At 40.7% G+C, this 144,179-nt stretch overlaps 1 protein-coding gene and 2 pseudogenes across 4 annotated transcripts; 2 read left to right on the top strand and 1 right to left on the bottom strand.

Annotated features, from left to right (window-relative positions):
- The first annotated feature begins 36,555 nt into the window (after positions 1–36,555).
- On the top strand, positions 36,556–111,866 carry LOC144376144 (palmitoyltransferase ZDHHC19-like). Of its 4 annotated transcripts, none has more exons than XM_078042663.1 (25): positions 36,556–36,666; positions 38,420–38,451; positions 38,930–39,034; positions 42,725–42,788; positions 44,321–44,369; positions 45,116–45,228; positions 47,888–48,001; positions 50,806–50,905; positions 53,388–53,584; positions 67,702–67,837; positions 82,404–82,601; positions 85,706–85,827; positions 86,338–86,477; positions 87,238–87,407; positions 87,846–87,951; positions 90,421–90,491; positions 90,840–90,978; positions 95,254–95,401; positions 97,146–97,177; positions 97,659–97,763; positions 99,944–100,091; positions 101,855–101,886; positions 102,365–102,469; positions 105,733–105,837; positions 111,710–111,866. In XM_078042663.1, the coding sequence occupies exons 11-24, from the start codon at positions 82,507–82,509 to the stop codon at positions 105,817–105,819; spliced, it is 1,500 nt and encodes a 499-aa protein (XP_077898789.1). In that variant the 5' UTR covers positions 36,556–36,666; positions 38,420–38,451; positions 38,930–39,034; positions 42,725–42,788; positions 44,321–44,369; positions 45,116–45,228; positions 47,888–48,001; positions 50,806–50,905; positions 53,388–53,584; positions 67,702–67,837; positions 82,404–82,506; the 3' UTR covers positions 105,820–105,837; positions 111,710–111,866. The 4 variants fall into 4 exon arrangements, with proteins under 4 accessions (XP_077898789.1, XP_077898790.1, XP_077898792.1 ...); XM_078042664.1 differs by having other exon boundaries at positions 38,930–39,053; XM_078042666.1 differs by lacking the exons at positions 97,146–97,177; positions 97,659–97,763; positions 99,944–100,091.
- On the top strand, positions 59,111–64,682 carry LOC144376143 (zinc finger protein Rlf pseudogene; annotated as a pseudogene).
- LOC144376145 (M-phase phosphoprotein 6 pseudogene) lies at positions 68,872–69,410 on the bottom strand (annotated as a pseudogene).
- Positions 111,867–144,179: the final 32,313 nt, after the last annotated feature.

Raw genomic sequence — 144,179 nt, 5'->3', positions numbered from 1 at the left:
GAACAGACATTCCCTCTGAGTGGAATTCTGTCCGGCAGGGGGTGGAGAGGAAGGAAGCTGGCTTACTCCTGTTATATGTACCCACTTAGCAATGCTGTTCCCTGACAGCCCTGCCATAGGCCTGTGCAGGGAGCCTAACCTGCTAACAGACCAGCCTGGATGCTGCGGGAGCCTGTCCGCCCAACTTGCTGGCAGAGCATTAATTAACTACCATCAGCTCTTCTGTCCCAGAGACTCAGCACTGGGACACTCTGGGTATGTTTGTGAGGGCAGAACAGGCCAAAGAATCCTGACAGCCCATGTGGAACAGCCTCTTGGCCACTTCTCAGCAAATGGGCAGTTTTCTTCCCAGGTAGCTTTCTTTCCTGGCCACCTTCAGGGCATTGTCAGGGCTAGGCTTGGCAGCTGCCGCTGCAAATGTTTGCAGGTTGGAAATGCTCACTCATGCCAATGAAGAATCGATGAATGAGAAGGCTTTTTTCTCCCTCATTTGATGTGGGGCAAACATAAAGCCGTCTCTGAAATGTTATCTGTTCGAAAACCTCAGGTTGCTATATATTGACGAGGCTGTGATTGGCAGCCCTCATTAGCACAGAATGTTAGGAACAGCAGTAATGCTCAGGCCAGCCTTTGCCCAGGAGGCCCACCTCTGGCGGGGGCAGGTGACCCCAGCTTGGATTCCAAATGGAAGTGCAAGCTCCCTGGGATCCTGGATCCTCCATTGTCCTGCCTTAATGCACCTATGGGTAAGCCTTTCAGCCTCATATCCCACATAAACCCTGGACTCTGGCTTCGTGAGACTTCTACAAACACATGGGCACTGTTTCAGGATGTGGATTGGTACTGATTGCCCCACCCGGCATGCCTTTTCTGGAATGTTGTTGTTCTTGCAGCCTTAATTTGCTTTCTAGGTCAAGGATAGCTTAAAGACTTCATCTGGAGTGACAACTGTGGGGGACATCAAGAACCCAATTCACAGATTTGTCATAAATCTAGTCAATGGTGAGTGTCACCTCTTCCTTGGTGTCAGCAAGACTCCCACTGGTCAAAGTAAATGTGCCTCTTCCTCCCTGCATCCTCTTGGCACCTAAATCATTGTAATTTGCTACAGAATGCCAATAATTTCAGTAGCTTACTTCTCTTCCCCTACCAGCCTCCACATCCCTCAGGTTCCAGCGTCCTCATCTGTATCCTCCTTAGCATGCACCATCCTTGAAGGAATCAGTGCCTAGTGAAGATGGCGACATCCAGTTCCTTTCAGGGACAGCCAGCTGTGAGCAGACCTCTCTTCTCTCAAGAAGAGCATTTTGAAAGGCAGAAGGTCCATTCTGCACTCCTGCTCTGGGAGAGGTGCGGCTTCAGGGCAGGGATCCAGGATACTGGGGGCACAGGGTGACTGGCTTGGGTGGAAGCGGGAGTGGTAGGGCTGCCAGATAAACCACAGACACCCAGTTGAGTGTAAATATGTCCCAAATAGTGAGGTGAGCCATTGTAAGCACAATGGGACACTCTTACACTAAAATAATTTGTTATTTATCTGGAATTCAAATTTAACTGGGTGCTTGTATTTTTATTTGCTAAATCTAGATGGGGATGTCAGGGAGAGGGTACTGGGACCATCTCCCCAGTCTTTCTGGGCCCAGTTCATACATAGAAGTGCATCTTCCTGGAGGAGCAGCTTGGCAGAGGGAGGAGAACAAGTCCACCCAGCATTTGTAGCTATCCACACTCCTGTTCCCTAATGCTCCACCTGGGTCCCTGGTGGGCCTGGCCACCCATAAGACAGCTCCAGTGAGATCCATGCAGGAAGAGCTGAGCATAGAAACTTTAGGAAGGCCCTAGTAGGCATTTCAGTGTGTCCAACTATAAGCTTCATTAGATGAGGGCCAAACCTGCCTCATTCATTATTGGATCCCAGTGTCTTGTGTAGTCCTTGGCATAAAGTAGCTGCTTAGTAAATATTTACTAAATAAACAAAGAGCTTGGTGCTTCTGGACTTTCTCCACCCACATTTGTGCTCACCTCATCTGCAGCAGTAAAAATGTGCAGAAAGAGGAGTTGGCACGAAGCCTTCCCTCTACAGGAGTCATCACTAATTTCCTCTGGGCAAAGAGCCCAAGTGCATTAGGGCTGATTTGGATTTAAAATCAATTAATGCATCCTCAGGGAACTTGGCTACTATAAAAGCAAGATAAAACTGCATCTTCTTAAGTTAATTTACTTCCATTTAAAGGGTAATTAATATGTTTTCATTGCTGAGAATTTAGAAAATAAGGAAAACTAGCATGAAGGGGGAGAAGCTGTGCACGCTCAGGACCTCAGGCAGATGCAGTAACACCCAGCCACATCTGTGTCTTGTGCACCTGCTGTATCTCTCCCCTCTCCACTCAGACTCATTGAGAACTTTTATTTTCTCCTTTTCATCCTCAAAAATTCTTGTTAAGGTTTGGCCAGAAGTACTTGGTCCTCATTCAGAAGAGCCCAGAAGCCAGAGAAGCCACTAACATGGGGACAGTGAGAATATGCAAACATAATGCTGGGTAGCAGGGGGGTGACAGAGGTGACATCATGGTACAGAATCACTAGACCTCAGTGACAGTAGCACAAACTGTAAAGGAACAGTCAAGAAGGATTCCCACCTGGTGACTGGGAGAAGCTGTGGGCTTTAGTTGCAAATAACAGAAGCTGACTCCAGATGTCAAAGAAGAAAAAGAATTTATTTGATGTATATTTATTAGAGCTCACTGGATCGATGGCAAGGCCAGAGAGCCAAACTCAGAAAATAAGCAGGAGGCACAAGAATGCAGGACAGGGTCACACCACAGGAACAGTCAGAATATTCTTACCATGGCATCCTTGCTGCATTTGCCCATCTCCACTGCTGCTGTGAACTGTCTAGCTTTTGTATCGCTCCTAGAACAAAAGTCCCATTGGCATGGTCTAAAGGCCACGCTATATGAGGTACACATGGCCACTGGGGGCAGGTGTGGGAATCCTAGCCCCTTTCAGATTCACACTTATTAGCATTTCTTTCAAATAAAAAAAGGGTTCAGATGGAGACAGATTGAACTAAAAGATGCTGATCTGGAAGAGGTGACAGACCACTGTCCTTGGTCACAGTGGCTTTTCCAGCCATCCTTGCATTCCATTATTTTAAACCCTGATGTCTTATGGGAAGCCCAGGACATGCAAGCCAGGGCAGGTGAAGGTGTGCTGGGTGATGAAATTTTGGCTGCATGCGCTTTTCCTAGAAACTCTAATTTGTGGTCTGAGAGTCTGATCATTAAAAATGATGAGTAAATAAGAGAGGTGAAGCTGGCTGGGGTCCAGATGTAAGGACAGGCTTGGCTGTGGGTGATGAGGGGGAAAAGCAGGAAAACTCACCTCTCATGCTCCATGGCTTTAACCCCCAAGTTCCAATCATGTTGCCAAAGCAGCTTCACCTCCAGGGCAGCACAAGGGTTCTGTGGGGTTCAGAACCAGAAGCTTCTGAGCTGCAGGAAGACTTGAGAATCCTACAACATGATCTCTTCACTTCATACACAAGGGCCCCAAGGCTCAGGAGATCAGAATTGTGAAAAAAAATGACGCCACCTTTCACCCACACCTCAGCCCATCCTGCCCACCCTGCCACCCACCTGAGAGGAAGGGAGGCCTCGTGTAGGATGCAGCTGGTGGGCCACCTCCTTTCCCCCTGGAGGCACTGACGTCCATCAGTCCTAGAAGACGATTAAAATGATGCTGCTATTGTTAAATTTTGGCGAGTAGATTCTGGATTATTCTCCCTTGGGGGCTGGTCATGAATCACCACAGCACATCCTCAGGAAGTGGCTGGCTGGACTCCCAAAATGGCCAGCTTTGCAGTGAACTGGGGACTCAGTGGTTGTCAGAGCTCTGCAGATGGACTGTGCTCTGGAGGTTCTGGTGGCTGTGTGGGTCAGGAGGGGCAGGACTTGACATCTAGGGGAGGACAGATTCCCACCTCCAGGGCCGGCATTCCAGAGCACGAGGTAATAGGGGCAGTCGCCGTGTGAGGAGCTCGCTCTGATGACAGGGGAGTTAAATAGGGGAGTGTGGAGGGAAGGCACAGCCAGCGGTTTGCATGGAGTCACTATTCAGTTAAAGTTTGCTTCCTTTTATTCTTCTTCCAGAAGGCAGTCCTTGAGCTGGACCTGGAAGATAACTGAGTCTCCTCCACTTTCCTAACAGGCAGGAAAGGAATAGGGAACAGCTCTGGGGAAAGGGATGTTCACAGATTCAGGAACTTCAGGAGTCTGCTCGTGCATTTTGGGTAGTGGCACAAGATGGACATTCACCCACAGTAAAAGGAGGAGGTGCTAGCTACAGCAATCCCAGGTTAAATGAAGAAGGTAACTAGCTCCATGACAGGAAAGGAGTCCAGCAGTGAAGGAATGAATGAATGGCCTCATCTGGTATCCACAGTGCTCACTGTTCTGGGAAGAAAAGGGCTTGGTGGCTTTGTGTGTGCTCTCTCCTCCCCTGCTGTCATGAATCTTATATGTACCCCAAAGGCCCATGTGCTAAAGGATGGGTTCCTGGCCTGTGGCCTGCTGGGGCTGTACTAGTGATATAACCTCTAGGAATTAGAGTCAAGGAGAAGGAAGTTAGGTCACTGGGGGTATTCCCTGGGAAGGAGATATTGGGACCCTGGCCCCTTCCTCTCTTTCTCTTTTTGCTCCATGGCTGCCATGAGATGCACAGGTTTTCTCTTCCATATGCTTCTGCCAGTGTATACTACCTTACCACAAGCCCAACACGACAGGGCCAGTGACCATGGACTGAAATTGCTGAAAACAGGAGCTAAAATAAGCTTACCTCTAAGTTTATGTGTCTCGTGTGTTTGTCACACAGATGGAAAGTGGACTAACACCTTCTTACACCTCTCTGTTGTTGCATGTACAAGTCTCCTATCCTTGGACATGACTCAATATCATACCATCAACTAGGAACTCAGAAATTCTCTTTCTTTATGCTCTCAAAGACCTTACCCTGACTCTGGAAGAGCCCTTATTCCTGGGCCAAATGGTGGTTAACAGCATGTGTGTCTCATCTCTCTGGGCCTTTCCAGTGCCCAGGGGCTAAAGTGACCTTTTGCAGAGGGTGTTCAGGATTCTTGGCCTTTCAGAACTCCCAACCCTCCTGCCCAACTCCTAATATTATATTAAGACATGACTTGTTCTCTCCCAATCCCTTGTTTAGGAATGCTTGAGTGACTTTGATGATAACAGAAGAACTTCAGGTAGAAGTGGAGTAGACATGCATTACTTGGAACGAGCAGGAGGTGGCCTCAGAGTGGGCAGAAGTCCTACAGTGGAAGTCACGAACTTCTGCAGAGGAAGGACAAAGAGATCCAAGCTGAAGAGGGTGAAAGTGAATCTCAGCGCTCAGGGTGAGAAGGAAGGACCAGGGCAGATGCTGGGGAGGAAAGACAAACATTTTCATCATTTCTTCATTTAGTCTTCTCATCGACCTTTGAGGTAGGCATTGCTATTACCTTCATTTCAAAGATGATTAATTGGAGACACAAGAAAGGTTAAATCACTAATCCACAACCATACAGCTAGTGGATGGTCAAGCCTGGACTTGAACCCACTCTCTTAGTGCTTAAAACCTGTGTTCTTACCCACCATGCAATTAGGGCACCTAATTTAAAACATCTATTTACATAATTTTTGCCCCAAGATAGACCACTCCTACACCAGATATTTTCTTCTAGACCTGTTTACTGTTAGAGATGAAGAAAAAATTCTCTTTTAGGGGAGAATTCATATCCTTGAAGCTCAAAATAATATTTTTTTGGAATAATCAACAGGAAAAAAGTCCTCTTCAAAGGACAACCTAAAAAGACGGATACAAGCAATTAAAAATAATTGCATCATCTATTCCAATTACTTCTGAAGTTTATTACACTGCAATTCATTTTTTTCTTTATTTTACATTTACTGGGACTCAAGTAAATGGGGAAAAATGACCAAATTTTGTTTGATTGAATGGGAGATACAGAACAATAAAATAAATGCCAAATCGAAAGTGACCTTCAGTCCCACCTGAATGCAAGGAACATGTTTATTTACATCTGCATAGATATTAAACTCATTCTTCTTGAACCTATTTTCATGATCTGAACAGAGGCTATAAATCAACAGGCTATAAATCAACAATCTTTGAAAAAATGAATGCTTTCCTGCCTGAGAATGTGGCTTGTGTATTGGCAGTACATGGAGTTGGGATGCTTCCAGCTGCAAATAATAGAAAAGCCCTGGCTCAAATAGTTTTAAACTAAGGACACATATTACCTCCCACAACAGGGAGCTCAGAGGAAAGGAAAAGCCCAAGCTCAGCTACATCAGCAGCTCAATAGGGTAAACGAGGACCCAAGTTTATTTCAGTCTTTCTCTTTTCAATTTTGTTTGGATGCTAAGATGCCTGCCAGATAGCTGCAGCAACCCTGGATGTGACATCCAGAAATGACAAATTCCAAGGCACTGAGAAGTGTCTCTTTTTTGTGTCTCTTTGAGAAGCAAGAAAATCTCTCCCAATAGTCTCTCAATAGGCGCTAGGGACATAGCTTGGTGGTAGAGCACTGGCCTGCCATGTGTGAAGCCCTGGGTTCAATCCTCAACACTGCAAAATAAATAATTAAATAATAAAACCCTAAACTAAAACCAAAAAACATCTCCCAGCAAATTCTAGTTGATTGTTTAGTTGGCCTGAGTCACATGCTTATTCCTAAAGCAATTACCATTTCTTCACCCCATAGCAAACCTTTAATAGTTCATAGAAATAAAATATTTTTAAAAAAGATAAAACCCCTAAATTTCATAATGAGAGCAGGCATCCAGATTCTCCTGATGATGAATTGTCTCTATCACCTCAAGGATCACCTTGCTTTCCACAAAAACAACGGATTCTGAAGATTGTGAAATATGGCTTTGCTAACCGAATATTATTCTAGACACAACACAGCAGCTGGCTTTTTAAAATAACTATTTGGAGAAATTCTTTTTGATGACGAATGATCAGAACTTCATGTTAAAATGATGTATTGAATGTACACATTCATCTCCTCTTCATCCCTAAACATCACTTAAAAAATGAGAAGTAACCACTCACAAGGCACAGGGCGTAAGGACAGAGAGCTAGAAAGGAGCTATCACCAGCCTTACAGCAGCCAGGAGCAGGGGGAGGAGCAGCAGAGCTCAGAAAGCTGAGGTCTAAGACAGCCACCTGGATCCAGGCGGTAGTCTGCTGCATATTGAAGAGCTCTCAAAAGACTGAAAACATTGGTGGCACTGAGTCCCTCTGGAGTGTGAAAGATAGCTCCACTAGGAGGACTGGTTAAAAGTGTGCACCAGGAGTGGCTGTACCTGCTTTCCTTCCCTACTCCATACAGTGGGGATGACCCCTGAGGAAGCCCGGCATTCCCTCTAAAAACTGGAACAAGACAGGGATGTCCTCTGTCACCACTACTATTTAATATAGTCCTTGAAAGTCTAGCCAGAGCAATTAGATAGACTAAAGAAATTAAAGGGATACAGATAGGAAAAGAAGAACTTAAGTTCTCTACAGATGCTCAGCCCTGGAGGAACACAGGCGATATCAAGGATAGGAGGATCATCCCCAAAACAGAGCAACCCAGGAAAGCTTGCATCCTGCCTGTGGAGATCACCAACTTCCTTCTCCCACCCATCCTGGTACACTAGAAACCTGAAGAGTATATTCCTCAAGCAGGAAATCAAATAGTGTTCTTTGGGGTAGCTGATTAGCCTAAGAGAAAAGATCAAAATATATTGATGCTAGAAGTCTCTAGATAGATCACCCTACAGTGAAAAATCACAATTAACGAGGTTCCCGTTTCCTGAGTTTCTAACTAGTTGTCTTGGTCTATTTCTGTTACTATCAATGAATACCACAGACCGAGTAATTTATAAAGAACAGAGGTTTATTTGGCTTATGGTTCTGGAGTCTGGGAAGTCCAAAAGCATGGCACTGGCATCTGGGAAGGGCCTTCTTGCTGCATTATAACATGGCTGAGGGCATCATGTGATGAGGAGAGCAAGTGTGTGTCCTCTTCTCATAAAGCCACCAGTCCCACCACAGGGTCCCACCCAATGACCTTATCTAGTCCACATTACCTTTCAAAGGCACCACCTACAAATACCACCGACATGTAAATTTGTTCCCAGCACATGAAATTGGACACATTCAGACCATAGCCATTGTTTAGGCCTCTCTTTAAATGTGTTTGGACAGAAAAGGATCACCAACATGGGCAGAAAGTCCTCAGTATTAAAATGTCCAAAAGCTAACTATACTAAGCTCCAGGCCAACATCATTCTAAATGGAGAAAAATTGAAAGCATCCCCTCTAAAAACTGGAACAAGACAGAGATGTTCTGTTTCATCTCTACTATTTAACACAGTCCTTGAAACTCTAGCTAGAGCAATTAGATAGATGAAAGAAATTAAAGGGATACAGATAGGAAAAGAAGAACTCAAATTAGCACTATTTGCCAACAATATGATTCTATACTTAAAAGATCCAAAAAATTTCACCAGAAAACTTATAGAACTAATAAATGAATTCAGCAAAGTAGCAGGATATAAAGTCAACACCCATAAAGCAAAGGCATTTCTGTATATCAGTAACAAATCCTCTGAAAGAGAAATTAGGAAAATTACTCCATTTACAATAGCCTCAAAAAAGATAAAATACTTGGGAATCAATGAAAGAGGTGAAATATGTCTACAATGAAAATTACAGAACACTAAAGAAAGAAATTAAAGAAGACCTTAGAAAATGGAAAGATCTCCCTTGTTCTAGGCAGAATTAATATTGTCAAAATGATCATACTACCAAAAGCACTCTACAGATTTAATGCAATTCCAAGCAAAATACCAATGACATTCTTCAGAGAAATAGAAAAAGCAGTCATGAAATTCATCTGGAAAAATAAGAGACCCAGAATAGCCAAAGCAATCCTTAGCAAGAAGAGTGAAGCAGGTGACATCACTATATCAGACCTTAAACTATACTACAGAGCAATAGTAACAAAAATGGCATGGTACTGGCACCAAAATAGACTTGTAGACCTATGGTACAGAATAGAGGACACAGAGACAAACCCACATGAATATAGTTATCTCATATTAGACAAAAGTGTCAAAAATATATATTAGAGAAAGGATAGTCTTTTCAACAAATGGTGCTGGGAAAACTGGAAATCCATATGCAATGAAATGAAATTAAACTCCTATATCTCTCCATGCACAAAACTTAAGTCAAAATGGATCAAGGACCTAGGAATTAAACCAGAAACCCTGCGACTAATAGAAGAAAAAGTAGGTGCAAATCATCATTATGTTGGATTATGCCCCAACTTCCTTAATAAGACTCCTATAGCACAAGAAATAAAATCAAGAATCAATAAATGGCATGGACCCAACTAAAAACCTTCTTCTCAGCAAAAGAAACAATCAGTGAGGTGAATAGAGAGCCTACAGAATGGGAGCAAATCTTTACCACACTCACATCAGATATAGCACTAACCTCTAGGATATATAAAGAGCTCAAAAATTTTAGCACTAAAAAAACCAAACAACCCAATCAATAAATGGGCCAAGGAACTGAACAGACACTGCTCAGAAGATGATATACAATCAATCAACAAATATATGAAAAATGTTCAACATCTCTAGCAATTAGAGAAATGCAAATCAAAACTACTCTAAGATTTCATCTCACTCCAGTCAGAATGGTAGCTATCAAGAATATAAGCAACAATAAATGTTGATGAGGATGTGGGGAGAAAGGCACACTCATAGATTGCTGGTGGGACTGCAAATTGGTGCAGCCAATATGGAAAGCAGTATGGAAATTCCTTGGAAAACTGGGAATGGAACTACAATTTGACCCAGCTATCCCACTCCTCGGTTTATACTCAAAAGACTTAAAGACATATACTTATATACTTACATACTGCAGTGACACAGCCACATCAATGTTTATAGCATCACAATTCACAATTGCTAAATTGTGGAACCAAAACAGATCCCCTTTATTAAATGAATGGATAAAGAAACTGTGGTATATATGCACAATGGAATATTATGCCCTATGCCTTGTGTTTGATTACTTCTTATTTTTTAAGTGATATTTAGGGATGAAGAGGAGATGAATTTTCAGCATTAAAAGAGAATAAAATCATGGCATTTTCAGGTAAATGGATGGAGTTGGAGAATATTATTCTAAGTGAGGTAAGCCAATCCCCCCAAAACCAAATCCCAAATGTCTTCTCTGATAATGAGGATGCTGATCCATATGGGGATGAGGGGGAAGCACGGGAGGAATGGAGGAACTTTAGATAGGGAAAGGGGAGGGAGGGGAATAGAGGGGGAGTGGGGGTACAAAAGATAGTGGAATGAGATGGACATCATTACCCTAAGCACATGTATGAAGACACGAATGATGTGACTCTACTTTGAATACAACAAGAGACATGGAAAATTGTTCTCTATATGTGTAATATGAATTGAAATGCATTCTTCTGCCATATGTTACAAAATTAGAATTAATAAATTAAATTTTTTAAAAAGCATCCATAACAAACAGAAGTAAAATGAACTAAAGAGATTATACAAGCAGAATAGATACTGTCATTAATAGCATCACAAAAATAAGGTTCTCAAGCCCTCTGCAAGTACTTTTCTTTAGATAGCTCACATAATATAAAAGATACTATCAAATTAATATTATCTGTACATTCCACCTCAAAAGACTTCCAAATTTACAAAGAAATGCCCATTTGTAGGCCACAAATCAAAACGATGGCACTTTTAAATCTTTTAATCTGTGAAATAAGAATTTCAGTTAGGTATAAAAATTTCTATGATGATGGATGGTGCTCCAGCCATGTTTGATTAAAAAAATCTAGATTTTAATCATGACTACAATTATAGAACAAGAAACCCATGTTTTGTTTATGAAAATATTTTCCATGTAAAGCATCATGCATATAATTGATCTACTCATTCATTGAACCCATGCAAATATGTAAATTATTGCCAGTTTATGGAAATGTTGAAAAAATAAAAGATGATGAATTTAATAATCTTGTGTTCTTTGCACACAATGAGCACTGGCTCATTGGTTGAAGGGTAGAAATTTTCTACAAAGATTTGTTGCACTAACTCCAAATCAAAATTTTCTCAAAATAAAAAAAAAGAATTCTTGCTAAATATTAAATAGTCAAAGAAAAAATATAGCACTATCATATTATATATGAATGGGTTAAATCTAAAGTTCCTAGGAAAGGAACAATTTATTTGTGACCTAGCAACAGAGGTAAGAAAATTTATACTGACATTAAAACTTTTCATAATAAAAATTAGTATTAATGATTATGTACATTTTCTAACATGAATCAATGTGAAGATTTCAATTAAAAATAATAGCATACTAAAACCAAAATAAACATGCTTTGTTAGTATTGGAAAATTTAGAATTTCTTTTCAATTTATATATCTTAATTCTATGTTAATAAGTTGAATAGAAGTAACTTTGAATAGAAGTTACTTGAATAGAAGTAACTTACTTGAATAGAAGTAACTTTGAAACTAACTTTTTAATTTTTTGCTTGAAAATTATGTTGATTCTTTAGAAAAAGATGAACCAGTTTTGTTGATATAAATATGAGTGTTTAAAAAGTAACTTTTAAATAACTGCTTCCATAAATGGAAACCATTTAAGTGTTTTTTTTTTTGAAACAACTTGAGCATAAGAATCTCTGTAAATGTCATCAAATTTAAATTCAAATAAAATATTTCCAGTAAAAATTTAGTGCCAAATTAAGATATGCAGTGTAAAAATGCATGCTGGATTTGGTGACTTGGTACCAAGAAAAGTATAAAATGTCTTATTTTAGTTACCTTTTTGTTGCTGTGACTAAAATATCCGACAAGAACAATTTAGAGAAGGAAAAGTTGATTTGGCTCACAGTCAGAGGTTCCGTCCATAGAAGGCCAATTTCATAACTCTGGGCCCTAGTGAGGCAGAGCATCATGGCAGAAGGTTGTGGGGGAGGAAAGCAGCTCAGAGCATGGCAACCCAGAAGCAGAGAGAGAGAGAGAGCTCCAGTTCACCAGGGTCAAAAAATAAACCCTAGAGACATGGCCCTAGTGTCTCACTTCCTCCAGCCACATCCTATCTGCCTACAGTTACCACCCAATTAATCCATATCAATGGATTAATCCACTAATTAGGTTACACTTCTTATAATCTAATTATATCATCTCTAAAAATTTTTTGCGTTATCCCACATGAGCTTTTGGGGGACACCTCATATCTAAACCATAACATATCTCATTACTATTTTTTTTAATTTTGAGAACATGGAAATGGTAATACATGCATTTTAGATATATTGGATTAAATGTATTGTTGAAATTAATTTCATATCTTTATTTTTAATTTTTTAATGTAAGTGCCAGAAGCTTTAAACTTACATCTGCACTTCACATTATCATGCTATTGGATAGTATTAGTTGCTCTATATTTATTCATCAGGGTTTGTGTCTTAATAACCACAATATATATTAATACATGTTGTATACCAGAAATTGTGCTGAGATTTACAAATACATTGAACCTCAGAACAACTCATTTAACTTCAAAACAACAATGAAATAAGTTAACTGATAAAAAAGTTGTGACTCAGATGTCAAGTAGTTTTCGTAAGTTCACACCGCTAGTAAGTAATATAACCAGACTTCCAACTCAGGATCCCCAAACTTGTCCCTTTAATCACAACTGTGACATCTAGGATAAACCCAATAATAGTGTTCCCATGTAGGAATTTCTTCCCTGCATTTCTTGGGAAATTTATGCTTTCTAAATTCTATATACCAAGAAAAATCAAGAAATTGAGAAAACAGAACAATGTATTGTAATTCTTCTATGAGAATCAAGATAACGACTCAGAGACATTTTTGGTGAAAGGTGGTCACTGATGTCAAGTCAAAAGCAGGAGCTGATAAATACTGAATTTATGTTATTATACTGACTACATTCAAAATTCTCCAATAATAGTTATATTTTCAATTCTATTGTCTATGATGGTAACTTTGTTTTATTTTCTAAGTCCTCACAGGAGATTGATTAAAATATGTAATTTGACACTGCTTTTTATACAAATTAAAACGATACTACTGGAAAGTAAAAAAAAAAAAAAAGCAAGAGCTGAAAGCACAGGTTGATGTTTCTGGGAACTCGAAGGAACATGCAGGAGAGAATTGGCGGTAGCCTCACTGGTCACTTGCTTGAGGCTGTTGACTTGTTATAAACATCCTGCAATTGTCTTGCAGTCTTTGCAGCTAACAGTGAGTGATTCTTTCAAATACAACAAATGTAAATCTGTTTAAAATGTACAGTGAACATCCAACTTCTTTGGGTGGGATTGAGAGAAGGAACAAGCATTGGAAACCGTAGGTGACAGGGGCTGTTAACTCAGCTAGGAGAGGTAGCGCTGCATTCTTCTATACTACCCACTGCTCTTTGCTGGCTATTTCCAATGTTTGATATTTGCTATAAGCTACAGTTCTTTACAAATACTACCAAAGTATAAATGCTTTTTAAAATATTGCCAAGTATAAATATTCTGCAAGGGCTGCTAAATTTAGTATTTCATATTCATTAAATAAAAATTTATAGATATCCATAATAATGAGAGATGAAAAATATTGGAAAGTGTTTTAAAAATAAGTTATGATTGGGAACTTCCTGAGAATTCCCAAGAATTTCAACTTTTATTATTTTTAATTCCCCAATCTTAAAGATTAATAGCCATCAGAAATTTGGGAATATTCCCCAGCATCTTAAGCCTTTAATCCTGCCGGTTGAAGAAGAGGAAGAGGAAGTGACAGTGAGGATCCACAACACTGGGGTGATTCTGACACACAGGTAGGAGAGAGAAGAAGGAAAGAGCTAGTCACCAAAGCAAATAAATCTGTAACAGCAGAAAGAGAGATTTGTTTACAGCCTCTTTCTCTAGTAAATTGAAAGTTAGGGCCATTTCATGAGAGGGGAGCAGGAAATAGCCAGCAGAGGGTCCTTAGGAGACTTTAAAGGTTTACAATTGCCTGGAAGGGGATGAGAGTCGATGGGGGTGTGTGGGTGGCACCTGGAAGGTTTATTGGGCACCCCTGAGCTCTTAGCTGAGTGCTCACTAGAGAGGGGAAGCACTCAGGGCGATGGGCTTCCAGGGCTTCAGAACCTGTTGGATTTTCTGAGAGGGCAGACATGAGTACAGCCACAGTCTCTCATAGGTCATGTGCAGAACAACACGTGGCTGTCATTAACAAGCTGCTATGCAGCATACACATGGCCCTGTAGTGAGCTGCCACTCAGGGGTGACAGGGGGGGAAGTCACTGTTAACCTGGATGGTCTGCCAGGAGAGAAGTCACTGCAAACATGACTTGACATGAGTGGGGGTGAGGAGAGGAGGAATGTTCCAGCAAATATGGCATTTTGGAGCAACTTGGTTTTAGTGCCAGGAATGGCAGCTTTAGCCGCCCCTGCACTCACCCTGCATTTTACCCCTTCCCTACAGGGAACCCAAATCTAGCCTCTTCTCCATGAGGTAAAAGCTGGGTGACCTGGTTTCCAATCCCAGCTGGAAATGAGCTCAGTAAGCAATGCTGGGCTTCTCTGGGACCCGGTTTCCCACTGAATGACCTGGTGAGTAGGCCTGGCTGGGGGCTGCTGCAGCCTCCCTTGGTGCTCTGTTGGCTCTCTGGTGCAAGGAACAGCCCCATCAAGTGATGGGGGCTGTTGTAGGAAATCTGAAAAATGAAGGAGGTGAGAATCACAGATGAACACAGGTGTGGGCCTCAGCCTGACCCCAAGGAGCTTGCACTGCAGTTTTGTACCTAGAAGCGGGTTTAGAGTCCAAGAAGTCCTTGGGTTATTATCCACGTGCAGCATCACAGGAGCTCACCATCCTTAGCTCTAGTGTTCTATCCTCACATTGGCTAGTTCTGAGTGTGTGTGTGTGTGTGTGTGTGTGTGTGTGTGTGTGTGTGTGTGCATGTTTGCTTCTCCTTGGATACCTGCTTGCTTCTGTCTCTCATGGATCACTCAGAGAGAGAGAATCTAATTGGCTCAGCTAGTCTCAGCTAAGCACCCATCTGTGTGGTTTGGATTAACCTTTGAGCCTAAGCCGTCTCACAGATCAGCTGCCATCAGCTCAGGTTCCCAAAGCAGCCTTCTCAGCTATGAGCTTGGAAGGCAGGGCCACATGACAGAATGTGGCCACTCTGTACTAATGATTGGAACAGGCTGCTCCCTCTTGGGGCGGTGAGCTGGCAGTCACACTCCCCCATTCTCCCTCAGGCTCTGGCACCTAAGGAGACTGGCCTCTCTCAACCCTAACCTCCACCTCCTAACATTTTATCGTTTAGCCTGATGGTGACAGGCTGAGCTGGCTGGCTTACATTACCCCAGGAAAGGATCTCAACACTTGTCCAAGTTACAGACATTCCTCTCTTTATATAGAAACAATCTAAGACCAGTAAGGGAAGAAGACCTGGATCATGAGTGGTAGAATCAGGGATAGAACATAGGTCTCTGAACCTTCTCTCTTCCCTGCTACCCCATTTCTCCTTGCAAAATCTTTATAAGCAATTTTCTCCTTGGGCCATGAGTCCCAAAGAACAGTTATTGATTTGAGAAGGGCAGCCAGGGTGGAATTCTGTCAGCAGTCAGGCCAGTCCACCCTTCCAGGGCAACAGCTGGGCCATCACCCAGAACCCACCACAGAAGAAGCCAAACAGCACGCCCCCCTCCAGGCATGACTGGAGGAACAGAGGAGCAGCCTAGAAATAAATTAAAACAGATGATTATTTTCTGGGTGTAGTTTAAACGGCATCAGAAAAATTGCCTATAAATAAAATTGGAAAGCAGTCCCGGCAAACCAGTGCAAGTAATTATATCAACTTGATGGCAGTAATTATTTTTCATAAAACTCAGTTGCTTCCCACCTCCAATAAATCTACCCTAAGATAATTCTGTAATATGTATTCACTGTACATAAAACCAGGAGTCATTACCAAGTGTGCTATGAATATGCACTGAGTTTCATACCTTCTTCAAAGACCTTGAACTGTCTGCGGTTCCTGTGGCCCATTGCAAACAACCAGGCCTCAGAGATGCCATGATGCCATGATGGTCTTTGGCTAGGACCTGGGGGTTGTGGCATGGCATGATGTCAACTTTCCAACACTTCTGATTTTTTTTTTTTGAGAGAGAGAGAGAGAGGAGAGAGAGAATTTTTTAATATTTATTTTTCAGTTTTTGGTGGACACAACATCTTTATTTTTATTTTATGTGGTGCTGAGGATTGAACCCAGCGCCCCGCACATGCCAGGCGAGTACGTTACCACTTAAGCCAAATCCCCAGCCCATGATTTTTGATAAGAAACTGGCAGTGTCAGGGAGGACACACTAATAAGGTGGAGGTGGAAACATTCAGACTCTTAGGAGCATCAGACAAAGCAAACTCCTTCCTCTGGCTTGCCCTGCCCTCCAATTCAGGTCTCTCTGCTTACGGATAGTAAGTGGTGGACCTATAGAGGTGGTTCCCTCCTTTAGGGGGCAGGAGGCTATGTACGGGTCCTAGCCTGCCAATCATCTTGCCTTGTGACCTGGTAAGCCTCATCATTTCTTTGGGTATCTGGTACCTCATCTATGGAGGTAAGAATTACAATACTTACTTTTTTATATTAAAAAAAGTTAATGACTTTAAGAGGAATTTTAAGTTCTCAGCAAGACTGAGCAGAAGTTACAAAGATTTCCCCATGTACCTCCTGCCCTTGCACATGTACAGCTTCCTCATTATCAACATCCCCCACAAGAGTGTGAAATTTGTTACAGCTGATGACCCTATTACCTTGACACATAAATATCACCCTGAGTCCATCATTAGGGCTCACTCTTGGTGATGTATATTTCGTGGATTGGGACATAAGTATAATAATGTAAATCTATCAAATAGCGTGTTTTCATTGGCCCCCAGATCATCTGTGCTCTACCTATTCATCTGTCTTAGTCTGTTTTGTGCTGCTGTAACAAAATACCTGAGATTCTTTATAAAGAATAGAAATTTATTTCTCACTCTTCTAGAGGCTGAGAAGTCCAAGATCAAGGTGCTGGCAGGTTTGGTTGTCTGGGGAGGGCTGCTCTCTGCTTCCAAGATAGCACCTATTGCTGTGAACTCTGGAGGGGAGGAACACTGTGTCCTCACATGGCAGAAAGTGGAAGGGAAAGAGAGTCAAATGTTATGTGGAGCTATTTATTTTAAGAAGGGTTTTAACCTCATTTGTAAGGGAAGCAGCCCGCATGACCTTGTCACCTCTTAAAGGTTCCATACCTGAACCCATCACATCAGTCATGAAGTTTCAACACCTGAATTTTAGAGGTAACATATTCAAACCATAGCATCACTTCTTCCAAAATTAATTAATTTGGTTTAACAAATCTCCTCCAAGTACCTATTTTGTGCCAGGCCCTTTGTGTAGCATTGCAAGTGGTACTTAAGACAGTCCTCAATTTCTTAATTCTTACAGTCCAGTGAGGAATACAAACCAAACTTGAACAGGTAATTAGAGGTGTGTTATTTACTACAATGGAGAAACACAGGGTTCAACAGGGGAATGAGTAATCTAATCCATCTTGTTAGAGAGGTAGTGACACTTAGGCGAGAGAAGCCTGATGGAGTGACATGAAGGTGATACTGAAGCCAGATTTCAAGATAGGTAGGTAGTTAGTGTAGCTAGGCAAATCAGGTCTGATATTGAAAACGGTGTCCGATCTGAGCCTGGTGTTTTATACTTCAGATTCGGGGAAGCAAGGACTCCTCACTGTAACCAGTATTGATACCTAAAGCAGAAGGGAGAGCTCTGTGGCAGTGGAAAGGTGCAGATGGCTTAGCATAGGGAGGTGGCTTTCCCCAGAGCCTGGCACTCATGGAGGATGAGATTACTGTCTTGACTTCTCCATAAGCCCTGGCTGGAAACTGGTGAGCCTTGGACAGGTGTGTGCTGGGCAGATGGCCATGCCTGAGCCCATTACAACCCGTGAAGCAGCCACTGTGACCTAGACTATACAGATAGGGAGCTGGTCCATCCCCACAGCCTGCTTTTAGTGGGGCAGCATCTGCCAACTTCCAGACCGGTGTTGTGTCCAGATGCGGGGGTCAGATGAGGTCTGAGAGGCAACAGGAGGTTAGATGGAAGAGCTGCTGAGCTCATGAGAAATGTTGATTCTCACTTCCATGGCTTTCCTCTGAGTGGCAACCACTGGACCTTTTGCTCCTGCAGCAGCTGCCCAGGTGCCCTGTTTTCTGCTTGGATGTGATTCAGAGCATGGACTTTGCACTCTCGTGCTTCCCTTCTCCATCTGTTTTAGTTGGCTTTTTTTTTTTTTTTTTTGCCATTGTGACTGAAAGTGCAATTGGAGAGGAGGAAAAGTTTATTTGGGGACTCATGGTTTCAGAGGTCTCAGTCCATAGGCACCAGGCTCCATTCCTCAAGGTGAGGCAGAACATCATGGCAGAAGAGTGGAGGGAAGTGTCTCACATGATGATCAGGCAGCAGAGAGACTCCACTGGCCAGATACAAAATATATACCCCAAAGACATGCCCCCAATGTCCACCCCCTCCAGCCTCACCCCACCTGCCTTTAGCTACCACCTAGTTATTTCACTGATTGTGTTAAGAAGGCTCTCATAACCCAATCATTTCTCCTCTAAACCTTCTTACATTGTCTCACGCATGAGCTTTTGGGGGACACCTCACATCCAAGCCATAACACCATCTGTGCCTGAAGGGACAGTTCCAAGGAGCAGTCCTCCTTCGTGAGGACCAAGGAACTTGGCTGCTTCTCTAACCTCAGGCCAGATTGGGAGGAGTCTCCTGATCCCCACATCAGACCCTCCCAGGAGCTGCCAGGAAATCTCATCAATTGCATGCAGAAGCATATATTTCCATATTAATTGATTATTTACCATCCACTTAAAAGACTGACAAATCCCAAACAGAGACACATTATCTCAACTCCATAAACAAAGGTGGCCCTACCATCTCATTTCAAGTTTGAGCTGGCACTGACAGCCATGCCAGGGGACCTCTACTGAGATTTTAATGCTCATTACTTCAGAGAAAGTTCCTCTGGTCTTGGATCTTATTTGAAACTAATCTCTCGCCCCTGAAGACCCTCACCACCACCTTCCCCATTTCCCAAGCCAGGGGAACAGAGCATTATTTGAGACAGGATCCAGAGGGAGTTATTTTTCCCCCCACATGACCCAGATTCTAGACAGACAGTGGCTGTGGTCACCCTCATGTTACCTGTGGCTCTTTCTCTGTGCTACTTGGTGGGTCACAGTGATCCTACCTAATCCAAACAAAAGTTCACACAGCTGCTCTCCTGGACAGCCCTTCCACAGTTCTTCACTTAATTGTCCCAGTTCTTACAGATAGAAGGCTCCTGTGTGAAAGTAAAACAATATTGAAACAAGGACAAAATAATTATTGATGGGGCATTTAGATGATTATGTCTGAAAACCCACATCAGTCAAACCTACAGCAATTGCCTATGAAACAAGAACATCAGAGAGTCTAGCTTATTTAATAAAAGGTATACAAGGTGAGTGGAGAGATAAATGCCACTTAAGACAGGATCCATTAAAGTATTCAGAGTTTGATTTGTGGTCTTTCAATGCATTTAGAAGACAGAGTTCCCAGATTGCTGGGTTTCATTAAAACTCTGCACAATACACTGCTATGTTCCTTGTCCACTTATTCCAGGCTGGACCACTGTTCTTAGTTGGTCTTTTCAAGCCAAGGTAAGAATTAGAATTAGCTCAAACTTTAATGAAGTGACAACAAAGTTGTACTATGAGATGTGTGATTTTATCTAACTCTTTCCACTGAGCACTCAGCGGTCAGGATATTGGCCAGCCACTGGTAAGGAGAATATGCTCGAGGGCCAGAGATGGTGTGATCCATCCTCCACCCCTGAGCATATGGAAAAAGGATGGACACTGCAAACAAAGAACACCATCTCCAAGATCTCCTCCCCTGTGTCCAGGGATCTCTGCAGAGCATAGAGGGTGGAGGGGAAGGTATGGGGGAAGTCCAAGAGGGGAGGAAGGAGTGTTGTCAAGACTGGCCATAATTTGCTCAATCTTAGAAGAGTTGTTTCACTGATTAGGTTGAGGCTTAGAAGAGTCAGGGAATGCAATTCCTGAACATTCAGCTTCCCTGAACACATTACAGACAAAACTCCATACCATCGCTGGGAGGAACAAACCCAAACATTTCCTTCTCCTGAGTTACTGTGTCCATTCATTTTGCTTCTCCCAGAGAATGCTCCTGTTAAGGCATTCTTCATTCAGCTCCCGTGGGATTTAGTAACACATTGGCATTTGTGACTTTCACGGCCACTTTATTATTTTTTCTATTTATTCCCCTATACATCTGATAGTTCTCCTTTTTGACACATACCTAGCTTTTTGGTTTTAGTCTTCTTTCCTCCCAACCCCATACAGGGGACTGAGCTCAGAGGCATGCTGTACCATCAAGCTACATCCTCAGCCCTTTTTATTTTATTTTGAGGCAGGGTCTCCCTAAGTTGCCCAGGCTGACCTCAGATTTGTGATCCTCCTGCCTCAGCCTCCCAGAGTCTCTTGAGATTTGCAGGTGCTCACCACAGCACCTGGTTATTCACCTTCTTTGATCTTCTCCAGCCCACCAAATCTTTCCAAGAATAGAGGGAGTGAACTTGCACAAAGTTCCCTAATCCATGGCTTTCCTCGCTGTGTTTTTAAATATGTCTTACAAAGAGCAAAAGTTTGTAATTTTGAAGAAGACCGATATATTTATTTTATTATCTTGTGAAATGTGCTTTCTTGGCTCCAAAAAATATTTTCCTACTTCTAAGGTTGTGAATATTTTCTCCTGTATTTTATTTTATATTTTGGTCTGTATAGTGTGATATAATGGCTAGTGTCTACTTTTTCCATAGACATACCCATATAATGGGAGCTCTATTTGTTAAAAAGACCCCCTTCCCACTTTGAGTTGCATCAACCTTCTGTAGCACACCAATCCATCATGCACATGGAGTTCTACTTCTGGATTCTGTTCTTTGCCATTGATTTTTATGTCTGTCTTCTCATCCATGTGGCACTGTCTTCATTACCATGGTTTTATAGTTAGTTTTAAAATATGATAAAGTCCTCCAACTTTATTCATTTTTTAAAAAATGGCTTTTTAAAAGTTCCTTTGCATTTCCAAATAAATTCTAGAATTAGCTTTCCAATTTGTACTTTTTAAAATCCTAGTGGAATTTTTATTGAGATTGTGATAAATATGTAGATTTTTTTTTTTTTGGTACTGAGGATTGAACCCAGGAGTGCTCAACCACTGAACCACATCCCCAGCTCTTTTATATATATATATATATATATATATAATTTATTTAAATATATTTTTATTAAATATATTTAATATAGATGCATATATATATATATATATATATATATATATATATATATTGCTTTGTTTGTTGTTGTTTAGAGACAGGGTCTCACTGAGTTGCTAAATGCCTTGCTAAATCACTAAGACTGAACTAGCAATCCTCCTGTCTCAGCCTCCTGAGCCTCTGAGATTACAAATGTGCACCATCATGCCTGGCTATGTAGGTCACTCTGGGGAGAATTGCCATCTTAACAATATTGAGTCTTCCCATTCTCGAACATGTTGTATCTCTCCTTTTATTTAGGGCTTCTGTAATTTTTCTCATTAATTTGTAATTTTCGGTGTGTAAGTCCTTGACATATCTTGTTAAATAAATACCTCTGTGATTTATAGCTATGGGGCACTATCATTAATAGAATCATTTTAAAATTTCATTTCCCAGCCATTTGCTGATACTGTACAAAAATGTAATTAATTTTTATACATTAGCTTTCTACCTTGAAACTTTGCTAAATCCATATATTAGATCTTATTATGTAGATTTCTGAAGTATTTCTGTATAAACAACCATATCATATGCAAATAGGGATAGTTTCTTTCCAATCTTTTTGTCTTTAGTTTGTTTTCCTTTTCTTGTTATAGTATCTAAAACCCTGAGAACAGTGTTCAGTCAAGGTAGTGAGAATGAGAATCCTTGCCTTGTTCTCAATCTCAGGGAAAACATTTTGTAATTATGATGTTGGCTTTAGTTTTTCACAGATGACCTTTACCAGTTTGAGACAGATCCATAGTCTTCCTAGTTTCTGAGAATTTTATCAAAAATGAATATAGATTTTTGACAAATGCCTTTTTCTATTGAAATGATCATATGATTTTCCCCCTCTTTCTGTCAATAAATAAATTACATTAATTTGTTTTCAAATGCTCCACCAAACTTGTATTTCTGGGGGAAAAAAAATACTTGCTATTGCATACATCATATACTGTTGGATTCAGTTTTCTAATATTTTGTTAAAGATTTGTGTGTCAATCATGATGGGATGGGTTTCTTGTTTTTAATAATGTTAATGTCAGGTTTTGGAATTAGGTGAATTCTGGATTCATGAAAACACATTGGGCTGTGGTCCCTCTTCCTCGTATTCTGAAAACTTTATGCACGATTGGTGTTATTTCTACCTTGAATATTTAATAGAACTCAATAGGGGGAATATCTGTACCTGGAATTTTCTTTGTAGAAAGATTTTCATTAACAAATTCCATTTCTTCTGTAGATTTGGAATTATTAGATTTTTATTATATATCACCAGCCTTTTGCTTTGTTAATTTTCTCTATTGTCTATCTTTTTTTAAAAAAAATATTTTTATTTTAAAAATGTTTATTATTTTCTTATTTTTTTAAACTTGAGGTTTAATTTCCTCTTCTTTGTCTACCTTCTTGAAGTGGAGCCTTAGGTCATTGATTCTTGTTCTTATTTTCTAATAGGAATTTAAAGTTGTGACTGTTAGCTATATCCCAAAAATTTTGGTCTATCACATTTTTGTTGTAATTGGGCTCAAAATACTTTGTATCCTTCGTTTTGATTCTTGAATCATTTAAAGTGTGTTGCTCATTTTTCAGATATTTTGGGTTTTCATCAATATCTTATTATTTTGGACATTTTATTTTATTCTAATATGGGCAAAGAGGACGTTCTATTTGATATTAGTTCTTTAAAACTTAAGTAATATTTCTTTTTTGGCCTTTGACTAAATAACTTTATTCTCTTTATCCTATGTCATAAACAAAAAAGCAGAATGAAACAAATGACAATGGATTTCTTCTCAGTTTTTGAGCCAGCTTATAACTTATGACATATTATATATATATTATTATCTATATATTTTTAGCTATTTATTTATTTTTAACTTTTTAAAATTTATTCTGATTTGTTATACATGACAAAAGAATGCATTTTATTTCATTGTACACAAATGGAGCACAATTTTTCACTTCTCTGGTTGTACACCAAGTATGGTCATATCATTCGTATAATCGTACATGTACCTAGGTTAATGTCCATATCATTCCATCATCTTTTCTATCTCCATGCCCCCTCCCCTCCTTACCCTCCCCTTTGCCCAACCCAAAGTTCCTCCACTCATCTTATGGCCCCCATACTGTATTATGGATTAGCATCCACTTATTAGAGAAAACATTTGGCCTTTGGTTTTTTGGGATTGGCTTACTGTACTTAGTGTGATATTCTCCAACTCCATCCATTTATCTGCAAATGCCATAATTTTATTCTCTTTTAATGCTGAGTAATATTCCATTGTGTATATATACCACAGTTTCTATATTCATTCGTCTATTGAAGAGCTTTGAGGTTGGTTCTACAGTTTGGCTATTGTGAATTGGGCTCTATAAACATCGATGTGCCTGCATCACTGTAGTATGCTGATTTTAAGTTCTTTTACCAAGGAGTGGTTTAGCTGGGTCCAATGGTGGTTCCATTCCAGGTTTTCTAGGGAATCTCCATACTACTTTCCAGATTGGTTGCACCAATTTGCAGTCCCACCAGCAATGTATGAGTATGTCTTTTCCCCCACATCCTTGCCAACACTTATTGTTGCTTATATTCTTGATAACTGCCATTCTGACTGAAGTGAGATGAAATCTTAGAGCAATTTTGATTTGCAGTTCTCTAATAGCTAGAGATGTTGAACATTTTTTCACATATTTGTTGATCAATGTATTTCTGCCGCAGTCCGGCTGCAGCAGAATAGCCAGGGGGTGACAAATAACTTGTGTACGTTGATACAGCAGGAATGGAAGCCGTTTATTGTAGGACAACAGAGCTATTCATACATTTTGTACAGCTTATCTTAATTAGCATAAACTAGATACATCAGTCAACCAATAAGGAATCTCCACACTTAATAGCTCACTTTTGTTACTTCTCAAACCACTCCCTCTGGCATTTTGCCAGGCACATTCCCCTGGCAAAATACCACGTGTTATTTTGACTTGTCTACAGACCTTAACATATTTCTTCTTCTGAGAAATGTCTGTTCAGCTCCTTAGCCCATTTATTGATTGGGTTATTTGGTCTTTTGGTATTAAGTTTTTTGAGTTCAAACTAAAAAGCTTCTTCTCAGCAAAAGAAACAATGAGGTGAAGAGAGACTACAGAATGGGACCAAATGAATTCCATACTTGCTTTTTCTATTTCTATGAGGAATGTTATTGGGACTTTAAATGGAATTGCATTAAATCTGTATAATGCTTTTGGTAAGTGTGACCATTTTGACAATATTAATTCTGCCTATTCAAGAACATGGGAGATCTTTCCATCTTTTTAGGTCTTCTTCAATTTCTTTCTTTAGTGTTCTGTGGTTTTCATTGTAAAGTCACCTCTTATTTTTAGATTGATTCCCAAGAATTTTATTTTATTTTTCTGAAGCTATTGTGAACAGGATAGTTTACTTAATTTCTCTTTTGGAAGATTCATCATTGATGTATAGAAATACTTTGATTTATGGATATTGATCTTATATCCTGCTACTTTGCTGAATTCATTTATTAGTTCTAGATGATTTTTGGTGGGATTTTTTTTGGTCACCAAGTATATAATCATGTCATTGGCAAATAGTGATAATTTTTTTTCTTTTCCTATTTATATCCTTTGAATTTCTTTCTCCTGTCTAACTGCTCTGGCTAGAGTTTCGATGAAGTGGTGAAAGAGGGCATCCTTGATTTGTTCCAGTTCTTGGAGGGATTCTTTCAATTTTTCTCCATTTAGAATGATGTTAGCCTTGGGCTTAGCATAGATTGCTTTTAGTGTTGAGGTATGTTTCTACCATCCATAGTTTTTCTAGTGTTTTGAGCATTAAGATGTGCTATATTTTGTCAAATGCTTTTCTGCATTTATTGAGACAATTATATTATTCTTATCTTTAAGTCTATTCATGTGAAGAATTACATGTATTGAATTCTGTTGAACCAACTTTGTATCCCTGGGATAAACACCACTCGCTCATGATACACTATCTTTTTAATGTGTTTTTGGATGTGATTTGCCTGAATTTTATTAAGAATATTTGCATCTAAGTTCATCAGGGATATTGGTCTGAAGTTTTCTTTCCTTGATGTGTGTTTGTTTAGTTTTGGTATCAGGGTGATACTAACCCCTTAGAATGAGTTTGGAAAGGTTTCCTCCTTTTCTATTTCATGGAATAATTTGAGGAGTATGGGTATTAATTCTTCTTTGAAGAATCTTTTAGAACTTTGCTGAGAATTTGTCTGGTCCTGGGCTTCTGTAAACTGGTAGGCTTTTGATGGCATCTTTTCTTTCATTGTTTGAAATTGATCTGTTTAAATTGTGTATATCCTCCTGATTCAGTTTGGATAGATCATATGTCTCTATAAATTTGTTGATGCCTTTGAGATTTTCTATTTCATTGGAGTTTAAATTTTCAAAATAGCTTCTAATTATCTTCTGTATTTCAATAGTGTTTGTTGAGATATTTCCTTTTACATCATGAATTTTAGTAATTTGAGTTTTCTCTCTCCTCCTTTTTGTTAGGGTGCAAAAGGGTTTATCAATTTTATTTATTTTTTCAAAGAACCAGCTTTTCATTTTGTCATTTCTTCAATTGTTTCTTTTGTTTCCATTTCATTGATTTCATCCCTGATTTTAATTATTTCCTGTCTTTAACTACTCTTGGTGTTGAATTCCTTATTGAGTTCTTGTTGGCTTGGATCACAATAGTGACAGAATGTTTTGGCTTGTAGACAAGGAGAAAGCAATAAATATATCATGTCTGACCTTCAGAAAAGTTTTGGATTCTATGATAAGTGCTACTTCACTCAGAAAACCAAAAAGCTAGTTGTCTTCATTACATAACAGATGGAGGGCTCAGGAGGTCTCACCTGTTTGCTTCCAATTCTCATAATCCTGAACCAAATAGTTGGGTCTTTCTGAATATTTGGGGGCATGGGACATTCTTGTTGATGTCCTTTTGGCTTTCTCCTTACACTGTGGCTTTTCTGGCTTATCTGTGAATGATCCAGATATGCTTTTCAGCACTGAGTCTCCCTGGTGTTTTCCCAGATATAGCATTCATTTTTATAAGTTTCACATAAGTTTTGCCCACAGAAATATGAGTATAGGGTGGTGGCAGAGGATAAAATAAATAGGAAAAATTTTAAACTATGAAGACAAGTTCAGTGTCTCAATGTCCCTGGAAAATTAACCCAACAATTTAAATTCGTAAGTTGATAATCAAAAATTTTGTCGTTATCTTGACCTGCAACTAAAGTAGTCCTCTTTGATATCATTTCTGGTCCAAGATAGACTGCTGAGGAGCGACCCAGGTGAAGTATTAAATAGAGACTTAGTACACCAAGGTTATGATACTTATGTTGAATTGTTGATTAGGCAAGTTTCCAGTTTTCAAGATTTTATTCTTTATTTGAACAACATACATTGATGCACCACATAATTTCCTAAGCAGTTGACCTCAACAAATAAAGGAGTTGACTTTGAAGACTCTAAAGTTCTTTCTCTCTATCCCTTGAAAAGTGAATGCTTTTTGGCCTTTCTGATATTCAAGGTTAAAGAAGTTGCTTGGCATCTTCATTTCTTTTCTGGATTTTTTTTCTTTTCTTTTATTCTGACATGTTTCATTCTGCAATAATCACAGATTCTAACTGAACATGTACTTTTAAAAGCTTAATTTACATAGGTATTCTTCAACTAAAAAGAGATATGTGCCATTTACCTTTTCCCAGTACATCTTGCACATACAATGCTCTGAGTAGAAAAATTTGCACTTTTATGTTCTTAATATTTAATGATCACAGGTTTTATGGTTTGGATGTGAGGTGTCTCCCAAAAGCTCATGTGTGAGACAATGCAAGAAGGTTCAGAGAAGAAATTATTGGATTACGAGAGCCTTAACCTAAGCAGTGATTTAATTCCCTAATAGGGATTAACTGGGTGGTAAATGAAGTGATAGGATGTGGCTGGAGGAGGTGGGAATTGGGCGTGGCTTTGGGGCATATATTTGTATCTGGCAAGTGTATTCCTTCTGCTTCCTGGTCATGTGAGCCATGTCCCTCTGCCACACTCTTCTGCCGTGATGTCCTGCCTCACCTCGATCCCTGAGGAATGGAGCCAGCCTTCTATGGGCTAAGACCTCTGAAACCATGAACTCCCAAATAAACTTTTCCTCTTCTACAGTTGTTCTGGTTGAGTCTTTAAGTCATAGCAACAAAAAAACTGACTAAAATAATAGACTTACCCCAAAAGTTCATGAGGGAAATTATTATTTCTTAGGCTTCTTGACAGCCATATCTATACTTTTTGTATATACAGTCCATTTTGTATTGGTCTTATTCAATAGTCTAAGGGTACAGCAGGATTTGAAAGTAGGCTTCTGGAACCAGAATTCTCTCATCTATCTGGATGTCTCCCATCTATAGATATGTTAAAAACTTTTGCCCTATTATGAGCTGAAGAATTAATTGAAACTTTTTCAAAATTAGTGCAAATTATAGTACAAATAATTATCAAGAAAAACAGAAGTTTTGAACTCACAAAAGTACAAATGTGATGGCAGAGATTTTTTGGCAAGTATAGATTAGAGGCTGTTTTCTATTCTACTGTTTTTTTCCCCTCCTAAGGATAAATTTAGTACCATGTAAAAAAAATGCACAATACACTCTTTCCATGCAATAATATCTCACAAAAATTTGATTTGCGCAAAGTCAATACTGTAAATAAAGAATATATATTTAGTTTCATTTTTTTAAAGTGATGAATAGCACTTCTTGAGCTTATTCAAGTTTCTTGGATTTAAAACTTATATAGTAGGATAAATTAGCAAAATGTGGTGAGACATGATGGCGGATGCTAGAGAAAATTGAGATTTTCATGGGCATAGAACAGAACTCCACATGTAGCATAGAAATAAGACAAACCATAGATTTTCAAATAAGATGCTAATCTTTTTAAAAATTTTTATTTATTTATTTATTTTTGGTGGTACTGGGAATCAAACCCAGGGCCTTGTGCATGCAAGACAAGCACTCTACCAACTGAGATATATCTCTAGCCCAAGTTGCTAATCTCATTCTCTTTGTAGCCACTCTGTTTATCCTGACCTGAAATTTTTATGATGTTCCAGTTTTGGGCGTTACTAAAACAAAGACTGGCAGAATCAAGAATCCTATCATATTGTATTATAGTTCAGTTAGGCAGAAAAATGTTTATAAGGGAATAAGATAAGAACTGAGAAAGATACATTGAAGAGGATTCCTAACCGAAAGGCACAGAATGGAAATCAAATCTAAATAATTGTGTCTAGTGTGTGTATGTATGTGGGAAGAGAGAGAGAAGAAGAAGAGAGGGTGGGAGAAGATTTATTGAGAGACAAAATTGAGAGGGGTGAATGTAGATAAGTATGTTTCAAATGGATTTTATCTAGAGGCTAATACTGAGAGCGCAATTAGAGACAGACAATGAGCACAGTCATGAACCTCATTTCCTTAACAGTCATGAAATGAGGTTCATGACTGTTAAGCAAAACAGTTAAGCAAATTGTGCAAATCCAAGAAAAGTACTTTTTGTGCTAGAAAAAAATCACAAAATTATTAAATTCAGAATTTGTGCTTATTAAGAAATATATACATATACAACTCTTCATATTTCAAAAAAGAGAAAATATAGGTTCTGAAGTATATAAAGATAATAAAAAATGTAGAAACCAGTGATTAAATAAGATGACTTTGTAAACCGAATAAAAAGAGCTTTATGTCTCTTTCATATATTCTTAACCAGTGTTCTGTGATACAAACACATGAGAGTATAATTGTCGAACTATCAACAGTGGGGACTGGGGTTGTGGTTCAGCCTAGCATGAGTGAGGCATTGGGTTTTATTCTCAGCACTGCATATAAATAAATGAATAAAATAAAGGTCCATCAACATCTAAACAAAATTTTTAAGTCAATAGTTTCTTTAAACCAAGAAACAATATATTTCATTCCTTCTATCCAAAAAATAAATTATTGTATTTAAAAATATAGTAAAACAGAGGCAGTGGTGCATGCCTGTAATCCTAGCAACTTGAGAGGCTGAGACAGGAGGACCACAAGTTCAAGGCCAGCCTCAGCAACTGAAAATAGGTTGGCCATGCTGTTTGCAGGGTGCTTTCCATTCCCAGTGCAGTGACGGGGCTTTGTTTTTTTGCTACTCGGTATTGAACCCAGGGGCACTTTACCACTGAGCTACATCCCTAGTCCCTGCTACTTTTTATTGTGAATCAGGGTCTCACTAAGTTGCTGAGGCTGGTCTCAAACCTGCCTCAGTTTCCCAAGTCACTGGGATTACAAGTGTTTGCCACCGTGCCTGGTTGGACAGAAGCATTTTTGATGCCCTGAAATATTTCTGATGGAGGTGCATCTCAGTGGTAGAGTGTGTGCTTAGCATGTGCAAGGCCCTGAATTCTTCAATCCCCAGCACACAGACAAAAGACATCTGAATCAATGAGTGAACCAACAAACAGAAGAACCAACATTTGGGGATAGAAGGAACGAGGAAAGGAACAGAGAGAAGCCTGGTGCCCTGACCCCCCAGGATAAGGGGAAGAAGGAGAGGCAGCAGGAAGTTGGGCAGAAGATGGGGCAAGAAGAAGTTACAGCTGCATTTTGGTCCTGTGGAGTGTGAGGGTGTTTGAGACACAGAATTGGAGCAGGAGCCCCAGGAGTGGAGCCAGTGAGAGAGGCTGGTCTGGGTGCCTCAGAGCTGTTGGATTCCAGTTGTGTGTGATAGGGTTCCATGTGTGGGGAGGATGGTATTCACATTTACTGCTGAGTTCTTAGATATTTACTATCAGTCCTTAAGCATTTTGTATACTTTATGTACAATCAATATTTTCTACACATGATATATATCTAATCAAATATTCTTTCTCTAAGTTTAAAGTTCCTGTAATTTTTTAATGCTCTGCTATTAATTAATTTCTTCTAGTACTAGGGATTGAACCCACAGGTGCTTTACCACCAAAGCTGCATTCCTAATCCTTGCTCTATTTTGTTTTGAGATAGGGTGTCACTAAATTGTTGAGGGCCTTGCTAAGTTGAGGCTGGCCTTGAACTTGGGATCCTCCAGCCTCAAAATCCCAATTCCCTGGGGTTACAGGTGTGCGCCACTGCACCTGGTGATATACTCATTTCTTAAGTGCTGTGAACACCTTAAAGGAGGCAGATCCTCATAGAAGACAATGATTCGGGTTGCTTTTTGGACATATTCCATAGCTGTTCTGATGTGGAGTCTTCTTTCCTTCTGGTGGAGATGAGTGTTGAAGATGAAAGTCTTCTTGTGTAGGCCATCGGAGACTTGGGGTGGATAGAAGTGCTGCTGGGCCACTTTCCATTATAACAGAGTATTTGCTACCTAAAGCTCATGAAGTTGGGGTGAAAGTCAACCTGTTCTGGAAGGAGGATGGGTCGAGGCTGATGGATGGACTCAGGGGAAAGAGAAAGTAGAATAAGGGATAGGAGAAGCCAGTCAGTGTCTGGAAGGACATGACCTTTGAGCTTGACCTTTCCTGCTTTGTGTACTGAAGGTCTTCAGCTCAGATTTTCTTGGAAAATCTGATTTTTGACTAGGGAAATATGTCTGGGCATTCCCTGCTGCCACTGATCTCCCAGACAGTGAAACTCAATGAAGGTAGATTTTTAGAAAAATCACAAGGTAAGAGAGTCAAGTGGGAGTAGGGTGGTGACACCATCTTTGGATCAGTTGAACAGAACAGCAGGAGACAGACCTTAAAAGGTACCTGGAAGGACGTGGTGGGAGGACAGGTGAGGCCAATGGAGACAGAGCAAGGATCCTGAGAAGGGAAGCACTAGGGGATGAGGAGCCCTGAGAAGGCAGGAGAGGTGGGTGCTGGGTCAGCACTGTCTGGGGACAGCTGCTCACAAGTGGGTCCAGGGAGGTCACTCTTCCTATGAGCCTGGGAAGGCAGGAGGCCCTGGGTCACTCTTGGGCTTCCCTGTTCCTAGAGCCTGGCCACAGGCCCAGGTTGAGCCCTGGCTTAACTGATCAACTTAGCCAGGGTCCCTGGGAGATGGCCGTGCCCAGTCCTGCTGATTCTGAGCTCCTCTTCCCTTCCTCATCTCCCTCCAGTATGACAAGGCATTCAATGTGGGCTGCCCGAGAAACTGTTACATCGCACTAAGTGCACCCTTGAGACCCAAGTGAGTTGGCCAACCAAGGGCTCAAGTGGTGGACCCTGGGGCTGGTGGGGGGAGGGGTTAAGCTGGCTCTGTTTCCCTGGTCCCTGTCCCCAGCTCCCAGCCTTAACACTCCCTGTTCCTTTCCTTTGGGGTTTTCTCCAGGGCACTCTGGGAGTTTCTGGGAATTTCACTCTTCCTTGGTGTTGTAGGTTCTTGCCCCAAGAAATGTGCTCGAGGGGAATGGCAGCCTGGATAAGGCTCCTGGATGAGAGCCCTGGGCTCTGTCTTTCCCAGCTGAGGGTGAGAGTGGTCAGGGAGACCAGGCCAAGGTGGGTAGTGATACCTTGCATTTTGCCTGTTGCTTCCCAGGTACTTGTCCGAGGTGTTCTGCCTTCAGGTGGACCAGGGGACCAACTGGGGGCCAAAAGAACACCTTAAAGACCTCCTTTGGCCCAGGTCTGCCACTCAGGCCCCCCCAAGGAGTGGCAAGGCTGCACCTGTACAGAAGGTACGGAGTATTGGGTGAGCTTTGAACCATGGGGGTCTGTGGTTGCACATGTGTTGGGAGAAGCCCCGGATGTATGGCTGGCCCTAAAGCTGAAGCACTTGGAGCATAAGGAGTGGGATTATGGACCTGGAGGGTGCAGGGTCCAGGTCACAGGGCTTCAGAGCACACCCAGGTGTCCCTGGATAGAGAAAGAGAAAAGGCTGAAACACTAACTTTCTGATTGGCTTTGTGCCAGTCCTTACTTTTTTGGTCCCCAGTTTCCTCAGCTATTAATGAGGACTCAGACTAGTCCAGTGGTTTATGTTTTAAAGAAAATTCTATTTCTTTTATGTGTGTGTGTGTGTGTGTGTGTGTGTGTGTGTGTATGTACATGTATAAATATCAGTTGTAGATAAATACATATATTAATTTTGTTTATTTTTATGTGGTGCCGGGGATTGAACCTAGTTCCTCATGCATGCTAGGCAAGCACTCTACCCCAGAGCCACAACCCCAGCACCCCCAGATTCCTTTTTTATGGAAATTTTTGACGTATGATGTGAAACATTTGTGTGGAGCATTAGGTGTACAGTGGGGTGGGTAACCCACAGTGTCCCCCATGGTCCCTTGCAGTGATGTGGTGCCAGCCCTCTCCCTTGTTCTGCCTGGGACTTGACTGTGAGTTGTGGGGTGGAGGGTAGGGAGATCCCCCATGTACTGACTCTGTGTTCAGTTTCTCATCAGCCCAGTGGCTTGGCCTCCCATTCTCCCTTCATACCCAGCAATGCCAGGACACGCACCAGAAGTTCATCTCCTGAGCCCCATGTGGGGGTCTCTTGTTCCTGAGCCCTCACTTCCCTGTTGAGAGTGCCAAGACCCCCACGCCTGTAATATACACATATTTTTTTCTGCTTCCTATGGCAGCTGTGCCTATGTGTCCTAGGTTCAGGGAAGTGTGTTTCCTGGCGTTGGGTGGAGGCTCTGAAGGGCTGGGACAGAGGCCTCCTGGTTCATCCTTGCTCTCTGGAGACTCAAGCTCGTGAACCAACACTGCCTGACTCTTTGCCCTTGGGCAAGACATTCAGCATGTCTCTCATCCTTCAAATGTGGCAACAGTAATAATCACAGTCACTGACCTGGCTGGCTTCTTGGCAAGGGCTGGAGATGGTGGGCCAGCCTGGATAATACCAAGTGCGCCTGAAACAATTCCATAAAATACGAAGGGAACTTGTTTATTTTTAGTCCTAATAGGGTAGTAGATTACTGAGAAATTACAATTACTCAGTTAAACATGAGTAAGTTTCAGAGATATAATGGTCAATATGGTTGTTGCAGTTAATATACTGCATACTTGAAAACTGATAATAGAGTTGGGTACAGGGGTGCCCATCTAGAAGTCCAGCTACTGAAGAGACTAAGGCAGGAGGATCACAAGTCAAGGATCAGTAACTTAAAGAGAATTGTTTTCAGTATATATATATATATATATATATATATATATATATATATATATATATATATATATATATATAAAGTCCTGGGGATGTAGGTCAATGGTAATACACAGATGTGGAAAAGGAAAGAAAAATTGACCATCAGTTTTGTGGGTTTTCTGTTTGTTTGAGGTGGAGTTCCCAGTATGTTGGCCAGGCCAGTCTTGAACTTCTGAGGTCAAGCAAACCTCCTATGTCAATGTGCTGAGTGCTGGAAGGTAGGTGTGCACCACTAGACTGGCTAGAAAAGGGATTGTAAATTGGGTTTGGTGGCACATGACTAATTCCAGCAACTCAGGAACTCAGGCAGCTTTAGGCCAGCCTCTGCAATTAGCAAGACTGTATCTCAAAATAAGAAGAGCTAGGGATAAAGCCAAGTGGTAGGATGTCCTTGGGTTCAACCCCCCAGTGCTGGGGGAAAATGTGTGTATACACACACACACACACACACACACACAGATATATACATATATAGATACACACACACAGAGAGACACACACATACACATATATTTCATTATATAGAAGGATTTGGAGATTTTAGATTTCTGCTTTTGGGCTAATATGCATAAGCATGAAAATTACTGTCCTTGAGCATGCTAGGCAAGAGCTCTACCACTGAGCCACACGAGAGACCTTACATTTAAATTTGGGTTATTTTCTCACTGTTTGTTATTGGAGGACTCCACTTTTATCTCTTTTTTTCCCATTTTCTTTGGACATGTTTTGGGAATTCCTCTGATTCTCACACTGGTCTCTAATTTGTGGGCTCCAGCGACTCTCCTGCTCCTGCTTTCTGAGCAGGGGGGATTACAGGTGCATGCCACCACACTTGGCTGTACAATCTCATATTGATAAGACATTTTACATGTGATAGGAAACCCAGAATAAAAAACAGCAATTTAAGGTGACTGGGCATAGTGACATCTGCCTATCATCCCAGCAGCTCAGGAGGCTGAGGCAGAAGGATCATAAGTTTGAGACCAGCCTGGGCAGTTTTAGCAAGACCCTATCTCAGAGTAAAAAGGCTGAGAATGTAGCTCAGTGGTATAATGCTCCTGGCTTCAATACCTAGTACTTCCAAAAACAAATTAAAGAATAAAAACATTAGGGCTTGATTTGTGGCTCAGTGGTAGAATACTTGCCTAGCATGCATGAAGCCCTGGGTTAGAGCCTTAGCACCACAAAAAAATAAATAAAAAAGGTATTGTGTCCATCTACAACTAAATGTTTGTTTTAAAAAAATAAACATGAAAGCTGGGCTTTGGTGGAACACACCTGTAGTTGCAGCTACTCTGCAGACTGATGCACAAAGATCACTAGAGTCCATGAGTTTCAGATAAACCGGGGGAAAATGGTGAGACCATATGTCTTAAAAACAAAAACTAAATAATAATAATAATAATAATTTGTGAAGCCAAGCACTTTGGTTCACCCCTGTAATCCCAGAGGCTCCCGGTTGAGGTAGGAGGATCACAGGTTTGATGCAGGTGTTGGGGTCTTAACAAGACTCTTGTCCCAAATTTGCAAAAGGGTGGGGGGGATGGGGATGAAGCTCAGTGTTAAAGCACCCCTGGATTCAGTCCCTAGTACAGGAGATGGGGGAGGAAACAAGCCAATTTGACTCCATATCATTAAGAACTTGGGACTAGAGGTAACTTGTGGTAGTGTTTAGCAGGTGCTTAGCAGTTTAAGGCCCTGGGTTTAATCCCAAACACCAAAAACAAAACAAAACAAAACAAAACAAAAAACAAAAACAAAAACAAAATTAAAAAAACCCTTTATGTATATATCCCAAATCACAAATGAATATGTTACTTTCACATATACACCTTTTGACCCAGAAATGTAAGTTTTAGCATGTGTGTCCTAGGGGAACCATAGAACAGCGTAGATTATGGGTTTTGTCCCATTATTTAGATAGCAAAATGTAGCAAAAAAATCAAATCAAATATCATTAGTAGTAAATTGGTTAAAAATATGGCATGACCATTTAATGTAGTAGTAGATTATTTTAAAATGGATTTATTAGAAAAAAAAACAACTGTAATGTATTGCTGGGTTCAGTGGAGCATGACTGTAATCACAGAAGCTTGTGAGGCTGATTTAGGAGGTTTGCAAGTTCAAAGCCAGACTCAGCAACTAATCGAGGAACTAAGCAATTTAGTGAGACCCTGTCTCAAAAAATAAAAAGGCAGAGGGTATGGCTGAGTGGTTGAGTGCCCCTGAATTCAATCCCTGGTACTCCTCCTCCTCCCCACCAAAAAAGATCTGAAACAGTAAACACTGTATAAAGTGGGTTCTTGGTTTCAAATCCCTACATTTGTATTCCCTGAAGTGCTGAAGTTGGAATGGGCCAGCCACCCTGTGTTCTCTGTGTAAAGCCTAGAGAAGAACAAGACATAAGAAAGGATCCTTCTTCTTGTTTGCTGTCCCCTGACTTATGCTCTAGACTTAAGCCTTTTCCATTAGGAGCTACTCTGGTGGGTGATGAACAAGAGGAAATACAGGTTTGACACTTCTGTCCCTCTCCCCAAACAAACCCAGCACTCCATTCTATTCCTCTGTTTGGATCTTTCCTGTTGATTTGTAAAATAAATATGGAAAAGTAGAGTTTTAGTAAACTAGACCATTTAGAATTTAGTCAAATCTAAAATTATGTGTATGGGTTTGTTCTTTGTATGTTGATATTTATGTCTGAAAATGGATAGTATTAGAGCAATTCAAACCACAACTCATGTCTGAATTTCTCTTTGTTAGGGCATGCCAGAGCAGGGGGCTCAGTTGCCACAAACTTCAGGGTCCTCAAAGGAAAGCCAACGGAGCATCCTCTAGCTGTTCGGGGTGTCAACAAGTATTATAATGCCAGCACCTTGAAGAAGAAAAATCTCAGATTTCCTCCTACTGGTGAGACCTCAGACAGTGGTAAAAGACTGAATCCCATAGAAACTTGTGAAGCACTGATAGATTAAAAGATCATTTCTGGAAAAATAAAAGGATAAACTTTTATCCTACTTTCTCCTATGTAGATACTGCTTTTTGTCAACTGTCCGGATGGCTCTTGAACATCATCTGGAGACTGAGGATTTCATTGATCTCATAATTTTGTTAGAAATGGAATTGGATATGTTACATTTTTTTCCATATTTCTTATACATATATCAACATGGTAGTGGGATTCACACTTATTCCATGTTGTTGCATTTACTTGGGATTTTTTCCTCCTCAGGGCTTTAAATGATTTTCAGTTTAGAAGGAAAAAGTGTGGATTTCTAGACATGTTTATGCTAGAGATATGTTTATTGTCAGTGACATAGAACCAATTTTTGCTTTATAAATGCACAGACCTTGAAATAAAGAGTATTTTCTACTCAAAAATTACATGCAAATACTTAAAAATGAACATTATAACTAAAAGGATTTATACCTCAGAATTAGAATCTCAGTGGGTAAGAATTGGAATATACTGGATTTTTAAAAACAGTTTGTGTAAGGCAGCATCCGAATGAAGTCCAAGTGGTGCAGCTGGTTGAGCAATCCCTGGAATGTCTTTGGAGATTTAGTTAGATTCCCCTTCCCCACGCTGGATCACCTGCTTTCTCTTCTTTGCACTGTACTTTAAAAGATGCAAATTCATTTCTCCCATTTCTCTCTGTGTAGATTTTTTCCCGTAATGGGCACAAGATATATAACCAACCACAAGATATATAATTTTTATTTAATATGTTTCTGTTTCTAAAGTCATATATATAGTTTTCAAAAGTAATCTAAGTATGCAAAAATCATATGTGGTTGGATTAATTGTATTTAATATTTACATCATCACAAAGAGAAAGGCTATGTTCAAAAAAGAAGTAGACTTCTTTGCAAGTAATACTGATCTTGACTTTTTCTATAAATAACTTACCTGGTATCCTTAGGAAAAGGTCAGACTTTTACCTAGAACGTCTGTGTCAACTAGTAAGTTGCATTTTAAAAAGAAACGAGCCATGTCAAAAATAATTCTTATCCCAGTTGCCATGTTTGGTGGCTTTATATCCTTTTGCTCCTTGGTAGGCAATTCTCTGGAGAAAGTATCTTAAACAAGGAATGTTTTATTTTAATACAGCTTGAATGGGTATGGTTTTCATTACACTTTGGTGGGGGTGGGGTACCAGGGTTTAAACCCAGGGGCACTCAACCCCTGAACCACATCCCCACTCTGTTTTGTATCTTATTTAGGGGCAGCATCGCATTGAGTTTCTAGGTACCTAGCTAAATTGCTGAGGCTGGCTTTGAACTCAAGATCCTCCTGTCTCTGCCTTTTGAGCCACTTGAATTATAGGCATGGAATTACCAGGCCAGGACTCCATTACATTTTAATAACTTGATTGAAGTATAATTTACATACCATGAAATTCAATCATTGGAATGATCAATTCAGGTTTTTCAAAATGTATTTTTAAGGTTTCATTAAGATTATAGAGTTAGTAACTGAGTCTTATATAAATTCTTATTTTTATGTTACTATTACTGTCATATTTCTAGAGAAGTAATTCTACTTAAAAATGAAATCAGTTTTAAGACATTTCACTTGCTCCTCTTTTATATTATTTTTCTTTTTGTCATAGAAAAGTTTTCTCTGGTGAATTATTAAAAGTCCTTTCTCTTTCATTTTCAGAGAAGGATTGCTTCCCTTCTGGAACACCAGCAGTAAGTTGATGATTTATTTCTTATAGTTCTTGTTCTAATTAATGTAACCAAAAGAAATCTGTTTTTTTTTAAATTTCTAAAATAAGAGGTAGGGCTGGGGTTGTGACTCAGTGGTAGCGTGCTTGCCTGGCATACATGAGGCACTGGGTTCGATTCTCAGCAGCACATACAAATAAATAAAATAAAGGTTCATCAACAACTTTAAAAAATGTTTAAAAAATAAAATAAGAGGTAAAGAACTATTTAATGTTTCTAAATAGCACTCAAGAATATTTATCATATATGTTTATTTACTTTTCCATACTTCAGAAAATCATCTTTACTTTTTAATTGTATATATTGGAACCAGTGAGGTTTAATCATTTAAAAATTAGCTATGGAAAAAATAACTTCTTAAAGTTTGTTTAATAAAAAGAGACCTGGTCACATTTTAATCTTTGACTGTTCCTGGCTTGTCTTCCTTTGCTCCTGAACACAGCTGAACACCAAGGGGCCGGAAACATCAGCTATAGTAATGGAGGAAGATGATGGTGATGGAGATGTTTGGCCTTTCACTTCCCCAGGACATGGCCACATAAGACCAGTGAGTGACTAATGACCTGGTGTGCACATCTGTGCATGTGTGTTTGAAAAACACCTGTTTGTGTTTGACTTTCAGAGATAATTTCAAAAAGCCTTCAGGTTTAAAATATTTTACTATGAGAAAGTTAAGATTAAATTAAAATTTTTACCTAAAGAGTACTCATCAAAACCACTTTTTTGACAAATAAAAATCGATGGCTTCTTTAAAAGTTAGAATACTTAACTCACTGGGCTTTTTCTTTCCATGTTTTGCCCCCTTTTCCAGAGAGATCATCCATTACTCTGTTTTTTCTCTGTTTCATAATGTGGGTAACTCTTCTACCTAAAACTTAGATCTTTCCTCTTCCCCAGATTATGTATTTTATTTCTCATTTTGACATTTCTCTCAAAGCCTTGATGGCATTCTAAAGACAGTTGAGAGTGAAATTCCTCCCCAGCTGAGGAGAATTTCAGCAGTAATGGGCTCAGGTGGAGCCAGGGAGAGAAGTACTAAGGGGAATGGACTGTGATGTGGTGGCTCTGAGGACTGCTATTGGATTCCCATCTCATGACAGAAGGCTGTGTTTTCTATATTCCTTACAACTGGCTCCTTGAAGTGAAAGAGGGAGGGTAGGCATTATATTTGTGTAAAATATTTTGTGGAAATTAGTTATTTCAACGTCAAGATTTCTGGTCTTTTACATTTTATCTTTTTATGGAAAATGTTAGTTTTAAAGTGTGCTGCTATGTTGTTTTACTATTTTATCTTTCTAACTTTAAAAAATATATTTTGTTGTAGATGGACACAATACCTTTATTTTATGTAGTTATTTTTTCTGTGGTGCTGAGGTGTGAACCCAGGACCTCACACATGGTAAGCAAGCGCTCTACCATTGAGCTACACCCATAGCCCCTGTTATACTATTTTATATCTGGGCACACAGAGATTTTATTCATAGACCTGCTATTTTTCTAGTTATACTTTTTTTTTTTTTTGGCACCGTGGATTGAACCCAAAGACACTTAACTACTTAGCCACATTCCCAGCCCTCTTTCTTATTTTTTATTTTGAGACAGGGTCTCGCTAAGTTGTTAAGGCTGGCTTTGAACCTGGAATCCTCCTGTCTCAGTCTCTCAAGTTGCTGGGTTACAGGCATGCACTGTTGCATCCAGCTGCTAGTTATACTTTTAAATAAGTTCATGCTATGGCAAAGAAAAATGTTTCACATTTTTTTTCACTACATGATTTTTGTAAGTCTGAAAGTATGGCTTTCTTTAGAACAAGAGAAATAACTCAGTTTTGGTTAAAAATTAAGGAATTCTGAGTAGTGTACCAGTTAGAATATTTGAAAATATTTGTTTTAAAATCTCAGTCATGAACAATATCTCTGCATATTTCCACACAGTCTATAACTGATGCTCTTCCTGCACCTCTTGGTGATGCGACTGTGGGCAGTGGTGCCAAGAGAAAGAACACAAATTTGACCGATGAGGAGATTGTGGCGAAAATAAGTTATGTTATCTACTTTTCATATTATTTATGAATTAACATTTCTTAAAACATTTGACCCATGTCTGGGGATAGAGCTCAGTAGCAGAGCACTTGCCTGGTGTGTGCAAGGCCCTAGGGCCTTCCACAGCACTGCAAAAAAAAAAAAAAAAAAAAAAAAAAAGACCCAGTTGAATTGAAATATATACCTTTTATTTTAGCTTAAGGCAGAAAGACTGTTTCTTATAGGAGTAATTGCTTCAATTCAAATGTAGTGAGCTGGGCATGGTGGCATATGAATATAATCCCAGCAATTTAGGAGACTGAGGCAGAAGATTTCAAATTCAAGGTCAGTCTAGGTGACAGTGAGACTCTGTCTCAAAATAAGATATAAAGGGCTGGGCATATAGCTCAGGGCTAAAGTGCCCCTAGATTCAACCCCCAGTACCACCCTCAAAAAGTGAAGGCAAAATATTATTCATTTTGTTTGCTATTGCATTTGAAGTCAGTCCCTTCGGGAGCAATACTATTTCCTATGAGCCAAATGTAAAGGGTATGAACGTGGTCATAGTTGGAAACCTTATCAAAGGAGGTTTGTATATATTTGTCCAGACCTATAGCTTTTCAAAATAGAAACATTTAGTCATAAAATATATTCCAAGGAAAAACATATTTTCCAGGTCTCTTTAAAATCACTTAATATCGCAGTGGCCTGAATCAAGCATTATAAATAATGTAAACAGTTCCAGGAAGGAGGTAACAATAATGTCTGATAACAAGCCCCCACTGACTATAGTTATAAAGAACAATGTGATGTAAAAGCTCAAGGAAAAATACTTTAGAGATGGGTGTTATAAGCACTTACGTTTTTTTGTTCTGGATTCCTCAGTATTTTCCAATACAAAACTGCTTTAACTGTGACATCCTAGGGATATTTGTATATAGGGCTGCTGCTTTAAAAAATAAACTAAAATAGTTTACTGTGACCTTTAGTTATCACATCCCCTGTCTTTATGCCCTTAGCTTCTTGGCTTGAATCTTAGTAGTTAACTTGAGATTGAATACCTACATAAAATTATTTATGAGTTTCCTTATATGGCCCTATCTTCGTTTATCTTGAGGTAGTGAGAAAAATTTTTTTTATTATTGTTGGTTGTTCAAAACATAACATAGCATGAGAAGAAGACCAACATTAAACAAGGATGAGAGGTGGGAGGGAAAGGGAGAGAGAAGGGAAATTGCATGGAAATGGAAGGAGACCCTCAGGGTTATACAAAATTACATACAAGAGGAAGTGAGGGGAAAGGGAAAAATAATACAAGGGGGAGGAATGAATTACAGTAGAGGTAGTGAAATTTTAATGTGATTTGCTTATATTTTGACTTACTGGTCATAAGAATTCACACTAGGATTTTATATCCAACCTCCTAATTTTACCATTTCGTCGTCATTATTTTGAACATTGCTAAAACAGACATATGATTATTCCATAGTAGAGTAATGTCTGTAGTAGGAGGTGGATTCCTAAATATATTGAAAGAAGATATCCTGGAATAATCAGAAAAGTCAGTTAGGATAATTCATTTGACTATCACTTATTTATTATTACTGATAGTTGTTTCATAATTAAAGTATATAATACATGCAGTGAGGAAGAAAAGTAGAGTGCAGAATTTCCCATGAATTGCTAAGTTTTTGTTTGTTTTTGATCCTAGGGATTGAACCCAGGGGTGCTTTACCACTGAGCTTCACCCCAATCCTTTTCAGTTTTTTTGTTTGGAGACAGGGTCTCACTGAGTTTCCAAGACTGGTCTCCAGCTTGTGATTCTTTTGCCTCAGCTCCTGGTTATTTGGGATTTCAAGCATGTGCCACCATACTCTGCTGGAATTGCCATTTGGAAAGCTGTACATCCTGAGAATCCCCTTAATTCTCAGGCAGACTAGAACATTCAATTGTTCTGAAATGTCATGATGTTTGAGAAAGTGATTAGTTAGGAGTCCCAACCTAATGGAGAGTATGTGTCTTCTTGTTTCGAACACACTTTTGCTTTTCTTAAGTTTTTTCAGAGTTTTGTTTGGAGCCATTTATTGTTGAAACTTGATGTGTTTGAAAATGACTATTTTAAAATCAGTAGAGTTTATTAAAAGGAATCATGATACTAAAATTAATTTGTTTTTAAAATTCTTGATTGAAAGAATTCAATGTTGTTTTTGTTTAACAAGGAACTATGGTGAGCATCGCAGACCCTAAAACAAAATACACAAGATATGAAAAAATTGGACAAGGGTAAGTGTTTATGATTGTATTGTTATAATATTCACTACTTACTGGGTATTCAGCATGAGCTCTCTTCCCTCCCCACCAAGGACATTTAACACCTACTGTATTCTATGAGTGGTACCTTAGGGGATTTGTGTAAATACATAATGCAATTGTTCAAAAACCTTACATGTTAGCAATGACTTTACATCATTGTTTCTTCTTGAATGTTATTTCTCATAGATGGTAAGGTGTTATTAAATGGAAAAGTTGCCCATGACATATTTAAAAGCCAACTTTATTGCAGGATTATAGGCCATCAAAACTCTTGACTTGGGGCTGGGTATGAAGTTCAGTGTAGAGCATGTGTCTGAATTACATGAGATCTTGGCTTTTGTCCCTGGCATTGCAAAAACAAAAGCAAAGCAAAGCAAAGCAAAAACCCACACATTGATCTGGGCTTGCTGGTGCACACCTATAATCCCAGCAACTCAGGAGGCTGAGTTAGGAGGATGGCAAGTTTTCAGCCAGCCTCAGCAATTTAGTTAAAACCTAAGATAAAAAGGGCTGGGGAGTTAGCTCAGTGGTAAGGTACCCCTGGGGTTCAATCCCCAGTACTAAATAAATAAATAAAACCCCAAAATGTTTTTGAATCCTATTATTGAGTATTAGTCTTTGAGTCTGCCCCTCTAATTCAGTAATTTGTTTTTAAACTATGCTAAGCTCTTTCCTTTATTGCTTGAGAGCAAATGAACATCTTGAATTTTTATTGTTACTAATCTCTAGAAAATGTTCTGTGAACTTAGAAAGAATAGTAGGATTTAGAATGAGAATTTTTGGAAACATCCTTAATTTCTTTTTTAACAACTAAATTCAGTTCAGCACTGATTTTAATAATAATAAAAGTTGAAAATCCCCTTAATATTTTAAGCATGATAATATGTTGAATAATTAATAACGAGTGAATAAGAATCATGCCTATGTATGTAGATAGGTATCAGAAATCCAGATGAATTATTTATTAGTTTGTTTGTGATCCTGGGAATTGAACCCAGAGGCGCTTCACCACTGAGCTAGTTTCCCAGCCCCTTTACAGGTGTGTGCCACCATGCCCAGCCAGATGAATTTTTAAAAGCAAATTGTAGAGAAATACCTGAACATTAACTTCATAATTGAAAGTATAAGAAAGCGCTTGGAAAGTTGCACATCAAATACAGCATGAACACCCAATGCAGGTTCCCTGAGGTGGAGGGAGAACGCTGCAGGCAAGGGCACACCAGAAACTTCCAGGTGCACTTGATTGTTTCTTAAGCAGGGAGCTGTCAGAATGAGTGTCTGTTATTCACTCTTTTCTTTATCTTTTCCCCTATATTTTTGTAGGTCTGAAATATTTCAAATCAAAGTTTTGGCTACAAGGATTGTCTCCTCTTTTCCCTTTCCTTTTCCTGTTTTTAAGATGCTACATCTAAAAATTAACCGTGAGAAGGGTAAAGTTCTTGGCTATTATAAATGGCAGTGATTTAGAAATCTGAATTCTGACTGTGTCTTGTTTCCCCTAGGTTTTCTGGTACGGTTTTTATTGCTATTGATGTGGCTCTGGGGCAAAAGGTAGCAACTTTTTCATACTTCTAGATGTTCTATTAGCTTTTTGTTTAGGAGAAAAACTAGATAAAGCTCAGCATAATCAATAGGAATATACTTTTTAATTGGATATATGTTGCAAGAATTCATCTATAAACATTATGCATCATATGTGCATGTGTGCATATGTATATGTATATGCATACGCATGTAGGTGTATGTTTGTGTGTGTGTTTTGTGTATGCATAAAGATATTTGAGTGTCACTGATGTTTCAAAACAATAACCACTAATTTTCTTAATCTGATAACAGCTGTTTAACAAAAACAAAATGATCTAGGAAGCATAATATTTAATAATAAAACTTTAGAAAAATATGCTTAAACTTATGGAAAATTTTAAAAAAAGAATTAATCTATTTAATTTTATAGCCATTCTCACATGAGGGTGAACAAAGAAGGAATTATGTCATAAATAAGCAAATATTTTTTAAAAAAGTTTTCCCAGGTTGAAGTGAAAAGAGGGTTAATTCCTGGCACTGGACTGATCTTAGGTTGGTTAATCAACTTCAAAATAATTCTGAACATATTTAGGGTTCAGGTAGTATAAAACACTGAGCATAGTCAGTGTGCAAGTGAAAATACTAATTATTTGTCAGTTGTAATCTCACTATGTAATATCACGTGTTACTATAAATTAGTGACTGGTTGGTGTTTGTTACTTTCTAAGAGAACTAGGAAAACCATTTTTTTTTCAATTCTGTTTCCATTATAGGTTGCGATTAAGCAAATTGATTTAAAGAAACACCCACAGAAGGAACTGATCCTTAATGAACTTTTGGTGATGAAAAAACTAAAGAATCCCAATATAATTCACTTCTTGGACAGGTAAATATGTTTGAAGTTCTTTTAAACATTAGGATAAAAATATGGAAATTTATATAGTCTGGTGGTTCAATGGAGGCTAGCCACTTTGAAGTGTCAATAGTGAAGAGTAAACTTAAAAGAGAAAGAGGAGAGGTGAAACTAGCCTACTCCAAGTTAGAAGGATATTACTGTTACAAGGATATTACTTGGCAAGTGAGACAAGGCAGCTAAATGAAGCACATTGCAGATGATTTGTATATTCATGCAAATGGTCAGAAGCCAAATCATTTAAGAAATGGTCAGCTGGGATTCATGTCTTAATCCACAGAGCTGACCAGCAGTCAATTCTTAAACATTTAGATCAGTTTTTATTTCAAATGCTGTTCTTTGTGTACAAATTGTATATGTTTGTCAAAAGGTCATGTAGGCCATGTGTGTTGGTCCATGCCTGTAATCCCAGGGACTAGGGAGGCTGAGGTAGGAGGATCATGAGTTCAAAGCCAAAATTTAGCAAGGGCCTAAGCAACTCAGTGAGACCCTGTCTCTAAATAAAATACAAAATAGAGCTGGGGGTGTGGCTCAGTGGTTGTGTACCCTGAGTTCATTCCCTGGCACCCCCCCCACCAAACAATAAAAAATTCATATAGATTAGCAATTGATGTTAAAAAAAGAAAAAAACAATGGAAAACTAAGTATACTATTAATTTTTTTAAAGAGAGATAAATTTTTAAATATTTATTTATTTTTTTAGTTTTCGGTGGACACAACATTTTTATTTTATTTTTATGTGGTGCTGAGAATCGAACCCAGCACACAGCATGCCAGGAGAGCACGTTACTGATTGAGCCATATCCCCAGCCCCCTATTAAATTTTTTAAAAACATTTATGAAATATACGAATGAAAGATAACTGGTAAAAAAATGATAATAGCAGTTGTATTAGAGGGTTACAGGTGATTTTCTTCCATATATAAATTTATTTATTTATTTATTTATTTTTTTTAACACTCTGGGGCAGTTTTATTTTTTAATTAAAAATTGGACTGCAAGTGTAGATCAATGGTGGAGCAGCGATCAGCATGCCTGAGGCCCTGGGTTCAACCCTCAGAACATGCACACATCACATACACATGCACAATTTAAAATTCAATTCCTTGACAGGTGCAGTGGTACAAATCCCAGTGACTAGGGAGGCTGGCCTCAGCAACTTAGTGAGACTCCATCGCAAAATAAAAATGAAAAAGGGTTGGGGATGTAGCTTAGTGATAAAGTGCTCCTTTGTTAAATTCCCAGTACCAAAAATAAATATTTTAATTCCTTAAGCCCAGTATCCATATTTCAGGGGCTCAATAGCCAGATGTGGCTAGAGAAAACAATTGCAAATGTACAATATTTCCATTATCTGGTTGTATGGCACAGCCCTGCAAGGGGCTTACAGAGTGGTCAGTCTTTGGGCTCTGGATTCGAACAAGGTCTGGGTTAAAATCCTTTATGGTTATTTCACAGCTGTAAAATTTGGCCGAGTAATTGACAATTCTTTGAGCCTCAGCTATAGAAGTAAGGAATTATACCATTGCTCCTCCTTAAGAGTTTTGGCAAGCATTCAAAGAGATAGCAGATATGAGGGACTTTGCTTGAAGGCATATTAAATTCTCAAAAGTCAGGAGCTTCAGTGTCTTAATAGGCCCAAATCCTGGATTCTGATTTCTCAGGGCTCCATCCAGAGTCAGCCTCTTCCTTGGGAAGTTGTTAGTCCTTCTCCAGCCCCTGCCTGGAGTATGCCTGGAAGTGCAGCTGTTTCTTCTTTTGTCTTTCTGTCTTCTCAGTCTTTGGGCACAGAGCTGCATCATCAGCATTAGGAGACGCTAGATCCGATTCTCTGAGTATTTCCTTCCAGAGCATCAATTTTCTCCACTGGGCGGGCGCAAGGACCTCCTCTTCTTGTACTGGCGGGCGATCGGCGGGGGCAGCTGGGGTCTCAGCCCTTCCATTTCAGCTTTTCAGCTTCCCCGGTAGCTCGGGAGCGGCTCCAGCCTTAGAAACGCCGCCGGCCCCGGTTCCGGCTTCCCGGCTCTGCCTCCACGGAGCCCGGAGCTGCAGCGGCTCCTCCCGGGGCCTCTATAAATTTATTTAGGATGGAAAAATGATAATATATTTTGAGACTTCAGCCCGAATCATGGGGTCTGGGGGTCTACATTCATGGAAATAAATTTTTAGGTACATTTCTCTGCTTTTTAAAATAATATTTCAAGTCAGCATGGAATGTTAGTTAAGATAAGCCATAGGCATTGTAATCGTTAGAATTTGACTTCAGATGCTGATTCTGTCACTTTCTATGTGATCTTAGATGAGTTACTTCACTGCTCCAAGCCTCTGTCTCTGTATCTGCAAAACAAAACCAAGAATCCTTATGTGATAGGATTATTTTGTTTGGAAAACTCCAAAATATACACCAAGACTGCTATTATGGGCAAACTATGACTTAAAAATAATAATGAATATCATAATGGCCCCTGGACTTTTTTGTGCTGTTACATAGTAACTTTCCAGTGTTTTTCTTGGCTCTCAAACTATCAGCTCTGTAGTTTTATTATTATGGCGCTTAACATTTGAACTCTTGAACAAAGAGTGTCATATGTTTAAAAAAATAAAAGGTATGTTTTGTATGTTCTCTTTTTAGTTACCTGGTCGGAGATGACTTGTTTGTAATGAGTACCTTGACGGTGGACCACTCACTGATGTTGTAACCGAAACCTGCATGGATGAGGCACAGATTGCTGCTGTGTGCAGAGAGGTGAGTTTGCTTTCTTTGAGATAAAGCAGAGTGATGTGTGGTCAGTAAGAGATGAATTAAAGGAAAGTTTTTCTGCACAGGGAATTTTGGTTGTACACATCCTCTGCAAGTTATCCCATACTGTTTCATCTCAGGTGAGCATTTCAGTCCTTCATGTGTAGGATACATTGGGAATGGGGTTTAGGCCCTTTTTTATTTTATTTATTTTTTTTGTGGAATTGGGATTGAATCCAGGGATGCTCCACCACTGAGCTACATCCCCAGTCCTATTTATTTATTTATTTATTTATTTATTTATTTATTTATTTATTTATTTATTTATTTATTTATTTTGAGACAATCTCAAAAGTTGCCTAGCTTGGCCTCGAACTTGTGATCCTCCTACTTCCACCTCTGGTGTAGCTGTGGTTACACGCATGCCTGGTTAAGGTCTTTGAAGAACTAAATTCACCTGCAATCTCCTTATAGTCATCATGATAATTTATCATCCAGACAGTGCACTTTTGAGAACAAAGTGGGGTGCTTTTAAAAAATATACCACTCAGCCAGGTGTGGTGGTAGAAGCCTGTAATCCCAGTGACTCAGGAGGCTGAGACAGGAGGATTTGCAAGTTCAAGGTCAACCTCAGCAATTTAGGGAGGCCCTAAGCAACTTAGTGAGACCCTGTCTCAAATGAAAGTGTAAAATGGCTGGAGATGTAGCACAGTGGTAAAGTCTCTCCAGATTAAATCTCCAGTGTCCCTTTTCTGGCACCCACCCCTACCCGCACCTCCGCCCTCCCAAAATAAATTGGGAACTAGAACTGTCACAGACAAACAAGGCACATTTACCTTTAATATCAGTAAGTCTGCCTCTGGCTTTATTGAGCTCACGGAAGGTGAAGGAACTGGTGGTTTCTTTATGTTTTTTAATGAATTTCTTTTTGCTGAAGCTAGTAAAATTTTCCAAATTGCCTAAGTCTAAGCCAAAAACAAGTTCCATCTGTTTCTCCATAACTTGTTCTGTAGAGGAGAATGGGGATAATTGTTTGCTTATTGTCACTGAAACTGACACTACTTTGCCCTGAGGTCACAGGATCATTGTCATAAATGACAAAATTGTAAAAGTTTATGATGGACTATAGTGTAAAACATAGTGAATTATAAACTTTGTATAATATTTTCATTAAGGTAACATTCTTTGAAAATTTAATTCTGAGTTGTATTAAGTACTGAAGTACTTAAAGGAAGGAAATCAGAACTCTTTCATAGTTCTGAATATCACATCCCTTAAAAAAGTTTATTTGGTCACTAGAAATCTAATCACATCTTAAGAATTTATCTATTTACACTTAATTGTTTTTCTCAATTTTTCATAGTTGATATTAAAATCTATATTAGAAGTTTTAACTGTATTCACTTAGGTGTTCTTTTATGTGCCCCAAATTTAACTTGAGACTATAGTTTATTTCTACTTATTTGTATAAGTATTTTTCTGTGGCTTTAAAAAATCTTTCCAAGAATCTGATTAAATGCCTGGTAAATATAACATGATAATACTATTTATATGTTTTTTCTTTGTATAATAGTAAAATATTTTGAATGGTATTTTTACTGGTTACAAATAATGTACAGACTTTGTTGTTCTACTCTGATGGGAATGAGAATAAAAATACAACTAACTTTTCCCAAGTGTATAATTTATCTTATCAGTTTGTATTCAAAAATCATGGAGCAAAGAAATTTTTAAAATCTCATTTTATTCTTGTTTTTAAGGAAGGGGGGGAATTTATCCTTACTTTTTAAAAAATATTTTTAATTGTAGATGGACACAATAATGTTATTTTATTTATTTGTTTTTAATTGTGGTGGTTATTTTGTTTCTTTGCTTCGGCTCTGGGGATCAGACCTAGGACCTCAAACATGCTGAGCTCTACACTGAATTCTACCCCTAGCCATATACTTTCATGGTTGGTGTCAGGCTGTGGAGATAGCTTGACCTAAAATCTACCAGAGAAGAAATGAAGAGGACAGAACATTATATTGACGACCCCCCTCAATGCAACCAGACCACCCTCCATCTTGCCTGCTTCTCTCAGTGGCTCACATTGTTGAGACTTCTGAGTGCCTCAGGTTTCAAGTGCAAATAACCACAAGTTTATCCTCTACTGTGGAAATAATTTCTAAAGAATTTATGCTTGTTTACCAAGTGCCGTGTACTATTAGGCATTTAAACCTGAAAAGGCCTAGAAGGCAATATGGACTCATTCTTCATTTTATAAGAGACCATTGAAGACTAAGTTTTAAAAATCCATGGTAGAGACGGGGGATGTAGCTCAGTTTGCCTAGCATACACAGTGCGCCAGGTTTGATTCACAGCACTGAAAAAGAAAAAAAAAGAAGAAAGAAAAGGAAAATAATCAGTGGTGGATGAGTTGGGCACAAGGCAGGTGTCTGCAGTCTTAGCTGCACAGGAAGCTGAGGTAGGAGGATTGTTTGAGGCCAGCTTGGGCAACATAGAAAGGCCTTGTCTTAATAAAAAAAAAAATTATTGGGAAAAAAAAGAGCTTAGTAAGACATTATTTAACAATGCCTCTAGATGAGATCAGAGTGTGAGAGGGGATCTTCTTACTAATTAAGGTATTATGTCTTCAGAACTTTGCACATGAGGGATGTTTTTCTTTATAAATGTTAAGTATTGCAGGGTCTTTGGCTGAAGACTACAGACAGCTCTCAGGCCACAACTTCTGCTGTAATGACTCTGTGTGAGCTAGTGAATGGAACTTTCCAGGACTGTTTCATTGATACGTGTTTTCTTGTGTTCAGTGCTTACAGGCATTGGAGTTTTTACATGCCAATTATGTGATTCACCTCGACATAAAAAGCGACAACGTACTTTTGGGGATGGAAGGATCCATCAAACTTAGTGAGTAACAAACGAAGGAAAAGCATTCATTGTTTATTTTTTATTATGCTTTCTTCCTTTTTAAATAAAAAAACCCTTGTCTGTTAATATTTTTGAAAATTAAAATATGGAAGGGGCTAGAATCTAGTGGTAAAGACTGTGAGCTGGGAACTGAACTGGGTTTAAATAGCAGAGGTGCTACGATTTGCTCAGTTGTGTGTCTTTTCTCATTTATTCACTGAGGAAGATAATAGAACCAATCTCAGGATTTTTTTGGAGGTTAAACATGTAAAGGGCTAAGAAGCAGTACCTGGGACTGTGCTAGTGTGGATGCTGCCTTAGAGATCAATGTGCATTTGTTTCCGCCGTCTGTTAGTTTTTCTCATGGTACTCTTCAGCATTCTCTGAGTTTCACTCAGGATAGCCTTTTCAGGAGAGGGCTGTATGACCCTGACTCAGGGATGACAAGGAAAACATCCAACTTTCCCAATGTTCTTCAGAAGGAGACACAGCAGAGTCATGCAAAACAAAGTGAACCTCTTTCCCCTGTGTCCATGCGTTTCTGGGTTTCTGCCATGCCCTCTGGAGGACTCAAGCAGAGCTTTTAAAGTACATCCTGTAAAAGTGACTCAATCAGGTCATCAAAATAAAAGATTCTACCTTTAAATTATCTTAGTGGGCAAGTTGGGAATAGATAATCACATACATTGTTGGTGGAGACATATGAAAATGGAATTAGATTTTTTTTGGATCATGTTTTGTGGTGACTCTGCCACTTACTAGATGAATGATCTTAGGTGAATTAACTAAAAACATATATGCCTTGGTTCCCCTATTTGTAAATTAGAATAATTTAAATAGTAAGCATAGCTGGGGCTGGGTTTAGTGGAGCACGCTTGTACTACAGCGGTTTGGGAGGCTGAAGCAGGAGGATCACAAGTTCAAAGCCACCCTCAGCAGTTTAGCCAGGACTTCAAGCAACTTAGTGAGACTTTGTTTCAAAATGAAACATTTAAAAAACCTGGAGATGTGGCTCAGTGGTTAAGCACTAATACAAAATAAATAAATAAATAAAATTAAATTTAAAAAAAGGAAATTACCCAGAACAATTTTTTTAAAACTTACCCTATCTCAAAGGGTTATCATGAGGATTACATATTTTTACAAGATACTTGAATAGTACTTGAGTTTTATAAACATTCTTTTTTGCCGCAGTCCGGCTGCAGCAGAATAACTGGGGGGTGACAAATAACTTCTGTAGATTGATACAGCAGGAGAGGGAGCCTTTAAATGGAATTAGACAACAGAGCTATTTATACATTTTGCACAGCTTATCTTAATTAGCATAAACTAGATACATCAGCCAACCAATAAGGAATCTCCACACTTATGGCTCGCTTTTGTTACTTTTCAAACCACTCCCTCTGGCATTTTTCCAGGCACCATCCAGACTTGTTTACGAACTCTTAACATTTCTCTGGCAAAATACCAGGTGTTATTTTTGACTTGTTTACACACCTTAACACTTTTTCATTATAAATATTATTTTATGTAACAGTTGCTCTTTTCAGTATTCACTCCTATAGAATTACTAAATGTATGCACCATAATTAGTAAAAGGATATTCTATGCAACATGGTAAAGAAAAACTAAAACTATCTTTAATGTCAAACAGTAAAGGAATAGTAATCTGGTATGTTAATACACCGTAATATATTATAGTTTTTAAAACAGGCAGATAAATGTATTAATACGGAAGGATCTCTTCTATAAACAGTTTACAAAATATCCTAGTTAGGTAAAACAAACCAAGCAGTTCATAGCTTAATATTGACTCTTATGCAAATATCAAACAGTCTAAAGCTTACAGACCTGATACCCATAGTTACAAAAGTACTTGAATGGCTTTAACAATAGAAGGGAAGAAAAGATCATAAATTCTCATCTTGACCTTTCCACAAAATTAACATCAAGTACTAAAGTTTTCTGTTTCTTAGTTATAGTGGAGTTAGTTGGAGTAGATGAGGGCTAGTAAGTACCTTGTCAGTATAATTACACTCAAATGTGTTCGTTTTCTAAAGTCCCTGCTAACTTGTATGCTTAGTATAGCTTCTCTTTATTTCATTTAAAGTAGTTTCAGTGTCCTGATGTTTGCCTGATTCATTTCATTTGGGTTTGATGTCCACCTTCAGTGATTTTCTCCCCTTTTTGGATCTCTTTCAATTTTACTAAAACTTTTAGGATAAAATATGTATTACTGAGAATAAATGCCCACCTAATAATCTGCACTCTGTTGTAGGAAGAAGAAGCAAAAAGTGGCAGTATATAACATCACCAAAGTATTCTAATCCCAGTCTGGATAACCGTATTATTAAATTCTTTTAATAAAAATAAATAAGCCCAAATAGTCCAAATGCAATTATGTCATCTGAGGTGAACTCTTTAACAAAACCATATCTGGAAGCTATTAACTCTAGATGTTTTGTTTTTGTTTGTTTCTTAGCCGACTTTGGGTTTTGTGCTCATCTCACCTCTGAGCAGAATACATGCACTGGAATGCGTGGAACACCCTACTGGATGGCACCAGAAATGGTTATGGGGAAAGCTTATGGCCCTAAAATCGACATCTGGTCACTAGGGATCATGGCCATTGAGATGCTGGAAGGAGAGCCTCCCTACATGAAAGAAGATCCCACATAGGTAAGACCAGTGTAACACCAGCTTCACTGCAAGAACAATACTTTCCCTTAAAGTGCAGTTGGAACTTCCCTTGTGTTGTTCATTGGCCAAGAATTTAGGATCAAAATTTGATAAAATCTAACCTCTGCCCTTACTTTGTATCTACAAGTCACACTGCTTCTGAGTTACAGAGCTGACCGTGTTAGCTAAAGAGTGTAGGTGTTTGTTAGTCGCTGTATGGTTTCCTGTTTGGGGTGTAAGTAAGCATGGACTCACCCTTCTACATAGTTGAAGTCTCCTAGGTATGTGCCTCTCTCTACACAGTGAAGGTACTTTTCTTACCCATTAAGTTATCCACTTTGAACTTCAGTCTCTGATCCCCAAGGTCCAGAAAAGAGAAAAGCAAGATGACTCCTCTGAGAAAGCTGTATCACTGACAGTGTTCAAGCCATTTCCAAACAGAGTAGACTTTGAACAAGTAAATATTCTTGCAACTGAGGTGAATTTCAACCATCCTCCCATCTCCTTTACAATGACCATATGTAGCCCAACTCCATTAGTAATTAAGGAAATACAAATCAGAACCACAGGGTACCTCTTTACACCTAATGTCAGACAATAATCAGTGCTGGTAAGAATGTGGGAAAATTGGAATTGTTGGCCAGGCAACAGCTGTAATCCCAGGGATTTGGGAGGCTGAGTTAGGAAGATTGCAAGATTGAGGCCAGCCTGGGCAACTTCACCAAACTCTGTGTCAAAACAGAAAAACACCATGGATGTAACTTAGAGATAGAACACTTCTGAGTTCAATTCCTAGTACTATGGAAATAAAAATGAAAAAATGATTAGAACTCTCATATATTGCTGGTGGGAATGGAAAAGGTTGCACTGCTTTAGAAACAACTTCACAGTTCCTCAGAAAGTTAATATTGGGTTACCATATGACCTAGCAATTCTACTACTAGGTATATATCCAACAGAATTAAAAGCATATGTCCAAGGCTGGGATTGTGGATCTTGGTAGCGTGCTTGTCTTGCATGCATGAGGCACTGTGTTCGATCCTCAGCACCACATAAAAAAAAGAAAATTAAATAAAAGAAATTTTAAAAAAGCATCTGTCCATGGAGTGGGAGATGTAGCTCAATGATAGAGTGCCCAGCAGGCCCTGGGTCAGTCCACAGCACTGCCAAAAGAAAAAAAAAGGCAATAAAAGCACATGTCTACACAAAACGTGTACAAAGTGTTCACAGCAGTGTTATTTAGAATAGGAAAAAGTGGAAACAACCCAATTATGTGTCATGTAATGAGCAGTAGAATATTATTTGGCCATAAAAGGGAAGGAAGTTCTGACACATGTACACATTGACCCTTGAAAGTATTATACTTAGGAAAACAGGCCAGACAACAGAGGGAATTGGATTTGCATATTCTTTCCTGAATGTGTTTTGCCCCATTGCCAAAGAATCCAGTTGAAGTAAGCAGTTAAAATAGTTTTAATAGGAGATTTATTTAGAACACTTTTCAGAGCAATTTTCAAAACCCTTTCATTTCATATATTTATTTAGCCAATATTGAATTAAGTCCCTGCCTTGTGCTAGACACTGGTTTAAGTTGCTGCCTAGAGAACTCACAAAAATTCCTGCCCTATAGAACCTACATTCTAGTGGAAGGAGAGAAACAAGAAGGGAAATCAGAATACTACATTAAGCAATGGACTCTTTAAGTGCTGGACTAGCAGGAGAGAGAGCGTCAGGGGTTTGTTTTTAAAAGGGTCCTTATGGAGGGCTTCACTGAGGTGACATTTGGACAGAGGATGTGAGAGTGGTGCTTATTTACCTAGGGAAGAGCATGGCAAGCAGAAGAGACAGCAAGTCCAAAAGCCCTGAGGCAGGAATGTTCCTGGAGCAGTGAAAGATCCTGAAGGGCTTTAGCAGAGTCACAGTGCACTGAGCAACCAGTAGGCGGTGAGGGTCAGTGAGGGGAGGCCCTGGGTATTGCTTTGTGGGGCTTCTGGCTTCCACAGAATGGGAAAACCAGTGGAAAGTTCTGAGCAGAGGCGTGAAATGGTGATACTTAAATTTTAAGAGGCTCAGTCTGGTCAATTTGTTCAGAAGAGATTCTCAAGGAAGGCCAAGGCAGAAGCAGGAAGACCAATTAGGAAGCTGTTGCAATAATTCAGATGAAAAATGACAGTAATGTCGACAAGAATGGCATCAGTGGAGGTAATGAAAAAAAAACAGTTAGATTCTGGGTGTATTTTGAAAGGAGCATCTATGTAAAAGAGGAGTTGAGGAGAGTTCCAAGAGTTATGGCCTAAGAATGAGAATGATGAACTTGAAGCTTCCCTTAGTTGAGATGGGAAGGACTGCAAGAAGGGTAGAGGGGTTAGGATGAAATTGGGAGTTCAGTTGACAACATTTTAACTTGTTTAAGACATGTAAAAGTGAAGACTAGACCTAGAAAGATGTTCAAGTGGATATGTTGATGAGGCTGTTGGGTATGCAAGTCCTGGATCCAGATTAGAGAGATAAAATTGAGGCTCCTTAGCTACAGATGTTTCCTACAGCTGCCAGGCAAGATGAGGTCACAGGGTCAAGTCAGTATAGATGGACAAATATTTACCTGGCTTCCTGACAGAGTCTACAACTAAGAGTTGATTTGGCAGAGCAGCAAGAAGACCAAGAAGGAATGGCAGGAAAGACAGGGAAATCTAGATAAAGATATGCCCTGAAATCTATAGGCAAGAAGTGAGGGAGAGATCAGCTTGGCAGAAACCACAGTTACACTGAGACTTGATCAGTTGAGATGTAATGTTGGTGAAAACTTGATGAATGGGTAACAGGGACCAACTTAACCCTTTTTGCTGGAAGCGACACCAAGAAACTAGATTATATGAAACAGTGATTTTCAAGACACTATCAGATTTTGAATGAAGGACAGTGATGTCAGAAAGTGAGTACTAACTGAAGTGAACCCTACCACTGCCCCAGTTTCCAGGACATGTACAGAGAGGGACAACCCAGATTGGGACATTGCTGGAAAAGCTGTGAAAGAGGAAAGATGGAGACGCTCGAGATCTTTGGAGGGCCCCCTTAGGCATTCAACAGAGATTGGTGTGAAGAGCCATTGTAAAGACTGAGGCGTTACAAATCTGATAAGATTGGCAAGAACTGGGCTGAGGTGTAGTTCAGTGGCAGAGTGCTTGCCTGGCCTGCACAAGGTCCTCGGTTCAATCTCCATCAGTAGGAATAAACCCTGGGGCTGAGCATGATGGTGCACAACCACAGTCCCAGCTAGTTGGAAGGTTGAGGATCACTCGAGCTCAAGTCTGGGCAACATGGTGAGACCCCCAGATCAGAAGAACAAGATTGGAAGGAACAGCACCTGCCACATGTGTAGACTTGGGAGTAGTGCCTGTTTCTACCAGCCACCGTGGAAAACCTTATCACTCACAAGATATTGTGTAGAAGACTGAAAAGAGTCTTGTCTCAATGATGGGAAATAACTACCCTTAAACACTGTTTCAGTTCCACCTAACAAATCTTACAAATAAGACCCAAATAGCTTAAAACTGTATCCCAGAACAAAGCTCAAGAATATTTTTAGGGCCACAACCACAACCATAGTTCTACTCATGCCTCAGAAGGGGCTTGTCTTCAGCATCCTCTACTGTGGATCTGAGTAGTGAAACCAGCTAAATCCCAAATGGCGCCAACTATCAGTAGATCCAAAAGGTGATCAAAGATGGGCTGGTCATCCATGAGCTTGCTACTGTCCATTTCCTGGGCTCAGTCTGGAAAAACACCTTGGCCTGCAGGTAGAGCAGTCACATGAGCATAGGTTAGAATAGGTAACCCAGAGGAGAAGGGTGAGTGTTGTGCAACAGGTTCTCACAAGATACCACGAATCTAGAGATGTCTACTTGTACCAGAGCCTGTACCTGGAGATCAAGGAACATGGCCTCAAACAAAGCAGATTCTCATGGAACGTGTCCACAAGCTGAAGGCAGATAAGGCCTGTGAGAATCCTGACTGACCCAGCTGAGGCCCATGGGTCTGCAACCAGGGAAGGCAACCACCTTTGTGAAGAGCATCTCCAGGCCAAGAAAGGAGGAGGAGATCATCAAGACTGTCCAAAGATGAAGTAGCCCAGAAATGAAGCTCTACCTCCTGTGTGGCCTTCTTACTTACATAGACCAGTCATTCAAATAAAAGAAGCCTTGATCTGTGTGGGGAAAAAAAACCAGAGAATATTTATAGGAATCCAGAAGTGGCCAGGAGCCAAGAGGCACCCAGACCTCCAGTCAAAGCTTTAACAGAAAGATAAAGGGGTAGAATAATTAATGTAGTTCATAATGAGGAGAAAATATTCAGGTGAAATCAACCCATACCTGACACAGATAAAAGAATTAGCACACAAGGTCATGAAAATAATTTTTATAATTATGTTTCAGGCTTTAAAAAGTTAGGCATATGGAAGGCCTATTTTTAAAAGACCCAAATAGTTATGTGTTGTGGTTTGGGTGTGAAGTGTCCCTGAAAAGCTCCTGTGTTAAGGCAGGAATATTTGTAAGTGAAATGATAGGATTGTGACCATCATAACCTAATCACTCTCTCCTCGTTTGAATGGGCGAGGTGGTCACTATAGGAGGGTGGCTGCAGCAGATGGGACACTGGAGGCTGCCCTCAAAGGGTTTTGGGCCCTGAACCCCTTTTCCCCTCCTCTGCTTCGATGCTTCCTGGTCACTTTGAGCACAGCTCTCCTCCCCCATGCCCTTCCGCCAGGATGGTCTGCTTCACGCTGAGCCCCAGGCAGTGGAGTCAGCGCATCATGGACTAAACCTCTGAAACTGTGAGCCAAGATACCTGCTCCTCTAAGGTTTTCTTGTCAGGTATTTTGGTGACACAAAGCTAACACTCTATGGAAACTATAATATTTGAGACTGGGTTAATGAGAGATTACTGGCCGGGGGAAGAGGCCGTCAGGGCCGGGGCTGAGGCTCCAGCGGTAGCGGGAGCCGGAGAAGGAGCCGAAACAGAGTCCATAGCTTGGGGTCATCGCCCTGCATCTCCGGCGCCAGGAGCCCCAGCCACGACCGTGTTTGTGGCAGCTGTAGACAGAGCTGAGGGAGCAGGAGGTGTCTGAGGTCTCATCTTTGAACTACTGCCCCGGAGCTTCTGCCAGACTTTATTGCAATATGCAAGCAACAAGAATTCATCAGAACATAGTGTGTATCTTCTGGAGGTGTATCGACTTGCCATCCAAAGTTTTGCCAGTGCACGTCCATTTTTGACTACTGAATGTGAAGATGTCCTCTTAGTGCTCGGCAGGTTAGTACTTTTTTTTGTTTTTGTTTTTGGTAGGAGTTGTTTTGAATTACTGCTTTCAGTGTCTGAAAGTGAACTGCCTTGTGAAGTCTGGGTACCATTCCTTCAGTCTCTACAGGAGTCACATAATACATTGTTGGAATTTGGAAATAATAACCTACAAATATTGGTTCATGTTACCCAAGAAGGGGTGTGGAAAAACCTAATTCTTCTTAAAATTCTGTCTCAACAGCCAGTAGAAACAGAAGAAGGACTACCTCTCAGGTCTTTTGGTCAGTGGAACACACTTTGAGAAATGCCTGGTTTAGAGGAAAGAGCACCACTGGCTTTGGAATCCTTGTCAATAAATTGATTGCACAAGAAGGACCTTCCTTTCTAGAAATGAGAAACATTTGTTGAAATCTAACTGCATTCCCCAGGCTACTGCTTTATCAAAACTATGTGCAGAATCTAAAGAGATTTCACATGTGTCATATTTTCAGCAAGCTTATATCACATGTTTATGTTCCATGCTCCCTAATGAAGATGCTATTAAGGAGATTGCAAAGGTCAACTGCAAGGAAGTAATAGACATCATATGTAATCTGGAATCTGAGGGTCAAGACAACACAGCATTTGTTCTTTGTACGACTTATCTTACCCAGCAGCTCCAAACTGCAAGTGTGTCTTGTTCATGGGAGCTGACTCTCTTCTGGAGTAAACTGCAAAGAAGAATTAACCCTTCTTAATTAAAAGAAGATACTTTTTTGGAGTGCTATCACCAATTTGGTGTCATAGCTAAAACACAGCAGCATTTGTTTTGCTTGATTAGAGTTATACAGACTGAAGCACAAGATGCTGGTCTTGGGGTGTCAATTTTATTATATGTCAGAGCTCTTCAACTCAAGTCAAGTGAGGATGAGGAGATGAAGGCATCAGTTTGTAAAACAATTTCCTGTCTTTTACCAGAGGATTTAGAAGTTAGACGAGCCTGTCAGCTTACAGAATTCTTACTTGAACCCAGTTTGGATGGATTTAATATGTTGGAAGAACTATATTTGCAACCAGATCAAAAATTTGATGAAGAAAATGCATCTCCGGCGTTCCAAATTCTCTTCGATGTGAGTTGTTATTAGCTTTAAAAGCCCTCTGGCCTTTTGATCCTGAATTTTGGGACTGGAAAACTTTAAAACGACACTGCCACCAACTCCTAGGACAAGAAGCCTCAGATTCTGGTGATGATTTAAGTGGCTATGAAATGTCAATTAATGACACAGATGTTTTAGAGTCATTTCTCAGTGACTATGATGAAGGTAAAGAAGATAAACAATTTAGAAGAAGAGATTTGACAGATCAGCATAAGGAGAAAAGAGACAAAAAACCCATTGGCTCTTCTGAAAGATACCAGACATGGCTTCAGTATAAGTTTTTCTGTTTGTTATATAAGCGGGAATGTATAGAGGTCAGGATTCTTCATCATTCTAAAATGCATATAGAAGATGGAATTTACACCTGTCCAGTTTGTATTAGAAAGTTCAAGAGAAAAGAAATATTTGTTCCTCATGTAATGGAACATGTTAAAATGCCACCAAGCAGAGGGGAATGCTCTAGAAAGAAATTACTTTTAAAAGGCTCTCAAAAGAGTATTTGTCCCAAGAGCCCCTCTGCAACCCTGGAGCAAAATCAGTCATTGAATGAACAAGCCAAAGGAGAATCTCATGAATATGTCACATTCAGCAAATTAGAAGATTGCCACCTGCAAGACAGAGACTTGTACCCATGTCCCGGGACAGACTGTTCCCGTGTGTTTAAACAATTTAAATACTTAAGTGTGCATCTTAAAGCTGAACACCAAAATAATGATGAAAATGCCAAGCACTACTTGGATATGAAAAATAGAAGAGAGAAGTGTACTTATTGTCGACGGCATTTCATGTCTGCTTTTCACCTGCGAGAACATGAACAAGTGCATTGTGGTCCCTAACCTTATATGTGTGTGTCTATAGACTGTTATGCTAGGTTTGGATCCGTGAATGAACTACTTAATCATAAACAAAAACATGATGATCTTCGTTATAAATGTGAATTAAATGGCTGTAATATTGTTTTCAGTGACTTGGGACAGCTTTACCATCATGAAGCACAACATTTTAGGGATGCATCTTACACTTGCAACGTTCTTGGCTGCAAAAAGTTCTATTATTCCAAAATTGAATACCAGAATCACCTCTCAATGCATAATGTTGAAGGTTCAAATGGAGACATAAAGAAATCAGTGAAACTTGAGGAGTCTGTAGCAGGTGAAAAACAAGATTGTGTTGCTCAGCACCATCTACTCGACCAAACTGATAGATCATATTTACCTGAAGATCTTCTTTTCTGTGCAGGAACAGCTAGTTCTCAGATACAGAAATTGCAGAAAATCTGAAAGAAAACAGTGACAGTAATTCTAGTGATCATTTAAGTCACAGTTCTTCAGCTTCATTAAATGAAGAGTTAATTGACACACTGGATCACTCTGAAACCATGCAGGACATATTATTATCTCATGAGAAGGTATTTGTGCCTTCAATTTGAAAGAAAAATGTTCCAGTATGACAGTTTGTTTTGATGGGACTAAGTTTACCTGTGGTTTTGATGGCTGCAGTTCCACATACAAAAATGCAAGAGGGATGCAGAAGGACCTGCGGAAGGTACGTCCATACCATTTCAAACCCAAAAAGATAAAGACAGAAGATCTCTTTCCCTGTTTGGGTAATGAACATAATCAGACAAAGTTTGATGTAGATCCTAAACCTAGTTCAGATACAAACAGTGACTCCCCAGATGGTCTAGATCACAATATTCATATTAAATGTAAGCGAGAGCCTCAAGGTTATTCCTCAGAAGCTTCCTTTTGTACTTCTAAAAGGCCATGTACAGAAGATACTATGTTGGAACTTCTGTTACGTTTGGAACATTTAAGCTTGAAAAAACTCAATAGCACATGGATCTTTCTCAGGGTCATTGCAGGGTTACCCATCCAGTGGTGCTAAGTCTCTTCAATCGGTTTCATCTACTATCTCAGACTTTAATTTTCAGAATCAAGATGAAAATGTGCCAAGTCAGTACCTTGCACAGTTGGCGGCTAAGCCTTTTTTCTGTGAGCTTCAAGGATGCAAATATGAATTTGTGACCAGAGAAGCTTTGTTAATGCATTATCTTAGAAAGCATAATTATTCAAAAGAAAAAGTCCTTCAGCTAACAATGTTTCAACATCCGTATTCCCCATTCCAATGTCATATTTGCCAAAGGTCATTTACAAGAAAAACACACCTTAGGATTCATTATAAAAATAAACATCAAATTGGCAGTGACAGAGCAACTCACAAACTTTTAGACAATGAAAAATACGATCATGAAGGCCCATGCTCAGTAGATAGGTTGAAAGGTGATTGTTCTACAGAACTTGGAGGTGATCCCAGCAGCAACTCTGAGAAGCCATGTTGTCATTCTAAAAAGGATGAATGCAGTTCATAAACAGATTTGGAGTCATCTTGTGAAGAAACAGAAAGTAAAACATCTGATATCTCATCACCAATAGGCAGCCATAGAGAAGAAGGAGAAGGAAGAGAGGGGAGAGGTAGCAGGCGAACTGTTGCTAAAGGAAACCTGTGCTATATTTTGAATAAATACCATAAACCATTCCATTGTATCCATAAAACTTGCAATTCTTCATTCACTAATCTAAAAGGCTTAATTCACCATTACAGAACTGTACATCAGTACAACAAAGAACAATTATGTTTAGAAAAAGACAAAGCAAGAACCAAAAGGGAACTTGTAAAATGTAAAAAGATATTTGCTTGCAAATATAAGGAATGTAACAAACGTTTCCTATGTTCCAAAGCTCTTGCTAAGCACTGTAGTGACTCTCATAAGCTAGACCATATTGAAGAGCCTAAAGTACTTTCTGAAACTGAATCTGTAGCAAGGTTTTCCTGTAACCAGCTTCAATGCCCTGCTGTGTTTTATACATTCAGCAAATTGAAACACCACTTGATGGAACAGCATAATATTGAAGGAGAAATACATTCAGATTATGAAATTCATTGTGATCTTAATGGCTGTGGCCAGATTTTCACCCATTGCAGTAATTACTCACAACATGTATATTACAGACATAAGGACTATTATGATGATGTATTCAGAAGCCAAAAAGTAGCAAATGAAAAGCTACTAAGAAGTGAAAAGGTATGTCAAACAGCTCACACACAGGGACACGAATATCAGACTACCAGGAGGTCATTTAATGCTAAATCTAAAAAATGTGGTTTAATCAAAGAAAAGAAAGCTCCAATTAGTTTTAAAACAAGAGCTGAAGCCCTCCATATGTGTGTAGAACAGTCTGAGCACACACAGTACCCCTGCATGGTTCAGGGATGTTTATCTGTGGTAAAATTGGAGAGCAGCATAGTGAGGCATTACAAACGTACTCATCAGATGAGCAGTGCCTATTTAGAGCAACAGATGGAAAACCTTGTTGTTTGTGTTAAGTACGGTACCAAAATAAAGGAGGAGCCTCCTTCTGAAGCAGAGCTCTGTATAAAGAAAGAAGAAAATATAAGCTGTGAATCAGAGCACATGAAGCACAGCCATTCCCTGGGTGACAGTAAGGCACCCCTCCAGAACACTGATTCTTCTCAACCATCTGAAAGGGATAGTGGTCAGAAAGGGTGTGCAGAAAGCAACCCAGCATTTGATACAGACACTCTGCTCTACAGAGGAACTTTGAAATGTAACCATAGTTCAGAAACCACTTCTTTGGAACAATGTAATATAGTTCAGTCTCCTCCCTGTAAAATAGAAAATTCCATATCTAATCCCAGTGGGACAGAAAGTGGGACTTATTTCCCAAGTTTCCAGCTGCCTTTACCAAGGATCAAAGATGAAGAAACTGGGCAGCACAGTTCAGGGCAAGAAAACACTGTAAAAAATTCAACCCATGTCCCAAAAGAGAGTTTTAGGAAACATTCACAGCCCAGGTCATTTGATTTGAAGGCTTACAAACCTATGGGATTTGAATCTTCATTTCTGAAATTTATTCAGGAAAGTGAAGAGAAAGAGGATGATTTTGATGATTGGGAGTCTTCAGAGCATTTAACATTAATAATTCTTCACCACTCAGTAATGTCTTAACGGGATGTTATGACAAATAATATAGTTAATAACAACGACCCTGAAGTTGACATACCTCATTCTTCCAGTGACTCTACAGTTCATGAGAACTTGACTGCAATCCCACCATTAATAGTAGCTGAAACAACAACAGTTCCTTCTTTGGAAAACTTGAGGGTTGTATTGAACAAAGCATTAACAGACTGTGGAGAGCTTGCCTTAAAACAGCTTCATTATCTTCGGCCAGTGGTAATCCTTGAAAGATCGAAGTTTTCCACACCAATTTTCGACTTGTTTCCAACAAAAAAAGACAGATGAGCTTTGTGTAGGAAGTTCCTAAATGACAATTTTGTTTCAGAAACAGACTGGCTCCATCACTGCAACATGGGGACAATTGCCAACATGAACAAAGGCTGAGAACCAGCCACAGCGTTGTTTAGGGTAGAATAGGCTGTGTATTTACATGAATGTATAATATCTATGTCAGCAGTATTGACTGAGTCCATTAGCTCTCCGGTTGGTTTATTGATTGGGTTTTTTGTTTGTTTGTTTATTAAAAAAAAATGGAACTGTACTCTTGTTTGGTGCTAATTAATACATCAAAATATACTGGGGCTTCCTTTTTCAAATTAAGTGTGCATGATTGTATATGAAACAAATACTTAAGGTACCAGGGTGGGAAGGCTAGGGAAAGGGATATGGAGTTCTTACTTGACTTGAACGTGCACCCAAGGGTGCTTTGTGTAATATATTGTACACTACAGCATCTTATATTTTTTGAGTTGAGTTTCACTAAATTACAATTTTTTCACCCATAAAAAAAATGATAGATTACTGTAGTGGAAACTACCACAGTGAAACATAATGATAGAAATGAAAATAGTTTTTAAATGCAATAGCATCAGTGAGCTGTGAGACATTTTCAAGGGTTTTCATGATGTGTAATGAAGTTCTAATAGAAAAAACCAACCCAGAAATCTATCTCCCAAAAGCTAAATAACAGCTTCCTCAAATACAGTAAAGTCAAAAGTACCTCTACCTACCTGAATAAATAAATGTCTGTCTGTTATAAAAGTATCTTTAAAAGATAAAACCAGTTAAATAAAAATAACAGTGGAGGCAGGAGATATGCATACATAAAATGACAATAAGAGCATCCGGGCCAAGAACAACAACCCTAAAATTCTTTTCCTGTGTGACATGGTGTTCCATGTGATGGTCGAATGTGATCATTGAAAGATGCAAACATTCAATAATAAGATGGAGTCTTACCTAATCACTAAGGAAAGAAAGAATAAAAAAGTGAAAAATGAGAGATGGAGCAACAGGAACACTCCTGTTTTGCTAGTGGGAGGCTCCACTCCAGAAGAGGGTTTTTTCAGTTTCCCAAAAAATGAAACATGACCTTAACACATAACCCAGCAATGTGTTTCCAGGTATTTATCCCATGCATTGAAACCTGTCCTCACAAAAACCTGTGAAAAATGTTTATAGCATCTTTATTCATATTTTACCAAATCTGGAACAAGATGTGTTTCAAAAAGTGAATGTGAGGACTGTGTGGAGCTCAGTGGTAGAGCACCTGCCTAGCCTGCTGAGGCCCTGGTTCCATCCCCAGCACCACAAAATAAACAAAGGAAATCCAATGTATGTGCTACATCCATACAATAGAATAGTATTCATGGATAAAAACTGAGGTATCATAACACCAAAAGGCATGAAAGAATTTTATCTTATTTATTTATGACAGAAAAATAACATGGATAATTGACTACATGCCTATGGCGTGGGCATATTAGTCTCTGAAAGATCTTTAAGAGCATAGTACTTAGTGTTGCCCTTCCATCTAAAGGGGCTAGATGCTCTCCAATTGCAAGTGTAGCGTGTGGGCTAGAAGTGTTCATCCATGCTAGGGCAGTGTCTAACATGAATGTTTAGGACATCTCAAGTTTGAGGAGTTTTAAAAAATCATTGATTGCAGGGATTCAGGGGTGTGAAGAGGATGAGTAGTAGATTTTTAGGGCAGTGAATTTATTCAGTATGATGTTATAATGGTAGATACACAGGACAATATTCATTTTTCAAATCCCATAGAATTATATAACCCAATACAAAGAGTGAACTATAATGTCAAGTGTCAGCTTTGGATTAATAGAAGTACATTCGTATTTGTTCATTTGTGGTAGCATGCTTGCCTGGCATGCATGAGTCCGCATGGTTCAAGCCCCAGCACTGCTAAAAAACAACAAAAGTGTATTTATATATAGATATGTATCCACAATAGGTATCATTGTAGTAAGTATACTGCACTGTAATGCAAGATATCAATAAGAAAATGAGGGGCCAACATGGGAACATTTCAGGATCCACATTTTAAGACCCAGTATGCATTTGGAAAAAGCATTTGCAAGGCTATCTAGTTGTCTTTTCAGTTTTGAAGAAGGTCAGCAAGATCCCTTAAGTGTTCTTTTTGTGTCACAGGTGACTCAGTGAGGGTCCCTATTGTCTGCTCACTTTTAAACCTAAAATTTATACTAAAAAATCCATTAATTAGAAATAATTTCACTTCTAGAAATTTAAAGGTAATAATCAAAAATTAAAGAATACAAAGATTTTCTAAAGGGGATTGGTTAAATTATGAAAACACCCATATTAAGGCACGATTGAAGTTAGCCATTAGAATCATTTTATGGTCAATTCTTAGGAATGATGTAGCTGGCATATAGCTTTTGAAGGAAAAGAGTTTCAGTAGATCCAGATTGTTTTGAAATGTGACTTTTAAAAAGCTTGTGAAGGTTTAATAGGTAGAAGGATTGTCATCATTTTTCTTTATTCTTTTATGCACCCCAGGTTGATTTTGTTTTCTTTAAGCAAATGTATTGCATTTATACTTCAACCTAGAAAAGATGAAGCTTCCAGACCTGGGGGCACATGCCTGTAATCTCAGCTTCTGGAGAGGCTCAGGCAGGGGGATTTCAAGTTGGAGCCTGCCTGGGCAACCTAGAGATACCCTGTCTCCAAATAAATGAAAAGAGGGCTGGTGTATAGCTCAGTGGTAGAGCACTTATTTGCCTAGCATATTCCTGGGTTCAATTCCTGCACCACCCCCTACAAAGAAAGGGGGGGCAAAGAAAGGAGCGAGGGAGGAAAGGAGGGAAGTCGAAGAAGGAGGAGGAGGGGAAACAATAAAGGAAGGGAAGAGGGAGGATACAAAATTCAAGCAGAAAGAGATAATGATAACCTCATTTTACTCACTGTAGTATTTATAGTGATTGTCTTTGCAGAATTCAGAGTAGTTAGAGATGTTGTTCAGTGGTAGAGTGCTTTGCCAGCATGCACAAGGCCTTGGGTTTGGCTCTAATACCACACACACACACACACATACACACACACAATAGTTCCATAAACTTGATAAGTTACATTATCACTTGTTGAGTTACCTTAAAAATGTCATAAATGCTATACCCAATGGTTGCACACCTGTGATCCCAGAGGCTAAAGAGGGAGGAACACAAGTTTAAGGCCAGCCTCAAGAATTTGGTGAGACCCTATCTCAAAAATTAAAAAGAAGGGTTAGGGATGTAGCTCACTGGTAAAGCCACCCTGGGTTCAATCCTCAATATTCCACACCCCCCCCCATAAAAAGTATGTCACAGACGTTGTTCTATTTTTAGGCCTTACACCTCATTGCCACCAATGGAGCGCCAGGACTTTCGAACCCAGAAAAAATTTCCCCGTCATTCCTGGACTTCTTGAATAAATGTCTTGAAGTGGATGTGGAGGAGAGGTTCAGCCGGGGAATTACTAGAGGTAAATTTGGAAATGGTGCAATTTGGGGGAAATATTGACTCTTTTTGAATAACCAACAGAAAGTTTTCATTTCACTGTTCATTGATCACTACCAATAAGCAGCTGCTACATTTTAGGGTTTCATCTGCCAGGAGTAAAAGTTTAATTTCATGATAGTTTGTTGTGGTATATTATCAAATATCAGGTCCATTCGATGCTGGTGTGAGTGTATTAATGGGCTGTTTAACTGTCAATTTTTAGAATTATAACAATTAAAAACAACTGTTTTCAAAACAGCTTATGAAAGTTATGGTTGTGACTATGAGACGTTTGGGCAGGTATTAAAATTTGGGTTGTTTAAGTCAATTGTATTCATAAGTAGTCTTCAGGCCTTAGTTGAAAGAACGTGTTTTGCTTCTAAATTATGCACTTTTTGTTTCCTTTCTTTGGCAGCACCCATTCCTGAATATGGTGAAACCACTCACAAGTTTAACACCACACACCTTGTTGGCCAAGGGGGTTCTCCAGAAAAACTACTGAAATGCCATCCTATTCTTTTTTGTGTGTTTGGAAACAGATGTTTATTAACATACCATTTTAAAAAAATTAAATGCCTTAAACAAAAAACAATACCATAAAGTGAAAGACCTGGTAGCATGCAAATACTTCAGGTTGGAGAGGCATGTTTGCTCTTGATGAATGTACATATAATAAATTCCTATGACATTTGACTCCAAAATTAGTGTATGAATCAGTTGAACATGATTATATGACTAATATTTTAAAGTAAAGCATAATCTTAAAGGCAATTTAAACACTGGCATTAATCTATAGGAGTCCATTCAAGGTCAGTGACTGGAGAGCTATATAAAAAGAATGCAGTGCCTATGTACATCTGTAAGATGTAGGCTCAACTTCTGCTTTTGACGAACCTGATTTGGAAAAGGATGTATAACATCCATTACATACCTGTTCCAAACACAGTCTGTTTCTAAAATTACACATCTCTTTGCAAATAAATATCAACTGTTAATAGCTAAAAGATGCCACTGGGATGGGCTCCGAAGTCTGCTGTTCTCATGGCCACCCCGAGACATATTTTAAGGCATCATTTTTAATCTTGGGGCTTTAAGAACATCTTCTTTGCTTTAACTGGTTCTATGTCTCCAATTTCATCTTCTTCATAATTGGCATGGTCTCTTTTCTTGGCAAACTTTTTTCCAGTTGTCCCCCCCAAGGTCTCATATCTCCTAGCCATTTCCTCACCTGACACATCAAGCTCTACTATCTCATCTTCATCTTCATCTTCGGCTTTATTCGTAGCATTCTTCTGAAGCATCAATTTCTCAACTTCAGGATTAAATCCTCTGAATGACATTTCTCCACACAGATCTTCACACTGAAGAAGCTCTGCTCCTCTGTTATGACACTCTCTTTCTCTTTAAGCTCTGGCAAATCCAAGTTCCCATGCTCTACACTGATGATCTTTTCTTCTTCCTCTAGTTGTTTCTTGGTTTCCAAGTCCAGTCCCCTTTGCATGAACTTCATGCGCATCAGGTTCTTTCATGAAGTTGGTCTTGCGCTCAGCCGCCATGCTGGCTGCAGCTGCTGGCATCCTATTCTTTAATTTTTTGAAAAGAAAAATTTTAAAACTCTATTATAATAAAGTGTTTATTGTTGTAAAAGGCTTGTACCATAAAATTTGCCCTTTTAGCCATGTTAAGTGGCCAACTCAGAGGCATTAATTAAACTCACAATATTGTACAACAAGCTCTGCCACCATGTAAGTAAGAATTCCCATTCCTCCTCCTCCACCCCTGGCTGCCACCGTTCTTTTTTTCTTTTTCTTTTATTTGTTCTAATTAGTTATACATGGCAGTTGAAGGCACTTTCACACATCATACACAAATGGAGTATAGCTTCTCATGTTTCTGGTTGTACGTGATGTAGAGTCACATCAGTCATGTGGTCACACATGCACCTGGGGTAATAATGTCTACTCTTCTTCCTACCCCATACCTGGCTCCCCTCCTTTACCTCTCCTCTGCCTAATACAGAGTAACTTTATTCTTCCATAGCCACGCTCCTTATTGTGAATCAGTATCAAAATATCAGAGAAAACATTTAAACTATGGTTTTTGGAATTGGCCTATTTTGCTTACTGTGATATTCTCCACTTCCACTCATTTACTGGCAGATACCATCACTTCGTTCTTCTTTAAAACTGAGTAATATTCCATTGTGCATATTGACCACATTTTCTTTATCTGTTCCTCTGTTGAAGGACACCTAGGTTCATTCCATAGTAAAACTCTTGTGAGTTGAGCTACTTTAGAGCATTGATGTGGCTGCATCACTGTAGTATGCTGATTTTAAGTCCATTGAAAATAGACTGAGAAGTGGGATAACTGGGTCAAATGATGGTTTCATCCCAAGTTTTCTTAGGAACCTCCATACTGCTTTCCATGCTGGTTACATCAATTTGCAGTTCTACCAGCAATCTATGAGTGTATCTTTTCCCCCACATCCTCACCAACTTTTATTTTTGCTTGTCTTCTTGATAATTGCCATTCTGACTGAAGTGAGATGGAATCTGAGAGTAGTTTTGATTTGTATTTCTTGAATTGCTAGAGATGTTGAACATTTTTTTCACATATTTGTTCATGAACTTACATCTTCTGAGAATTGTCTGCTCAGTTCCTTAGTCCATTTATTGATTGGGTTACTTGGTTTTGGGGTATTAAGATTTTTGAGATCTTTATATATCCTGGAAGTTAGTGCTCTATCTGATGTGCGTGTAATAAAGATGTTCTGCCACTCTGTGAGCTCTCTCTTCACATTACTGATCATTCCCTTTGCTGAGAAGAAGATTCTGAGTTTGAATCCATCCCATTTGTTGGTAAGAATATTGTTTTATGGCCCAGAATGTGATCTGTTTAAATGAAAGTATGAAGTGCCCTTAAAGGGAACAGGAGTTCTGTAGTTGTTGGGTGTTGTATTCTATAAAGTCAGTTAGGCTGAGGTAGTTGATACTGTTCCTCCAACCTTCTATTTGCCCATTTAATGTATTTACTGAGAGACAGGTATCAAAATCTCCCACAATGGTTGGTAACTGTTTCTCCCTTTCATTCTGTTGATTTTTGCTTTATATATTTTGAAGCTCTGTTACTAAGTGCAGGAGTATTAATTATTGTCATATCTTTCTTCAGGATTTCTATTTATGGTAATACTTTTGCAGTTTATTTTATCTGATATTAATACAGCAGTTCCAACTTTTCATTCTCCATTTTTGCATTATTATTTTCCTGACTTTTTAACTTTCAATCTATCTATATCTTTAGATTTTAAGCACATCTCTTGTAGAAATGATTGTCTTGATTTTTTTGACCCATTCTGATAATCTCTGCCTTTTAACTGGGTGTTTAATTCATTCTGTCCAATGTATTACTGATATATTTGAACTTAGACCTCATATTTTGCTCTTTGTTTCCTGTTTCTACCATCTGACCTTTGCTCTTCTGTTCTTCCTTTTCTGTAATCTTAAATTTTAACCATCAACTTAAGAGTTAATGTTTTTATTTAAAATGTAAAAAACTTCTAAGACCATCATTTTTTTTGGCACTAAGGGGGTACTCAGGGACACTTAATCACTGAGCCACATCCCCAGCCCCCTCCCTTTTTTTAATTTTTAGAGACAGGGTCTCAGTACATTTTTTAGGGCCTTGCTAAGTTGCTGAAGCTGGCTTTGATACTCCTGCCTCAGCCTGAGTCTCTGGGATTGCAGACACATGCCACCACACTTGCCTAGTCCATACTAATTTTAACCTCCTATTATATGCTACAGTTCTGACAAGAATTCCATTTCCATACCTGATAAATCCCACTATACGATGCTATCATTTTTCTTTAAACTGTAGGATATTTTTAAATGAATTAAGAGAAAAAGTGATAGTTTGAAACTATGCTCCTGCATATTTTACATAGTTACCATTTCTGGCACTCATATCTTTCTGAGGATCTGATCATCTACTGGTACCACTTTCCTTTAATCCAGAGACCTTCATTTAGTGTTTCTTGGAGTACAGGTCTGCTAGTGATGGGTTCTCCCAGCATTCCTTTATCAGAAATTGTCTCCATTTTCTCTTAATACTTTATATATGTATTTCAATACATAAAGTATATACACATATAAAGTATATACATATATACACACATTATATGTATTCATGTTTATGTAGTCATTTGGTTTTTTTGGCTTGATATAGAATTCTGGTTTGACAATTTTTCCTTTCAGCTCTTGTTTAAAAAAATAAACTTTTTTATAGAACAGTTTTTTTTATTTAAAGAAAAATTGCATAGATATAAAGACATAGTTCTCCTATGCTCTACACCCAGCTGGCCTTATTATTACACCTTTTGTTAGTATGGCACACTTATTCAAATTGATGAACCAGTATATTCTGGAAGAGATGATGGAGAAATAGTACACCACTGAGGTCATTTCTTTTTTCAAATTTTTCATAGAATTCACCACCAAAACCAATGAAACCCGATGTTTTCTCTTTTAGAAGGTTATTAGCTTTTAATTTATTTTCCTTAATAGAAACAAACCTATGCACATTGTCTATTTCTCTCTGTGTGAGTGTGAGTAGTTTAGTTTGTCAAGGAACCCATCATTTTAGCTGAATTATCAAATTTAAGGGCATAGAGTGGTTTGTAGTAACTTTTCTATTGTTTTTAATTTTATTGATTTTTCTTTTTCTTTTTTCTTTTTGCTTGCTTTAGGCTTAAATTGCTCTTTTGCTTTGGCTTCTAAAAGCTAGATTACTGTTTAGCTCCTTCTTCTCTCATCTGTGTTCAGTGCTATAAATTCCCCTAAGTGCACTAAATGCTTTCACAGTTCATTGGATAAATTGTGTAATTTTGATAAATTATAATTTCTTTTGTTCATTTCAAAACATTCAAAAATTACCCTTGAGACTATTTTTACTCATATGTTATTTACAAATGTATTATTGAATTCCCAAATATTTGGGGATTTTTCAGTTCTCTTTCTATTGGAGATTTTCAGCTTAATTTCATTGTGATATAAGAATATATTTTATTTGATTTCTAATACCTTAAATTTATTGATTACTATTTTATAACACACAGGACATGGTGTGCCTTTCTGAATTTTATGTAAACTTGAATAGAATGTGTACTCTATTCTTTTGGGATAGAGTATTTTAGAATTCCAATAAGATCAGGTTGATTGACAGCGCCATTCTGGTCAACTATATCCTCATTGAATTTCTGCCTGCTTCATCTATCAAGCCCTGACATAAGTGTTTGGAAGTTTCCAATTATATAGTAGTGAATTTTATCAGTTTCTCCTTGAGTTATATCAGTTTTGGTGTCACATATTTAGATTTCTGTTAAATGCTTACATATTTAGAATTGCTATGTCTTCTTGGAGTTTGTCCCTCTATATTGCTGATAATTTTCTATCTTCTGAAATGAACTTTATGTAAAATTAATATAACTATTGCAGATTCCCATTGATTAGTTGGTATAGTGCATCTCTAATTGTATCTGGGTGTTCATAATCAAAAGTGGCTTTTTTACAGACAATATATGGTGGAGTCTTGTTTCTTTATTCAGTTTGACACTTTTTCTTTTAATTGGCATATTTAGACTAGTCACATTGAAAGTGATTATTGGTAGAGTTGGAGTAGTATTTGTTGTATTTATAGCTGCTTTCTCTATTTTGCCTTTGTTCTTTACGCATTTTCCCATTTCTCTGGTTATATGAGATTTTATATGATTTCGTTTTATTGCCTCTCTTAGAATATCAGCTATCCTCCTTTATCAGATGTTTAGTGGTTGCCCTAGAGTTTGCAATGTACATCATAAGAATATAAGAACATCCTCAAATAATACTCTACCCTTTCATGTGTAGGGCAGGTACCCTATGATAGTTTCATTAATTTCACTTTTTTCTTTGCTATAATCACCCAATATATGTTACTGTTACCACTCCAAACACATGGTTATCTTTTATATCAGGAATAAGACAAAGAAAAGATGGCATTTCACTTTCATTTCTTCTCCAGTGCTCTCCTTTTCTATATATATATATATATATCCAGGTTTCTGACCTACATCATTTTTCTTCTCCTTGAAGAACTTGTTTGAACATTTGCTCAGAGCAGGTTGCTGGTGACAAATTCCCTTTGTTTTTGTTTATATGAGAAACTCTATTTCTGCTTCACTTTTGAAGAATCATTTCACTGTTTTAGTCAGCTTTTGCATCACTTGTGACTAAAATACCCAACAAGGAACAATTTAGAGGAGGAAAAATTTATTTTTGCTCACATTTTCAGAGGTTCAGTCCATGATCATCTGACTCCATAGTGCTGGGCTCAAGCTGAGTCAGAACATGAGGGCAGAAGGTGGCAGAGGAAAGCAGCTCAGAACATGACAGCCAGGAAAGAGAGAGAGAGAGAGAGAGAGAGAGAGAGAGAGAGAGAGAGAGAGAGAGCTCTTCATTTCACCAGGTACAAAATATAAACCCCAAAGGCATGCCCCTAGTTGACCCACCTATGTTCACATATCACTGGGTTAATTCATATCAGTGGATTCATCTACTGATTGGTCTACAACTCTCACAATCCAACTGTTCCACCTTTGACATTCCTGCAAATTGTCTCCCACATGAGCTTTTGGAGGACACACCATATCAAACCAAGATACACTGGATAGAGGATTATAGGCTGGTAGATTTTTCTTTCAACATTTCAAAATTTTACTCAACTCTCTCTCTAGCACATTTTAGGAGAAGTCCACTAAGATTCTTATCTTTGCTCCTCTAGGAATAAGATTATATATTTCTTTGAACACCATCTCTTTGGCTTTGATTTTCAGCAATTTGAAAGATTCTAGGTGTAGATTTTGGGTATTTGCCTTGTTTGATGTTCTCCGAACTCCCTGTATCTATTACTTTAGAAAAGTTTTCCGTCACTATTACTCGAAGTCTTTCCTCAACTCTGTTCTATTTTGCTTCTCCTCCACCTATTCCAATTGCGTATGTTTATCTTTTGTAATTGCCCTGTTGTTCTTAAAATTTCTGTTTCAGTTTTTCTTTTCTCTTTGCAATTTTGCCCGAGAAGTTTCTTCTGACCTCTCTGCACTAATATTCTCCTCAGTCATGTGCAGGGTACTGGTGAGCCCATCAAATGTGTTAAGCATTTATCTTAGTGGTTTTGATTTCCAGTCTTTCTTTTTTTTTCTTATTTATCATTTCCATCATCAGCTTACATCATCTATCTTTAATATTCTTGTTCAGCTATAACCTCTATAACCCTTAGCATCTCTATCACAGTTGTTTCAAGTTCCCTATCTGAATTCCTACAGCCTCATCATCTGAGGATCTCATTCTAATGCTTGCTTTATGTCCTTAGACTTTGTTTCTTCTTCTCTTTTAGTATGTATGTCTTATAATTATTTTTGATTGAAAGCTAGACATAGTGTACTGAATAATAGGAACTGAGGTAAATAGGCCATTTATTTGGTGACATTTTGTGCTCATCTGACTAGAAGTTTGGTCAGATTAGCACAAAATCTTTAGTGTTTTCAGTTGCCAAAGAGGCCGGAAACTTTCAGATTCCTATAATGTCTTTATGTTCATTTCTTGCCCAGAAGGAATTTGTGTCTTCAACTCTTTCAGCTGTAATTCTCTAGAGTTGTGTGGAGGCTTTTTGGTTTAGTGGCACAGTAGAGAGGAAGGAAGGATTCTGTGGTCTGTGATTAGATCATGGTGTTGAGTGAGCCTGCATTGCTGGGGTGTGACTTTCACTGCTGTTTCCTACTTTTCCACCACCCCTAGCACCTTGCATGAGACAAGAGCCTGGAGTAGGAGAAACGCCTTCCCCCTCGAGGGACAAGGCTCTGCTGAATCCTTGTCCTTGCAGAGTAGGTTTCTGTTCTGGAGAATGGTTGCTCTTTTCACAATGGTTACCTTTCTCCAACCCCTGCCTGAGCCATGAGGGTATCTTCATTGGCTCTTCAGCAAGAGAAGCTAGTAAGGTTCCTGGAGGATGCCTGAGGGCCGGGGCTCTCTAGGGCTCTGTCCCAGGAGTTTCTCACTCTCACACTGATTTACCAGCAATTTATCAGCATTACCAATAGGTGTTCCTACCAGTTGATGGCTCCTGTTGCTTCTGCTTCAGGGGAACAGAGCTGTCCCATGACCCTGGATTCACCTCTTTCTCCAGGATTCGTGGTGGCAGTGTGCCCTGCCTACTCAGTTCCCTGGTGGGGATGTAAAAGTTGCTGGTTTTCTATTTGTTCCTGTTATAAGGCTGGAAGTCACAACTTCCAAGCTCTTCACATGTTGGAGCTGAAACCAGAAGTCTCTTTCAGCACTTTAAAGATCCCTCTCACTTTCTTCTGACCTCTATGGCTTCTGGCAGGAATCCAACCATTATTATTTACATGTGATGTATCATTTTTCTCTGGCTGCTTTCAAAAAATTTTGGTATTCAGTTTTTAGCTATCTGGTTTGTATCCACTCAGGTCTGTTTTGTTTGTATAAATTGTTGGTAAATCAGTGTGAGAGTGAGAAATTTCTGGAGGATACAGCCTCCAGGACTCTTTAATAATGTCAGTGCTCTATAAAAACTAAAAGTCAGAGAACCAGTATAGATTATAAGAATCTAAAGAAACATGACAAGAACATGGAGCATGTGATCCTTGATCATATGCTGTATATTTTAAAAATCCTGCTAAAATGGATTTAGGAAATTTTGAATATAAGTATTATATACCTGATTATAGTTTCATATCAATACCAAATTTCCTCAAAGGGATATTACTATGGTGGTACTAGAGAATTTCCTACTTGTAGCAAAATATTAAAATTGATGAATTTAGCTTAATAATATATGGATGTCATACTAATCTTCATATTTGCCTGACATATTGCTGAGAGCCATAGCTACATAAGAATGACGCATGGCAATTTCCTTGTCAGCCTACCCCATGTTGCTTAGAGGGAGGACTCTTCATTGTGGAAATGGGCTTGCCTTAGACCCAGGTCATTTGCAGTGACATTGCATGAATGTTTGAGTAAGGTGACCCTGCTCAAGGACCAGAGGGGATCCAGGTTTAGGGCAGATCAGGGTTTAGGGCGGATGAGGGTTTAGGGCGATCCAGGTTTAGGGCAGTTCCAGGTTTAAGGTGTATCCTGCTGGGAATAGGGCGTATCCTGCTGCCTCCAGGCGCCCACTCCTTGAGTTCCCATTGAGTTCTCCGGGGGATTCAGAGAGTATTTTGGGATGCAGAGCCCAGTGGAGGTGTGAATTTTCCCAGAACGTGTATGTAGAGTGCCAGTGAGAATTCGGGAATAAAGAATTGCTGTTTGAATCTACAAGGCTATGAGTGGCTTGTGATTTTGTGCCCAGCCAAACTGCGGCAACATATCATACACACATAGAAAATTATACAGATTATGGTGCACATCATTTTACTATTCTTGAAATTTTCCTATAGAAGAGAATATTTTAAAATAACATTTTAGTGGAAAAAGAAAAGCAGTGTTGACAGGCAAAGTTCTACATAGTCTGAGTTAGTTGCACATACCTAAGCACACAGGCTCTAAAACTAACATTGCTTCTACCAGGTAGCTCTTCTACTTGGGGCAGTGCTCTGAGGTCAAGGTAAATTGCTTTGCCTCTTACTAGCCCTTGCCTCAAGCCTCAAAAATCTCTGGGAAGTAAAACAGTGAAACATCACAGGTCCACTATGTCTTGTGGAAGCTTTCTACCATAGACAGAATTCTCCATAGCCAAGGAGAGGAGTTACACCTAGGATTGTTTACCACATGGAGATTTTCTTAGCCAGGTGTGTGTCCCTCCTGCACCCCACTGCCCTACCTGAGGGACAGGGCTGGCAAATTTGCAGAAGTCAGGGAGCTCAAAAGCAATCCTGATTTCTTCCTTTTGAAAATTCACATGTTGGAAGTTCTCTGGTGGGCTGAGATGACCAAGTGTGGGGTCAGCTGGCAGGAAAGCACTCCAAGTCACTCCTTCCACCTCCCTACAAGGTCCCCTGGAGAGGCCAGGAGAAGCAGCATATGCAGTCAGAAAACAAAAGGACCCCAGTCTTCCCTAAGTGTGGGCTCCCTGCACTGGTTGGCGTGAAAGACTGAGGGGAAGCAGGGGGTCTCCTCAGGCAGGACCCTGTGGGTTTCTTCCTTCCCTTCTTTTGCCAGCACCAAGCTCCTAAAGGCAGAGAGCTGGAGAGAATTCTTGGGCAAATCCAGTGGGAAGTCTTGAAAGAAACAAGACTTCCTGTGAACTTGCCTGTGGGGTGGCTAGGGATTGGTTAGAAGACTACAAATAGTCATATTTATCTTCCAAGCTGGTGAAGCAAGTTTTAGTGTAGCAGGGCTCAAAGTCATTTTCAAAGTCAAATGTTATCAGTCCATTCCCCATCTGCCAAACATACACCCATGCACTCAAATCAAGCACATATGTTCAAATGCTCAGTTGCCTGTCTCTCCCCTCTCCCATCTCTTCATGCTTTGCCTTCCTCCCAGGTGGACAGGCTGTGGAAGTACTGACTGTGCCCAGTGAAAGACAGGAAGACGAGTCTCAAAGAACCTGGAGCTTGCTCTAATAACTTGGCTTCTCCTTCAAAGAGCCTTCTAAACTCCCTCCACTCCTTTTCTCCCACTCAATGAAGAACAGTAGAGTTCAGATTTTGCATAAAATTCTTGTTCTATTAAAAAAAAATCTGTCCACTCTTATTCGTAAAGCAATCCAAGAGAAGGATTATGTATTTGATTGAATTGGTTGTTTTTTTTTTATCAGGTCTCTGAGACAGGACAAACATTTTAAATGAAATCACACATTCAAATTTTTTTGTATAGGCCAGTTTCACCTGGAAAAGTCAGTATGCTACTAATAATATTTTCTTCCAACTTCAAAGTGGTGAAGTATTTAGAGGCCAGTACCCAGAGTTGTGAATTCTGCCCTCAATTTCATGATTACATTGTTTCATTTGAGCTTCTTTATTGCAATGTAAATATATGTATTTCAAAATAAAAGATAATCCATCCAACAGTCTATCACAGACAACAGCAAACTTGTATAATTTTACTCTTGACAACATCTCTATGGAACCGATTAGAAAGGGTTTATGTTTACCCTGGGAAGAATATCAATTAAAAGTCAAATGTTCTCAAAACTCTTTACACTTATGTTGGAGCTAAATAGCACAAGAGCTACCAGAATTCTTCCTGCTACTAATATCATGGTTTCATTGTAAGACCAGGCACAGTATGTAGAAATAAATTTCACTAGCAAAGGTAGGTCCCTCTCTAACAATATATATATATATATATATATATATATATATATATATATATATATATATTTCAACATAGAAGATAATCCTAGAAGAAGATAATGCCTGCATTCCAGCTATGGTGCTGCCCTGAGCAGCAGAGTGATAGAAGGGGATCTTGTCACTGCCCAAAACTTTTCCCATGCCAGGCTCCATCAAACAGAACCCTGAGGGCAGCATATGTGGCCTGGATGTATCAAAGGACCTTTCACATGCCCTAGTGCCCACATTGCTCCTCCCACTGCCCACCCAAGACCTTCCACTGTCCCTATTATAACATCTTTGTGGACATGAGTGTTCCACCTCCCTGTCCACTCACCAACCCATCCCTGGACACCTGGTCAGGACCAGGAAACTCACAGCATAAGTGGGCCACAGGTGGGTATGAGACCATCTTCCCAGTCTGCTAAAAGTGGCTCCCAGCCACTCTTGCTCACTTCCATCTGTTATGCCTCCAGTTCTGCACCTGTCCTGGGAGGCTGGCCTTGCTTGCACAGGTGCTGACATGCAAAGGGCATCCCCTCTGTGCTGAGCCTGGTGGAGTCAGGGGGAGGAAAGGCAGTGACTGTGCCCTCCCCTGGCTTGCTGATACTAGATTCCCAGCCCTTTTTGCTGACTGCTGCCCGGTACTGGGGATCTTTGCCCGTCTTGGTCTGGGTGTCCCAGTTGGAGGGTTTCCTGGGTTCTGAGTGCATTTCTCTGATGTGCCCACCCTGCTCGGGTTCATAAGTGCAGGCGGCTGGTTGGGCAAGGGTGTTTTTTTTCATCCTCATCCAGTATCTGAGAAAACAGAGGCCTAGTTTTTATGTCCTGCTCCAAGTGACACCAGACAGGTCTTGTCTCTAAAAACCTCGCTCAGAACAGATGACCTGATGTGCTATGGGGCTATGTGCCCTAACCATGGAAACGCCAGGTTGTCCTTGAGAACCTGTGTGTAGGGCCAAGAGCAGGCAGCCTAGAGGGCTGAGTTGGGGAAGACCTGAGCATTTGGGGGAAAGGAAGTCAGGTCAGATGGACCCTTGAGGTCTGCCTCCTCTGTGGGCAGGTGAGCAACAGCTTGGGGTATCTGAACATCTGGCTGTTCCTGCTGCTACTTATGTCCCTTTGACTGTACCTGGGTGCCTTGCTGCTGATGTGCGTCTTCTTCCTTGTGGCCACCACAGTGATGTCATTATCCTTGGACAAAGCCATGGCTAGCCACACAGTCTCAAGGGCCCACACTGGGAATAGCATTCCTACAGAGTATTTATACATTCACCAATTGAAGGATTGTTCATTGTATCTAGTTTTTCCACAGTGTTTTAGTTTTGTTTTGTTTGTACCAGGGATTGAACCCAGAGGTGCTTAACCACTGAGCTGCATCTCTGATCCATCTGCCCCCTTTATTTTTCTTAAAGGTTTTTTTTTTTTTCCTTTTGAGTCAGGGTCTCATTGAATTGCTTAGAACCTTGCTAATTTGCTGAGGCTGGCTTTGAACTTGCAATCCTCCAGTCTTAGCCTCCCAAGTGGCTAGAACTTAGGCACGGGCCACTGTGCCTAGCTAGTTTTTCACAGCTATAAAGAAAGCTGCTACAAACATTGGTGTACAGGCATGAGAACCTAAGTTTTCATTTCTCTTGAGTCAATTCTTAGGGGTGGCATTGCTGAGTCATAAGGTAACTGTAGGTGGAACTCTGTAGAAAATTGCCAAATTTGTCTTTCAAAATCACTGCACCATTCCTAATTTCTACCAGCAAAGTATGAAAATTCCAGTTGCTCCACATCCTCACCAACATTTCACGCTGTCATTTGTTCTTGTTTTGTTTTCTCTTTTTATTGAAGCCTTTATAATAAATGAGTAGTGGCATCTCATTTAAGCTCCAGGTCATGTTTTCCTAATGAGCAATGATGTTGAGCTTATTTTCATGTCTTCTTGCCCATTGGTAGGTCTTTGGCAAAGTGTTGTCTCCAATCTACTTCTCTTTTAAAAAATTTTGTTTTCTTTCCTTACTAAGTTATAAGAGTTGTGTACACTGGGTTGAGATGTATGTTTTCGAAACATTTTCTTGCAATCTGTGGCTTTTCATTCAATTTTCTTCATAGCATCTTTCAAAGAACAGAAGTTCTTAGTGGTGTTGTTTTTCCAGTTCTGGAGATTGAATCGAGGTGCTCTGCCACAGAGTGTTGTTATTTATTCTACTTGGAAAATCATGTCCTCTGTGAGGAACAGTTTTATTTCCTTCTTTCCAACATGTGTGTTTTTATTTCTTTTTCTTCTTAGTGTTGACTAGGAATGATAGGAGTGGGCATCTCTGCCGTGAGATTCCTTTAGTATGGCAATCACATGATTAAAGGCTCTTTCAGGAAGACTGGTGGGCAGCATCACTGGGGGAGGTGAAGCTGCAGACCCTGAGTCAACTGAAAAGACAGAAGAGCCTGTCTGCTCATCACCTCCCATCCTTTTATTCAGCACCCCACCACTGCCATATGTGGTTCCCTCCCCCCTGTGACTCCTGTGCTTGGCCCTTATTCCTCAGCCCTGTGGTCTGCCTGTCTTCTCCTCTCTCCAGCTTCTAGTATCCTCATTGAGTTTTCCTGGCAGCCTGTTCCCTCCCTCCATCCAGTGGTTCTTCCAGCCCCAGGTCAGACCATAGGCCCTTCCTCCTCTGCTCATAATGAGGCCCTCCATGTCCAGGATCACTATTCTCAAGGGACCTAAATGTGGTCTGCCCTCTGGGGTTCCCCAGTCAGGGCTCCTTTCCATTCTTGGCAGCACGATCTCAGGCAGTGATCCCATGCTCCACCTTCACTCTCTTTCTACTCTGCCCCCTGACTGCAACTCCTCCTGGAGTCCCTTGCTTGGTGGTTGGTGGCAAGGACTCTGGAGCCAGACCTCATAAGTCCAAATCACAGCTCTAGAACTAAGCAGCAGGGAGACCTTGGGTAGCTACTTAGCCCCTGGTCACTCAACTTCCCTATCTGTAAAACAGGGATTGTGGGATAATTCATGTAAACCACATAGAACAGTGGCTGTACCAGAAAGTGCCCTGTGTGTTGAATATAGACCACAATAAACGTTGATGAGGATGTGGGGGGAAAGGTACACTCATATACTGCTGGTGGGACTGCAAATTGGTGTAACCAATCTGGAAAGCAGTATGGAGATTCCTTAGAAAACTTTGAATGGAACCACCATTTGACCCAACTATCCCTCTCCTAGGTCTATACCCAAATGACTTAAAATCAGCATATTGCAGAGACACAGCCACATCCATGTATACAGAAGCTCAATTCACAATAACTAAACTGTGGAAACAGCCTGGATGCCCGTGAATAGACGAATGGATAGAGAAACTGTGGTATATATATCTAATGGAATATTACTACTCAGCATTAAAGAAAATAAAATTATGTGCAGGTAAATGAATGGAGTTAGAGAATATCATGCTACGTGAAGTAAGCCAATCCTCAAAAACCAAAGGCTGAATGTTCTCTCTGATAATAAAAAATGAAGGAACTTTGATGAGGCAAAGGGGAGGCAGAGGTGAGGAGGGTGCATGGGGATAGGAAAGATGGTGGAATGAGATGGACATCATTACCCTAAGTACATGTATGAATGCACATATGGTGTGATGCTACATCGGGTACAAACATCGAAATGTAAAGTTGTGCTACAGTTGTGTACAATGAATTAAAATGCATTGTGCTTTCATATATACCTAATTAAAAACAAAACAAAACAAAAAAAGAAAATCTAAGGCCAGCATGGTCTGCTCCAAAGCTCAATAGACCCCGTAGTTATGATTCTAGTACCACCCGTGACCTTTTTCCATGACCCAATGCATGTCATCCCTTCTTCTTCTGCTAAAACAGAAATCCACATAAAATTTGAAGGTAGACTGTGACTCCAACATCATTGCATTCTCAGTAGAAACACAATTGACCAAGAGAAATCTGAAAAAAATGTTCAACATTACTAATCCTTAGAGAAATGCAAATTAGAATCATAATGAGATACTCTCCCACACCTATTAGAATGGCTATTATCAAAAAGACCAAAGAACCAGTGGCACATGCCTTCATCCCAGTAACTCAGGAGGCTGAGGTTGGAGGATTATAAATTCAAAGTAAACCTCAGCAACTTAGTGAGACCAGATCTCAGAATAAAACTTAAAAAGGTCTGCAGTTGTGTATTGGGGTAATGTACCCCTGGGTTGAACCCAGGGGTACATTACCCCAATACAATAATAATAAATAAAATAAAAAGAAAGACAAAAGATATTAAGTACTGGTCTGGTTGTGGAGAAACTAGAATTCTTGTACAATGTTTGGTGGAATTAAAATTAGTCTAGTCATTAGGGAAATCAATATGGGAAGTTTCTTTAAAAATTGAAAATAGATCTCAGTTGGTAGAGTGCTTGCCATGCATGGGTTCAATCCCCAGAAACAACAACAACAACAACAAAAAACAATTACCCTACAGTCCAGACATCCAACTACTTGGTATATAACCAAAGGAAATGGCATCAGTGTATTAATAGATATCTGCGCCCCATGTTCATTGCAGTAATATTCTCAGAACCTAGAAATGGGAAAAGCTGTGTCTATCAGTGGATGAGTTGATACAGAAAATGTGGTTTAGTAATATAAGGGGACACCATTTAGTCTTTAAATAAAATTAGGAAGTCCTGTCATTTGTGGCATTGAATGAGGCCAAACGACATTTTACTGGAGGAAATAAGCCAGGCATAGGACAACTATCACATGATCTCACCTACATGTGGAATCTATAAAAGTTGAACTCATAGAAACAGAGAGCAGAATGGTGACTGCCAGGGGCCCAGGAGTGGCTGGGAAGGGGATGGGGGAGATTCTGGTCCCAGGAGGCCAAATTGCCCTTAGATGAGGGGGATGAGTTTAAGGGATCTATTGTACAATAAGAAGACTACAGTTAATAATAGCATACAACAGAATGAGTACAGTTGATAATGTTATATACACTGGAAAATGACTCAGAGAGTAGATTTTAAGGGTTCTCAACACAAAAAAAGAATATGAAATAATATATACACGTTTCAAAATATGTTTTATGCCATAAATATGTACAAATTATTATCATTATGTTATCATCATCATCATCATCAGGGATTGTACCGAGGGTTGCTTAACCACTGAGTCACATCCCCAGCCCATTTTATGTTTTATGTTGAGACAGAAGTATATCATAAAGCCCACCCTGGAAGTGAGGGAAACTGGGAAGATATTTAGTTGGTAGATTGCTACCTCCTCCCCAAACTGGAGCTCTGTTACAACAAAAAGGAAGAAGTGGAGCTAGGAAAAGTGAGGATCACTGCCTACTTCCATTAGCACTGGGCCTGTAAGGGGGATAACTAACCATCATCAAACTTCTCCCCATAAACCATATGACATGGTCTCTGTATTAGCTGCTTTCTGTTGCTCTAAAAAAATACACAAGAATGGATACTTTATAAAGAGATGAGGTTTATTTAGCACAGAATCCAACATTTGGCAGCCCCTGAGACTGATCATTGGTGAGAGTGATCACAACATGGTGAATGGCATCATGGTAGGAAGACATGCAAGGGGTCGAAACTGAATGGCCAGCAACTGGGGAGGATGAGTCTTGTTCTCTTTATGACACCCCCTCTCACAGGAACTAACAGGGACCCATGAGAAGTTCATTACTCCCTTCTAAGGGCCTCATCCCCAGTGGCCAAATTACCTCCCACTAGGCCCCACCTCTTGCAGGTTCTACCCCCTCAACTGTGCCGCACCCAGGGCCTAGCCTCCAGCCTATGAACCTTTGGGGGATAAACTACATCCATCCTCACAAGCTCCAACAAAGCCACATTGTAAGAGCAGGATATCCCCGTCCAGAAGTGTGTATGTGAGGCCAGGGGAAGGTTGATATCAGTGGGCACAGGAAGCAGCCAGAGCCCCCATTCCGGAACTCTCTGATGTCACACTTGTAGTCATGGTACTCTGGGTGCCAAGCCAGGAGAAGGAGCGGTTGGCTCTCATTTGTTTGAGAGCAGGCATCGCAGCAGCATGACTGTTCCAAACGATTTATTGTCCCCACCCCGACCCCCAGCCAGATCCTGGCTATTCTCAAGCCTCTGGGCTTGTTTCACAGTGGCAGCCCTGGTGTCTCTAAGTGCTGTCTTCTTTACGTTTCCGTGAGTCTCCAGGCCAGCTGTCGGGTCTCACCAAGAGACAGAAGGGAAATAGACAGTGAGAGTGTAGAGGCAGGGAGATGGAGGGAGGCCGGGAGGGGAAGGAGGATATTTAGTGAGAAGCACAGAGATGTGGGGAGCCTGAGGATTTGGGGGGACTATGGGAGGCTGGTAATGCTGGTGATATTTGGTGGAGGGAATGGGGTCTGTCTCTAGCCTGGATATTCAGATCTGTCCTTAAGGTGTATGGGTCTGACCTCAGGTGAGCCAGGCCTCATGGGGGCTCCGGGTTGCCCCCGACTAGAACTGAGTCTGGCTCTGATTTCAGAGGCCGAGCACTGGCGCAAGATGGAGAGTGGGCCTACCCAGTGGTCTCCGGACTTCTCTGCCTCCTGAGTTTATACAGCCTCATTGGCATGAACTTTTCGGACCCAGGAATCTTGCACAGAGGTAAGGCCTCAGACTCCTGGGAGAGGGAGGTGGCACCCCAAGGCTGGTGCCTACAGGGGTCATTTGTAAAGGGCTGACCCCACCTGTGGCCTCAGGATCCCTTCTTACCCTGTCATTATTACTTGGGCCCTGGCACTTCATTTCCCAAACCACTGAAGTGTGAAAAACAGAATCCTGGAGGTTTTCCAGTTGCTTTAGAAGGGAGGACAGGGCAAGAGAGGCAGCAGGCTCTTCCAACCACGCAGTTCCCCCTTCCTCCTTCCCATTTCACACTCGACTCCAAGCACTGATCACTATTCCACAGGGGAAGCTCCATGTGAAGCTCCTGTGCTGGACAGCCCTTCTCTCTGACTGCAGCCCATCTGAGTGGTCAGCTTGCTCAACAGGGACCGGGGTTCCCCTGCCCTCCTCCTCCCCACCTTCTTGATGCCCAATGAAGCTATGGGGTTGCCCCGAGCATCACAGTGATCAAAGGGCCTCCTCCACTGCCCACACCTCTCCCCCTGCCAGGCGCCTTCGAGCAGTACCCTGAGACTATATACAATGCACGAGTGAATGGCAGGTTGTACCACATGCCGTGGTGTCCCACGTGCTGTTTTCACCGCCCGCCCCGAACCTTCCACTGCACAAGGTGTGATATCTGTGTGGAGGTGAGTGCTCCTCCTGCCTGTCCACTCACCAACCTATCTCCGTGCACCTGGCCAGGACCAGGAACCTCACATCATGTGTGGGCCAGGTGGGGGTATCAGACCATGTTCCCAGAGTGCTTCAAGTGGCTGTTAGCCACTGTTGGTCACTTATATATGTCATCACCTCTGTGTCTGCACCTGTCCAGGGAGGCTGGCCTTGCTTGCACAGGTGTGACATACAACGGGCATCCCCTCTGTGCGGAGCTTGATGGAGTCGGGGGAGGAAAGGCAGTGACTGTCCCCTCCCCTGGCTTGCTGATACTAGATCCCCATCCCTTTAGGCTGACTGCTGCTCTGTCCTGGGGATCTTTGCCCGTCTTGGTCTGGGTGTCCCAGTTGGAGGGTTTCCTGGGTTCTGAGTGCGTTTCTCTGATGTGCCCACCCTGCTCTGGTTCACAAGTGCAGACAGCCGGTAGTGGAAGAGCATTTTTTCATCCTTTCCAGTACTTGAGGAAATGGAGGCTCAGAGTTTTGATGTCCTGGTCCACGTGACACCAGGCAGGTCTTGTCTCTAAAGAGCTCACTCAGGACAGGTGACCTGATGAGCCATGGGGTCCTAACTGTGCTGTCACCATGGAAATGCCAGGTTCTCGCTGAGATGGGAACCCTTATGTAAGGTCAAGAGCAGGCAGCCTAGAGGGCTGCGTAGGGGAGGCCTCAGGATTAGGGGGTGATGGAGGCCAATCCAGAAGGACCCTCAGACCTGTCTCCTCTCCCCTAGGAGTTTGACCACCATTGCAGGTGGGTGAATAACTGCGTGGGGCACCGAAACACCCGGCTCTACCTGCTACTCCTCATGTCCCTGTGCCTGTATCTGGGTACCGTGCTGGCCACCTGTGTGGTTTTCATCATACACAGGAGGAACATGGCGTTTTTGGACAAAATCATGACGTATCCACACAGTCCCAAGGGCCCACACTGGGAAGAGCTGGTGTGGTGGGGAGGGAGGGGCAAACAGCCCAGTAGGGTCAGGGTGGCAGAGGAGGGGCTGATGTGGGCGGGGCTAGAGGGAGAAGTCACTTGGTAGCACCTGTGAGGGACAGGTGGAAGGCCAGTGGAGTCAGGGACATGGGTGGGGTAGGATGCCTGTGGAGTTAAGAATCTAGGGGCCCACAGAGAAGGATACTGAAAGTTGAAAAGGGACAGGTGAAAGGACATGTGGTGGAGGGAGGTTTCCCTTGGTTGTACTGGACTAACTGTCCAGTCCATGGAGGGAGAGACATGAGCGGTGCTACCTGGGGCAGGAGGGAGCGAAGGAGGGAGCAGTGGGGTCCAAAGCAGGGCCAGGGAGGAGCTCTTCCGTGGCTTCCCTTCTTAGCCTGTGCACAGCATCCTAGTGGCTGTACCCGCTGGGGCCCTCCTGGTCCCGCTCATCCTGCAATTGTTCATCAAGGCAGTGGCGGTAGGCACCGCCAGGCGACCCTATGAGGAGAAGGTAAGTGATGAGTGCGTGTGCCCTTGGCTGTGTGGAGGCATCTTGCACCTCTTCAATTAGACACTTTGTGCACTTTCTCCACTGCCCTTGGCCCTGATGGTACCTCATGAGTCCTTCCAGACCCACCTCTGAAGATGCAGCTCAGATATTTCTATACCCTGGAGCTTGGGTCCATTCTGCCTCCTCGGTGCATTGCATTGAAAGCCTACTGTGTGCTGGGTGTTCTAGGTGGCGGTTATTTGAGGGATGGGTGTAGGGGTGAGTAAGTACATCATGCACTAGTGTTGATAAGCAACCTGCCATCAGAATAACACCTGGAGACACCAGGAACACTCTGAGCAAGGGGCCAGTCCTGAGTGGTGTAGCCGAATGGAAGAGACTGGGAGTTTGGCGAAGCCCATGCTGTAGAGGAGAACATGCCACTCTCTGTGTCCTAGGTGTGCTTTTGGAGAGGCAGACAGGAGGGCATTGACTGTGCGTGGTACAATTTTGTAGAAAGGCACAGAAATCTGAAAGTAGGGTGTTAACAGAATGATGAAGAAATGGATCCTAGTTCAAACACAAGGTGAAGTGGGCAATGAGGTTGACCCCATGGGGGTCAAGATTAGAAAGGCCCAGAAAGCCAAGCATGGAATTTTGTTTGGAAGAACTGGAAACCTGGGAGCCATGAAAAATTCTGTAAAAATGTCATTCATTGAGGGGTAATTAGAAACAGTAAATTCACCCTTTTTCATCTATAGTTAGGGATTTTGACAAATGACATTGTGTACTCTCTATCAAGATCAAGGTTAACCAGTTTCACTACCCCAGAAAATCCTTTCATCTCTTGTCATTTTCTCTCCCTGAGTCCTTGTGGTTTTTCTCTTTCCGGAATCATGCATAAATGGTGTTGTGGGCTTTCTAGTCTGGCTTCATTCACTGAGCAGGATGCATTTGAGATTCATCTATGTAGTTGCTCACATCAGTAGTTTATTGTCTTTTGTTTTTGTGTAGTAGTGTATTTCCCTACAGACTATTTGTACATTCACCAATTGAAGGATTTTTACTTTGCATCTAGGTTTTGGCAGATTTTTTTTTTCTGTTTGTACCAGGGATTGAACCCAGAGGTGATTAACCACTGAGCGACAATCCCAGCCTCACCAACCCCAACCCCCAGCACCCTTATGTTTTCTTTTTGAAAAATTTTTAAAATTTTGAGAAAGGGTCTTACTAAGTTGCTTAAGGCTTTCCTAAGTTACTGAGGCTTTGATCTTTTCACCCACTTGCCTTAGCCTGCCAAGCCATTAAAGTCATGGGGAACTGTGCCCAGCCAGTTTCAGGCAGTTATAAATAAAGCTGCTACAACAACCATTGATGCAGACATGTGGACATAAGTTTTCATTTCTGTTGGGTAAATTGTTAAGGGTGGCATTGCTGAGTCATAAGATAAACATATGGGACGTTTTAGAAAACAACTCTACTGTTTCTATTTTGTACCAGCAATGAATGAGAATTCCAGTTGCTCCACATCCTCACTAGCATTTGACACTGTCATTGGTCACTATTCTTTTTTGTTTTCAAATTGTAGCCTGTCTAATAAATGAGTAGTGGTATATCACTAGGGCTTCACTCTGTATTTTCCTAATGACTAATGATGTTGAGCATATTTTCGTGTCTTATAAGCCATGGGTATATTGATGGTGAAGTGTTTGCTCCACTGGGCCACTTTCCATTATAACAGAGTATTTGCTACTTAAAGCTCATGAAGTTGGGGTGAAACTCAACCTGTTCTGGAAGGAGGAGTGGTCGAGGTTGATGGATGGACTCAGGGGAAAGAGAAAGTAGATTAAGGGAGAGGAGAAGCCAGTCAGAGTCCTGGGAAGGACATGACCTTTGAGCTTGACCTTTCCTGCTTTGTGTACTGAAGGTCTTCAGCTCAGATTTTTTTGGAAAACCTGATTTTTGACTAGGGAAATATGTCTGGGCATCCCCTGCTGCCACTGGTCTCTCAGATAGTGAAACTCAATGAAGGTAGATTTTTAGAAAAATCGAGAGGTAAGAGAGTCAAGTGGGAGTGGGGTGGTGACATGATCTTTGGATCAGTTGAGCAGAACAGCACAAGACAGACCTTAAAAGGTACCTGGAATGATGAGGTGAGAGGACAGGTGAGGCCAAAGGACACAGAGCAAGGATCCTGAGAAGGGAAGCACTAGGGGATGAGGAGCCCTGAGAAGGCAGGAGAGGTGGGTGCTGGGTCAGCACTGTCTGGGGACAGCTGCTCACAAGTGGGTTGAGGGAGGTCACGCTTCCTGGGAGTCTGGGAAGGCAGGAGGCCCGGGGTCACTCTTGGGCACCCCTGTACCTAGAGCCTGGCCACAGGCCCAGGTTGAGCCCTGGATTGACTGACCAACTTAGCCAGGGTCCCTGGGAGATGGCCGTGCCCAGTCCTGCTGATTCTGAGCTCCTCTTCCCCTCCTCATCCCCCTCCAGTATGACAAGGCATTCAATGTGGGCTGCCCGAGAAATTGTTACATCATACTCTGTGCACCCTTGGGACCTAAGTAAGTTGGTAAACCAAGGGCTCAAGTGGTGGACCCTGGGGCTGGTTGGGGGGGGAGTTGATGCTGGGTCTAGTTCCCTGGTCCCTGTCCCCAGCTCCCAGCCTTAACACTCCTGTTCCTTTCCTTTGGGGTTTTCCCCAGGGAACTCTGGGAGTTTCTGGGAATTTCACTCTTCCTTGGTGTTGTAGGTTCTTGCCCCAAGAAATGTGCTCGAGGGGAATGGCAGCCTAGATAAGGCTCCTGGATGAGAGCCCTGGGCTCTGTCTTTCCCAGCTGAGGGTGAGAGTGGTCAGGGAGACCAGGCCAAGGTGGGTAGTGACTCCTTGCATTTGGCCTGTTGCTTCCCAGGTACATGTCCGAGGCGGTCTGCATTCAGGTGGACCAGGGGACCAACTGGGGGCCAAAAGAACTCCTTAAAGACCTCCTTTGGCCCAAGTGCACCACTCAGGCCCCCCCAAGGAGTGGCAAGGCTGCACCTGTACAGAAGGTACGGAGTATTGGGTGAGCTTTGAACCTTGGGGGTCTGTGGTTGCACATGTGCTGGGAGAAGCCCCGGATGTATGGCTGGCCCTAAAGCTGAAGCACTTGGAGCATAAGGAGTGGGATTATGGACCTGGAGGGTGCAGGGTCCAGGTCACAGGGCTTCAGAGCACACCCAGGTGTCCCTGGATAGAGAAAGAGAAAAGACTAAAACACACTTTCTGGTTGGCTTTGTGCCAATCCTTACTTTTTTGGTCCCCAGTTTCCTCATCTATTAATGAGGACTGAAACTAGTCCAGTAGTTTATGTTTTAAAGAAAATTCTGTTTCTTTTATATGTGTGTGTGTATGTGTGTTGTTTGTGTGTATGTGTGTATGTATGTACATGTATAAATATCAGTTGTAGATGGACACATATATTTATTTTATTTGTTTATTTTTATGTGGTGCCATGGATTGAACCTAGTTCCTCATGCATGCTAGGCAAGCACTCTACCCCAGAGCCACAACCCCAGCACTCCAGATTCTTTATTTATGGAAATTTTTGACATACAATGTGAAACATTTGTGTGGAGCATTAGGTGTACAGTGGGGTGGGTAACCCACAGTGCCCCCCATGGTCCCTTGCTGTGATGTGGTGCCAGCTCTCTCCCTTGTCCTGCCTCTAGGCATCCAGGGAGTTGACTGTGAGCTGTGGGGTGGAGGATAGGGAGATCCCTCACGTACTGACTCTGATTTTAGCTTCTCATCAGCCCAGTGGTGCATTGGGAGGCTTCCAAGGGAGGCTTGGCCTCCTATTCCCCTTCACACCCAGCAATGCCAGGACAAGCAGCAGAAGTTCATCCCCTGACCCCCATGTGGGGGGTCTCTTGTTCCTGAGTCCTCACTCCCCTGTTGAGAGTGCCAAGACCCCCATGTCTGTTATATACACATATTTTGTGCTGCTTCCTATGGCAGCTGTGCCTATGTGTCCTAGGTTCAGGGAAGTGTGGGTGGAGGCTCTGAGGGGCTGGGACAGAGCCCTGCTGGGAGGGGAGGATCCTTGCTCTCTGGAGACTCAAGCTCATGAACCAACACTGCCTGACTCTTTGCCCTTGGGCAAGACATTCAGCATGTCTCTCATCCTTCAAATGTGGCAACAGTAATAATCACAGTCACTGACCTGGCTGGCTTCCTGGCAAGGGCTTCAGATGGACAATACCCACCAGCGTGGCTAATACCAAGTGTGCCGGAAAGGATTCCATATAATAGTAAGGGAACTTGTTTATTATGAGTCCTAATAGGGAAGTAGATTACTCAGAAATTACAAAGTTTCAGTTAAACATGAGTAAGTTTTGGAGATATAATGGTCAATAAGGTTGTTCCAGTTAATTTACTGCACACTTGAAAACTGATAATATAGTTGGGTACAGCGGTGCCCATCTATAAGCCCAGCTACTCAAGAAACTGAGGCAGGAGGATCACAAGTCAAGGATCAGTAACTTAAAGAGAATTATTTTCTGTATCAAAGAAAAGTTTTGGGGATGTAGGTCAATGGTAACACACCCCTGAATTCAATCCTCAGATGTGGAAAAGGAAAGAAAAATTGACCATCAGTTTTGTGGGTTTTCTGTTTGTTTGAGGTGGAGTTCCCAGTATGTTGGCCAGGCCAGTCTTGAACTTCTGAGGTCAAGCAAACCTCCTATGTCAGTGTGCTGAGTCCTGGAAGGCAGGTGTGCACCACTGGACTGGCTAGAAAAGGGATTGTAAACTGGGTTTGGCGACACATGACTAATTCCAGCAACTCAGGAACTGAGGAACATTTAGGCCAGCCTCTGCAATTAGCAAGACTGTATCTCAAAATAAGAAGAGCTAGGGAAAAAGCCAAGTGGTAGGATGTTTTTAGGCTCAACCCCCCAGTGCTGGGGGAAAATGTGTGTATACACACACACACACACACACACACACACACACACACACACACATACACACTCTCTCTTTCTCTCTCACACACACACACATAGATATAAAGATATACACACACACACACATATATATTTTATTATATAGGAGGATTAGGAGATTTTAGATTTCTGCTTTGGGGCTAGTATGAATAAGCATGAAAACTCATGTCCTTGAGCATGCTAGGCAAGAGCTCTACCATTGAGCCACACCAGAGACCTTACATTTAAATTTGGGTTATTTTCTCACTGTTAGTTATTAGAGTACCCCAATTTTATCTCTTTTTTTTCCATTTTTTTGGGGTGAGGGGGCTTCCTCTGATGCTCAGACTGGTCTCAAATTTGTGGGCTGCAGTGACTCTCCTGCTCCTGATTTCTGAGCAGGGGGGATTACAGGTGCATGCCACCACACTTGGCTGTACAATCTCATATTGATAAGACATTTTACATGGGATAGGAATCCCAGAATAAAAAAGAGCAATTTAAGATGACTGGGCATAGTGATGTCTGCCTATCATCCCAGTAGCTCAGGAGGCTGAGGCAAAAGGATCATAAGTTTGAGACCAGCCTGGGCAGTTTTAGCAAGACCCTATCTCAAAGTAAAAAGGGCTGGGAATGTAGCTCAGTGGTATAATGCTCCTGGCTTCAATACCTAGTACTTCCAAAAACGATTTAAAGAATAAAAACATTAGGGCTAGGGATGTGGCTCACTGTTACAGTGCTTTCCCAGCAGGCATGAAGCCCTGGGTTAGAGCCTTAGCACTATATAAAAATAAATAAAATAAAGGTATTGTGTCCATCTACAACTAATATATTTTTTTAAATAAACATGAAAGCTGGGCTTTGTGGCACATGCCTGTATTTCCAGCTACTCTGCAGACTGATACATAAAGATCACTTGAGTCCATGAGTTTGAGATAAGCCTGGGGAAAATGGTGAGACTGTAAATCCTGAATAATAATGGTACTAATGATCATAATAATAATGATAATAACTTGTGTAGCCCTGTAATAATAACTTGTGTACCCCTATAATCCCAGAGGCTCCACGTAGTGGTAGGATGATCACAGGTTTGATGCACGTGTTGGGGTCTTAACAAGACTCTTGTCCCAAATTTGCAAAAGGGTAGAGGACTGGGGATGAAGCTCAGTGTTAAAGCATCCTTGGATTCAGTCCCCAGTCCAGCAGATGGGGGAGGAAAAAAGCCAATTTGACTCCATAACATTAAGACCTTGGAACTAAAGGTAACTTGTGGTAATGTTTAGAAGGTGCTTACCAGCTTGATGCCCTGGGTTTAATCCCAAATACCAAACAGCAAAAGAATAAAATAAAATAAAATAAAATAAAAGTAAATAAAATAGAAACCCTTTATGTGTATATCCCAAATCACAAATGAATATCTTACTTTTTCAAATACATACATTTTGACTCAGAAATGTAATATTTAGCATGTGTGTCCTTGGGGAACCAGAGAGCAGCACATATTATGGGTTTTGTCCCATTATTTAGCTAGCAAAATGTTTTAAAAAATCAACTCAAATATCATTAGTAGTAAATTGGTTAAAAATATGGCATGACCATGTAATGTACTCCAAGATTATTTGAAATGAATTTAGGGGAAAGAAACTGTAATGTTTTCCTGGGTTCAGTGGAGCATGATTGTAATCCCAGCAGCTTGTGAGACTGATTTAGGAGGTTTGCAAGTCCAAAGCCAGACTCAGCAACTAAGCGAGGAACTAAGCAATTTAGTGAGACCCTGTCTCAAAAAATAAAAAGGCTGAGGGTATGGCTGAGTGGTTGAGTGTCCCTGAATTTAATCCCTGGTACTCCTCCTCCTCCCCACCAAAAAAGATCTGAAATAGTAAACACTGTATAAAGTGGGTTCTTGGTTTCAAAACCCTACATTTGTATTTCCTGAATTCCTGAGGTTGGAATGAGCCTGCCATCCTGTGTTCTCTGTCTAAAACCTAGAGAAGAACCAGACATAAGAAAGGATCCTTCTTTCTGTCTGCTGTCTCCTGACTTTTGCTCTTGGCTTAAGCCTTTTCAATTAGGAGCTACTCTGGTAGGTGAAGAACAAGGGGAAATTCAGGTTTGCCACTTCTGTCCCTCTCCCCAAACAAACCCAGCACTCCATTCCCATTCCTCTGTTTGGATCTTTCCTGTTGATTTACAAAATAAATATGGAAAAGTAGAGTATTAGAAAATGAGACCATTTAGATTTTAGTCAAATCTAAAATTATGTGTATGGGTTTGTTTTATGTATGGGGATGTTTATCTCTGAAAATGGATAGTATTAGAGCAATTCAAACCACAACTCATGTCTGAATTTCTCTTTGTTAGGGCATGGCAGAGCAGGGGGCTCAGTTGCCACAAACCTTCAGGGTCCTCAAAGGAAGGCCAACGGAGCATCCTCTAGCTGTGCGGGGTGTCAACAAGTATTATAATGCCAGCACCTTGAAGAAGAAAAATGTCAGATTTCCTCCTACTGGTGAGACCTCAGACAGTGCTAAAAGACTGAATCCCATGGAAACTTGTGAAGCACTGATAGATAAAAAGATCATTTCTGGAAAAATAAAAGGATAAACTTTATTGTTCCTATTTCTCCTACATAAATACCCTTTTTGTCAACTGTCTGGATGGCTCTTGAACATCATCTGGAGATTGAGGATTTCATTGATCTCATAATTTTGTTAGAACTGGAATTGGATCTGTTACATAGTTTTCCATATTTCTTATACATTATAATTCAACATGTTAGTGGGATTCACAGTTGTTCCATGTTGTTACATTTACTTGGGTTTTTTTTTTCTCCTCACGGGTTTAAATGTTTTTTAGTTGAGAAGGAAAAATTGTTGATTTCTAGAAATGTTTATGCTAGAGATATGTTTATTGTCAGTGGCCTAGAAGGAATTTTTGCTTTATAAATGCATAGACCTTGAAATAAAAAGTATTTTCTATTCAAAAATTATAAAAATAAACATCTTACCTCAAAAAATTTATTCTTCAGAATTAGAATCTAAGTGGGTAAGAAGTAAAATATACTGGATTTTTAACAACAGTTTGTGTAAGGCAGCATTGGAATGAAGTCCACGAGTTGCAGTTGGTTGACTGATCCCTGATATGTCTTTGGAGATTTAGTTAGACTCCCCTTCTCCTCGCTGGTTCTGCTGCTTTCTATTCTTTGCACTGAACTTTAAAAGATGCAACATCATTTCTCTCATTTCTCTCTGTGCAGATTTTGCCCATTACAACCCCAAGATATATAATTTTTATTTAATATACTTTCCATCTCTAAAGTCATTATACAGATTTAAAAATAATCTAAGTATGCAAAAATCATATGTGGTTGGATTAATTGTATTTAATATGTTTACATCATCACAGAGAGAAAGGCTATGTTCAAAATAGAAATAGAATTCTTTGCAACTAATACTGATCTTGACTTTTTCTATAAATAACTTATCTGGTATCCTTAGGAAAAGCTTGTACTTTTACCTAGAACTTCTGAGTCAACTAGTAAGTTGCATTTTACAAAGAAACAAACCATGTCAAAAAGAATTCTTTTCCCACTTGCCATGTTTGGTGGCTTTATATCCCCTTGCTTCTTGATACTCAAGAATATTTGTCATATCACCTTTAGTGCTTAAGAAAGTATCTTAAACAAGGAATGTATTATTTTAATACAGCTTGGGTGGGTATGGGTTTCATTACACTTTGGTGGGGGCAGGGTACCGGGGGTTGAACCCAGGAGCACTCAACCCCTGAACCACATTCCCAGCTCTATTTTGCGTGTTATGTAGAGGCAGGGTCGCATTGAGTTTCTAAGCACCTAGCTAAATTGCTGAGGCTGGCTTTGAACTCAAGATCCTCCTGTCTTTGCCACTTAGGCCGATTGGATTACAGGCATGGAAATACCAGGCCAGGGATCCATTACATTTTAATAACTTCATTGAAGTATAATTTACATACCATGAAATCCAATTATTTGAAAGATCAATTCAGGTTTTACAAAATGTATTTTTAAGGTTTCCTTGAGATTATAGAGTTAGTAGCTGAGTTTTATTAAATTATTATTTTTGTTACGATTACTGTCATATTTCTAGAGAAGTAATTCTACTTAAAATGAAATCGGTTTTAACACATTTCAGATGCTCCTCATTTATATTATTTATTATATTATAGAAAAGTTTTCTGTGGTACATTGTTAACATTCCTTTCCCTTTCACTTTCAGAGAAGGATTCCTTCCCTTCTGGAACACCAACAGTAAGTTGATGATGTATCTCTTATAGTTCTTGCTCTAATTAATGTTTCCAAAAGAAATCTGTTTCTCATTTTTTAAATTTCTAAAATAAGAGGTAGGGCTGGGGTTGTGGCTTAGTGGTAGTGTGCTTGCCTGGCATGCATGAGGCACTGGGTTCCATTCTCAGCACCACATACAAATAAATAAAATAAGGGTTCATCAACACCTTTAAAAAAATGTTTAAAAAAATAAAATAAGAGGTATAGAAATGTTTAATGTTTCTAAATAGCACTCCAGAATATTTATCATAATGTTTATTTACTTTTCCATATTTCAGAAAATCATCTTTAATTTTAATTGAATATATTGGAACCAGTGAGGATTAATCATTTAAAAATTAGCTATGGAAAAAATAACTTTGTAAAGTTTGTTTAAAAAAAGAGACCTGGTCACCTTTTAATCTTTGACTTTTCCTGGCTTGTCTTCCTTTGCTCCTGAACACAGCTGAACACCAATGGACCGGAAACATCAGCAATAGTAATGGAGGCAGATGATGGTGATGGAGAGTTGCAGCCTTTCACTGCCCCACAACATCGCCATACAAGACCAGTGAGTGCCTAATGACCTGGTGTGCACATCTGTACATGTGTGTTTGAAAAACAGCTGTTTGCATTTGACTTTCAGAGATAATTTCAAAGAGGCTTCAACTTTAACATATTTTACTATGAGAAGATTAATTTAAGATTAGAGTTTTTACCTAAAGAGTACTCATCAAAAACCACTTTTTTGAATAATAAAAATCAATGGCTTCTTTTAAAATTAGAATACTTAACTCACTAGGTTTTTTCTTTCCATGTTTTGCCCCCCTTTCCAGAGAGATCATCTATTGCTGTGTTTTTTCTCTGTTTCATAATGTGGATAACTCTTCTACATAAAACTTAAATGTTTCTTCTTCCCCATCTTATGTACTTCATTTCTCCTTTTTAGACATTTCTCTCAAAGCATTGATGGCATTCTAAAGACAGTTGAGAGTGAAATTCCTCACCTGCTGAGGGAGAATTTCAGCAGTAATGAGCTCAGGTGAAGCCAGGGACAGGAGTACTAAGGGGGATGGACTGTGATGTGGTGGCTCTGAGGACCGCCATTGGATTCCCATCTCATGACAGATAGCTATGTTTTCTATATTCCTTACACCTGGCTCTTTGAAGTGAAAGGGAGAGTATGCAATATATTTGTGTAAAATGTTATGAGACTGGATTAATGATAGATTATTGTAGTGGAAACTACCACAGTGAAACATAAAGATAGAAATGAAAACAACTTTTAAATGCAATAGCATCAGTGAGCTGTGAGACAGTTTCAAGGGTTTTCATGATGTGTAATGAAGTTCTGATAGAAAAAACCAACCCAAAAAATCTATCTCCCAAAAGCTATTAACCGCTTCCTCAAATAAAGTAAAGTCAAAAGCACCTCTACCAACCTGAATAAATAAATGTCTTGTCTCTTATAAAAGTATCTTTAAAAGATAAAACCATTTAACTAAAAATAATAACAGTAAAGGCAGGAGATATGCATATAAAATGACAATAAGACCTTCCAGGCCAAGAACAAGAACCCTAAGCTTATTGTCCTGTGTGACATGGGGTGTCACATAATGGTGGAGGGTGATCATTCAAAGATGCAAACATTCAATAATAAGAGGGAGTCTTACCTAATCACTAAGCAGCTTAAGGCCCTGGCTTTAATCCAAAACACCAAACACCAAAAAGAAAAAAAAAAGAAGAAGAAAGAAAAAAAATTTGTTTAAAAATCCCTTCATGTATCTATCCCAAATCACAAATGAATGTTACTTTCACCTACATACCTTTTGACCCAGAAATGTAATTTTTAGCATGTGTGTCCTAGGGAAACCATAGAACAGCATAGATTATGGATTGTGTCCCATTATTTTGATAGCAAAATGTAGCAAAAAGTCAACTCAAATATCATTAGTAGTAAATTAATTAAAAATCTGGCATGACCATTTAAAGTACTACTAGATCATTTCAAATGAATTTAAGGGAAAAAAAAGTTTAATATATTGCTGGGTTCAGTGGAGCATGACTGTAATCGCAGAAGCTAGTGAGGCTGACTTAGGAGGTTTGCAAGTTCAAAGGCAGACTCAGCAATAAGCGAGGAACTAAGCAATTTAGTGAGACCCCTGTCTCAAAAATTAAAAAGGGTGAGGGTATGGCTGAGTGGTTGAGTGCCCCCTGAATTCAATCCCTGGTTCTCCTCCTCCTCCCCGCCTAAAAAGATCTGAAACAGTAAACGCTATATAAAGTGGGTTCTTGGTTTCAAATCCCTACTTTTGTATTCCTTGAAGTGCTGAAGTTGGAATGGGCCAGCTGCCCTGTGTTCTCTATCTGTGTAAAGCCTAGAGCAGAACCAGACATAACCAAGCATTCTTCTTCCTGTTTCCTTTCCCTGACTTATGCTCTTGGCTTAAGCCTTTTCCATTAGGAGCTACTCTGGTGGATGATGAACAAGTGGAAATACAGGTTTGACACTTCTGTCCCTCTCCCCAAACAAACCCAGCACTCCATTCCCATTCCTCTGTTTGGATCTTTCCTGTTGATTTGCAAAATAAATATGGAAAAGTAGAGTATTAGAAAACGAGTCCATTTAGATTTTAGTCAAATCTAAAATTATGTGTATGGGTTTGTTTTATGTATGTTGATGTTTATCTCTGAAAATGGATAGTATTAGAGCATCAAACCACAACTCATGTCTGAATTTCTCTTTGTTAGGGAATGCCAGAGCAGGGGGCTCAGTTGCCACAAACCTTCAGGGTCCTCAAAGGAAAGCCAACGGAGCATCCTCTAGCTGTGCGGGGTGTCAACAAGTATTATAACACCAGCACCTTGAAGAAGAAAAATGTCAGATTTCCTCCTACTGGTGAGACCTCAGATAGTGGTAAAAGACTGAATCCCATGGAAACTTGTGAAGCACTGATAGATAAAAAGATCATTTCTGGAAAAATAAAAGGATAAACTGTATTGTTCCTACTTTCTCCTACATAGATATTGCTTTTTGTCAACTGTCCGGATGGCTCTTGAACATCATCTGGAGATTGAGGATTTCATTGATCTCATAATTTTGTTAGGAATGGAATTGGATCTGTTACATTTCCCCCCATATTTCTTATACATTATAATTCAACATGCTAGTGGGATTCACAGTTGTTCCATGTTGTTACATTTACTTGGGTATTTTTTTCCTCCTCACGGGTTTAAATGATTTTTAGTTGAGAAGGAAAAATTGTTGATTTCTAGACATGTTTATGCTAGAGATATGTTTATTGTCAGTGGCCTAGGAATTTTTGCTTTATAAATGCATAGACCTTGAAATAAAAAGTATTTTCTATTCAAAAATTACATGCAAATACATAAAAATAAATACCTTACCTCAAAGGATTTATTCCTCAGAATTAGAATCTCAGTGAGTAAGAGTTGAAGTATACTAAATTTTTAAAAACAGTTTGTGTAAAGTAGCATCGGTGGAATGGAGTCCATGTGGTGCAGTTGGTTGAGCGATCCCTGAAATGTCTTTGGAGATTTAGTTAGACTCTCCTTCCCCAAGCTGGTTCTCCTGCTTTCTCTTCATTGCACTGTACATTAAAAGATGCAACATCATTTCTCTCATTTCTCTCTGGGTAGATTTTGCCCATTACAACCCCAAGATATATAATTTTTATGTAATATGTTTTCCATCTCTAAGTCATATATATAGTTTTTAAAAATAATCTAAGTATGCAAAAATCATATGTGGTTGGATTAATTGTATTTAATATGTTTACATCATCACAGAGAGAAAGGCTATGTTCAAAAAAGAAGTAGAGTTCTTTGCAAGTAATACTGATCTTGACTTTTTCTATAAATAACTTACCTGGTATCCTTAGGAAAAGCTCGTACTTTCACCTAGAACGTCTGAGTCAACTAGTAAGTTGCATTTTATAAAGAAACAAACCATGTCAAAAAGAATTCTTTTCCCACTTGCCATGTTTGGTGGCTTTATATCACCTTGCTCCTTGGTACTCAAGAATATTTGTCAAATCACCTTTATTGCTTAAGAAAGTATCTTAAAGAAGAAATGTTTTATTTTAATACAGCTTGGGTGGGTATGGTTTTCATTACACTTTGGTGGGGGCAGGGTACCAGGGATTGAACCCAGGGTCACTCAACCCCTGAACCACATCCCCAGCTCTATTTTGTATGTTATGTAGAGGCAGGGTCGCATTGAATTTCTAAGCACCTAGCTAAATTGCTTAGGCTGGCTTTGAACACAATATTCTCCTGTCTCTGCCTCTTGAGCCCTTTGGATTATAGGCATGGAATTACCAGGCTAGTTCTCCATTATATTTTAATAACTTGATTGAAGTATAATTTACATACCGTGAAATCCAGTCATTTGAATGATCAATTCAGGTTTTTCAAAATGTATTTTAAGGTTTCATTAAGATTAAAGAGTTAGTAGCTGAGTCTTATACAAATTTTATTTTTAAGTTACTATTACTATCATATATCTAGAGAAGTAATTCTACTTAAAATGAAATTGGTTTTAACACATTTCACTTGCTCTTCTTTTATATTATTTTTCTTTTTGTCATAGAAAAGTTTTCTGTGGTAAACTGTTAACATTCCTTTCCATTTCATTTTCAGAGAAGGATTGCTTCCCTTCTGGAACACCAGCAGTAAGTTGATGATGTATTTCTTATAGTTCTTGTTCTAATTAAGGTTACGAAAACAAATTTTTTTTTTTTTTACATTTCTAAAATAAGAGGTAGGGCTGGGGTTGAGGCTCAGTGGTAGTGTGCTTGCCTGGCATGCATGAGGCACTGGGTTCCATTCTCAGCACCACATACAAATAAATAAAATAAGGGTTCACCAACAACTTTTAAAAAATGTTTAAGAAATAAAATAAGAGGTAAAGAAATATTTAATGTTTCTAAATAGCACTCCAGAATATTTATCATATGTTTATTTACTTTTCCATATTTCAGAAAATCATCTTTATTTTTCAATTGAATATATTGTAACTAGTGAGGTTTAATCATTTAAAAATTAGCTATGGAAAAAATAACTTTTTAAAGTTTGTTGAATATAAGGAGACCTGGTCACATTTTAATCTTTGAATTTTCCTGGCTTGTCTTCCTTTGCTCCTGAACACAGCTGAACACCAAGTGGCCGGAAAAATTAGCAATTGTAATGGAGGAAGAGGATGGTGATGGAGAGGAACAACCTTCCACTGCCCCACAACTTGGCCATACAAGACCAGTGAGTGACTAATGGCGTGGTGTGCACATCTGTGCATGTGTGTTCGAAAAACAGCTGTTTGCATTTGACTTTCAGAGATAATTTCAAAAAGCTTCAAGTTTAAAATATTTTACTATGAGAAGATTAATTTAAGATTAAATTAAAGTTTTTATCTAAAGAGTACTCATCAAAAACCACTTTTTTGTACAATAAGAATCCATGGCTTCTTTAAAAGTTAGAATACTTAACTCACTGGGTTTTTTCTTTCCATGTTTTATCCCCTTTTCCAGAGAGATCATCTATTGCTGTGTTTTTTCTCTGTTTCATAATGTGGGTAACTCTTCTACCTGGAACTTAGATGTTTCTTCTTCCCCAGATTATGTACTTTATTTCTCCTTTTGACATTTCTCTCAAAGCCTTGATGACATTCTAAAGACAGTTGACGAGCTGGGGATGCGGCTCAAGTGGTAGCATGCTGGCCTGGCATGCGTGCGACCTGGGTTCGGTCCTCAGCACCACATACCAACAAAGATGTTGTGTCCGCCGAGAACTAAAAAATAACTATTAAAAATTCTCTCTATTCTCTCTCACTCTCTCTTTAAAAAAAAAAAAAAGACAGATGAGAGTGAAATTCCTCACCAGCTGAGGGAGAATTTCAGCAGTAATGAGCTCAGATGGAGCCAGGGAGAGAAGTACTAAGGGGGCTGGACTGTGATGTGGTGGCTCTGAGGACCAACATTGATTCCCATCTAATGACAGAAGGCTGTGTTTTCTATATTCCTTACAACTGGCTCTTTGAAGTGAAAGGGAGAGTATGCATTATATTTGTATAAAACGTTATGAGACTGGATTAATGATAGATTATTGTAGTGGAAACTACCACAGTGAAATATAAAGATCCCCGGTTCTTCCCACTGAAAATTCGGTGTCGGGCCGACCTGATCAGATTGCCCATCAGAATGTCGGAGCCCCTTCAGAGTGTGGTGGACCACATGGCCACCCGTCTCAGGGTGTCCCCAAGCAGGATTCTTTTGCTCTTTGGAGAGACAGAACTGTCCCCTACGGCCACCCCCTCGACTCTGAAGCTTGGACTGGCTGACATCATTGACTGTGTGGTGCTAGCAAGTTCTTCAGAGGCCACAGAGACATCCCAGCAGCTCTGTCTCAGGGTGCATGGCAAAGAGAAACACCAGATGCTGGAGATCTTGTTGTCTCAGGATTCTCCTCTCAAGACCCTCGTGTCACACTATGAGGAGGCCATGTGACTCTCTGGACACAAGCTGTCTTTCTTCTTTGATGGGCCAAAGCTTTCAGGCAAGGAGCTGCCAGCTAATCTGGGCATGGAATCCGGGGACCTCATTGAGGTCTGGGGCTGAAACCCTGTTTGGAGGGCCCTCGAGGACTTGGGGACAAAGCTTTTTTGCCCTCTCAGGGTTAGCAGAAGCTGAGTTAGAACCTATCTTTAAGCTGAGGCAAAATCAAGGAATGAACATTGACTCTATCTCCTGTTGACCCTGGTCTCCAGCCTAGCTGCTTGGTTAGTTGTGTAGTGGTCATGGCTGCCCTGGGGGGCCTGTGGCTGCATGACAGGTCCTGCTGAATTGTGCAGCCCCCAGGACATGGAGAAGATGTCTCCCCCCTCATCTCTCACTTTCATCTCCTGTCTCTTCCTCCAAATGTCTGTTCTATGAACTGTTGCTCTTATTCAAAGAGTGACTTGAAGTAAATGAGGGTTGGGTTATGGGCTTCCAGGCCTGGGACACAGGGCCTTAGATCTCATCAAGGACCAACAGCGGCCTTATCCTCATTTGGGGGCTGGGAATGCAGTTTTCTGGGGGCACGTTCTCCAGAGTGGTGTCTGGGCTGCAGCTTAAGCCCTGGAACACTCTCCAAGAATGAAGGTACTAGGGTCTCAGCCACGCCATCTCCTCTCCCCAGGACCCTTTAGAGCCCCCTTTCTGGCACACACTTCCTGGTGCACACATTTGAGGCAGAACTGAGCACAGCCATTTGGTTTTGGACTTTGGGATCACAGTCCCGTGCAAGGATTCTGGTTTTGTGGCGTTTCTGCCTTTCTTCCCACCATCCTGTCCCATCGGCACCCTGTTTGTTTATTCTATATCTTTGAATATCACTGTGTCCTTATAGGATACGGTGTTCAGGAGTGAATATGCTTTTACTGTTGTGTGAGATTGTGGTGCAATAGGTTTCACTCAGTATGTGTGGAGCTGTATCCTCTGCTCATTCTAGATCTGTCACGTGGTACCCCATAGGGGCATCGACGCATTTCACTCACACGGTGCCTTACTTAGCGGACACCGGGGTGCCACCACCTCCTGGCACCACATTCCAGGCCACGATCAACATCCTTTTCGATGTCCCTTCTGCACTTGTGTGAAACTTCTCTGGCATACACACCCAGGATGGGGTTATGGGTCACACAGGCTAATCTCTCTGGCCTTCCACTGGAGGCTTCCTTCCTCCTCATCCTCCCAGCACTTGGTACTGCCCAGTTGTCTGGTTCTCACCAGCCGGGTGGGCCCAAGGGGCACAGCGTTTAATGTATTCCCATTGGATCACTAGTAACTTGGGGGATCTTGTCACTTGCCCCTCGGCCCAGCTGGCTGCTCTAGGAATGAATGGCTCCTTTTCCCACAGGACTTCCTTTTTGTGTATTGTGTGTGTTTACTCTGAGGAGTTTCTTATATATTTCTGGGTAATTGCAAATAACTCAGAATGGCACTTTGTGAATCTAGGGATCCTTCACCGAATAGACATTCTTAATTTTAAGGTAGACACATCGTTTTGTTTTGAAGTTTGTTGCTTTTTGATTTATTTGAAGTTAGTTAAGAAATTTTCGTTTTCTTATGTTAGCTCACTTCTTTTCCTTTCACCTTGAGTCCGCAGAGTTCGGCTTGGTCCAGCTAGGACACCCCAGGCAGTGCCCTGGTTGGCCAGTGTTCTGAGCGGTCCAGCACTGGTTGTCACTTGTTAATGCCAGGCTCTGCTGGTTGGAAAAGTTTAAACATCACCTTTAAACTATTTGATATGTACCTTTGTGTGTGAGACCAAGTTTTATTTTTTATCATAGAATGAGCCATTTTTCTCAGTTTTGTCTACTAAAAAAAAGCCATTAATCTTTCACTGATATGTGGTATGATAACCAGTGAGGTTTAATCATTTAAAAATTAGCTATGGAAAAAATAACTTCTTAAAGTTTGTTTAATAAAAGGACACCTGGTCACATTTTAATCTTGCTTGTCTTCCTTTGCTTCTGAACACAGCTGAACACCAAGGGGCCGGAAACATCAGCAATTGTAATGGAGGAAGGTGATGGTGATGGAGACGTGCGGCCTTTCACTGCCCCATGACGTGGCCATACAAGACCAGTGAGTGACTAATGACCTGGTGTGCACATCTGTGCATGTGTGTTTGAAAAACAACTGTTTGCATTTGACTTTCAGAGATAATTTCCAAAAGCCTTCAAGTTTAAAATGTTTTACTATGAGAAGATTAATTTAAGATTAAATTAAAGTTTTTACCTAAAGAGTCCTCATCAAAAACCACTTTTTTGAAAAATAAAAATCAATGGCTTCTTTAAAAGTTAGAATACTTAACTCACTGTTTTTTTCTTTCCATGTTTTGTCCCCTTTTCCAGAGAGATCATCCATTACTGTTTTTTCTCTCTTTCATAATGTGGGTAACTCTGCTACCTAAAATTTAGATCTTTCCTCTTCCCCAGATTATGTACTTTATTTCTCATTTTGACATTTCTCTCACAGCCTTGATGGCATTCTAAAGAGAGTTGAGAGTGAAAGTCCTCCCCAGCTGAGGAGAATTTCAACAGTAATGAGCTCAGATGGAGCCAGGGAGAGAAGTACTAAGGGGGCTCGACTGTGATGTGGTGGCTCTGAGGACCGCCATTGGATTCTTATCTCATGACAGATAGCTGTGTTTTCTATATTCCTTATACCTGGCTCTTTGCAGTTAAAGGGAGGGTAGGCATTATATTTGTGTAAAATGTTTTGAGACTGGATTAATGATAGATTATTGTAGTGGAAACTATCACAGTGAAATATAAAGATAGAAATGAAAACAACTTTAAATGCAATAGCATCAGTGAGTTGTGAGACAGTTTCAAGGGTTTTCATGATGTGTAATGAGGTTCTGATATAAAAAATCAACCCAGAAATCTATCTCATAAAAGCTAAATAACAGCTTCCTCAAATATAGTAAAGTCAAATATAATTCTAGATGCCTGAATAAATAAATGTCTGTCCCTTATAAAAGTATCTTTCAAAGATAAAACCATTTAACTAAAAATAATAACAGTGGAGGCAGGAGATATGCATACATAAAATGACAATGAGAGCATCCAGGCCAAGAACAACCACCCTAAGAATCTTGTCCTGTGTGACATGGTGTGTCATGGGATGGTCGAGTGTGATCATTGAAAGATGCAAACATTCAATAAGAAGATGGAGTCTTACCTAATCACTAAGGAAAGAAAGAATAAAAAAGTGAAAAATGAGAGATGGAGCAACAGGAATGCTCCTGCATTGCTAGTGAGAGGCTCCACTCCAGATTAGGGTTTTTTCAGTTTCCCACAAAATAAAACATGACCTTACCACCTATCCCAGCAATGTGTTTCCAGGTATTTGCCCCCATGCATTGAGATGTGTCCACACAAAAACCTGTGCAAAATTTTTATAGCATCTTTATTCATATTTGCTAAATCTATAACAAGATGTGTTTCAAAAAGTGAATGTGAGGACTGTGTGGAGCTCAGTGGTAGAGCACATGCCTAGCCTGCTGAGACCCTGGGTTCCATTCCCAGCACCACAATGTAAACAAAAGAAATCCAATGTATGTGCTACATCCACACAATAGAAATAGGATTCATGGATAAAAACTGAGATATCATAACATCAAAAGGCATGAAAGAATTTTGTGTTATCTATTTATTTATGACAGGAAAATAACTTGTATAATTGACTACATGCCTATGGCGTGGGCATATTATTCTCTGAAAGATCTTTTAGAGCATAGTGCTTAGTGGTGCCCTTCCATCTAAAGGGGCTAGATGCTCTCCAATTGCAAGTGTAGCGTGTGGGCTAGAAGTGTTCATCCATGCTAGGGCAGTGTCTAGCATGAATGTTTAGGACATCTCAAGTTTGAGGAGTTTTATAAAATCATTGATTGCAGGGATTCAGAGGTGTAAAGAGGATGAGTAGTAGGTTTTTAGGACAGTGAATTTATTCAGTATGATATTATAATGGTAGATACACAGGACAATATTCATTTTTCAAATGTCATAGAATTATATAATCCAATACAAAGAGTGAACTCTAATGTCTAAAGTGTCAGCTTTGGATTTTTTTTTATTGATTGTTCAAAACATAACAGAGCTCATGATATATCATCTTTTGTACATTTGACTCAATTGGGTTTTGAACTCCCATTTTTACCCCAAATACAGATTGCAGAATCACATCTGTTACATACTCACATTTTTACATAATGGCATATTAGTGACTGTTGTATTCTGCTACCTTTCCTATCCCCTACTATCCCCCCTCCCCTCCCCTCCCATCTTCCCTCTCTTCCTCCTCTGCTGCTGTTCAATTCTCTCCCTTTTTTTCCCTCCCTCTTGTCCCTCATAACCTCTTATAATTTTGTGTATCATTGAAGGTCTCCTACCATTTCCATATGCTTTCCCTTCTCTCTCCCATTCTCTCCCCCCATTCATCTTTGTTTACTGTTAGTCTTTTCCTCATGCTCTTCCTTCCTGTTCTATTCTTAGTTGCTCTCTTTATATCAAAGAAGACATTTGGCATTTGTTTTTTAGGGCTTGGCTAGCTTCACTTAGCATAATCTGCTCTAATGCCATCCATTTCCCTGCAAATTCTATGATTTTGTCATTTCTTCGTGCTGCATAAAACTCCATTGTGTCTAGATGCCACATTTTTTTTATCCATTCATCTATTGAAGGGCATCTAGGTTGGTTCCACAGTCTAGCTATTGTGAATTGTGCCGCTATAATCATTGATGTGGCCGTATCCCTATAGTGCGCTCTTTTAAGGTCCTCAGGGAATAGTCCGAGAAGGGCGATAGCTGGGTCACATGGTGGATCCATTCCCAGTTTTCCCAGGAATCTCCATACTGCTTTCCAAATTGGCCTCACCATTTTGCAATCCCACCAGCAGTGTACAAGTGTACCCTTTTCCCCACATCCTCGCCAACACTTATTGTTGTTTGACTTCATAATGGCTGCCAATCTTACTGGAGTGAGATGGTATCTTAGGGTGGTTTTGATTTGCATTTCTCTGATTGCTAGAGATGGTGAGCATTTTTTCATGTAGTTGTTGATTGATTGTATGTCCTCCTCTGAGAAGTGTCTGTTCAGGTCCTTGGCCCATTTGTTGATTGGGTTATTTTTTATCTTATTGTTTAATTTTTTCAGTTCTTTGTACATTCTGGATATTAGGGCTCTATCTGATGTGTGAGGGGTAAAAATTTGTTCCCAGGATGTAGGCTCTCTATTTACCTCTTTTATTGTTTCTCTTGCTGAGAAAAAACTTTTTAGCTTGAGTAAGTCCCATTTGTTTATTCTTGTTATTAACTCTTGGGCTATGGGCGTCCTATTAAGGAATTTGGGGCCCGACCCCACAATATGTAGATCGTAGCCAACTTTTTCTACTATGAGACGCAGTGTCTCTGATTTGATATCTAGCTCCTTGATCCATTTTAGTTAAGTTTTGTGGCTGGCGAGAGAAAGGGATTCAATTTCATTTTGTTGCATATGGATTTCCAATTTTTTCAGCACCATTTGTTGAAGATACTATCCTTCCTCCATTGCATGTTTTTAGCCACTTTATCAAATATAAGATCGTTGTAACTTTGTGGATTAGTCTCTGTGTCCTCTATTCTGTACCATTGGTCCACCTGCCTGTTTTGGTACCTGTACCATGCTGTTTTTGTTACTATTGTTTTGTAGTACAGTTTGAACTCTGGTATCGCTATACCTTCAGATTCACACTTCCTGCTTAGAATTGCTTTTGTTATTCTGGGTCTTTTGTTTTTCTATATGAATTTCAAGATTGCTTTATCTATTTCTACAAAAAATGCCGTTGAGATTTTGATTGGCATCGCATTAAACCTGTAGAGAACTTTGGGTAATATGGCCATTTTGATGATGTTAGTTCTGCCTATCCATGAACAGGGTACATTTTTCCATCTTCTGAGATCTTCTTCTTTGTCTCTATTTAGGGTTCTGTAGTTTTCATTGTATAAATCTTTCACCTCTTTTGTTAGGTTGATTCCCAAGTATCTTATTTTCTTTAAGGATATTGTGAATGGAGTGGTTTTCCTTATTTCCATTTCAGAGGTTTTGTTGCTGATATACAGGAATGCCTTTGATTTATGCATGTTGCTTTTATAACCTGCCACTTTGCTGAATTCATTTATTAACTCTAGCAGCTTCTTTGTAGACCCTTTTGGGTCTGTTAAGTATATTATCATGTCATCCACCAATAGCAATAATTTAATTTCTTCTTTTCCTATTTTTATGCCTTTAATTTCTTTTGTCTGTCTAATTGCTCTGGCTAGTACTTCAAGAACTAAATTGAATAGATGTGGTCGTAGAGGGCATCCCTGTCTTGTTCCAGATTTTAGAGGGAATGCCTTCAGTGTTTCTCCATTTAGGATGATGCTAGCCTGAGGTTTAGCATATATAGCTTTTACAATGTTGAGGTAAGTTCCTGTTAACCTTACTTTTTCTAGTGGGGATGCTGTATTTTGTCGAATGCTTTTTTTCCATCTATGGAGATGATCATACGGTTCTTGTCTTTACGTCTATTGATGTGGTGAATAGCATTTATTTATTTCCGTATATTGAACCAGCCTTGCATCCCAGGGATGAATCCTACTTGATCATGGTGCACAAGTTTTCTGATATGTTTTTGTATTCGATTCGCCAGAATTTCATTGAGAATTTTTGCATCCAAGTTCATTAGAGATATTGGTCTGTAGTTTTCTTTCTTTGAAGTGTCTTTGTCTGGTTTTGGGATCAGAGTGATGTTGGCCTCATAGAATGAATTTGGAAGAGCTCCTTCTTTTTCTATTTCTTGAAATAGCTTGAGGAGTATTGGTATTAATTCTTCTTTGAAGGTTTTTTAGAACTCCGCTCTATACCCATCCAGTCCAGGGCTTTTCTTGGTTGGTAGTCTTTTGATGGCTTCTTCTACTTCTTCCTTTGTTATTGGTCTGTTTAAATTTGTGTGTCTTCCTGTCTCAATCTGGGCAAATCATATGCCTTAAGAAATTTATCGATATCTTCACTATCTTCTATTTTATTGGAATATAGGGTTTCGAAATACTTTCTAATTATCTTCTGTATTTCTGTAGTGTCTGTTGTGATATTGCCTTTTTCATCCCGTATGTTAGTAATTTGAGTTCTCTCTCTTCTTTTCGTTAGCATGGCTAAGGGCTTGTCTATCTTATTTATTTTTTCAAAGAACCAACTTTTAGTTTTATCAATTTTTTCCATGGTTTTTTTTGTTTCAATTTCGTTGATTTCTGCTCTAATTTTAATTATTTCTTGTCTTCTACTACATTTGCTGTTGTTTTGCTCTTCCTTGCTAATTAATCGCTTCTCTGCAGTGCCACACTTTCTGTAGCCGCGGGGCAGGCTGTCAGAATCAGTCAGCTTGGATCTCCGGGGTCACACAGTTGGCTATTCACAGCTTTGGATTAATAGAACTACATCCGTATTTGTTCATTTGAGGTAGAGTGCTTGCCTGGCATGCACGAGCGCCATGGTTCAAGCCCCAGCACCTCCAAAAAAACAACAAAAGTATATTAATATATAGATTTGTATCCACAATAGGTATCATTGTAAGTATACTGCACTGTAATGCAAGATATCAATAAGAAAATGAGGAGCCAACATGGGAACATTTCATGTCACAGGCAACTCAGCGAGGATCTCTATTGTTTGCTCACTTTTTATACCTAAAATTTATACTAAAGAATCCATTAATTAGAAATAATTTCACTTCTAGAGACTGAAACAATTAAAAACAACTGTTTTCCAAACAGCTTATAAAAGTTATGGTTGTGACAAAGAGAGGTTTGTGGCAGGTATTAAAATACTTGTTGTTTAAGTCAATTGTATTCATAAGTAGTCTTCAGGCCTTAGTTGAAAGAGCATAAAACGTTTTGCTTCTAAATTATGCACTTTTTGTTTCCTCTCTTCCGCAGCACCCACTCCCGAACATGGTGAAAAGGCTCACAAGTTAACTCCTCACATCTTGGCAGCCAAGGAGGTTCTCCAGAAAAACTATGAATGGCATCCTACTCTTTTAATTTTCTGGAAAGGAAAATGTTAAAAATTTTAATAAAGTGTTCTTTGTTTTAATGGACTGGTACCATTAAATTTGCCATTTTAGGCCTGTTAAGTAGACAACTCAGAGGCATTAATTACACTCACAATATTGTACAAACTTCTGTATCCAGCACACTTTTTCCCTCCAAACAGAAGCTCTGCCACCATGTAAGTAAGAACTCCCATTCCTCCTCCTCCACCCCTGGCTGCCACAATTCTTTTTTCTTTTCTTTTATTTGTTCTAATTAGTTATACATGGCAGTTGAAAGTACTTTCACACATCATACACAAATGGAGTATAGCTTCTCATGTTTCTGGTTGTACATGATGTAGAATCACATCAGTCATGTGGTCACACATGCACCTAGGGCAATAATGTCTACTCTTCTTCCCACCCCATACCTGGCTCCCCTCCTTTCCCTCCCCTCTTCTTATCCAAAGTGACTTTATTCTTCCATAGCCAAGCTCCTTATTGTGAATTAGTGTCAAAATATCAGAGAAAACATTTAAACTGTGGTTTTTGGAATTGGCCTATTTTTCTTACTCTGATATTCTTAACTTCCACTCATTTACTGGCAGATGCCATGACTTTGTTCTTCTTTAAACCTGAGTAATATTCCATTGTGCATATTGACCACATTTTCTTTATCTGTTCCTCTGTTGAAGGACATCTAGGTTGGTTCCATAGTAAAACTCTTGTGAGTTGAGCTACTTTATAGCATTGATGTGGCTGCATCACTGTAGTATGCTGATTTTAAGTCCATTGGAAATAGACTGAGAAGTGGGATAGCTGGGTCAAATTGTGGTTTCATCCCAAGTTTTCTTAGGAATCTCCATACTGCTTTCCATGCTGGTTACATCAATTTGCAGTTCTACCAGCAATCTATGAGTGTGTCTTTTCCCCCACATCCTCACCAACTTTAAGTTTTGCTTGTCTTCTTGATAATTGCCATTCTGACTGCAGTGAGATGAAATCTGAGAGTAGTTTTGATTTGTATTTCTTGAGTTGCTAGAGAAGCTGAACATTTTTTCACATATTTGTTGATGAACGTACATCTTCTGAGAATTGTCTGCTCAGTTCCTTAGTCCATTTATTGATCAGGTTACTTGGTTTTGGGGTGTTGAGATTTTTGAGATCTTTATATATCCTGAAAGTTAGTACTCTATCTGATGTGCGTGTAATAAAGGTGTTCTGCCACTCTGTGGTCTCTCTCTTCACATTATTGATCATTCCCTTTGCTGAGAAGAAGCTTCTGAGTTTGAATCCATCCCATTCATTGGTAAGGAATATTGTTTTATGGCCCAGAATATGATCTGTTTCAATGAAAGTATGAAGTGCCCTTAAAGGGAACGGGAGTTCTGTAGTTGTTGGGTGTTGTATTCTATAAAGTCAGTTAGGCTGAGGTAGTTGATACTGTTCCTACAACCTTCTATGTCTTTATTAATGTTTTTGCCCATTTAATGTATTTACTGAGAGACAGGTGTCAAAATCTCCCACGATGGTTGGTAAGTGTTTCTCCCTTTCATTCTGTTGATTTTTGCTTCATATATTCTGAAGCTGTGTTACTGGGGTTTATTATTAATTATTGTCGTATCTTTATTCAGGATTTCTATTTATGGTAATACTTTTGCAGTTTATTTTATCTGATATTAATACAGCAGTTCCAACTTTTCATTCTTCAGTTTTGCATTATTATTTTCCTAACTTTTTAACTCAATCTATCTGTATCTTTAGATTTTAAGCACATCTCTTGTAGACATTATTAAGTCTTGATTTTTTTTAACCCATTCTGATAATCTCTGCCTTCTAACTGGGTGCTTAATTCATTCTGTCCAATGTACTACTGATATATTTGGACTTAGGCCTCATATTTTGCTCTTTGTTTCCTCTTTGTACCATCTGACCTTGGTCTTCTGTTCTTCCTTTTCTGTAATCTTAAATTTTAACCATCAACTTAGAGTTAATGTTTTTATTTAAAATGTAAAAAACTTGTAAGTCCATACTATTTTATTTTTTGGTACCAGAGGGGAACCCAGGGGCACTTAACCACTGAGTCACATCCCCAGCCCTCTCCCTTTTTTTAATTTTTAGAGACAGGATCTCAGTACATATCTTAGGGCCTTGCTAAGTTGCTGAAGCTGGCTTTGATACTCCTGCCTCAGCCTGAGTCACTGAGATTGCACACAAATTTGCCACCACACTCGCCTAGTCCATACTAATTTTAACCTCCTATAATATGGCACAGATTTGACAAGAATTCCATTTCCATACCTGATAAATTCCACCAAACAATGCTGTCATTTTTCTTTAAACTGTAGGATAATTTTTAAATGAATTATGAGAAAAAGTGATAGTTTGAAAGTATGATCTTGCATAATTTACATAGTTACCATTTCTGGCACTCAAATCTTTCTGAGGATTTGATCATCTACTAGTATCACTTTCCTTTAGTCCAAAGACATTTATTTAGTGTTTCTTGGAGTATAGGTCTGCTGGTGATGGGTTCTCCCAGCTTTCCTTTATCAAAAATTGTCTCCATTTTTTTAATGCTTTATATATATATATATATTTTAATATACAAAGTGTATACATATATAAAGTATCTACATACATACACCCGTTATGTGTATTCATGTTTATGTAGTCATTTGGATTTTTGACTTGATATAGGATTCTGGTTTGACAGTTTTTCCTTTCAGCTCTTGTTTAAAAAAAAAAAACTTTTATTTTAGAACAGTTTTTTATTGAAAGAAAAATTGCATGGATATTAAGACATAGTTCTGCTATGCTCTACACCCAGCTGGCCTTATTATTACACCTTTTGTTAGTATGGCACACTTATTCAAATTGATGAACCAGTATATTCTGGAAGAGATGATGGAAAAATAGTACACCACTGAGGTCATTTCTTTTTTCAAAATTTTTCATAGAATTCACCAGCAAAGCAAAGAAACACGCTGTTTTCCCTTTTAGAAGGTTGTTAGCTTTTCATTTATTTTCCTTAGTAGAAAACAAACCTATTCAGATTGTCTATTTCTCTGTGTGAGTTTGACTAGTTTAGTTTTGTAAGGAACCCATATATTTTAGCTAATTTATCAAATTTGTGGGCATAGAGTGGTTTGTAGTAACTTTTCTATTGTTTAATTTTATTGATTTTTCTTTCTTTTTTTTCTTTTTGCTTGCTTTAGGCTTAAATTGCTCTTTTGGCTTTGGCTTCTACAAGCTAGATTACTGAGTTTAGCTCCCTCTTCTTCTCTCGTCTGTGTATTCAGTAATATAAATTCCTCTAAGTGCACTAAATTCTTACACAGTTCATTGGATAAATTGTGTAATTTTGATAAATTGTAATTTCTTCTGTTTAATTCAAAATTTTCAAAAATTTCCCTTGAGACTATTTTTACTCATGTGTTATTTACAAATGTATTATTGAATTCCCAAATATTTTGGGATTTTTCAGTTCTCTTTCTATTAATGATTTTCTGCTTAATTTCATTGTAATATAAGAATATATTTTATATGATTTCTAATACCTTAAATTTATTGATGACTATTTTATGGCCCAGGACATGGTGTGCCTTTCTGAATTTTATGTAAACTTGAAAAAAATGTGTACTCTATTCTTTTGGGGTAGAGTATTTTAGAATTCCAACAAGATCAGGTTGATTGACAGCGACATTCAGGTCAACTATATCCTTATTGATTTTCTGCCTGCTTCATCTATCAAGCCCTGACAGAAGTGTTTGGAAGTCTCCAACTGTAGTAATTTTGTCAATTTCTCCTTGAGTTATATCCGTTTTGGTGTCACATATTTAGATTTCTGTTGCTAAATGCTTACATATTTAGAATTGCTATGTCTTCTTGGAGTTTGTCCCTCTTTATTCCTGATAATTTTCCATATTCTGAAATGTACTTTATGTAAAATTAATATAGCTATTGCAGATTCCAATTGATTAGTTGGTATAGTGCATCTCTAAGTGTATCTGGGTCTTCATAATCAAAGTGGCTTTCTTTAGAGAATATATGGTGGAGTCTTGTTTCTTTATTCAGTTTGACACTTTTAATTGGCATATTTAGACTAGTCACATTGAAAGTGATTATTGGTAGAGTTGGAGTAGTATTTGTTGTATTTATAACTGCTTTCTCTATTTTGCCTTTGTTCTTTACGCATTTTCCCATTTCTCTGGTTATATGAGATTTTATATGATTTCGTTTTATTGCCTCTCTTAGAATATCAACTATCCTCCTTTATCAGATGTTTAGTGGTTGCCCCAGAGTTTGCAATGTACATCATAAGAATATAAGAATATCCTCAAATAATACTCCACCCTTTCACGTGTAGGGAAGGTACCCTATGATATTGCTCTCATTAATTTCACTTTTTTCTATGCTATAATTACCCAATATATGGTTACTGTTACTGCTCTAAACACATGGTTATCTTTTATATCAAGAATAAAATAAAGAAAAGATGGCATTTCACTTTTATTTCTTCTCCAGTGCTCTCCTTTTCTTTATTTAGATCCAAGTGTCTGATCTACATTATTTTTCTTCTCCTTGAAGAACTTGTTTGAACGTTGGCTCAGAGCAGGTTGCTGGTGATAAATTCCATTTGTTTTTGTTTATTCAAGAAACTCTATTTCTGCTTCACTTTTGAAGAATAATTTCACTGTTTTAGTCAGCTTTTGCATCACTGTGACCCAAACACCCAACAAGAAACAACTTAACGGAGGAAAAATTTATTTTCGCTCACATTTTTAGAGGTTCAGTCCATGGTCAGCTGACTCCATAGTGCTGGGCTCAAGCTGAGTCAGAACATGAGGGCAGAAGGTGGCAGAGAAAAGCAGCTCAGAACATGACAGCCAGGAAAGAGAGAGAGAGAGAGAGAGAGAGAGAGAGAGAGAGAGAGAGAGAGAGAGAGAGAGAGCGCTCTTCATTTCACCAGGTACAAAATATAAGCCCCAAAGGCATGCCCCTAGTTGACCCACCTATGTTCACATATCACTGGGTTAATCCTTATCAGTGGATTTATCTACTGATTAGGCTTCAACTCTCATAATCCAACTCTTCCACCTTTGACATTCCTGCATGTCTCCCACATGAGCTTTTGGAGGACACACCATATCAAACCATGATACACTGGATAGAGGATTATAGGCCGGTGGGTTTTCCTTTCAACACTTCAAAATTTCACTCAACCCTCTTTCTAGCACAGGAGAAGTCCACTAAGATTCTTATCTTGGCTCCTCTATGAGTATGATTATTTCTTTAAACACCATCTCTTTGGCTTTGATTTTCAGCAGTTTGAAAGATGATAGGTGTAGATTTTGGGTATTTGCCTTGTTTGATGTTCTCTGAACTCCCTGTATCTATTACTTTAGAAAAGTTTTCCATCATTAATACTCGAAGTCTTTCCTCAACTCTATTCTATTTTGCTTCTCCTCCTCATATTCCAATTGCGCACATGTTTATCTTTTGCAATTGCCCTGTTGTTCTTAAATTTTCTGTTTCAATTTTTCTTTTCTCTTTGCAATTTTAATTGAGAAGTTTCTTCTGACCTATCTGCAAGTCCATTAATATTCTCCCCAGTCATGTCCAGGGTACTGATGAGCCCATTAAATGTGTTAAGCATTTATCTTAGTGGTTTTGATATCCAGTATATCCTCTTTTTTTTCTTGTTTACCATTTCCACCATCAGCTTACATTATCTATCTTTTCTTTAATATTCTTGTTCAGCGATAACCCTCTATAACCCTTAGCATCTCAATCATAGCTGTTTCAAGTCCCTATCTGATAATTCCCACAGCTTCATCATCTGAGGGTCTCATTCTAATGCTTGCTTTATGTCCTTAGACTTTTTTTCTTTCTTTTTAGTATGTATGCCTTATAATTATTTTTGATTGAAAGCTAGATATAGTGTACTGAATAATAGGAACTGAGGTAAATAGGCCATTTATTTGGTGAGATTTTGTGCTCATCTGACTAGAAGTTTGGTCATGTTTAGTGATTTCTGTCACCAAAGTGGCCAGAAACTTTCAGATTCCTATAATGTCTTTATGTTCATTTCTTGCCCAGAAGGAATTTGTGTCTTCAACTCTTTCAGCTGTAATTCTCTAGAGTTGTGTGGAGGCTTTTTGGTTTAGTGGCACAGTAGAGAGGAAGGAAGGATTCTGTGGTCTGTGATTAGATCATGGTGTTGAGTGAGCCTGCATTGCTGGGGTGTGACTTTCACTGCTGTTTCCTACTTTTCCACCACCCCTAGCACCTTGCATGAGACAAGAGCCTGGAGTAGGAGAAACGCCTTCCCCCTCGAGGGACAAGGCTCTGCTGAATCCTTGTCCTTGCAGAGTAGGTTTCTGTTCTGGAGAATGGTTGCTCTTTTCACAATGGTTACCTTTCTCCAACCCCTGCCTGAGCCATGAGGGTATCTTCATTGGCTCTTCAGCAAGAGAAGCTAGTAAGGTTCCTGGAGGATGCCTGAGGGCCGGGGCTCTCTAGGGCTCTGTCCCAGGAGTTTCTCACTCTCACACTGATTTACCAGCAATTTATCAGCATTACCAATAGGTGTTCCTACCAGTTGATGGCTCCTGTTGCTTCTGCTTCAGGGGAACAGAGCTGTCCCATGACCCTGGATTCACCTCTTTCTCCAGGATTCGTGGTGGCAGTGTGCCCTGCCTACTCAGTTCCCTGGTGGGGATGTAAAAGTTGCTGGTTTTCTATTCGTTCCTGTTATAAGGCTGGAAGTCACAACTTCCAAGCTCTTCACATGTTGGAGCTGAAACCAGAAGTCTCTTTCAGCACTTTAAAGATCCCTCTCACTTTCTTCTGACCTCTATGGCTTCTGGCAGGAATCCAACCATTATTATTTACATGTGATGTATCATTTTTCTCTGGCTGCTTTCAAAAAATTTTGGTATTCAGTTTTTAGCTATCTGGTTTGTATCCACTCAGGTCTGTTTTGTTTGTATAAATTGTTGGTAAATCAGTGTGAGAGTGAGAAATTTCTGGAGGATACAGCCTCCAGGACTCTTTAATAATGTCAGTGCTCTATAAAAACTAAAAGTCAGAGAACCAGTATAGATTATAAGAATCTAAAGAAACATGACAAGAACATGGAGCATGTGATCCTTGATCATATGCTGTATATTTTAAAAATCCTGCTAAAATGGATTTAGGAAATTTTGAATATAAGTATTATATACCTGATTATAGTTTCATATCAATACCAAATTTCCTCAAAGGGATATTACTATGGTGGTACTAGAGAATTTCCTACTTGTAGCAAAATATTAAAATTGATGAATTTAGCTTAATAATATATGGATGTCATACTAATCTTCATATTTGCTTGACATATCACACTCATAGAGAAAATTATACAGATTATGGTGCATATTGTTTTACTATTCTTGAAATTTTCCTATAGAAGTAAATATTTTTAAATAACATTTTAGTAGAAAAAGAAAATCAGTGTTGACAGGCAAAGTTCTACGTAGTCTGAGTTAGTTGCACATACCTAAGCACACAGGCTCTAAAACTAACTTTGCTTCTACCAGGTAGCTCTTCTACTTGGGTCAGTGCTCTGAGGTCAAGGTAAATTGCTTTGCCTCTTACTAGCCCTTGCCTCAAGCCTCAAAAATCTCTGGGAAGTAAAACAGTGAAACATCACAGGTCCACTATGTCTTGTGGAAGCTTTCTACCATAGACAGAATTCTCCATAGCCAAGGAGAGGAGTTACACCTAGGATTGTTTACCACATGGAGATTTTCTTAGCCAGGTGTGTGTCCCTCCTGCACCCCACTGCCCTACCTGAGGGACAGGCCTGACAAATTTGCAGAAGTCAGGGAGCTCAAAAGCAATCCTGATTTCTTCCTTTTGAAAATTCACATGTTGGAAGTTCTCTGGTGGGCTGAGATGACCAAGTGTGGGGTCAGCTGGCAGGAAAGCACTCCAAGTCGCTCCTTCCACCTCCCTACAAGGTCCCCTGGAGAGGCCAGGAGAAGCAGCATATGCAGTCAGAAAACAAAAGGACCCCAGTCTTCCCCAAGTGTGGGCTCCCTGCACTGGTTGGTGTGTAAGACTGAGGGAAGCACGGGGTCTCCTCAGGCAGGACCCTGTGGGTTTCTTCCTTCCCCTCTTTTGCCAGCACCAAGCTCCTAAAGGCAAAGACAGCTGGAGAGAATTCTTGGGCAAACCCAGTGGGAAGTCTCGAAAGAAACAAGACTTCCTATGAACTTGCCTGTGGGGTGGCATAGGGATTGGTTAGAAGACTACAAATAGTCATATTTGTCTTCCAAGCTGGTGAAGCAAGTTTTAGTGTAGCAGGGGTCAAAGTCATTTTCAAAGTCAAATGTTATCAGTCCATTCCCCATCTGCCAAACATACACCCATACACTCAGAGCAAGCACATATGTTCAAATGCTCAGTTGCCTGTCTCCCCCCTCTGCCATCTCTCCATGCTTTGCCTTCCTCCCAGGTGGACAGGCAGCAGAAGTACTGACTGTGCCCAGTGAGAGACAGGAAGGCGAGTCTCAAAGAACCTGGAGCTTGCTCTAATAACTTGGCTTCTCCTTCAAAGAGCCTTCTAAACTCCCATCCATTCCTTTCCTCCCACTCAATGAAGAACAGTAGAGTTCAGATTCTGCACAGAGATTCTTTCTCTATTAAAAAAAAAATCTTCTCTTTTTCATAAAGCTATCCAAGAGAAGGATTATGCATTTGGTTGAGTTGTATCAGGTCTCTGAGCCGGGACAAATGTTTTAAGTGAAATCACATATACTCAAATTTTGTACAGGCCAATTTCACCTGGAAAAGTCAGTACTGCTACACAAGAATTTTTTTTTTCAACTCCAAAAAGGTGAAGTATTTCGAGCTCAGTACCCAGGGTTGTGAATTCTTCCCTCAATTTCATTATTTCATTTGAGCATCTTTGTTACAAAGTAAATATATGTATCTATTTTGACATAGAAGAGAAACCATCCAACATTCCATCCCAGACAACAGCAAAATTTTATAATTTAACTCTTGGCAACATCTCTATTGCACTGACTAGAAAGGTGCTGGGAAGAATATCAATTAAAAGTAAAATGTTTTCAAAAACTTTATACACTTATATTGAAGCCAAATAGCACAAGGGCTACCAGAGTTCTTCCTGCTGCTAACATCATGGTTTCATTGTAAGACCAGGCACAGTATCTAGAAACAAATTTCAATACCCTGCTTGATGTTTTGCTGTAGCAAGGCTTAGTGGCATAAGGGCAGGAAGACAGCCAAAGGCAGATCCCTCTTCTAACAACACTGCCTGCATTCCAGCAGCCAGCCTCACTGGGCTGCATCTGCTCACAGGACACCTCCAACAAAATCTCTAGAGGCAAAGAAAAACACCAAGGGTTGGGTGTTAAGATCAGGAAGGAGCTCTAGTGTGAATACGTGTAATTTGCAGAGAGCCTGAGGACGAACTCTACATCCTCTTTCTGGAGGAGGTGAAAATGGTTCCATTAAAAATACTGTATTTCACATTCTCTGAATATTTGAGCTTCCTGACAGGCATTCTTCCTGGAGCTGTAGAGGAAGCTTGACTCAAAGCAGCTCTGTGGACACATGAAATCCTGAGGCCCAGGCTCAAGTAGCCTCTACAACACCCAGGGGTCAAAAGAGCTCTGGGCAGTTCTAGCTCCTCCACAGCGTGGGGCCAGTGAAAGGGGCAAGAGAGGAACAGAGTGGGGAGTGTTAGTGGTAATGGAAAGCCAAGTTCATTGTTCTGGTTCAGTCATTCCTTCCTGGAAAGAGAGCCTTTTTTTTTTTTTTTTTTTTTTTTTTTTGTGCTTAACCTCATGGCCTCACATTTCCAGGACATTGCTGGCTCCCTGCAGCTCTCTGGGGCCTGCGTATTTGCCAGGCTTCTAGGCCCAGGGACAGAAGGATGCAAGAGGAAATTACTAAAGTAGGACATAAAGAGAAACCAAAAGCAGAGCAAAAGCTTTTAAAATGCCGCTCACACACATCATCCAGTGCAAATTATAACCAATTAAACAGATGCCATATTTTTATTGCTTGAAATATACTTTAAAGTGTATTTCACGGATCTTTTATTCTATTTTATTTTTTCAAAAAGTATCATTTGAAGAAATGCCAAAATGGTAAAGGGAAGAGAGCAAATTTATAACTTCTAGAAGACTGAATTTAACCTTTTCAGGCCCATATCTGAATATGCTCAAATAAGTGCAGATTTTCCTTGAAGTGATCAACAGTGAGAGGACAAAATCTCTGCCAGGAATCTTTGACAGACCCTCCTACTTGATGTTGGGGTGATCAGATCAAGTCAGCCTGTGTTTTAATGTAGGGCTTTGTAGCACATGGGCAGCACTCTGAAAAGCATAATCCTCACAGTGAGGACAGCACTGGGCAAATGACCTTGGACAGGTGGAGAGGGCAAGTGGTATGAGCTGGAGGACCTCTATGGGGTAGGCAGAAAACTGGAGATGAGCAGGGTCTCCCAGCAGAAGGTTCAGTCTGCTTTCTAAAGGGAAGACTCAATCCATTTCTGAAGGTCTCCCCTGGTCACAAAGGAGTAGATTTGTACTGTGTTCCAGAGGACCAAAGGATGAACAAAAGAAAAACAGGGCTTTGTTCCACAAAATGAAGATGATTTTTCCAGGATCCCTCAGGAGGCAGTGCAATCTCTGTTATACTTTGGTTCTGGAACATTTCCCTCTCTTTCTCTCTCTTAGCTTCCTGGTCCCCATGATCTAATCATCACTATTCTATCACATTCCCCACCTTGATATTCTGCCCCACCACAGGCCTAAAAGCATCTGATCACAAATGAAAAGCATCTGAAACCAGGAGCCAAAATAAATGTTTCCTTTTTAAAATTATTTCTCCAACTTCTATTTTATAACAGGGATGGCAAGCTGGCTGACATATTGACCTTAGCATCTCTCTAGCGCACTCTGGGTGATTATTTCTGGGAAGGTTGTGGAAGGTGCTCTTGAACTCTGCGGATGGCAGAACCAGACTAGAAAGTCTATAGTAAGCATTGTCTCAGGGAAAGGTAGGCCCATAAAAGAGTATTTCTCTAAGGAAGGCAGTTCTTGGTATCAGCATTTCAAGTTCCCAACAAAGACACATTCTGAAAAGATTATTGCACAAAAGCACTGTAACTTCCTAAGGGTAGGGACCACATTTTGTGTTCCTCTATAGTAAGTGGCACAATGTTTAATAGATGAATGAATGAGTGAAAAAATAATGAATAAATATTGATCTACTCATAAGGAAGATGATGGGATACTATGTACCCTAAGTGCTGGGGACAAGCAGAGTTGAGGTGAGAGAAGTCTGGATAAGTATGTTGGGGCAACATTATAAAACTAGTTAAATACTAAGTGGAAGAATTTGCATTTCATATGGCAAACTAGAACCCACCCTAACTTAAGCAGAGGAAATGGTCAGTTCAGACTCCTGAAATCTCCCTCAAATAGCTGCATACATTCCAAGTCTACCCCACTTCCCACTCTAAATCCCTCAAGGTCACATACATATGTCCTCTAGCTCAGGATGGTTGTGAAATATTCAGTGGAGCTTTTCAAGACTTAACCTTTGAAAAGAAAAAAAACCTTAATCCTTGCTAGGACCAATTGATCAAAATCATTGTCTATCCAATCCTTCTAAGGACTGTGGGAGGGATAGGTAGCACAACACAAGACGGGGTTCTCCTTCCAGAGTGTCAACGTATTGCTTCAAAGCAGGTTTTCTGCTAGAGACTACACTTCCCAGTCTCCTTTGCAGCTATGTGGAACCACATGACTAATTTTCACCCATGAGGTAATAATAGAATCAGTGTGTTTCAATGATGTGTTGTCGTGATTATGAAGTAAGTATGCCTTCTCCACGGCTGTTCATCATCCACAAGCTGATTGAAAAGGACTGTAGCAAGAGGGAAGAGTTCAAGACAGAACACTAGAAGAGAGAGTTTTGAATGAACATAAGGAAATGATAAATGTCTGAGGTGATAGTAACTGTGATCTGATCATTATGCATTGAATATATGCATTGAAATGTCACACTATACCCTATAAATACGTACCATTGCTGTGTCGATTAAAAGTGAAAATATCTTTTAACAACAGAAAGATCCTGGCTTATAGAAGTCTGCCAGGAATATCAGTATTTGATTACGGCATTAATGTAAGTGTTAAGGTGCTGAAAAATTGAAGTTATTTATCAGACTAATGTTATCCCAACTCACAGAGACAACGTGGAATTATCAAAGACCCAAGAGAGGACCAGGATCAAGGAGCACCTAGGAGTGCCCAGAACAAAGGAGCTTAATAAACACTTAGTGGATAAAAAAAAAAATTCTCTGTATCCCCAACACTTAGAAGAGGTGCTGAGGAAGAGACCCCTGTTGCTCCTGAGGAATGGGGTCTCAAGTCCATCCTAGCTTTAGAGAAGGACATAATGAGGGACAGCAAGTGAAAACAGGCCCCTCAGAGAGGGAGAAGGTCATAGTTACAAGAATCTCAGGTATAGACCTTTCCAACCTCAATTTGGCAATAATTTTTTTGGTCCTCCCTGAGTAACTTTCCTTTGCCCATGACCCTAGCTGCTGCACTGACCACCTGACTGCCAGCTGCAAAGCCCATTTCAATCCAAAAATATTTAATAATACCTACAACATGCCAAGTGCTGAGGACAAATGAATAACTGAGATCTGGTCCCTGTTCTAAGGAACATGAGGATGTGAGGGCCTGAAAGGATGAGGCCGTCAAGTTACATGGAGGAGCTAGGACTCCAAAATTATATTTTATCTTGAACCATCAGCGAACTGAAGTTTCAGGGAAACCAGCAGCCTGAAATCTAGGAAAAGACAGGTGCTGCTGACACCTGTAATCTCAGCTTCTCAGGAGGTTGAGGCAGGAGGATCACAACCTTGAGACCAGCCTCAACAACTTAGTGAGACCCTATCTCAAAATAAAAAAGTATGTAGCTCAGTGAGAGAGTTCCTGTCTTCAATCCCCAGTACTGATTTTTTTAAGTGCTTCCAAAAGGAGATAATATCTAGCATTAGTTCACCTATGACAAGGCACGGAAGGAAGCGATGGCAGGTGCAGGAGGAATTCAGCTAATAACTTTACAGAAATCACTAGAGAGTGAGTGAGAGTGGGCTAGCATAGCAGTTGCAGAGACAGAGACAGAAGACCCAAAGGAGTTCACCCATGTAAGAACCACCACCAAGTACTCTTAAGGAAGACTGGGGCAAGTGGGACAAAAGTGGAGAGCCTCCCTCTGTGGTTCAGTTCTGGGTGATGCTGCAGGAAAAATTCTGAAGCCTTATCCAGAACTTATTTCCCTATAGCTGGCAGCGGCTAGGAGTTGGGCCGACCCTGTTGCCTAGGAACTCTTCAAAAGTGGAGAATGATACACACGTGGACATGTAGTTTGGCTATTGTGAACTGTGTTGTCACAAACATGGGTGTGCATGTATCACTAGAGTACAGTGACTTTACTTTTCATTGAGTGCATTTTTTTTCTTACCAGTATTTTCAGCTCAAGAAGGAACCCTTCACAAGTTGAAGAGCCTCAATGAGTGGCAGTTAAAAGTCAATAAAAATGGACAAAACCATGGGTAAAGGACAGGAATAGGAACCCATTAAAAAATGACAATGAAATACATTGAAAGATATTGAACCTTATTCCTAACTTAATAAAAACAAATTTTAACAATCCAACAATTTCCTGCCTTCCTGATTGGCAAAGATGTGGGGAAGAAGATCCTTGAATTAGGGACCTAGTTGGAGTTGAAACTGATGTGGACTTTTTGACAGCAATTTGACATTTATCAAAATTACTAAAATGAAGTGTCATTGAACTTATCCATTTCATTCTTATATGGTTACCCAATATATAGACATTTGTAGAGTCCAGAAGTTCATGAAAATAGATATAAATCTATGAATATATACCCACTAGGTATTCATCCCATGCACCAACCTATGAAATCTGTTTCTGAATTGCCAGAAAAAGAAGGCCCAGTGTGCCCCCAAGCACAGGATCAGATCAGAGCTCAGCAGCACCAGCCCTGCATGCAAAGTGATGAGGAGCTTTGTGTAAAGCCTCCCTCACAGACTGCCTGAGAAGGCAGAAGGGCAGTTCTGTTTCCAGCATCGTGTAGATTCTCAAAGGCTGCACAGTCAGAGTGCTCCAGGAAGGCCTATCAGATTTGAGGGAACTGTGAAGAATAATTTCTTAATAGACTGGGAGCCAAATAGCTCCCAGTCTATTAAGAAGCCCCACCTTCTAACCAGCAGGTTGTGTGTGAGAAACCATAAGGAACTAACTGCCTGCATATTTTTTTTTTCTGGGAGGGTCAAGGAGACACAAGAGCTTTGAAGAGTGCCTTGGGATGCTCTGGATCCTTAATTAAGTCAGCACTAAAAATCTCAAGACCCCAAAAGCTGCCTCTCCGTGCCAGAGCAGTTCCCACAGCTGAGTCTCCCATCACAGCTTTGAGTTAGCTGAAGGCTTAACCTTAGGGAAAAATTAATCTCAAATAATTGCTGAAAAGTTCTTTCCATTGTTTCAAATATGATCACCTTAACTTCTTTTCCAGCTAAAGGATCATTTCCGCTCCAATTTTTTAAAAAACATTTTTTGGAGCTCTGTGCTTATAAACCAAATATCAGGCATCTCCAACTTCTCATGATCTCACCTGGAGATCATATGAGTCAGGAAATGAAATAATTTGCCCTCCTGATGAGAATAACGGGTACCCTCCAGGCTTCATTTGCAGACTTCATTTGCAGTCGCCACACGCACAAACCAGCCTGGGAGGAACTGGCTACAGGTATAGACTAGCAGCTGAACCAGAGTTCCATTATTTGATGATCAATTTCTCCTCATTTTCTTGTTTGCATAGACTCAACCTCAGGATTTTTGCATGGACTTGGAGCCTACCATGAGTCTTTAACTCCCTAAATGATAAGTCCCACTTAATTTCCTCCATAGAGGAAATTTACCTTTCATGTGGCCTTAAAAGGAAAGATGGATTTAGGCAGGCCTGGGTTCAAGTTCTGGCTCTGTCATTAATCAGGTACAGTGACTTTGGACACATTGTTTCACTTCTTTGAACTTCAGTCACTTCATCTGCTAAGTAAATGATGTCCGTCTTACGGGAGCTTGAATTAAATGAGATCATACAGCATGAAACAATTATGGAAGTTTCTGTAACCAGGACTCAATAAATATTAGCTGTTAATGTCAAGGCCATGAAGGAAGACCCTCCCACTGATGACCTACTCCTAGAGGAGGTGTTTCCATCCCTGTAAAATCAGGCAGTGAGACATCTTCAAGGACTCTTCAGTCCTGACAACTGAGGGGTTATTGCTGAGCCCATGGCCCAATTAGTTAGGCCAGTGGTCCTGGCTCCATAGTTCTGATTTCCTAGGAAGTCTCTGCTGGGTCCAGCTGGGAAATCACTAAATAACTCCCCACATTCACACCAGCTGTGCTGTCTTAAAGAGGAAGTGAGCTCTCTATCCACAAAGGAATGCAAGCAGTAACTAACCACTTGCAGGAAACTCAGTAGAAAAGATGCAAATGTCAATAGAGGTCAAGTTCTAAGAAGTGGGGATCACTTCTAAGTCAAACTTCCCATAATTCACATGGGCTCAACTCCCCAGGAATTGTTCTTTTTTGTTAAAACCAAGACATCACTTAGAAAAGCTGTGAGTCTGTCAGCCAGTGCCTGTTTGTCCATCCAGGCTGAGGAAACATTATAAAACCCTAAGCCAATCTGGCTCCTGCAGGCAACAGGGTGGCAGAGGACCAGGTCAGATGCTTTGCCCAATGAACTACAGGCTGGTACACTTGGCTGCCCCACCCAGGAACTCATAAGGATTCGTAGCTGCATTCAGAATATTGGGGAAAGAGCCAGCACCCCTGTTTCTCAGTGAAAAGCTGATAAAAGAGTGAGATGTCAGGTAAGAATGACAGGAGGCTGGGAGTTTCATCTACAAGACTGATTCCCTCCCCTTGGTTGCATTATTAAAGTTTGGACTTCCTTATTTTATTGTTTGATTTGGTTTCTCATAAGGAATTGAACGCTGAGTCCTGGGAGACAAGAAGTTGGACCCATAGCAGGAGGTGACATCATCAGGCAGAACAAGCCCAGGCCTCATGGCTGTGACCATACCATCTAATGTCACTGCATCAACATGGTCCCCTCAGGGAAATCTTGGTCTCTATGGGGTCTGGGACCTGTCTATGCCCACATTGCTTCTGTGAGATGACTTCCATCTCTTGGGCCTCCAAGCACTTGGCAAAGTGCCCTTAGAGAATTCCCACTGCAATTACTTACCAAGATCCCCTCCCTTCTGCCAATGAGGAAGCAGCCCAGGTTGCACATGGGTGTTCCCTGCTGCTGACAGTAGGGTTTTAAATATCAGACAGAAATAGCAGCCTTGGCAATCGATGATTGTGGGTCCAATCCTATTTATTATCTGTGTGATCCTAGACAAGTTATTTATTTAACCTCATTGTACCTCAGATTCCCCAGGATGAGAATAGAAATCATTTCTATTCAGAAAGCAGAGGCTCTCAAGTTCAAGACCCGCATGGACAACTTAACCAGACCTTGTCTCAAAATACAAACAGAAAGGGCTGAGGGTGTAATTCAGTGATAGAGCACACCTGGGTTCAATCCTCAGTACTACCAAAGAAACAGAGGTGTTATTAACATCTGGAGCCAAGCACAGTGCTCGGACATCATAGGCATAAGGAGCAGCAGATAATACTATCACAGGTGCTGACATCACTCACATGACCCCAGTTATGACAGAGAAGAACAACTTTATAAATAAATAGGAAGAAGATCCCTGTTCTCCAAAGGAGCTGTGGCTCGGGCTCAAAGACCCACCCTCCTGGGCCATCTACATCCAGACTGGCTTCTTCTCCCAGCTCAGAGCCATCCTCTGCTCCCTATCAGATGAAGAGGAGGTTTAAGGATCAGCATGTCCAGAATGGGAACATTTCAAGACAACCAGGAAAGCAAGAGAGGCTAAAGGCAGGAGCTAGATCTACTTGTCCCCTGGGAGGAGTAGCTGTGGAAAAGCCTTCTATGCTGCCTCCCCTCTTGATAAATGGCCTTGGCTTCTTTGGCCATTGCCTCTGCCAAAACCAGCCTTGGTCTGGGTTATACATTTTCCCCTGAAAAATTACCTAAGCACAGCCTTTCTAGGGATTCAGAGTGACCACTAGGAGAACTGACAGCCCAGAAGGCACTGCCTCCTCCTAGTTATGCCCTCCAGTGGGGAAGAAGACTCAACCCCCTCTAGGGGATGAGAGGGACTGTGAGGGCTCAGGGACCCATGAGCCCTCCCAAATGCTGATGACCCACTGTCTGGGTGCCTCCAGGGTGGAGCCCCCAAAGCTTACACCAGCATTCACTGGTGCTCAGTGAGGCCAAAGCACTATTCTGTACTGCAGGGTACAGGGAGGAAGGTAACGGAGCAGGGAGGGGCATGTCTGCCTGAAGGGCTGAGCAGACAAGAACACAAGTAGCCATGAGCCAGGCTGAGGAATATAAAGTGACCCATCGCTTCTAATTGGAGAGATCCCAGAAGGTCTCATATAGATACAGGATTTGGGCTGGGCAGAATTGAGATGTGCTGAGATGAAACAGGTACTCTCCAAATTGCAGGAGCAGGAGCAGGGGTGTGCTGGGGAGGAGGGCGTGGGCCAGCGTAGCTGGAGCACAGGTACCTGAGGGAGCTTGTGGGAAATGGTACTTGTGAATAGAATTTTCCATTGCTAGGGTTCTTTATGAGCTGATGAGGAGAGCCTGTAATGTTTGGGGCTGCCCTGGATTGAGAGAGTATAGGCCATCTGTTGGATCCTGAATTCCAGTACTCTTTCTCGTGTCTTAGTGATAGGCCTGGGTCATTGGCTGCTGAACAGGTGATATGAGCAGAGCACATTGATTATGAAGGGGACAACAGGCCTGTAGGACCCCCCAGGGTATGTATACTCTCCTCCATCCCATCCCCAAATCTTCCTTCTAGTGTGAGCGGCCCTGCCTACCCCAGACCTGGCCCAAGGATTAGGACAGCTGTGCCTGGTGATGTCCCTAGAATGGGCCCTAAACTGCCTCTTTCCTTCTACATTCAAGGGAGCTGTGAGCTATGTTTTTGATCATTGGTTTAAGCAGCTCTCTCTGGCAGACAGTAGCCTTGTCAGCTCTCTGATCACAATGCCTATTCCCTGATGGCTCTGATTTGCAGCAGGGCCTCAGGGGCCTCCCTGGCCTCTCTGGAACTCTGGTCGTCTGTCTGATCCTGCAGTGGTGAGGAGAAGCATTAGCCATTCAAGGTCAGGAGAGCTGCTCAAAGCAGAAACTGCTCTAATGCCTGGGTAAGCAAAGCTTTTTCTCCAGATGTCATCTTTTGGTCAAGAGCAGCATGAGGATAATGCTGTCTGCTCCAGTCCCTGTCCTTGATTCCACTTGTAGCACCCCTAGCAATTATAGATGTCAGCCCACAGCTGATGCCTGAGGCTGAAGACCCCACTTGAGGGTCATATGTGGCATGATAGTGGCATTCAGGATGGTGGCATAATGCCCTGTGCCTAAGCCCAGGAAGGCAGGGGAGGCGGCTCTAGGGAGGGCAGTGCTCTGATTTAGGGGTAGGTATTCAGTTTAATTGACTGAAACTCATTTAAGGTTTACTGAGTGCCCATAAGAACTAGGCTCTGGGCCGGGTTTAGTCATAACCAGAAGTGGATCTGTCCTCAAAGGGTCACAGTGAACAGTTCAAGGATAAGACAGGAACAGAGGTGACGATGACATGAGGCTTCTGCACACCCCACACCCTCTGTCTAGAACACCCTTCCCTTGCCCCTTCACCTACTTCACTTTCCCTGCTCCTCCCTCAGCTTTTAGCTCAATGTCATTTCCTTGGAGAAGTGTTCCCTGCCTTTGGTGACTCAGGCAATTCTCCTGTTATATGCCCTCTTGGCCCCATGTTCCACTCTAGCAGCTCCTGCCACTGGTGAAAATGTACAGTCATCTGCTTGATTACTTTATTATTGTGTGTTGTGCACTGTTACAGTTCAAACATGAGATGTTCCCCCAAAGCTCACGTGTAAAACAGTGCAAGAGGGTTTAGAGGAAAAATGATTAGCTTATGAGAGCCTCAACCCAATCAGTGAATTAACTAAGTGGTAACTGAAGACAGATAGGCTGAGGCTGGAGGAGGCGGGCATCAGGGTCATGCCTATAGGGTCTATATTTTGTATCTGGCAAGTGGAGTCTCTCTCTCTGCTTTCTGATCATCATGTGAGCTGCTTCCCTCCTCCACACTCTTCTGCCATGATGTTCTGCCTCACCTTGAGCTTCATGGAATGGAGCCTGCTATCTATGGATTGAAATCTCTGAAACCATGAGCCCCTAATAAGCTTTCCTTCCTCTACAACTGTTCTTTTAGTCACAGCAAAGAAATGCTGACTACAACACCCAGCAAGGCTGGTGGGAAGCCCCACGAGGGGAGGACAAGGGCCTCTCTGCTCTCTTTTGAGTGCCTGGCATAGCGAGGACCCCACAGACAAATGCTGGGAGAATACATTAAAAGAAATGGAAACAAAGGCAAGGTCACTGTTAAAGCTTCGCAGATGGAAAGCTGAGAGCATCTAAAGGGCTGGGGCCTAGTAGAGGTTGAGAGGTAGAAAGTGTTTCCTGGAGGAGCAGGCAGGTGAAATGGGGGAAGTGTTCCTGAGGAGGGTAAGTACTCAGCAAAGTCTCAGTGGGAAGGAAGCATCACAGAATGTGGATGTGGTGGGAGCTGGATTTATCTGGAGCACCAGAATTGAGCACAATGGGAAATGAGAAGATGGGATGACAGGCTTTAGATGACAGTCTAGGCCGGGGCTGTGGGGTACCCCTGCTGGCCTGAGAGGCTGGCCTTAGGAGGAACAGTTATAAGGCAGTGGCCGCAGCCCAGCCAGGAACTGAGGGGATGGGGGCTGCAATGTTGGGGGTGAGAACCAAGAGGGAAAGAGGCCATGGGCATCCAGCCAAGGAAAAGGCTCTGCTCCATCTCTCAGCCAGGATAAGAGGGGCTGTAGGGGGAAGGAGGTGACTCAGGCCCCTGCCTCAACCTATTTTGTGACCCTGCAAAGTTTGGACCAGGCAAGAGGTCCACTGCCCACACTAATGTACCAGGTCTGTGAATTTTCTCCTCTCTACCCTGGCCTGTGGGAAGACTGAGGTGTCAGATCCCTGGGACAGCAGATGTATGTGGTACAGAATGTACTGGGTGTCCTCTACTCTGCCACTCCTGACCTACTCTCAGCCCTTCTCCACCCTGCCCTGTGCCTTGGGAGGAGAATCCTTGGACAGTCAGCCTGGTTGATTCACCTTTTGGTCCTACTGGGTTCCCTCTGTGTGGATAATAAAAAACTAAATTGGGTCTTTGTCCCCAGGTTGCTGGCAGGAATCTCCTGTGGCCCTTGGAATTTCCTGAGTGATAAGAAATGTTTTGTTATTCATAATGAGTCCATTTTACCTCACTGGAGTTTATGCTATTGAGGTGACTCAAGCTGGGGCCTCCATGTGGCTTTTGGATAAAGATTGATCATCAGAACAGACCAAACATGTCATTAAAAAGTGGGAACCTTCAGCCCTGTTCTGACCTCCACCAAGGGGAGTGGAGCTGGAGACTGAGTTATAAATGAGATCTAGGAGCTGGGAAGATGACCTGTCCAGGGGAAACATGGAAGCCATGGAAGTTTCTGTACCAGGCCCCCATAGCTCCTATAGCCCACAGTGCCTCCCCAGCCCATTTCTTCCATTTGATTGTTCCTGGGTTTTAATCCTTTATCATAAACTGATAAATAAAGTATTTTTCTGAGTTCTATAAATCATTTTAGTGGATTATTGAACCTAAGCAAGGTTTAGGGGACCTCCTGGATTGGTTGCCAAGTTGGACAGAAGAGTAGAAGCCCTCATACTGACATCTGAAATAGGGGCAGTCTTGTAGGATTAAGACTTTAACGGGGAAGGGTGGGGGGGTGTGGGGCGTGATCTGGGCTAACTTTGGAGTTGGTATCAGAATTGAATTGCCCAGTTGATGTTGGAGAATCAGAGAATGGCAGAATTGATGTGGAAAACCATACAAGCTACTGGAAGGATCAGCATTAGACAGGTGGCAGAAGAGGAGAGAGTTCAAGGTACTAACACCCTCAGCTTCCTCCTGCAGGGTCACTGCAGGCTAACTGAATCTCCCACAAAGATGCAGCTCCTACTCAGTAGCCACAGCCAGCTTGAGTTCTTGATACTCCCTTCCTTACTTGTCCATAGGGGCCCAGGGGTCTTTTCCATCCCACATTGGTTTTCTTTAATCCTGTCCAGAATAAGAGATTGTTGGTTTTATCTCCAGATTATGGCGCAGTAAATGTAGGACAGGATCCAGATCTCCCTGGAGACTGTCAGGGCTGTGAGGAGGAGGGGGAAGTCTCCTGGGTCCTAGGACTGGCACAGGGACCATACTTTCACTTCTTGAGCCCCAAACAAGGCTGGGGAGGGTATGTGAGGAACAGTCCTGGTCTGACAGCATGGGGAGGATCTGTTCTGAGGCCTGAGGAAGGTCTCCCATGCACTCTCTTTCCTCTCTCCCACTTTCTAGAAATTCTCACTGATTGATTTTCTCACAATTTGGTTTTCTACTCCTTCCCTCATCCATCACCTATTCTACTTATTTCAACTCCATCTAAAACCTTTATTTATCCCATTTTTTCTCTTGACATCCATCTCTGTATGTCCATGGTGCTGAAAACCAATGGATAACAAATGGCTCTATTTCAGAGCAGAGGCATTCTGCTGAGTTCCTTCTTGGCCTCAGAGGCCACCTCCAAGAGTACCTGTATTATATCTATGTATATTGTCTCCCTTACTCTCCCAGTGGTGTTCAATTTTTCATGACAAATTTATCTTATATTCCCAGTTTCCCTGTGAGTGTCTTAAGGAATGGGCCCCAGAGCTATTCTCCTCAAGGACACCTCATCTTTAGTCCTTCCTGATGGGCCAGAAGGCAGTGCTCAGGAAATGGATGTGTTGAGTTGGCTTTTCCTCTTACCCACCACCCAGGCATCCATCCTTTCCTGCCTCGTGGAACTCCTCCAACTGGAGGTAGTGACACAATCAAGGGCTCCTGGAACAGGTTTTACTCCCTAGTAATCTCCAGTATCAGCCCCAAATAAGAACACTGTAGGTAAAAAGAACACCCATCTAGCAACTATCAGCTCAAGATAAATCAATAAATACTCACCACCAGTTTTCTTTTCAAGTCTTTCTTTCCTACATATAAATTCAGGACTGACCCCTAGTCTCAAAAGCTCTTTCCTACTATTCTCAAACTATTTATGTATTCACCAATAAGGGAGGAGAGGGGGAGAGAGAGAGAGAGAGCGAGAGAGAGAGAGAGAGAGAGAGAGAAAATGATTGTCAGGCATTCAGCTAGGAGTTAGTGACAAGGCAGGATGACCATATAGGCTTTGTCCTTGAGGAAGTTATAACCTCGCAAAGGAGAATGGCAAGTATGCAACTATACTTAAATAGACATTCATTTAAAATGTATGTTAGGGAACACATACTATGCATCAAGCACCATTTGCAGATGCTGGGACCACAGCAGAGAACAGCAAACAAGTACAATACTAGAAAAGAAACTTAACAGAAGTACATATGAATGTAGCCATTGCTGAAGGATAGGTTCTCCCAGGAAGCTGCCTCTGAGATAGAGTTTAGTGTGCAGGATGTCTCTTGGGAAGTGTCTCTGGGATTAACACCTGTGGGAAAGAGGGGGACAGTTGTAATAAGTCTTTGAATGTGGACTACCCCAGGAGGGACTTGACCTTGGGTGAGGTGGCTCTTTGCAGCTGAGATGATTCTTGAAAAGGCTAAGAGTTGAAAGCTGTCAGTATACAGCCCTTCTTACAGCTGGGGCAACAATTGCTTCATTAAAGGGAGTATTGAGTGACCTACTTCTGTGTCCACAACACTTGTAGCATGGGAGACCGCAGGGGTACCCAGGAGTACGCAGGGAATGCATCCACACACTGCTATGTGTGTCTCATTTCCTTCCTGGGAGATGAGTAAACTGAATTTCCAAGTGGGGCCAGGAAAATAACTCTTGCCAATGGATAGGCCATTTCAGGCTTGCCCTAAATTTAATGAGCTTCTTTTTAAAGCTACAGATGGACACAATATCTTTACTTATTAATTTATTTTTTATGTGGTGCTAAGGATCCAACCCAGTGCCTCCTAGGTGTAAGGCAAGTGCCCTACCACTGAGCCCCAGCCCCAGCCCCTCTAATGAGCTTCTTTGTGATCACTCTTTCCTCACCTGCAACCAGATATCAGAATTCACAAAGGGATCCAGTGTTCTAAGAGATACTCAAGTGGAGCAATGGGAAGAGCCTGAATCCCTGAGTGACAGCATGGAGCAGAGCTCTTGCTTCTCCCACTTCCACCCTGAGTCAGTCAACATTGTGCAGTTGACATGAGGAAGAACAAACTTGTATTTGTATTAGTTGTTATATTCACCGAGATTTGGTAGCTATTTGTTTCAGCAGTTAGCATTCTCTGACTGATAACAAAAATTTTCTTCTTGAAGAGAGGTACTTCCATTTTTAAAAAATGAAAATAGGAAGCTAGACAAAGAAAAGAGATGTAGCAAATAGATAACCAGAGATCTCTGGTAGCCTCAGATAACACATTTGGTAAAAACTGTTGCCTGGGATATCCTGGAAGTCATACAGTCTCTGGGGGAAGAGGATGAAAACCAGTGCCATGCCGTGTCTGTTGACTGCAATCAGCAAGATATTGCAAGAAAAAGATGAGCTCAATAAAGAACTGATCAGTTCCCAAGAAGAAAGCAAATGAAAAAGAAAGAATCAGAAACCAAGGGTCTGCAGCAATGGGGAAAAAAAGGTAACTCCTATGAAACTCTCCGGTTTGGGCTCTTTCTACCTCCCCAGATAAAATTAATCCCTGTATTAGTGGGGATCTGCTAACTTCTGTAACAATCCCCAAATCTCAGGGGTTTCATTCAATAAAGGTTTCTTTCTCAGATACTGTTCAATGTCTGAATTTTAACAGATTTTGAGCAATGAAGACCCAATGAATTTTTCCTTCTCTAGTAAACACAGAGAATTAGGCCTGAGGCAAAAATCAATTCTTGGATTCTACCTTTCTATCAAGCCTAATAGCCTCAAGCTAGCCACCATGAAGTTGAGAAAGAAGGCCTGAGGAAGCAAACCAAAATAAGGCAGGGTCCAGAATTCTGATTCTGGGGAAAACAAAAAACACCAGGTAGGGGCAGTTACTAGCTGTGAGGATGGCCTTAGGCCTGAGCCTCAGCAACTCCATATAAAAAACTCTTTGAAAACTGCAGCCTCATTAGGCACCTCTAACAGAGCCTCCAATATGGCCCTCAGACAAGTCACTTCTCCTCACCCTGATATACAGAGTGAAGCCCCTGGCAGGCTGTCCTCTCCTGATCAGAGGAAAAGTCGAGAAGATCAGGGTAGAGACCAACAGACCAGATGTTTCTGACCCCATGGTAAATGATGTCATGGAGAAATCCCATGATAGCTGATAAGGATTGAAAGGGGAGTCAAAAGCCCCCAAATTGAGTATAAATTTAGCAAATGATCAGAGATTCAGGCAGCCAAAACAAGGATGCACTCGAGCTAGAGAGCCTGATGAGGACCTGACATCCCATCACTTATCATCCTTTTCCTGATCCTCTGTGTGATCCTCACCACTCTCAAACTCTACCACCTTGTCTGGACCCTGATGAGAGCCACAACTTCTCCATAAGACCCTCTCCTCAACTGGTCGTCCACTCCACACCAGGAAAAGCCTACCTTGGTTCCCGACCTGATCACCGCGGTCAGAGTGAGTGTGCATCCCTTAAGACTTTTGAACGTAGCATGCAGAGGGAATGTCTGTCATTAGCCTGTCATGATGAAGTGTGTTTGCACTGCTTAAAATTAATCTAGAATTGTTTGCTGTGAATCAATTAATCTAGAATTGTTTGCTGTGAATTGATTTTTGTCTATTGCAGTGCCTAGCATTAAGGATTGTTTCCTTGATAAAGAACCTATAGAGTGAAGTTGTATTGAGTAATTTGAGTGAATAAAGCATTGAACAGGGGCAGAAGCATGTGGACATTCTTTATTTGTCTCCCTCAACTACATACGTTGCAATTTTGCCCCCTCATGACACTAGCATAATTGACTGGAAGCAAAGTGACTGAAAGCCTCCTAAGTTTTTGAGAGAATTATATAGTTGAAGAAGCCAGGAGCCTGGGTTTAAAGGCCATTGACTCTTCCAACATACCTGAAAGTCCTACATGTTGAGCTAGATGCAGGGGCTGTCTGGGACTTTGCTTGTCCTTCCTAGGCAGAGGATGGAGAGGAAGGGAGAAAGGGGGTGGAATGCTACAGAGATAGCTGAGCTCTCCCACCTGGGGCTCGCTGCTAGAGTAGTGTATCAATAGTTTATCAATCAGGCTGCTCTAACAAAACGCCTCAGGCCCTGGCCCCCTTTTTTTAATATCTATTTATTTATTCAGTTAGTTAGTTTTTGGTGGACCCAACATCTTTGTTTGTATGTGGTGCTGAGGATCGAGCCCGGGCCGCACGCATGCCAGGCGAGCATGCTACCACTTGAGCCACATCCCCAGCCCCAGGCCCTGGCCCCTTAAACAACAGACACTTACACCCTCATAGTTCTGCAGGCCGGAAGTGCAGGGTCAACGTGTCATCAAGTTAGGTGTCTCCTGAGACCTCCCTCCTTGGCTTGCTGATGGCCACCTTCTCACTGTGTCCTCACATAGCCCTTCCTCTGTGGGTGCCAGTCCTTGGAGTCTCTCTGTGTCCAACTGTCCCATTCTCAGGGACTGAGGCTGTAGCTCAGTGGTAAGGTGCTTGCCTAGCAAGCATGAGGTCCTGGGTTCAATCCCCCATACCTCAGAAAAATAAAATAAACAAAGAAAGAATCGTATGGGCTTAAGCAAAAATTTCCAAACACTGAGTGAGCAAATCTGGCAGCCACCCTCTCCAACTGCACACTCCAAGCAGCAATTAAAAAACAAAATAAGCATCCTCCTTCCTGCTGGTTGTGGAGGAGTACGTGAGTCTGCGCATGGCCCTCTGTTCCAGTCAGAGGTACCATCATTTGTTAAGAGAAAAATCTCTTAAAATTGTAAAATATAATTTATAGAAGTTTTTAAATGCTTATGTAATGATGAGGACATTTGCTACAGGTGACTAGTTTGGCTTCCAAACCAGCCCTCCTTGGTCCTCTATCTGGAACTGAGATGTCCGGTTTTGGCTGCAGAAGTCAAGGGCAAGCCTTTCTCCAGCAATTCTAGTCAGGTATGTTTTCTATAAATGGAAATCATTATTAGTTTAGTACCTGGATCTAAATAAACACATATTTCAAATATTTTCTCCCTTCCCCCTAAAAAACCCTCCACTTAATGAAAGACATAACATAGGGCCAGAAGGAAGGAAATTTGGGTGCTTCAATGTGGAACTAGAACCTTACAGAAGCAGTATCATGTGGTGATAAATCCCCTGGACTTTAGAGTCAGCCATCACGTTCCAAAACCTGCCTAGGGCTGGGCAGCTATACGTGACCTGGGTGAGTTATTTCAGCTTTCTGAGCATCAGCCTCTCATTTATAAATAGAAGAGGGGATAACAATCACATCACCCCTGAAAGGGTTGTAGAAGATGAAACAAGATAAGGCACAGGAACCACTCAGCAGTGTGCCTAGCACTTAGCAAATACTCAATTAATGTTTTTAGTTATTATCACCTCTTCCTATAAATTTCACTTCCTTTCCTTCACCTCAAGAGCTTCCAACTCCCCATTGTTGAAGCCTCAGTGAGCTGGTTTGAGCACCCTGTGTCCCCATAAGACCAGGCATTCCTGCCTGTGTTCTTGTCTCTGTTGCCCACATGCCACCAACTGACGTACCAACTCCAGTGACTGTGCTGTGTGCCTATACCAACCAGTTTCCATTCTGTGAATTTCCTCTCCTTCCTTAGCTTTCATTTCAGTCCACTAAAAACATTTATGAGGCATGTTATTTGTTTAAAAAAAACATTTAGTACACATGTAATCAATTTTGCATTGCTAGACTAATTATTACCCTAAATCATCCCTTAACTTCCCTATGTAATGTTCACTGGCTTTGGATGAACTCTATATATAACTAATCAATGTACTTTGGAGTACTGGTTATATATTTTTTTAATTGGTTCTTTCTAGAACAGAATCCATTTTGACAAAGTTATGAAAGAAAGGAATAGATCTTGTTCTAATTCCATCCCCAGTATTTCCCTTTCCCTTCCTTCCCCGACTCCCTGCCCTCTTCCACCTATTGATCTTTCTGCAACTTAACCACAGTTATTTTTTAAATTGATTTCTTGTGGATGTAAGCAATGGTGGGATTCACTGAGGTATATTCAGGTAGGTACTGGAGTGCTAGTTTTTAATAGGTTCTACAATTATTAGTCCTTGGGAATCTAAAGAACGAATTATTCTGTTTGACCTAATATGTGAATGATATGGAAATAGGGCCCATGGAAATAGCTGCAAGCTCCATGAGAAGTCCCTGCCCTCCTGTCGTGGTTCTGGGGCTCTCAGACTTAACTCCTGACAATTGTAGGTGATAGAAGCAGCAATAGTCCGGCAGGCCTCAATGCAGTGAGATCTGGGGAAGGACCCAGGCAGGCCCCTGGATGCAGGAGATGGCCCTGCCTTCCCTCTCTTGTCTCCCTCCTGATGTTGCTATCCTCTACTGAGTCTAGACTTGGCAAAGGTTTAGATGCCAAACCTCCGCCCAGTTCCTACCAAAGACTCCAGACAAGGAATCTGGAAGTATTTTCTAAAGAGGAGGAAGTAGCCCCTACCCCCTCACTTTCTTATCAGCAACCCCAAGGACCTGAGCAGGTGTGTGCCCGAGAAAGACCTTTCTGCTGGCACAGGAGAAGGGGCTACTCAGACCTGATGGGTGTGTGGTGCCTCTGTGCCAATGTGTCTTGGTGGAGGATTGGTTGGGGTCTCTGCAGCCTGCCTCCCTCTCTCTCTCTCTCTCTCTCTCTCTCTCTCTCTCTCTCTCTCTCAAAGCTTGGCTTAGCTTCTCACAACATTGTTACAACTCACATCCCAAATGATTCTCAGTGCAGCTCAAAGAGCTGCCCAGGGAAGAAGCTTGGGAACTCCAGCACACCAGACCCAGCAGAGTCCCAAGCTATGTTCTGACCTCTCCTAGATGGAGAGACAGAACCCAGGTCCCAGCTCCCAGTGCAGCCTCTCCTCCAAGCCAAGCCTTCAGAGAGGTTTAGCCTGGTCCTCAACTGCTGTGCTTACCTCAGTGCTGTGTGCTTTGATGGGCGTGCACCTGACCTCTTTTCTCATTAGTTCGTTTGTCACATCATTCATTCACCCAGGCAAAGGTCATCTTCTGAGCCCCTTGAGGGAGATGGAATGCATTGAAAGCCCAGAATACTGAGAACACTCAGAGCAGATCACTGTGGATGGTGGACTGGGGAGTGAGAGGGGTCCCAGAGAGGGATGTGGGCCTACTCTGGGGCAAGGAGCCCAGTTAGTAAGGTATTGCAAGTCCAGGGGAGAAAAGGTGAGGGCCTAGAACAAGGTGGTAGCAAAGTGGTCTGTGTGGCTGGGGATGTGCCATGGGCCAAAATAGCCAAATCCATGGTTTTCAGCCCTAGTTCTAGAAACCTGACTTACCTATCCCAGGTACTCTTCTTCCCTCAGTGATGATTGTGGACTCTACACATGGCTGGCACATACCACCTTTTGCTAAGTCCTCACCCCTTTTAGTTATTAACTCCAATTCCCACCAATAACTTGCAGGCCTCTTTCTGGGGACCCCACTATTTTAGCAACACATTTTGAAGCCTCTTGTGATGTTTGTGACTAATAAAAGGGTCTGATTGCAGGTGCATCTCTCAACAGTGCTCATCATCTTCTTGGGTCATTCATAAATCTGCTCCAGATATTTGGACATTAGTGGCCCATTTTGTAGAATTCTGGAAATGTATAACACTGGTGATGTCCACTCTAGCTCAGAGCTACAGAGACCCAGGGCACCCAGCATCCTGCTCTTCCCCAGGATTATCTTCCGGTGCCCCAAAATAGCCCATACTGTTGCTCCCTCACCTCCACCCCCATGGATCCTCAACCTTCTGCATGATCTGCCTCTCACCATCTGGAAGCAACCAGCATGCCATTGTCCCTGGTACTGGAAGATGCTTACTGCCTCACCTGCATGTTCCAAGAAGCTTCTTCCTCAGCTGGCCCACGTCTGATCAGCCAAGACTACAAGCCTTCCTCAGCTATGCTGACCTTAACTCCAGTGCCCTGTCTGGCAGGCATCTTCCAGCCAGAGTGGAGAGAAAAGCCCAGTCATCTTAGTCTGCCCTTGGCAATATTCAACATTGAAAGGGAACAAAAGTAGTGGAGAGCCACCAGACCCCCCTACAGAGCCACAGAAAGGCAGAGCTATAAAGCAGTGAAACGATGTTCAACAGGAACTCAGGACATCAGGGGTGTCATCTGGCAAGCCTTGCTCACCTCCTCTTGGTCACTGACCCTGAACTTCCCCCCCAGTTGGTCAGCACCTCTAGTTGTTCCTGTGCATAGAGGACCCTCCACTAGCACAGCTGGCCTGGCATGTCAGACTAGGCACACTGCTGACGAGAGTCATGGGGCTTTTTCATTTCTGTGGCCCCAGGGTCTGTCACAGCACCTAGTCCTGTAGCTATCTGGCCTCAAAAGAATAAGTAGAAGGAAGACTGCGGCTTGCCAAGGCTCTGTGGCCAGCAGACAGAAAACTCAAATCAAGAGCTTGAACAGTCCGCTCCTTCTCACAGACGGGGGTCAGCTCAAGTTCGGCTGAGTATGTGGTGAGATGGTTCATCCAAGTGTACGGCCTGGGCTACATTCACACAGGAGCCGGCACAGGGCACTGCCTTCCCTGTCTTTACTGGAGCCTCAATGTGTCATTTAGCTTTTGTGTGGGCAGATAATCAGTGTGCAAGGAGAAGGTGAATTGAGGGTGGAGGACACAGCAGGGGGACATTTGACCTGTGTTAGCATTTTCATTCCTTTTCTCTTTTTTCTAGTAGAATCCTTCATGAAATAGAGGCATCTAGAAAAACTAGCTGTCCACCTCCCTGTACTGAAGTCAACGGTGCTCCTGTTCATTCAGGGGCCAGCCTTGAGCTCCATGTCCGTCTTGGTATTTGAGAGCTGCTTGAGCACTTGAAGGTTCCCAGCGGCTACCACTCACTCTCAGTACCCCACCCCAACTCTTGAGGGGCCAGTGGCTAGAATGACACTAGAAAACTTATATTAGTTAAATGCATCCTTCAGAAGCGTTTTTTCCCCTAACATCTCTACTGAGGCATTTTGAAAACCGTATCTTTTATGATTGAGTGAATAGAGACATGAAAAGTCATTTATAAAAATCTCTCCAAATCCCACCTCACAGTTCCCAGCCAGCCTGAAGGTGCTGATTACCTCTGTCTGGGTGTACCATGCTCAGATCTCACTCTTGCCCAAGCCTTGCAGAGACTCCAAGCACTGTGCTATTAGGAGACCCACCCAGCCGAGAAGTCAACAAAGGTCCCAGGCTACTCCACATGGCCAAGGTCACATGGTCATCAAGTGTAGAATCAGGATTTAACCCATGTAGTCTGTCCCTGAAGATTGTGTTGTTCACCACTGCTCTGTACTTGGACTTTCAGAACAAGCACTCTGTTCAGCAAGTCTGTAATAGTTAGAAGTTATAAACTTTGTGTTTTTTTCTTTTTTTAAAAAATTTTGTAGTTGTAGATGGACAGCATGCCTTTATTTTATTTGTTTATTTTTATGTGGTGCTGAGGATGGAACCCAGGGCCTTGCACAAGCTAGGCGAGTGCTCTACCACTGAGCTTCAACCTCAGCCCCATAAATTTGTATTTTTTCTAATGTAAAAGCTTATTTATTCAATCTCTAATGGAAATATCAGAAATGAGAAATGTTTTTGGAAAAAACAAATATTCTAACTTGTGATCATATGCTTTCATCTACCCATAACTCTGTTAAGTATTTTAGCTCTAAGGAGCATATAATATAGGGGACCTCAGCAAGCTAAGGAAAAGCTTAGATGATGATTGATGTCCTTACTAAATCAATGAGTCACCAGATGCAGAATCCTGGGGGGTTATATTAAATCCAGACCAGGGTGCCACAGTCTGTTCTCGGCTCTCATGATTGAGCCCCTTTGACTTTCCAGGCCTCATGCTGAACGTTCTTCTAGTACATTATAGCACTGCGTCCTCGCAATAACTCATTTCTGATGAGAAACCGAGGTCCTGAGAGATTGGTTGATTTGCCAAAGCTACAAAGTGGCAGAACTGGGAATTGATCCATCTGACTCAGGAGACTTGGCACTTTCTTCTCAACATACTTCCCTTCCAGGGGCCACAGTCCCTGGACAACTTATCTTCAGGCAAGAGCAAGTGAGCATGAGGATCCCTGGGAGAGGATAAGATGGAGGTAGTGACAATCTTAGAAGAGGATTCTCTTGCCCAATTGAGAGAAATGACTATGAGGGACCCAGGACCAGCTTCCAGGCCAGTCCTGAATCCTATCAGCAAGAGCAAGGAAATCCAAGTGGGTAGAGGGGATGAGAGAATGACCAAAAAAGGAGGTGGTAAGAAGACAGGCATAGCCACTGGGCAGGAATAGATACAGGTCCCCAGCACCTCCAGGGGCTGCTTTTTGGTCCCTGTGCCCTGGGAGGCGGTAGAAAGGAGATGTTTATGCATTTGTTCACTCTTAAGCTTAACTTAGTGAATCATGTGTCAACTTCTGGGTTAGTTCTTGAAGAGGTGGAGGAGGGATAAGATCCCTATCCTCCATGACCATTCCTGCCCCCATCCCTGCCCAGTCTGGCAGGAGCCATAAGACATACACACTCACCATCTCCACCAAGCCAAGGCCATGGGTGTGACCTTGGGAGGGGCATGCCACCGAATGTGAGAAGCAAGCATGCTCACCCTGTCCTGGATGAGAAGAAACCTAGGGTGGCAAATTCCTAAATTCTTACATTCCTAAATTCCACTTCCTCATCTTGCTTGGCGCCTATGTGGGTACATAGTGAGACTGACCTTCAGTAAATCTGTAACATTCAAGAAAAACAATGAAGAAAGAACCACCATAAAGCCTCCCAGCTTCCTCAAATCTTGTTACCCACCTTCTTACTCTTCTGT

Source organism: Ictidomys tridecemlineatus, chromosome 3, assembly GCF_052094955.1.
Source record: "Ictidomys tridecemlineatus isolate mIctTri1 chromosome 3, mIctTri1.hap1, whole genome shotgun sequence".
Taxonomy (NCBI): domain Eukaryota; kingdom Metazoa; phylum Chordata; class Mammalia; order Rodentia; family Sciuridae; genus Ictidomys; species Ictidomys tridecemlineatus.
Note: the sequence above shows the minus strand (reverse complement) of the source record. Positions and strands in the feature narration are given on the sequence as shown.

Coding starts and splice junctions, on each gene's coding strand:
- LOC144376144 (XM_078042663.1), top strand. CDS start 82,507: ATGCCCGTGAATAGACGAATGGATAGAGAAACTGTGGTATATATATCT. Junction 85,828..86,337: donor CCCAGGAATCTTGCACAGAG/GTAAGGCCTCAG, acceptor TCCCCCTGCCAG/GCGCCTTCGAGCAGTACCCT. Junction 87,408..87,845: donor TTTTTGGACAAAATCATGAC/GTATCCACACAG, acceptor GCCTGTGCACAG/CATCCTAGTGGCTGTACCCG.